Raw genomic sequence first — 144179 nt, forward strand, 5'->3', positions numbered from 1 at the left:
GGGGAAAAGACAACAAATGCCAACACTGATATGGCTCAGATATTGGAGTTATCCGACAAAGATTTTGAAGCAGGCATCATAAAAATGCTTCAGTGAGCAATTATGAATACTCTTGAAACACAAAAATAGAAAATCTGAGTAAAGAAATAGAAGATATATAAAGAAACAAGTGAGAATTAAAGAATTTAAAAATTCACTAATCAAGATTAAAACTCACCGGATGGGCTCAATAACAGATTGGAGAAGAGATAGGAAGAATAGTGAAGACAGATCAATAGAACTTATCCAATCTTACCAACAAAAAGAAAATAGATGGGGGGAAAAAAAAACCGACCTCAGAGACCTGTGGGACAACAATAAAAGATCTAACATTTGTGTCACAGAAGTCCCAGAAGGGGAGGACAAAGTGTGGAACAGAAAAAAGAAGAAATAATGGCTGAGTACTTCCAAAATTTGGTGAAAAGCATAAACCTATACATTTAAGATGTTGAGTGAACCCCAAAAGGGCAAACCTAAAGAAATCCACCCCAAGACATATTATAATCAAACTTATGAAAACTAAAGACAAAGGAAAAAGTTCTGAAAGCAGCTACAAAGAAATAATGTGTTGCCTATAGAAAAACAATTCAAATGACAGCAGATTTCCTATCTGAATCCAAGGAGGCCAGAGTAAGTGGCACAACATTTTCAAGTGCTGAAAGAAAAGAGCTGTCAATGCCAAACTATATCCAGTGAAAATATCCTTTAGAAATGAGAAATGAAGTCTTGCTTAGGCAGAGAAACACTAAGAGACTTTGTCACCAGCAGATCTACTCCTGAAAACTGGCTAAAGACATTCTCTACACAGAAAGGAAATGATAACGGAAGGAATCTTGGAACATCAAAAAGAAAAAGAAAAAAAAAGAGAAAGAGAAAGTGAAATGGTAAAAAAAGAAAATAGGGGTAAATATAATGTTATCATTCTCATAGGTTTTTAAAATTATGTTTGATGGTTGAAGTACAAATTATAACATGATCTGATGTGATGCTTAATATATTTAAAGGAAACACTTAAGGCAACTATATTTTAAAAGTGGAGACGGTAAAAGGACCCAAATGGAAATAAGGTTTCTACACTTTTCTTGCAGCAGTAAAGTGTCAGTACCAGTGGTCTGTGATAAGTTGTGTGTGCATACTGTCATACCTAAAGTAACCACTAAAAAAAGTATATGTAGAGACATGAAACTGTGAGAAAATCATAATTTAGTTCCCCACAAATGTTCAAATAACCCAGAGGAATACATGAAAAAGGGAACAGAGGAATAAGAAACAGAAGAAACAAACAGAAAAATATTAGAAATATTGATGATCCCTAAATCTCTTACTTGGATATGTACATAATAATCACCTCCTTTGAGCCAAGCCTTTTGATTATTAAACTAAGCTCTAAAATCATATTTATTTAAACAAATCAAGATGGAATCCTAAAAAATGCCCAGGCAGCCCAAAGAAGGCAAGAAAAGAGAAACAAAGGAATGAGAAACACAGAAACAAACACAAAACAAATAATTACATGGCAAATTTAAACCCTAACATATTAATAATTACTTTAAATGGAAATGGTTTAAGTCTTAGCAATTAGAAGACAGAGGTCGACAAAGTGGATTATAAAAAAACACAATCCAACTATATGCTATCTACCAGACACTCATTTCAAACATGACAACATAGGTAGGTTGAAAGTTAAAGGATGGAAAATGATACATCAGGCAAACATAAATTTAAAAAAAAAAGCATGAGTGGATATATATTAATGAAGTAGATTAAAGAGAAAAAATTACTAGGGACAAAGAGAAATATTACATATGATAAAGGAATCAATTCACCAGGAAGACATAATGATTCTAAGTATGTATGCACCAAACATCAGAATCTTGAAATACATGAAGCTGAAAGAAGAAGTAGACAGATCCACAACCATAGCTGGGGACTTTTACACCCTACTCTCAGCAACTGATAAAACAACTAGACAGTAAAGACAGAGAAGAACTGAGCAACACTATCAAGCAGGATGTAACTGACATTTATAGAACATTCTAGCCAAGAGCAGCAGAGTGCACATTTTTTTCAAGTGTATATCCCGGGTCATACAGGAAGTCTTAACAAACTTAAATGAACTGAAATTATATAGCATATACCCCCTTACAGTAATGGAATTAAGCTAGAAATCAATAACGGAAAGACAACAGGAAAATCTCCAAACACTTTGGAATTGAACTATCCACTCTTTTGTGATGGCTAACAGATTCTGGTCACCAGCGCTAGCCCCCACCACTGCAACGCCAGGAGGTGGGAGAGATCACTAGCACGGCTGTGAGGGAGGAGCCAGCTGCCCCTCAGAAGCGGTGACACTATAGAGCCATTTTCTAGGCAGCGGAGTCCAGCTGGCAGCGATGCCAGCTGGGGCTGTGTAAGCAGTGTTGGGGATATGAATGACTGAGCCACTCAGTTAGAGGTAATGTGTGAAGTCCTTCCACTGGGAACAGTTTTTTGTAAACATGCTAAGCCATGGGGTGTGTGATCTGCTACTAGGTGCAGAATAGCCAAGGACTAGATATACTATAATAGTGTCTGTACTGTAGTCAGCACAAATCTCTACATTTTGTTGAAACAAATTTGCTTGTTGGAGCTTTGGTTAAAATACACTTTAATTCCTTTCAAAAAAAACTTCACACTTACAATATGAAAATAAATGCTTCTTTAATGAATAATTAAATGAAAACTATCCAGGACCTTACAGGATTTTTAGTATGTACCATGTGTATCTTAGAAGACAGGACATTTGCTTGCTGGGATCATTAGGATATGACTGAAAATGGGAGACAGTAATTCATAAAACAGTTACCTAACAGCTTTCCCAAACAGTAGTTCCCCTGAAGTTAAAACAGGAGATAAAATTAAATAAAAAGAAGAAGTCCTCAATGGAATTAAAAAACATAGAACTGAATGAAAATGAAAACACAACATGTAAAAATTGGTGAGATATGGCTAAAGCAGTGGTGAGAGGGAAATTTATACTACTAAATGCTTACATTAGAAAAGAGGAAAAATTCATATCAGTAATCTTGGTTCCCACCTCAAGAAACTAGGAAAAGAAGAGCAAAATAAACCCAAAGCAAGAAGGAAGGAAGGAAATAATAAGAGCAGAAATCAGTGAAATTGAAGATGAGAAAAAATCAATGAAGCAAAAAGCAAGTCTTGAAAAGATTAATAAAATTGATAAATCTTGAATTAAATTGATAAAAAGAAAAAATACAATTTACCAATATCAGGAATGAAGGAGGGAATATCAGTATAGATCCTGTAGCTATTAAAAGGATAAAAAGGGAATATTACAAAAACTCTAGGGGCTTCCCTGGTGGTGCAGTGGTTGGGAGTCCGCCTGCCCATGCAGGGGACACAGGTTCGTGCCCCGGTCCGGGAGGATCCCACATGCCACGGAGTGGCTGGGCCCGTGAACCAGGGCCGCTGAGCCTGCGCGTCCGGAGCCTGTGCTCTGCAACGGGAGAGGCCACAACAGTGACAGGCCCGCAAACTGCAAAAAAAAAAACAAAACAAAACAGTGGTTAAAGTGGTAAATTTTATGTTATGTATATCTTACCACAATAAAAAAAGTGCAAAAAAACCATGGATTTGACAGACTAAAAGAAGGAATAAGTTACTACGTTATTAGACTTGGCGATTTTTTTTAAATAACAACAATCATTTCTTTTTTTTTAATTGAAGTATAGTTGATTTACAATGTGTTAGTTTCAGGTGTACAGCAAAGTGATTCAGATATATATATAAAAGAATCTGAAAAAGAATATATATATTATATATATATATATTCAGATATATATATATATGAAAAGAATCTGAAAAAGAATATGTGTGTGTGTGTGTGTGTGTGTGTGTATATATACTATTACAACATATTGAGTAGAGTTCCCTGTGCTATACAGTAGGTCCTTGTTGGTTATCTATTTTATATATAGTAGTGTGTATAATTTAGTCCCAAACTCCTAATTTATCCCTCCTCCTCCCCTTACCCCTTTGGTAACCATAGTTTTTTTTCTATGTCTGTGGGTGTGTTTCTGTTTTGTATATAAGTTCATTTGTATCATTGTAAATTGAGGTTTTGATTTGCATTTTCCTTATGATTAATTAGGATATTTGAGGATATTTTCATGTGCTTATTGGTCATTTGTATATCTTCTTTGGAAAAATGTCTATTCAAGTCATTGCCCATTTTTTTAATTGAGTGGGTTCTTTGCTTGTTTTTTGTTTTGTTTTTGCTGTTAAGTCATAGGAGTCTCTATATATTCTGGATATTACTCTCTTATCAGATATGATTTACAAATATTATTCTTGTTCTGTGGCTTGTCTTTTCACTGTCTTGATAGTGTCCTTTGGTACACAAACTTAAAATTTTTTTGATGAATTCCAGTTTACTTTTTCTTTTACTATGTGTGCTTTTAGTGTCATAATTAAGAAACCATTGCTAACTTGGTAGGGTTCAACCTCATTCTTTTGCATGTGGCTATACAGTTGTCTCAGCACCATTTTTTCAAAACAAGGCCTTTACCCCAACAAATTGTCTTGGGACTCTTGTTGAAAATCAGTTAACCATATATGTGAGAGTTTATTTCTAGGCTCCCTATTCTATCAGTCTATATCTCTATCTTTATGCTACTGCCATACTCTTTTGATTACTATAGCTTTGCAGTAAGTTTTTAAAATTGGGAAGTGTGAGTCCTCCAACTTTGTTCTTCTATATCAGGATTGCTATGGCTATTTGGAGTCCCTTGAAATTCCATATGAACTTTAGGATGAGTTTTTCTATTTCTGCAGAAAATGCCAGTGGGATTTTGATAAGAATTGCATTGAGTTTGTACATAAATTTAAGAAGTACTGTCATTTTAACCATAGTAAGTCTTCCAATCCATGAATGCAGTATGTCTTTCCATTTATTTAGGTATTCTTTAATTTCTTTCAGCAATGTTTTCTAGTTTTCAGTGTACAGTCTTTCTCCTCCTTGGTTAAGTTTATACCTAAGAAGATTATTATTCCTGAAGCTCTGCAAATGGAATTGTTTTCTTAATTCCTTTTTGGATTGTTCATGCTAGTGTATAGAAATATAGTTGATTTTGTGTGTGTTGATTTTGTATCCTACAGCATTGCTAAATTCAACTTTCTTTGTAGATTCCCTGGGGTTTTATATTGGGCTGGCCGAAAAGTTCATGAAAACCCGAAAGAACTTTTTGTCCAACCCAATACATATCGTGCCTTCTGCAAACAGAGATAATTACCTCTTTTTTTCCAATTTGAGTAACTGTTGTTTTGTTTTTCTTGCCTAATTGCTCTGGCTATAACTGCAGTACTATGTGGAATACTGACAAAAGTAGGCATCCTAATCTTGTTCCTGATCTTAGGGGGAAAGTTTTCAGTCTTCCACCACCGAGTCTATTAGCTCAGTTGGGTTTTTCATATCTGGCCTTTATCATGTAGAGAACATTCCCTTCTATACCTAGTTTATTGAATGTTTTTTTAAATCATGAAATGGTGTTGGACTTTATCAAATTCTTTTTTTTGCATTGATTGAGATGATCATGTGGTATTTTTCCTTCATTCTATATTCTTCGTGGTATATTACAATGAATAATTTTCATATGTTGAACCACACTTGCTCTGGGGCTAAATCCCACTTGCTCATGGTGTATAATCCTTTTAATATGATAGAATTCTATTTGGTAGTATTTTGTTGAGGGTTTTGGCATCTGTATTTGCTAGGGATATTGGCCTCTAGTTTTTTTGTAGTCTATGTCTGGCTTTGATGTCAAGAAGCTAGCCTATGGAATGAGTTAGGAAGTGTTCCCTCCTCTTCATTTTTTTGGGAAGAGTTTGAGAAGGATTGATTTTCATCCATCTTAAATATTTGGTAGAGTTCACCAGTGAAACCATCTGGTCTTGGACTTTTCTTTGCTGGGAGGCTTTTTAAATTACAGATTCAATCCCCTTGTTATAGGTCTAGTCTGATTTTCTATTCCTTCTTGAGTCAGTCAGCTTTGATAATTTGTGTGTTTATAGGAATTTTCCCTCTTGTCGGCAAACAATTGTTTATAGTATTCTCTCATACTCCACTTTATTTCTGTAAAATCAGTAGTAATGTCCCCACTTTCATTTCTAATTTTGACTGAGTCTCTCTCCCTCCTCCCCACCCTCATCAACCTAAAGGTTTGTAAATTTTGTTAATATTTTCAAAGAACCAACTTTTGATGTCACTGATTTTTCTCTATTGTTTTTCTACTCTCTAATTCATTTATCTCTGTTCTAATGTTTGTTATTTCCTTCCCTCTCTGCTTGTTTGGGTTTAGTTTGCTCTTCTTTTTTTTTTAGCTCCTTAAGATTTACATTTAGATTATTAATTTGAATTTTTCTTCCTTTCTAATGTAGGCATTTACTGCTGTAAATTTCCCTCTTAGCACTCCATCCCATCAGTTTTGAAATATTGTGTTTTCATTTTTATCTATCTCAAGGTTTTAAATTTTTTCTTTGTGATTTTTTTTCTTTGACCCATTGCTTATTTAAGAGTGTGTTGTTTAATTTTTGTGAATTTCATTATTGTGAAATTTCCAGTTTCTCTTCTATTATTGATATTTAGTTTCATTCCATTGTGATCAGAAGTTACTTTGTATGATTTCAGCCTTACAAAATTCATTAAGAATTGTTCTGTAGCCTAACATATCATGTGTCCTGGAGGGTGTTTCATGTGGAATTGAGAAGAATACATATTCTGCTGTTTCGTGGAGTGTTCTGTTTATGTCTGTTAGATCTAATTGGTTTACAGTGTTGTTCAGGTCCTCTACTGCTATTAATCTTCTGTCGGACTGATCTATCCTTTTTGAAAGTGGGTACTGAAGTGTCCAACTATTACTATAGAACTATTTCTCCCCTCAATTCTGTCCATTTTTTGCTTCATATATTTTAAGGCTCTATTGTTAGGTGTGTACAAGTTTGTCATTATTATATCTTCTTACTGGATTGAACCCTTTGTCAACATATAATGTCCTTCTTTGTCTCTTATAACTTTTTTTGAATTAAAGTCTACTTTATCAGAAAATAATATAGTCACTCCAGCTCTCTTTTGGTTGCCATTTGCATGGATTATCTTTTCCTATCTTTTTACGTTCAAGCTCTTTGTCTTTGTATCTGAAATGAGTCACTTGTTGACAACATATAGATCATGTTTTTGAAAAAAATTTTTTCCCAATCTTTGCCTTTTAACAGGAGAGTTTAACCCATTTACATTTGAATTTAATACTGATAAAAATATTTACTTCTGCCATTTGGCTTTTTGTTTCTCAATTCCTCAATTACTGATTTGGCAGGGGGCATTTATTTGAACTTTTGAAGTGTACCAGTTTGATTCCCTTCTTTCCTTTTATATATATATATATATATATATATATATATATATATATATATATATATATATATATATTTTTTTTTTTTTTTTTTTTTTTTTTTTTTTTTTTTTTTTTTTTTTTTTTTTGCGGTACGCAGGCCTCTCACTGTTGTGGCCTCTCCCCGTTGCGGAGCACAGGCTCCGGACGCACAGGCTCAACGGCCATGGCTCACGGGCCCAGCCGCTCCGCGGCATGTGGGATCCTCCCAGACCGGGGCACGAACCCGCGTCCCCTGCATCAGCAGGCGGACTCCCAACCACTGCACCACCAGGGAAGCCCTCTATATATTTTTTAATTAATTTCCTAGTGGTTACCTTAGGAATTACAATTAACATCATAAACTTATATAAAAACCTGGTTTGAATAATACCAACTTAGTTTCAGTAGTGTACACTCTGCTCCTGTATATCTCTGTTCCTCCCCCATTGTTTTGTCGCAAATTATATTTCTATACATGCTGTGCTCATTAACAAAATTTTTACTTTATTTTATGTATTTTCCTTTTAAGTCATATAGGAATAAAAGAAGAGTTATAAAGTAAAAGTAAATGATACTTGTTTTTATATTTACCTAGGTAGTTACCTTTACCAATGTTTCTTCTTACGACTTTAAGTTACTGTCTTGTTTCTTTTCATTTCAGCCTGAAATATTTATTCTCTTTAGCATTTCTTGTAGGGTAGGTCTACCAGTAATGAACTCCCTTGGCTTTTGTTTATCTAGAAGTATCTTAATTTCTCCTTTATTCTTCAAAGATAGTTTTGCCAGATATAGAATTCTTATTTGAAAGCTTATTTTTATTTTTTAAGGACATAAATATGTCATCTTACTGCCTTCTGATTTACATAGTTTCTGTTGAGAATTTGGCTGTTAATCTTATGAGTATCCCTTGTACATGATGAACTGCTTCTCTCTTGCTGCTTTCAAAATTCTGTCTTTGGGTTTCAACAATTAGACTATGTATCTTGGTGTAGATTTCTTTGAATTTATCCTGCTTTGAATTCATTAAGCTTCTTGGAAGTGTAGATTCATGTCCTTCAACAGATTTGGGAAGATTTTGGCCATTATTTCCTCAAATACGTTTTCTGCACTTCTTTCTTCTCCTTCCGGAACTTCAATGATGCATATGTTGGTAAATTTGATGGTGTCCCAGAGGTCCCTCAGACCCTGTTTTTCTTCCTGCTCCTCAGGAAGCTTGTCTAGTGATGCAGTGGTGAGAGGATAATTTCAATTGTCTTTAATCTTCAATTCTCGCATCCTTTTTTTCTGCTTTCTCAAATCTGCTGTTGAACCATTCTAGTGAATGTTTCAGGTCAGTTAGTATACTTTTCGGCTCCAGAATTTGTTTGGTTCCTTTTTATAATTTCTCTCTTTTTTAAAAAATATTTTCATTTGGTTCATGTCATTTTCCTGATTCCTATTAGTTCTTGGCCCATGACTTCCTTTAGCTCATTGAGCATATTAAATCAGTCAACTCAATATCTTTGTCTAATAGTTACAATGTCTGGGATTTCTCAAGGATAGTTTCTATCAAATTCCGTTTTTCCTGAAACTGGGCCATACTTTCCTGTTCCCTTGTAAGTTTTTAAACTTTTTGTTGAGAAATGAACATATAATACCCAGAGAGTATTATGTTAGCTTTGGAAATCTGATTCTCCCACTCCTCTGGGATTCGTAAATTTTGCTTGTTGAGGGTGGCACCATCTGTGACTTTTCCAAACAATTTTTGCAAGGTATGCATTCCTTGTGTGTGGTACCTGAAGTTTCTGTTCCATTATCTCTGCAGTCAACCAGTGACTTGAGAACAATTTAATTGTCTGTCTCCAACAAGGGAAAAAAACGCTCCTGTCTCTTTAAATCTTTTTTTAAAATTTAAATTTATTTATTTATTTATTTTTGGCTGTGTTGGGTCTTCATTGCTGCACGCAGGCTTTCTCTAGTTGCAGCGAGCAGGGGCTACTCTTCGTTGCGGTACACGAGCTTCTCATTGCAGTGGCTTCTCTTATGGAGCATGGGCTATAGGCACATGGGCTTCAGTAGTTGTGGCACATGGGCTCAGCAGTTGTGGCTCACGGGCTCTAGAGTGCAGGCTCGGTAGTTGAGGCACACGGGCTTAGTTCCTCCAAGGTGTGTGGGATCTTTTTTTTTTTTTTAGATGTTGGGGGTAGGAGTTTATTAATTAACTTATTTATTTATTTTTACTGTGTTCGGTCTTCGTTTCTGTGCGAGAGCTTTCTCTAGTTGTGGCAAGTGGGGGCCACTCTTCATCGCGGTGCACAGGCTTGTCACTATCACAGCCTCTCTTGTTGCGGAGCACAGGCTCCAGACACACAGGCTCAGTAGTTGTGGCTCACGGGCCCAGCCGCTCCGCAGCATGTGGGATCTTCCCAGACCAGGGCTCAAACCCATGTCCCATGCATTAGCAGGCAGATTCTCAACCACTTGCTCCACCGGGGAAGCCCCGCGTGTGGGATCTTGCCGGACCAGGGCTTGAACCCATTGTCCCCTGCATTGGCAGGCGGATTCTTAGCCACTGCGCCACCAGGGAAGTCTGTTTAAATCTTCTGATAGATAACCCCAGGGTAAGCCACTGCTACTGAGGGCCAAAACCAAGGCAAGTTTCTATGCCAGTTTCTCAGGCATCACTAGACAAGCCCAAATGCATAAATCCAAATGTTTTGAGGACAAGGTCACCACTACCCATCCTGGCACCAGCCAGCTGCTCCAAGAACTCAGCCAAGATGCTGCTGAGGAATCAGGAGTGGTAGTTGGCTTGTGCCTGCCCCTAACTTACAAAAGATCAGAAGCCTCTCCCTTCATGAAGTGCTCCCAACCAGCACATGAAGTGCTGGTTGTTATAAGTGTCCAAACATGTTCCAGAGTTCCAATTTATTGCGGTTGATCTTTCCACCTTAATGGTTGACTCAGCAGAGTGACTGACCCCAGATCTTTGTAGCCTGTCATTTTGCTTGTTGTCACACCTACTCTGTATTTTTAAGTAATGTCATTAGGTGCATACCTATTTAGGATTGTTAATGTCTCCTTGATTAATTGACTTGTATCATCATAGAATATCCTTCTTTTTCCTCTGGTAATTCTTATTGTCTTGAAGTTCACTCTGTCTAATATGAATATAGCCACACCAGTTTTCTTATTATTAGTGTTTGTGCGAGGCAGTTCTTAATGTCAACCTATTTCTATTTAATATACATCTCTATAAATTGCTTTTTAAAATACAATCCGAAAATCTCAGACTTCTATTTAGAGTGTTTAAGACCATTAATATATAATGCAAATATTGACTTTTTCGGTTTAAAGCCTACTGTTTAATTTGTTTTACTGTTTATCTCCTCTACTTTTTCCTTCGCTTCTCCTTTCCTGCCTCTTTTGGGTTGATTGAGTTTTACATGTTTTTTTTTTAATTGAAAATTAAAATTTTCCTGTCCCTCTTGTTTTTTGTTTGTTTTGTTTTGATTTTTGGTATAACTATATTTTTTCAAATGGTTACTCTAGGGAAAACAATATGCTTTCTCAGCTTATCAGTTTATCTTGCATTACTGTCATACCAATTCATAATAATGTAAGAACATTATAACTCCCATCCTTTGTGCAACTGTCATGTATTTTACTTCTACATGTTATATACCCAAAATATAGGTAACATTTTTGCTTTAAGCAATCAACGGTCTCTTAAAGGAAAAATAGTATATTTACCTACATAATTACTATTTCCAGCGCTCTTCATTCCTTCCTGTAGACATGAATTTCTATCTAACTGGCATCATTTTCCTTTTAGCCTGAAGAACTTTTACCATTTTTTTTTTATAGTACAGGTCTACAAGTAATGAATTCTCTCGACATTCAGTTATCCTGAAATAATTTTATTTCATTTTCACTTTTGAAAAATATTTCCCCCACATAATGTTAAGACAGATTTTCTTTCTTTCAGCACTTTAAAAATGTTATTCCACTGTCATGTTCTTTTTTCCTGATAAAAAGTCAGCTATCATTCTTTTCTTTTTTAAAATAAATTTAATTATTTATTGATTTTTGGCTTTGTTGGGTCTTCATTGCTGCATGCAGGCTTTCTCTAGCTGTGGCGAACAGGGGCTACTCTTCAGTGCGGTGCACAGACTTCTCATTGCGGTGGCTTCTCTTGTTGCGGAGCACGGGCTCTAGAGCACAGGCTCAGTAGTTATGGTGCAGGGGCTTAGTTGCTCTGTGGCATGTGGGATCTTCCCGGACCAGGGCTCGACCCCATGTCCCCTGCATTGGCAGGCGGATTCTTAACCACTGCGCCACCAGGGAAGTCCTCAGCTATCACTCTTATTGTTATTTCTGTGTATGGTATGTCTTTTTTGTTTTCCTGACTACTTTTTAAAGATTATCTTTGGTTTTCAGCATTTGACTATGACGTTCCTAGGTGTGACCTTCTTTGTATTTATCCTGCATGTGTGTGTGTGTGTGTGTGCGTGCATGTGTGTGCATGTGCGTGCGCTGGTTTGGGGGTGGGGGGTAACACACAGTGAGGCCGGACAAAGATCAAGAGAAAAGCTAGAAGAGTTTTACAGTTTTGTTATATCACAGTTCACACCATGCAGGACCACTCGGGGGAAACACTAGAGTTGGTCACCAGGAAGAAGGCAAGGCAGGAACTGTGGGCAAGAGCTTTGTGGTTTTCCCAGGAATGAATGGGTGAGGCAGGGTAAGACTGGCTAATTTGAATATTTCAATAAGCTTTGGAGCATAGGAGCTGTCCCTGCATGTCTTATATCTGGTCTTGGGTGATTAGGGTGGGTATATAGTGGCCCAGAGTTGAAGAGTCCAATAAGTGAAGTGGTTGAGGGTGTGGACTAGATTGGCTGTTTAAGAGAACTGACTGGCCTTTAGCCAGGGCCAAAACTGGGTCAAGAGAGCATTTTTAAGAAACTGTATTTCCGGAGTCACTAAGGCTCTTGGATCCATGAATTATTTTTAATCACACCTTGACAAGTTTTGGCCAGTATTTCTCCAAACATATTTGTTAAACTGCTTGATACTGCCTCACAGGTTATTACATATATTCATTTATTATTTTTCTCAATCGTTTTTCCCTCTTTGCTCTTCAATTTGGATAATTTCCATTAACCTGTCTTCAAGTTCTCTGATCCTTTTTATTTTTTTTGCAGTGTTTAATCTTAAGCCTACCCATGAAATTGGTTTTTAAAACTTTCATCTCTCCTAAAATTCCCCACATCTTCATCCTTTGTATATATCCATTCCTATTGTTTCTTTAACATATTTATAATTATTTCATCTTTTAATAAATTTTATTTATTTTTGGTTGCAGTTGGGTCTTCGTTGCTGTGTGCAGGCTTTCTCCAGTTGCAGTGAGCAGGGGCTGCTCTTCATTGCGGCACGTGGGCTTCTCACTGCGGTGGCTTCTCTTGTTGTGGAGCACGGGCTCCAGGTGCACAGGCTCTAGGCACACAGTAGTTGTGGCTCGCTGGCTATCGAGCGCAGGCTCAGTAGTTGTGGCGCACGGGCTTAGTTGCTCCACGGCATGTAGGATCTTCCCGGACTGGCATCGAACCTGTGTCCCCTGCATTAGCAGGGGGTTTCTTAACCATTGCACCACCAGGGAAGTCCCTATAATTATTTTAAAATTCTTATTCAATAATTTCAACATCTTGGTTGCCTGCAGATCTCTTGATTTTTTCCCCCTTGTTTTTGTGTCCTATATTTATTCCTGTTTCTTATGTCTGATTTGTGATTGTATACTGGATATTCTGAGTGATATATTGTAGAGACTCTGGATTCATTAATTTTCCCATGAAAACTGTTGAGTTGTAGTAGGGAGTTAAGTTACTATTGGATCACCTTGATTCTTCGAAGGCTTGACTTTACACTTTATTAGAGTGGTTCTATTTTAGTTTTGCCCTTAGTCCTAGGGCCTAGACCCGAGTTCAGCGGAAAGTCCCAAATATTTACTGAGCCTCTCTAACTTGGTGGGACATAATGCCAAACTTTTCCTCCCCAGCACCAGACATCTGCTGAGCTTTTCCAGCCTTCCAGCTGTTGCTCTGTTTGGCCCTCTTGGAATCCTGCTTTGTTCAAGTATAATTTAGGAGTCAGCCAAGGATTTGAGGGGAGTATGCATGGCAAATTCAAAGCTCTGTGGCTTCCTCCTTTCTGGGATTCTCCGCCTTCAATTTCCAGCTGCTTGGGCAGCCTCTGAACTCTGACTTGGTTCCTCAGCCCTGTAGAACAGCCACTTTTTGTTTTATTCCCTGTGGGCCACATGAGGAATAGTTGCTTAAATGTGGATCTTATCCAGTGTGTTTCTCTTCTTTCAGTGGTTGAGTCCCCTCCAGTTTTTGCCTGTCTCTGGTCACTTTCCAGTGCATTTCAACAATGTATATAGTTACTGGTTGGTCTGATACAATGCTCTTGCCACTGATGGAAGCCAGACTATAATCCAACTTCTTTTTACCTCTTTATCTGGTTGATGGTTATACAAGTGTGTTTACTTTGAAAATCTATCAAGGTGTATGTTTATGTACTTGTACCTTCAAATGCTATACATCAATAGTAATTTTCTTACAAGAAAAAAGTGATTTCATGTGGGCACCCAGTTTAAAACCCCTCAGGGGCTTTCTGGTGGCTCTGGATCAACTCAGATCCCCACTCCAGCACCTCGCTCCTGGCCATGACTCCAGCCCCAGAGGTTCACTTGCAGCTCCTTAAATGAGATACACCAGCTCTCCATCCTCCCTGTACCCCCACCTCCCTCATTCTACATAGATAATGCCTACTGATTCCCCAAACTTGAGTTTAAGCATCCTCTCCTTGTAGAAGCGTTTCCTGACCACCAAATCCCTCCTTCCCTCCTCCACCGTAGGTGCCCTCTGTCATGTTCTCACAGCCACAAGGTCCCTCTGCCCAACCTCCACCTCTGCAAGCGCTCCCATTACACCAGCTTGCAGTGTCCAGTGAGCACCTGAATGGCAGGAACCGTATCTTCAACCTCACATCCAGCCCCAGTGTAGGAGCTCAGAGAATTTGCAAAATGAACAAAGTCCAGGCCATCCTTCCTGTTATGGTTAGTGCTTCTGGGGCAGCTTGCCTGCCAGATCCTGCCTGGGGCAGTTCCCCAAACTTGGGGACCTAGGAGAGGCCTGGGTGCTCCCCTGAGAATCTAGAGAATTGGCTGCACCTGGACCAGCTGCTCACCAGACAAGGCGTTCAGGTAAAGCTCTTCCTCCTGTCCAGGCCTGCTGCTTCTGTCAGATGGAGGGATGGAACTTCGAGCTCTAACGACTTACCTTTCCTAAGCATAAAAGCTGAATGACGGACCAGATGGTTTTAAAGAAGAGAAGGAAAAGTTTATTGTGTCGAGCAGACCTTATTTTCATTATAGTACCAGAAAATTCGTTATCAATCCATTTCAGGCGCAGAGGGCCCTGCAGACATTTACTGCCCTGGTGCTTGTTCCCAAGCAAGGGGCAGCGCCTGGACCTTTGTTGCATTTAATGGAACAGGATTACAGTAAAATGGAAGAGTTACAAAGTTTTTTTTTTTTTTAAGTACACTGTTTCTTTAAAAATTCTAATATTTTTCTTTGTTTTTTCCATGTTTACCTTATTATTAGCAAAAACAACTAGTTGGAAACCACCGTACTTGATAATCTTTTCTCAAATTGCTGACCTTAGGTTAATGTATTTTGCTATTTTTATTCTGAAGAGGAATTATGTCCATTTCTCTGGAAATCTAAAAGGTGACACGTAAGGCAATGCATAAATTACAGGTGGGATGAAGGCCTTGGCTCAAACCCTAACTTGTGTCCTACTTAAATCTGCCGCATTTGGCCTCTGTGTTGCTAGGTAATTGGATAAGACTCAGGAGCTGGCCTCACTTTCGGACTGCTTCTGGGGAGCATGCAGGTGCCTGAAGCTGATTTCGTGGTTTGTTTTTATAAGCTGTCAGCACTCAGTGACACCCTGAGAGGGAGAGACCCTCTACTCAGTGCCCTGACTCACCGCCACCCAGAAGCGTCATTTCTGTATTAGACTGAGAGGTCAAAGACCAAATAATGAAAGAGAAATTGGTATCCTCCAGATACTCTGAAGTACCAACAAAGACCTGAGTTAATGACGTCGAATTTGTGGAATTCAGTCAGGTTATTACCAACAGGTTATTACCAAAGTCCTGATAAAGATCCTTGCTCACTATAGCAAGACTGGGAAAATAGGAATTTAAATTAAAAAGGTTATCCCACCACACTAGACACAAAACAGCAATACTCAGGTTGATTAACCCTTATCATCCCACGTGTCCCCATAAAATCAAATGCTTAAAAAGCTAATTATTAAAATTACACAATGGAATATATTTAAATAACTTTGCACACAACACACCCTCCACTGTTACCAAGAGAAAACTTTGCCAAAACATTTCCACTTCCATGATATTTGATACCACAGCACGAACATTTTACTCAGAAAAATGCACGAGATGTCCTCTTGAAACCCTTGAGTTGAATTCTTTCTTTTAATCATCCATGGCAATTTCAGGAAAAAACCAACAAAACTGCTTTCAAGTAGCCAAATTTACTCCCAAGGGGGTGTCAGGGAGGAGGAACCACCTTATACTCGCTGCTGTGAGGGCGGGGTCTGACCCGTTCCAAGTTACGAGGTCAGTAAAGTGGAATTTCCAGCCAAAGGAAACTGGGATTTTCATTTCCCTTCCAGTCTCTTCTGGAAACCGCACTGCTGTCCCTGGCCGTCAGCCCTTCACGCAGCAACCCTGCAACCAGACAGGCATTGTTCGTTCCATCAGACCTTTCACAGGGCTCATGATATGAAGGCGTGAGGACAGCAGAGTCGATTAAGCTGCTTTCTTGGAAACTACTACCTGGTTTTTATGAGATCTTTGCTCCCCCACCGCCCCCCGAGCTGAGCTCACACAGTACGTGGGCCTACCAGATGCACGTGCGCTTGGTAGGCAGGCAAACAGCTCTACGTTTCAATTTGAAGTGCCCTTTTGACGGGTTCAGCACGCCCTCAGGCGTGTGGAAAACTGCCGCACCAGTGCTCTCAGCGTGGCAAGTATTCAGGACGCTTTTAAACGAAAACACAGGCACGTCCCCGCAGCTCTGAGAGCAGACCGCGTGCACCCATTCTGACCTCCATCAAATACCACTGTTCGCAGGACATAAAAACCCACACTGTTGCGTGTTGTTCTGATGTGTCACATTATGTCACATCGCTCTGGCACTGATTCAGAAAGAAAAAGTTTCCACTATGGCATGATGAAGGGGAAAGAAATCCATTACGTATGAAAAGATGGTTGAAAACAACGTACTGCGAGTAGTTTCCAGAAGCTTGCACTTCTCGGTGAAATCAGTTCGTGTTTCTTGTGAAAAATCTCTATCTTTCCCGTCACAATTTGCTTTCATACGGTAGAGAGAACAAAGCTGACCAAGACCGAATTTTAGTGGCGGTATCATTTCCCAGGGTGCTAGAGGTTCGTTTTGGAAGTTGCTCATGCCACGCGAACCAAGATATTCCTGGCACGAGAAGGAGGGCCCTAGGCCATTTCAGAAGCAAGCGGGGTCTCGCATGTTTAGATTCAACTGTTAATAAGACTTAAATTTAGGGTGGTGACAAAGAAGGGGCAACGAGAACACACACACACTACACAGAACAGATTTCACCTCCTCATGTACGATACGCGTCAGAGCCCAGGCAGAAAGACGTGGAAAGGTGGCCTGTTCCACGTCCCAAGGGAACCAGCGTTTAGAAAGCACATCCCAGTGACTTTTGTTATTTCCCGCTCAACCTCCCAGAAAATGAAGTGGGAAAACGCACAACTGCTCCCGTGGTTGTAGACAGAAGTGGCGGTGGCAGTGGCAGCCTCTCTGAAGGCTTAATTAACCCTCAGATGGACCTGAGTGCATGTTTTCCACTCTCATTGATTCTATCCCTTTAGCTGCTCTGACCTGGGGAGGAACAGCGTGGGGGGAACTCACGCTAGAGCCTTTGTCAACAGCGACACCTCTGAGGGACCTTTACGGTCTTGGATCGATTTATCTAAAAATCTTTCGGGCTCCCTCCTCCCCAGTTTTTTAATGGACCTATGAAAGCACGCTCCAAAGCTCCCTTGGACTAAGAGACTCCCGAGCTAACTGGCGTGTGAATATAGAAAACATTAATTCCTCGATATCTGTCCTAAGACTTTGGAAGGAGGCACACAGTCCACGGAGTACTCTGCTGCCGTGCCCCGCAGCCTGGGCAGCCGGGGGGCAGGACCTGCAGCCTTACAGCCACGCAGGCCGACAGCACCTGCAAGACTCCTTGTGGGCGCCTCCCGGCCCTGCCCACCCAGCAGGAAAGGCTGCTGCGGAAGTGCCCTTCTGGGCTGCTGAAGTGAAGACACGAAAAGCCATGACCAAAGGGCCAAACCTGCTTCAAGATGCAACTCTGTGGAGTCAGAACGGGTGGAACGCTGGCAATTTCTGCAAGTCAAAGGCAGCCCACCACACTAAACTAAAAGGAATATAGAACAGTGTATAGAAAAAAGGGAATTATACAAGCAGAATCTCTCCCGATCTCAGATCTGGGAGTCTTCCGTAGAGAAAAGTCAAAGCCAACTTCCCCGGGGTCTGAGAGACGAAAATCCTGTGGAGAAGAAGAGGGTAAATGATGCGGTGACCTTCCTGAGGGAGCCCTGAGCCCTTCAGGATGGATCACTAGAGGGGCTTACTATGGCTGTATCCAGTAAGGAAATAACAGACTTCTTTTATAAGAAAGTGGGAAGAGAAAAGCAAAGACTTTCACAAATTAAAAAACTGCTTACAAAACAATTACTTAAAAAGTTCACTGGGGCTGGGTGGAGAATAAGGATAACGTCTTCATTTCCAATTAGTCACAACGGTACCCACGGTCTATAAAAGAGAACGGCCGATCTCCGGCCCTCCTTGCCCTCACCCCAGCGTTCCAGAGCCTCCTACTCCTGACATTTTCCCTACCCTCAGCCCAACCCACTCCCATCCTAACCCCAAATTAACCTGCCCCGAGCTGAGCCTGAAGACACATGATTGTTGATTGGGTTTCAATTTGACAGTGAACCTGATGCTGGGGAAGGGCACAGGGGAACGCTGGCGCAAACCCCGAGGTGCGCAGACCTTGGGCAAAGCTTCTGACAGCCGATGTGGGTGGCACCTGCCCTGCGGCCCAGGCTGCAGACTGAGCTCTGCTGCCCGTAGGCTGAGGTAAGGAAGGACGCGGTGGCTCTGGCTGGTGGCTTCCCGAGACACTGTGGCACGTGTCGGCTCCTGGGTGTGAGCACCACAGGGCTCGTTTTCTTCCAGTTGCCTCTGCCATCTTCCCTTCTGGTTAGAAGCCTGCTCTTTATAGAGTCCCCCAAAGATCAGCCCCTTGTCTTCCTCTGAGGTATGAATCCAGTGGAGCCTTGACTCCAGAGATCCAGAGCCGCCAGCGTGCAGGAGTCAGGATGAACGGTGCAGCACACCTGCCCAGCCAGTTCATCAGCAGTTGTATAGACAGATTGGAAAAAGCTAGCATTTAATATAAAAAGTGTTCTTCAAATGGTGTCATTCCCTATCCTCCTCTGGAGATCATAATTCTTCACGTTTCTGAGGTCCTACGGAAAAGGAGAACAATTGAAAAGAAAAGGAATTATTGTCAAGTTATAAAAGTACAGACTAGGGACTTCCCTGGCGGTCTAGTGGTGAAGAATCCGCCTTCCAACGCAGGGGACGCGGGTTCGCTCCCTGGTTGGGGAACTAAGATCCCACACGCCACGGGGCAACTAAGCCCGTGCACCTGAGCCCGCGTGCCGCCAACTACAGAGCCCACGCGCCCTGGAGCCTACGCGTCCCAACTAAGAGCCCACAGGCTGAAACGAAAGATCCCGAGTGTTGCAATGAAGACCCGACACAGCCAAAAAAAAAAAAGTACAGACGAGGCATTTTCTGGTACGAAACCTATTATTTGTGCCCCTACCTCTGCTGTATCTCTCTTTTTAAATTTTTAGGCGCTTTGATTTAGTGTGTTTGTGTTATACTTTGAAAGCAAAAACAAAGTAATAAAGACATTTTTATTTTTAAGAACACGGAAACTACCTGCATACCCCTAACTCCATCTAAATATTGTTTTCACAAGTACAGTATTTATTTCTAGGAAAAATGCATATATTTTTAGTCAGCATTCTTCTTTTTTTTACTTAATAACATATAAACATTTTCCTATGTAGCAGTGTAGCTCATTTACTATTTTCTATTTTTGGGTGTTTAAAACTGTTTGTTAATGCCTTTGGTTTACAAGTAATAATAAAATAAATTTCTCCATGTATATAACTTTCATCTTGTATTGAATTATTTCTTTCAAGGTAAATTCTCGAGAGAGAGAAATTACTGGAGATATAAGCATTTTAATGGCTCCTGATGATCGACTGACTGCCTTCTAACAAGGATTGTTCTAGTGCACAAAGCTTCAGCAAGGTTCATCACCATCTCCCTCAACAAATGGCATTATCAATATGTACGTTTTTTTCTATGTAGCATGTATTAATGATAGATTCCTTTAATTTGATTACTGTTTCCTCAAATTCATTTATATTTGTGTTTTCCTCTTATTTAAACAGTATGTCTACATTCTTTGCCCATTTATCTATGGAAATCCTTGAGGTTTTACTCATGAACTTAATTATTTTTATGGTGAATATCCAACCTTTTAGCTGTGATTTTAATATCATGCCATAGTCTTCAGAATCACTCAAGATCCATGTTCTATAATTGCCTTTTGAGAATTCGTTTTGAGCTGAATAAATTAAAATCCAGAGCCCAGCTTATTAATGCATTTACAAAAGGTCACTTTTGTATTCTACTGATTTTTTTAGAATGGCTACCATTCGAGATGTACATATAGTAGGGAAAACATTATATGAAGATTTAGTCCTTAGAATACTTTTTTTCAAATCAGTATGTTCTCTGTCTTGATCCTAAATGGGTTCATTCACTAGTGCCTGGACAGATTTAATTAAAAACCAAGGAATCTGACAAGAGATCCCCCAAATAATGTCAGGTTTGGCTTGTGTATCACAAAACTCATGAACCTAAATAACAATAATCACAATGAAAGCAGTCTTTCTTCAAAAAAAGAAAAAAAGAGAAAGAAAGAAGAAAAAAAGGGCAGCAATTGCATTAATAAATACGGTTTAGAACCCAACTGAATAAGGAAAGTGAACAATATACACTAGCAGATGTCAGGATGGAAGGATTAAATAACTGTTTCTTCTAGTCCTTTTATTCATTATTCTGCTCTTGCAACAAACAGAAATCAGACAGGCCAAGAAGTACTTGCCTAAAGCCAAGAGGCTGTACGTACCTTCTCGGCGCGGTTCTTGTGCCGGTGCGTCTTTATGAAGTGCTCCTGTTTCCTTCTCCTCCTGAAAGCGTGTCTGTAGCTGTTTGATCTCCTGATCATAGTCCTGCCACTCTGGGACAATTCGAACAGCAGCCTCCAGCTTGGGCTCTTTGGTCATTGGATTATTACACTGTGAAAACCAAAATAACACACTTCAACTGAGCTGAAGGAAGGGTATGTTACACAGAATTCAAAGGTGTTTCTGTTCTTGGGTTACAAGTCCTTACTGGACAAAAAGAACAATACAGAGGAAGCAAACGATATTAGCAGAAGCAGTGTGGTAGTGAGTGGGCTGTACAAAGCTTCTGCAAAGAAGCTGTGGAGCGCTACTGGAAGGCAGGAGAAGAAACACTGGAAACATTACAAGGCACAGAGTGATCTGGAAGATCAGTGGTAACTTCACCAATTCTAAGTAGTGAAAACAACCCCATCACATACTGGAGGATTTGGCTTCCTGCTGAGGTTGCTGTAAGAAGTTCTGCAGTCCCTGAACTACACAGTTAAAGAGTAAGACTAAATTATCTAGTCATCCATCAGACTGGACTAAGATGCAGAAAAGAGCCACCGACAACTTACCAAATCAATTGTTTTTGCCCTTTTCTTAGAGGCATCGTCACACCATGTTTCACACCAAAGCCATTCTTGAGGGAGTGATTTAATTGGCACCTGGTGGATCATGTTATTGGGCAAATCCTGTTCGGAAGAGAAGATAAAAACACAACAATCTAAAGTTCTAGGGGAATAAACAACAAGGTCCTACTGTAGAGCAGAGGGAACTATATTCAATATCCTGTGATAAACCATAATGGAAAAGAATATGAAAAAGAAAAAATATACATATGTATAACTGAATCACTGTGCATTACAGCAGAAATTAACACATTGTAATCAACTATACTTCAGTAAAATATACCATATGTTTAGAAATAAAGTCCTAGGGGAAATTTAAATAAATGCACAGCAAATTAGCTGCTCATTACATATCACATGTCAATCACAAATTTTTAAAACAAAGGGTCAGTACGAAAAACCTTAGAGAAACTAAAATATTTATTTCCGGTGTTTTTAAAATCCACAAAGTTTAGAGGATCCATAAAATATCTACCCACAATAAGCATCTGAAAAACTTTAGCTTAAAACTCACAAATAGCCCGCATCTAGATTCCCTCCATGAGGGCAATTCTAAGAAAAACAGTACTGCCTTCTAAAAGCCAATTAAGCATCGAGTGTGGCTCTTGTACTTCAAGGTTTTGCTTAAAGGAAGCTCTGAATCCACCTTGTCTACTGAGGCTTGATCCCAAGTAGATGAAGCCCACATGTTTTCTAGCCAGCTGTACTCTATGCTTTGAAGCTTTTCTCTCAGGAAAACTTGTGCGTTTGACACAATAAAACGTTCCATTGTCCAAAGACACAAACAACCAATACGATCCGATAATTTCACTTCTGGGTATATACACAAAAGAACTGAAAGCAGAGACTCAAACGGATACCTGTACACCGATGTTCATAGAGGCATTATTCACAAGTCAAAAGATGGAAATAAGCTAAATGTCCATCAACAGATGAATATCCAAACAAAATGTATATACATACAATGAAACAGTATTTGATCTTAACAGGAAGAAAAGTTAGATACATGCTACAGCATGGATGAATCTTGAAAACATTATGCTAAGTGAAATAAAAAAACACAAAAGGAAAAATATTGTATGATTCCAAAAGTACCTGGAATAAGCAAATGCATACTGACAGAAAATAGAATAGAGGTCACCAGGGGCTGGGGGCAGGAGAAAAGGGGGGTTAACTGTTTAATGGGTACAGAGTTTCTGTTTGGGATGATGAAACAGTTCTGGAGATGGACAGCTGCACACTGTGAATGTACTTAATCCCACTGAACATTTAAAAATAGTTAAAATGGTAAATTTTACCACAGTAAAAAATAATCAAGGTAAAATACAGATACCTTCGGACAACGAAAACTGAATTTGTTACTAGTGAACACTAAGTAAAGGACCATCTTCATGCAGAGGGAAAATGATCCAATATGGAAGCCCAGAAATGCAGCGAAGAATGCAGAGTAACCAAAAGGGTAACTATGTGAGTTAGTTCAAATTTAAATAGATACCGACTGTATTAAACAAGAAGAATAACTTCTTCTGGGGTTTAAAATATAGACAGATCTAAAATACATGGCAACAAAGTATTTAGGTTGAGATAAGGATAAATGGAGTAATGAGTTCTAAGACGATGACACTCAAAATGTAGTCTGTGGACTGGCAGCACAGTTTGCTAGGAATGCAGATTCTAAGGCCCAACCATATACCTACTGAATCAGCCTGTGGGGGATGGGGCCCAGGGATTAAGGCTTTAATAAGTCTTCAGGTGATTTTTTTATATATGCTAAAATTTGAGAAGAACTGATGTTTTTGCACTGTCTGGTAGATGAGTAAAATACACTAATTAACATTAGCCTTTGCAAAGTGAGAAATGCATACTGTAATCTCTAGGCTAATCATTAAAAAATTATTTTAAGTGTATAGTTTAATAGAGGGAAAATGGAATTACGAAAAAATCCTCAATCAATCTGAAGGAAACTGACTAAGGAGAAAAAAGAAATACAGGACATATGGAATAAGCAGGAGGACTATGGAGAAGCCAAACTTGTTGGTGATTACATTAACTATAAATGGACTGATGTTCAAATTAAATGACTGTCACAACCACACGAAAAAACAAACCAACATAAGCTATTTGTAAGAAACAGAACTAAAACATAAGGATAAAGAATGATTGAGGGGCTTCCCTGGTGGCGCAGTGATTGAGAGTCCGCCTGCCAATGCAGGGGACACGGGTTCGTGCACCAGTCCGGGAGGATCCCACATGCCACGGAGTGGCTGGGTCCGTGGGCCACGGCCGCTGAGCCTGTGCGTCCAGAGCCTGTGCTCCGCAACGGAAGAGGCCACAACAGTGAGAAGCCCGCGTACCGCAAAAAAAAAAAAAAAGAATGATTGAGAACAGAAGGATAAAAAAATATACCATGTAACACTAACTAAAAGGAAAACCAGCATAGCTGCACTAATACTAGATGAAGCACACTTTAAGCCCCTGCCCAAAAAGCATTAACAGAGATAATAAAAGGTTAATTTGTCAGACATATATATGACTTCTAAGTTTTTAGGCACTGAATGATAGTCTCTAAGCACATCAAGCAAAATTTGACAAAATCAAAGACAAGAAAGATTTCACAATATGGAAAGAGATTTTAGCACAATTCTCACAGTAAATAATAGAAAAACAGACAGACAAAACACACACAACATACCACTAAACCTCACCTAATGGACATACATAGAAAAACATTATACCTAACATCTGCAGAATATAAAACCAGTTGAAATGTTTACCAAAACTGATCATATCTGGGTCAGCTCAACAAGCAAAGCTCAACAAACTTCAAATGGCTGAGATCATACACAATACTTTCTCAGACTAGAGCAATTGGGCTAGAACAACAACAAAAAAAAACCCTGGAAAATCTCCATGTATATAGTGAAAGAAACAAGAGGGGAATTTAAATATCTATTAACGAAGGCAGTAATGGAGGAACTGAGAAACACAAAAGACATACAGAAAACAAGTAGGAAACTGGCAGATGTAAATCCTACCACACTAATAATTACATTAAATGTAAACTCTCTAACTGAAAGCCACATGGGTTGCCAGCTCACATCTATCAATTTGACAGATTAACAATAAGTAGTACTCAAAATTACATAGAGCATCAGGAATTCTTACACTGCTGATGGGAGTATAAATCAGAACTACTTTGGAAAACTCTTTGGAATTATCTAGTAAAGATAAACCAATCTGATGACCCAGCAATTCAACTTGTAGTTGTACACACAATTGAAATATGTACACATGTGCATCAACCAAGACATGTGCATAAACAATGATCACAGCAGCATTATCTGTAGAAGACAAAAATGGAAAACCCAAATGTACAATAAACAAAACATACTACCACTTCACACAACAACATGGATGAATCTCACTAACATAACATTAAGCAGAAGTTAGACTCAAGAGTACATATTGTATAATCCCACTGAGACAGGCAGAAAAAAACAGGTAAAACTATAGTGTTTAAGGATACATGTGTAAGTAGTAATTCAATACAGAAAAGCAATGGAGTGATTACCACAAAAGTCAGGATGCTGGATACTTCGGTTAAAGAGGGTGGTTCCTGGGATGCTAGTAATGTTGTATTTCTAAAACTGGGTGGTAGTACATGGGCATGTGCTTTGTGGTAATTCATTGATGCATATGAATATGTATATATTTATAAATTTTTGTTTTGTACACTCACTTTTCTTTATGGGTGCTATGTATCACAAATGCTTAAAAATGTTTAAGGCAGACTTAAGCAAAACAAAATATGTGAAACTATGTATCTAAAACACAAACTATAATCTCACCTCTAAAAAATGTTTAGCATTAATAAACAGTGACTCATCCAAACTTCTTTAAAAACACCATGGTTGCTGATATGGGAAAAAACGGGAAATTATGATACTATATTCTATGCTGTGAATCCTGAGCTAGTTAGTTCCTAAAGAAGAGAAATACACTGACCCTAGTAGGCAGAGAGACAAATTTATCAGATTAGCTGGGTACAAAATGAAAAGATAGGGTAATGGTTCTGAGTGGCAGTGTCCTCCTTCTATCTCCCTCCCCAAACCAACCTCAGGCCCATGACATTTTTCACCACTATGTCCTCTCTTGAGGACAGATAAAAATGTCAAACACACACACATACACACACACACAAATTCCTTTCCATGAAGACACAAAACACTGTCTCAACAGAGGAGAGAATTGAGAAGCAAATACTACTTCATTTTCTGACACAACATTGTATACCCATCACTGAAACGGTTAACCAAAAAAATGGCCACTTACTTGATCAAGATTTGAAAGGCTGTTAGGATCCTGACTCAGACCTTGGTACTGTCCCCTGAGTCTGTCACCAGCAGCTATTTTCCTAAACTTCTTCAGATCCACGACATACAATGCACTGGACAGAGAAAATCCATTTGTTATAACCATGGATTATGGCAGGAAAAGTAACCGCACTGATTAATGGAACAGAGATCAGTAGGCAAACATTCCGGCTTCTCTTTGAAAAGGTAAGCTGAGGTCTACAGTGGAGCTCAGAGTCAGTCTGTGCTACTTCAAAGATGGCTAAGGAAATTATTACAAAACCCATATTCTGGTACCACAAGCTCACTTTGTCACTGTTCTTTAAGTAACTGCCTTCCAAAGGAAATCATCTCTGACAAAAGATTCCTAGCAAATGTCAGCAGATTTGGTAATAAAGACTGATAACCATTAGTCAAAGATATCCTGATGATGTCTTAAATGTTAGAGGAAAAAAAAAAAAACAACCAAATGTTACAGTTCTTTTGGGCCAAGAACATAAAGTACGATACTGAAATCACCACACCCCAACATTTATCTCTACATGTGCTGCTTCCTACATACCTCCCCACTCTCCAAATCACACTCTGCCCAGAAAAGATAATGTAGAAAAGCAACAAATGCCCAACAGACACATTCACTGTTTAACCTAGGAGTTCTAGGAATTTATCCTACAGATATACTTGAAATATACACAATTATGTATTTAATTATTCACTACAACATTGTACGTCATAGGAAGACCATAAATAATATATATACTGGAATAATATGTTGATGTAAAAAGGAAAAAGGTCTCTCTCCACATATGGATATAAAGTCTACTAGAGACATCAAGTAAAAAAAGCAAGGCACAAAACTATAAATAGGATAGTATATATTTTGTGTAAAAAACAAGTCATAGTTGTTTACCTAAGAATTAAGAAAGTCTGGAAGGACACACAGTAAATTAATAGAGGATTTTATCTGTTGTGGGAGTGGAAACTGGGAAGAAGGGAGACAGAATGGGGAAGACTTCTTTTCACTGTGTATTGTTTATAATTTTTAGTTCTGAACCACATTAATGTATTACCTATTCACAACTTTAAACATACAAAATTACTTTTAAACAACATCAAACAACAGCATTAGAAGTGCTCCTTCTTTGGCACCTGATATGATACTTCCGCCCAGATAAGTGACTGGCCCAGTAGCCCGACTTCCAGAACCTGTAGCCATCCATCTCCCTGCGGCTGTCACAGAAAGGGGTGTAACCGTAGGGAGCACCGTCCAAACTGAAATCTCGCAGCTCTTTCAAATCTGTTCGCACAATCTGAAGAAGAGAGGATCACAGTCATCTGTTAAACAACTATGCAGACAACAGGGTCCAGAAAACACGGCGGGGAGCTCAGGGATCAGCGGCACAGGCACAAGACCCAGCTCGAGCCTCGCTTCCTCCACTGATTAGGCTGACCGCCCTCACTAGCATGTTAAGACACTTAGCCTGGTCCTTGGCACAGAGTATTCCAGCATTCAAAAAAAAAAAAAGCGGAAATAAAACAAATTAATAATTGCTACATTGCACAGCCTCTCTGTGACTCAGTTTCCTCATCTAAAATGGAGATCTCACAGGGTTGTTGGGAGGATTACATGAACTAACGGGGAATGATGGGGAATGACGCCTGGCACACAGTAAGTGCTCAGCAAGGATTAAGTGTGATTATATTAGAACTAGGAAAGCGTGCTTCAGGCTGAGCCAGTTGTGATATAAGTGAGCCAGAGGGGACAGAATTCCCAAGAGCTGGATGAAGCTTTGTCCAAATGACTTGCACACATTACATCACTTCCATTCATATGAGGAACTCAGGTTTTAGCCAGCTCAGGATAAAGGAGAAAGGCTGTAGGGTAGAAGTATATTTACACTTTTTGAGTTTGTATGCTCTAAAATTAGAAATTTTAATTTTCTAAAATTAAGTGTGTTCCTTTTAATTAAGTCAAATCTTGACAGCAGGATGACCTTCTGAAGAGTTCCACATTATCAAGGCCACCTACTTGCACTTCCTCTCTCTTACCCTTGTCAATAACTTCTAGCTTTGGGGCAAATAATTGGAGATGATGGCAAGCACTGTGTTAAACTGATGAATTTTCCATTTGTTAGTTTGTATGTTAAATGAACTCAATTGAAGATACAAAACTGCATACACAATGCAATCACAACTGTGTAAAAGAGGCAACAGGAACAAAGATGAAAAGGACACGTGTCGAATGCAAATTTTAAAAGTGATCACATCTGGGTGATACATTTCCATATACTCTAAATAATGTAAACTAAGCATGTATTTTTCCATAATTGGAAAGATAAAATCATGTAAAAAAGGAAAGCAAGTCCAATGCCTTTAATACAAACTGCTGAAGCCCAGTCTTTAAGAGCTTACCTGATCGGCATCCACAAACAGGAACTTGTCAACAACCAGCGGGAAGAGCACATCCAAGAAGAGGATCTTGTAACCCCAGATGATGCGCTGTTTCTCAGTCTGCTGATGAAGCCACCGGGGCCATTTGTACTGAACAAGCTCATATTGAAAATTGTATTTGTTTGCCATATAAGGTATAAACTCCTATTTCGAGACACAGGGAACAACAATCATTTACTTTAAGAGAAACAAGTCAACCAACCACGATTACGGCACAAGTAAAACACATTTACCGTATCAGTGGTCTAATGAAGAAATGTGACCCTGACTCACTCATGACTACATATAAACTTTTGTCAAATCCCCATTTTTTTATGGCTTCTAATCACCACATGAGATGACAGAAATCTTTAAGTGAAGGCTTTTAGATAATTAATTTCTCTGTGTGTGTGTGTGTGTGTGTGTGTGTGTGTGTGTGTTTAAGGGAAACGGACTTTATCTGTCGAAACTTGATTTCAGTGAAACATTTTTTTGAGTTTGACTTTAAGCCTTTCTCACCACTAGGTCTAGCCTGGGGAAATGACACGGCAAACCCAAGTACTCTGAACAAGGTTGCTGCCATTAAGTCTTTCAGATTCTACATGTAAGTACTTTCAGGGGACCAGAAGTTAATCACTTCTCTCGGAGAGATATTACTGAGTACATTAAAAACTGCTTGAAGAAGAACAACAACAACAAAGATGCAAATAAATCAATTTAGATGACAAATACTAACTGATATAAAGCGGAAAACTTTCCAAGCATGTTTTTGTTTTGCACAGATGATCCTTTACTTCCACAGATCACTGGGTAGTTGTGCATGACAGAACTAACCATCCTTCTCACTGGAAACCTGTACTGTGCTCTCTAATTAAACAAGGACATGCACGCTCAGAGGAGGAATGTTACTCCATCAAAACAAAAGATACAGACTCTCCTCCTATGTTATCCAAGCTTCAAACAAGTCATAATTTTGTGTTCAGTTTTATAACAACTATTCCCCCCAAACAGACCAGTCTGGAAGAATAATCCACATAGAATTATGTGGGTGAATCAGGGTAACCAAATACAAGGAAAAATTTTAAACTATACACATAACGTAGAAGTAGCGAAAGTATGTTACACTGTACATATCTCCTTAATAGGACTGTTTTCCTTTTCGAACCCTGAGGAACAAACCTTAAACGTGGGGGACAAGTAATTCTTCAAGAACCAGAATTTCACAGGAGTCTTGGTGTTCTTCAGTACCGATAGCATCATTATGCTGTCAAAGAGAAGCAAAGAATAATAACAATTGTCCAAATCTTTTCAATCTCAACAAAGCCAAGGAGAGTCCAGCAGGAGACCACTCAGTGTTCTTTGCGGCAGAGCTAACTGGTGGCTTAATTAGACAGAGAGAGACCCTGAGTAGGGGACCATGGAAAACTGCCCTTACTCATCTTTAAAGCGTTATCACTGGACGGGGAAGGACTACTTATTACCTATAGTAACATACCGAACTGATAAAGGCACATGTTTTAATTATGTTACAGCTTTAAATAAACTGCTTCATGAACTGACACGTTAGTTAGCGTACAAATGAATCCTGGAGGCTGTGCTTAGCTGACGACATCACCCTAAAAAGAAGCTGGAAGAGCCCGGCGGCTCTGCGTCCCGGCACTGCCCCCCACGGCCTGGACGGGGCCTGCCAGGGAGGAGAGTGGGGCGAGGTAAGGGGACGGCAAGTGGTTACAGCTTCAGGATTCCCTACTTTGGAAACAAACAAAAGCAAATTCTGAGTCAAGGAATTTAATTAAATTCAGTTGTTACTGACATCTGACATTACTATTCTAGGTGAGATATTATTTCTTGGGAATATGAGAGCTAAACATGAGTAAAATGACATCTCAATTAGTTGCTATACTAGATTTGTAGTGGAAAATTACAAGGAAAAAGAACCCTGGCATTAGGAAAGTCACTCTCAGGCAAAGGCCTTCCTGACCACTGACAACAAGGCGCCCTGAGGGCCTTTCCCCTGGCAACTGCTGTGTCAACCAGCCCAAGCCTGTGCCTCTCCTCCGCTCTGGCTGTGCGACCTCAGGCGAATCCTTCCACCCTCTGAATCTCAGCCTGTCTATGAAACGGAATTAAGATCCCTCCTGGCTCTAACATCCTACGAATCTTCAGAAGGCAGGTCCATGGCCCTATTCCACCTCTATTCTCTCCGTTAACCTCCTAATTTCTGGTTTAAGTGATGCTTGGTGGACAATTAAACACCATTCTTTATGATGTGTGCACAGTGATACTGAAATATGTTTATAGCCTTGTAATAGCTACACAGATGCCTTTAGCTCCCCTTCATGAGGCTGGCTGGATCAAAACAAATACAATTATATACGGTAATCTAGTCACAATCCTTAGAGTGTGTCAAATACACAGAAGTATAACAGGCAGAATCCCATAAAACACGTACTCCCTAAATAAGAATCCTGTAACAAATTCATGCATATATTCTGAAATAACCAACATGACTAACCGAAGAAATCTTTCATAGAGATGACCAGACGCGACAGAGAAAATATTAATTATGTCATCTTTCTCTTGTTTCACTTCCTCAGTCTTCTGTCCTCCTGTAAAGCCCCTATAACAAGAAAGGTAAAAACAAGAACACTTGAAACCCTGGTACAGACACACCACCCTTTAAGGGGAGAGGGAAGGAGACAGTGCTTCCCCATCCCTGTTCCTTCCCGAGAGCGCAAGGCCGGCGAAAGCAGCCCACAGGACGAGAGGTGGGGATGGCTGCCCAACGAGAGGGAGGCTGCCCATAGGGCCTCGTGTAGCTTCAGGAGAAGACTGGACACAGGCTAGTCCACAGAATGCAAGACATACAATGGAAGGTTAACTGAGCAATTACCACTCAGCTCTCCAAACAGCAGGCAAAACCCAACAGCAGTCAAGAACTAGGGCACAGAAGTAACCCCACCACGAGGGGACGATAACCTCTTTCAGTTAATCAGCGGGAAACACTCATCTAGTCTACGTACAAGTGCAAGATGTCGTTGCACAGAGCAGAATCTGAAAAGCCCAAACAGGATTATTATACTCAAAAGAAGGGAGGGATGGTGCTTATACATCAGTTTTTCCTTAAAAACATTACTTCTCTAGGATGCCAGTTTACCATTTGAAGGAGTCCCAAAATCCAGATTCATTCTCATTAGTTCCGTCGCTCAGCAAGTCTTCATTCACCATGTCTGCCTTCTTCTGAACCTGCAACCAGTCACACGTGACGGATCTGATCCCCCTACTGGGTCTAACAGGCATTGGACTGATCTTCCCCGGACGCACACTGTCCACACTAGGGAGGGAATGATCCTGCCAGCAGGTACAATCCGCCCCGAGTCCAGATGTATTCAACAAACCGTGCTCATCATATCACATGAAAATCTTAAGTGAGGAGACAGCAACCTCTTTTAATTAGACAATAACTGTTTTTGGTTTGAAAAACGGGCAGAGAACCTTATGGCCTGAGTGAAATCAGAAGCACAATTCAGCAAGCTAACCGCTAGTTCTAGGGAAAGAGGGCAGCACACACGAGCTTTAACTGTCAGGAAGGAGTCATCTCATGTGACAGCCTTGTATCAGGGCTGACTAGTACAAACAGGGGTCGAATCTTCTCGACAGCACAGGGATCATTTTTCTGCTCAACCGTGTGTCGTCTGCTTTCGATTTTACTGTGTATAATGATTATTTATCCCATAATACCTTTTACTTGAAGTTAAGGCACTAGGAACTTCAAAATTCTGAGAACAGAAAGCAGAAGTGAAAAGAAATTAAATAAGGCTACCATTTATTATTGGTGTTGAAATTCTCATTGGCATCCTTTCCAATCTTCTGAGAATAAAATCATGAATAATACTGTGAACTGTGGCTGTATAAGCAAAGCAGTATCTATGAAGACATCTGATGTAAAACGAGACTTGTACTGCTCACTGAGATAACCCAAAAGGTGCAATCTCTCAGGTGAAGAAAGCCACAAACTCATATTTACAAAAGACATTTTGCATTTCAAGCGCATTCCTATGAACGCTACAATAAAATTCCAAAGGTGAATTAAAGTCTTGGGCTGGTTTCTTTCTTTTTTCTTCAGCTTTACTGAGATGTAATTAACAAGTAACACTTGTAAATTTAAGGTATACAACGTGATAAGTTGGTATAGGTATATATTGTGAATATATAATAACAGCACTATTTCTGGAGTTAACACATTCCATCACCTCACATAGTTTGGGGCTGGTTTCAAGATACATATTTTTACATAATAGCTACCAAATACCAAGTTACTGCTACTTTCACCAACTTTAACAGAGTGGCTGCCTTAATGTACCAAACTCACCTTCACTTTAATAATTTTGCTCTTGAAGTTGTTGAGGACAACAACAACTTCATCGGCGTCAGGTGAAGAATCTGTACCGTCGTGACTTAGAAAAGAAAGGAAGAAAGGAAGACAGACATCACAAATCACAGGTCTCAAAATGCAGTGAATGGTCTGATATCAACCCCCCATATTTGTCCATCATCTTCATGTGATTTCTGAACAAATTATTTTCTCACAATCTGCAGGAAACCCCTTCAAGCTACGCAGAAGCACTTGTCAAAACCTCTATCCTTCCACGCTGAGCATGCCAATCGGTCACAGCCCAAACTTCCGTCTCGGGTCCCTCTTCGAATGACCTTCCACAGAGTGAGAGGCCCCCAGTGCTGGCAAGCACATCATGAGCACGAACCACTGTCTATGTTCACAAGGTCTGAGCCGAGCACAGTGCCCTTCGATAAGGGAGTGTCCAGGGGCCTGGGACCCTGCACCGTCACCGGAAACGCATCACTACTGCTCTGTAATGGGCAAGCAGCGAGACATGGCTCTACTTCAGAGTTCTGTAAATGCTTCTACTCTGTCCTTCCTGCAGGCACACAGCCAAGCCTAGGCCCTGCACTCCATCTGGCGCCCATCCTCTGGAGGAAGAACTCTAACGAGCTCTGTCTGCAAGCAGACAGGGCAGAGGAGGAAAAACTGAAAACAGTATTCCCCTACTAATCAACTGTAATGCCTAAAATTACCAGTCACCAAATTTTAAGGTGATAACTACAGAAAGCCACGATAGAACTGGATTCACTGTCATCCAGCAGAGAGCAAAGTTCTCGGGCAAAGGTGAGATCCTGACAGGGAGCATGAAACATTCCAGAGCCTGGGAAGCACAGGAGGAAGAGAGCCCGCGACCGTGAGGTGCTGGCTACCGTAGGAGGACTGGCCAGGAAAAGGGCACACAGCAGGGATGGAGTTTAGAAAGACAACACATAAGCTTTTGGGGAAAACATTCATAGGCGAAAACCCTACTATGTACAATGAAGATTTTACTGTAATACAAAAATCTTCTACTTTCTTGGTAAGAAATATGCAGAAATCCACATAGCTTTCATGTGGGTCAGTAAAGACTATGAAGCTACGATGAAGACACAACAGGATGTTGTTTTCAAATAAACTCTAATGGAAATCATTCCCGAAATGAATTGGCATAAAGTCTTCTCACATAGCTTAATACTAATTTAAACTGTGTTAAGCAGAATTTAGATCACACCTTTTTAAAAGGCAGTATAATTTTTTTAAACTAACAGTCACTTGTAGCAAACCTTAAAGCAAAAAGCAGGCTACCGACGATGCTCTGGGAGTACTTCTGTACCACCTCAGACCTGGAAAGACAAGTGCTCGCACCAAGGTTCCATGGCCAAAGCTTACATGTCTTGTCAATCTGCAACTCACTCAGGGTAGAGAAATATACTATCCAGGGTTGAAAAGTCTGACTGTTCTTCATTTCTTTTCTCCTTTCTTGAAATGACTCACTTTCTCATCTGCCTATGGTTTTCATCACAGTGACAGAATGATTTGATCCTGGGATACTGTTAGCACAAAAGAATGACCAAAGAGTCAAACTTGACTATACATATTGTTAGTATTTACACTGCTTGTTATCCAATTATACCCTAACAAGCCTCCCACATTTAATTTCCTAGAAAAGCACCGTTTCATCACACATACAATTGCACATTAAATTCTTATTGCCTGGGTAATTGCCAGTGTAGTGTTCAATTCAAGCTGATTCTCATTGCAGAATGGTCTAAAAAAAATGTACCTGCATCACTTAATCCTACCTGTAGATTCTATAAATGTCTTCAGAACGTCCCTTCCTTAGTCTGAGAATCCAAGCTCCTGGGTTGGCTTTTAACTGAAAATAGCCCTAGGACAAGAAGACAAGACAAATTTTAGTGCTCTTAAAAACATCAAAATGCTGTTTCTGAGGGACTGTTATTTCTTTTTCTGAAATAACAGTCACCTTTATTTTAAATAAGATGGTTAACAAACGAATGCAACTCTTAAAATCTACATATTAGAAACACTAGCAAAATACTGGCCCGTCAAGCCAAGAAGCCTGCCCTTTAGCTGTACTTCAGTGAAGAAGCAACGCATGATGTGTGAATAAGCTTCAAATCTCAAAAAGAAAAAAGAGAAAGAAGGGAAAAATGCTGTCGGCTCATAAGCAATACTTTTTCAGGAGCCAATCTGGTTAGGGTAGAATATTCTAGCATGTTTTCTTTTAAGTTGTCATGTAATTCCAATCTACAAGTTTAACTAAACTGTTGATTTTTATATTGACCAAATTCAGTCCATCATGAATTTTAATCTCCCTCATGTTCAGAATGCTAATTGCTCTGTCATAAATTGCAGTGCCCCAATTAACATGACTGAGTATCACCACCGGATGTACTGATTGTTTACCAGATTAGCCATAACAATAGTGTCCACGATGACTGGCTTGGCTGAAGTTCCTAAGGTAAACTGCAGTCCCCGTGGGGGCTGGCCGGTGGTGATGTCATAGCAGTGACCTTCCAGTAACAGGTACTCCAGCTCATACTCAGCAGCCACTACACTGTCCACCTGCAATATCAAAATTAGATCACTTGAAGACCACTCAGCAATAAAAAGAAACAAAGTACTGATACATGCAACAACATGGATGAATCTGAAATGCATTATGCAAAGTGAATGAAACCAGACATAAAGGGCAACATACCATATGATCACATTTATAAAAAATTCAACAAGAGGCAAAACTATAGGGATAAAAGCAGATCAGCTGTTGCCTGGGGCCAAGGGGAGGAGGAGGGGTTCCCTGCAAAGGGGCATGACAGAACCTTCTGGAGTGATGGACATGCTCTGTATCTTGATTGTGCTGGTAGTTAACAAGAGTACACAATTTTAGAAACTACGGTGGGTTGGAAGGAGAGTCAGGAAAAAGGACACAGAAAAAAACAATAAGGAGATTATTCCAAAAGTACAGAGAGGATAAGACGCTAATCTACAAGAGGAGTACTGGGAAAAAAGCATGTAAGATAAAACTGCCAAATGAACGAACAATCTAAAAGCAAATAATGGAGAAGACAGATAAAACAATCCTACAAGGGTTAGCTCATATGAGAAAAGAGAAACAATGAGAAAGATCAGAAAAACATCAGAGAGCAATGCAAATTCATCTTGGCCTTTGGAATATAGCTGAAAATATTGCTATTCTAAATGCAAACGTCCAAGATGAACTTAATGGCTCCATAATGGCATAAAACCGTTCACATGCTGCACCGACTGCCTAAATTACTGCTAATTTCTTGCAGAAAATGGGATACAACTACAAAGTCTTAGGGCAGCTTGGCTTTAGCTAATTGAAGAGTTTCTACCCCAGGCTAGCTCAGGCTTGGTTTTATGACCCTACCTAACCCTAACAGTGAGCTACTTGGAGCTTAACAGTTACTGCAATGCTCCACATGCTCACAAGTCTCAGGCTCTGTATTCTCAACGGAGTGCAGAGAAACTGGAGGAAGCCTAAGAAAGAGGAGCAAAAACTCTGGGAGATAAGGAAGAAACCTACTTTGCTTTTGTTTTTTTGTTTTGGGTTTTTAAAAAATATTTATTTATTTATTTGGCTGCGCCTGGTCTTAGTTGCAGCATGCAAGATCTTCGTTGTGGTGTGTGGTAACTTCAGTTGCAGCAGGCAGGATCTTTTTTTTTTAGTTGCAGCATGCGGGATCTAGTTCCCAGACCAAGGATCGAACCCAGGCCCCCTGCATTGGGAGCACGGAGTCTTAACCATTGGACCACCAGGGAAGGCCCTGGAAGAAACCTGCTTTGCATCTGATCTATACTTCTGTGCACTGTTCTTTAGTGCTTTGTGTGGTCTCTTCAACAAGAGTTGGTTCCTCAAGGGTTCCCTATTTGTTAAAAATATGGTGTGTACGTATGTACACATACACACGCACGTGCACGCACACTTTCTCTCTCTCTCCTCGCCACCAACTTAGTACCTACGGGTTTCTACTTAAAGAAACTAGAGTAATTCAACCTCATGATAAGAGGGCTGCTAATTCCTTTGGTAACTATCTTTGAGTTTCCAGTCTCCCCAATTCCCAAGAAGACAGAACCAGAAAACAGGCTTTAATTGTAATAAGAGATATTTAAGGCAGACACAGAGACAAATGTTTTAAAAAAGGAAGGAGGCTCTGAGGCACCGTAAGCTCCCTGGAAGTAAAGACCATGTCTTTTAATTCCTTTGTTAATATACTCTGAGCTAGGTGTAGAGTGAGGGCTGGGAAGAGACATCAGTGAAATGAAAGTACACTATCTTTGAAAATGGATTAGGGAAAAAGAACCAGTTACCTTAGAGACTTCAAATACAGTTATATGGAAATAAATGAAACAGAGAACAGAAAAACAATAAAGAAAAACCAATGAAACCAATGGCTGGTTCTTCGCAAATATCAACAAATGGACAAACTTTTAGCTAGACTGACCAGGAAAAAAAAGACGGAAGAGCCAACTTACTGAAATCAGCAAGGATAAAGGAAACATCACTATTCAATAAAAAAGACTATAAGAAAAGGCTATGGGGGCTTCCCTGGTGGCGCAGTGGTTGAGAGCCCGCCTGCCGATGCAGGGGACACAGGTTCGTGCCCCGGTCCGGGAAGATCCCACATGCCGTGGAGCAGCTAGGCCCGTGAGCCATGGCCGCTGAGCCTGTGCGTCCGGAGCCTGTGCTCCGCAACGGGAGAGGCCACAACAGTGAGAGGCCCGCGTACCGCAAAAAAAAAAAAAAAAGAAAAGGCTATGAATAACTATATGCCAACAAATTAGAAAACCTAGATAGAATGGATAAATTCCTAAGAGACACAAACTTTGAAAACTGACTCAAGACAAAATAGAAAATCTAAACAGACCTATAACAAGAGATTGAATCAGTAACTTAAAAATTTTCCAATCAGGCAAGAAAAGTATATAAAAGCCATCCAGATTGTAAAGAAAAAGTAAAACTCTATTTGCAGATGACATGATCTTATACAGGCTTGTATACTAAGAACTACAAAATATTGTTCAAAGAAATTAAAGACCTATATAAATGGAAAGACATCCCATTTTCATAGTTCAGAACACTTAGTATTGTTTAAGATGGCAATCTCTCCAAATTCATCTAGGGATTTAATGCAATCCCTATTGAAATCCCAGCAGCCTCTTCTGCAGATATTAACAAGCTGATTCCAAAATGCAAAGAACCCAGAATAGCCAAAACTATCTTGAAAGAGAAGAACACAACTGGAAAACTCACACTTCTAATTTCAAAACTTACTACAAAGCTACCGTAAATAAGACAGTGTGGTACTGGCCTAAGGACAGACACAGAGACCAATGGAATAGAATTCAGAGCCCAGAATTAAACCTTCACATTTAGGGTTAACTGATTTCTGAAAAAGATGTAAAGACCATTCAATGGGGGAAAGAATAGGTTTTTAAAACAAATGGTGCTGGGGCAACTGGATATCCACATGCAAAGAATAAAGCTGGAACTCTGCCTCATACCATGTACAAAGACGAACTCAGAATGAATCTAAGAAGCAAAATTTAAGAGTTTTAAACTGTGAAAGGCCTAGAAGGAAACACTGGAGTAAATCCTCGTGACCTGAGATTGAGCAACAGTTTCTTAGCTATAACTCCAAAAGCACAAGCAACAAAAAATAGGTAAATTAGACTTCACGAAAATGAGAAACTTTTGTGCTTCAAAGGACGCCATCAAAAAAATGAAGACAACCTGTAAAATGCAAGAAGATATTTGTAAAGCATGTATCTGACAAGAGACTTGTATCCAGAATATACAAAGAACTCGTACAATTCAACAATTAAAAGACAAGCCAGGGCTTCCCTAGTGGCGCAGTGGTTGGGAGTCTGCCTGCTGATGCAGGGGACGCAGGTTCGTGCCCTGGTCCAGGAGGATCCCGCATGCCACGGAGTGGCTGGGCCCGTGGGCCATGACCGCTGAGCCTGTGCATCCGGAGCCTGTGCTCTGCGGCGGGAGAGGCCACAGTGGTGAGAGGCCCGCGTACCGCAAAAAAAAAAAACCACACAAAAAAGACAAGCCACTTTTTAAAAATAGGCAAAGGATTTGAATAGACATTTCTCCAAAGAAAATACACAAATGGCCAATAAACACATGAAAAAATATTCAACATCATTTGTCATTAGGACAGGAATGAAAAATGATGCAGTCACTTTGGAAAACAGATTGGTAATCCCTCAAAAAGTTAAACATAAAATTACCATATGATCCAGCAATCCCACTCCTAAGTATATACCCAAGAGAAATAAAAGCATATCTGCGAAAACTTGTACACATATGCTCATAACAGCATTATTCATACTAGTAAAAAAGTAGAAACAACCCAAATGTTTATCAGTGACATATAAATAAATAAATAATAAATAAATAAAATGTGGTGTATCCATACAATGGAATACTATCTGGCAATAAAAAGGAGTGAGGTACTAATACATGCCAAAACATGAATGAACCTTGAAAATAATTTACGTGAAAGAAGCCAGTCACAAAATATATGACTCTATTTAGGTAAGAGTAATAGAACAGGCAAATCCATAGAGAAAGAAAGTAGATTAGTGGTTGCCAGGGTCAAGGGGAATGGGGAGTGATTACTTATGGGTGTGGAGTTTTTTTTAGGGGTGATGAAAATATTCTAAAATTAGACAGTGGTGATGGCTGCACAACTCTGTAAATATACTATAACTACTGAACTGTACACTTTACAAGGGTGAATTTTACGGTATGTGAATTAGATCTATTAGGCTGTTATTTATAAAAATACAATTATACCTGAACACTACTGTCTCAGAAGCCCACCTAGACTGTGATCCAGTCTGTTCAGTCAGAGACTACCACCACTACATCTTCAACAGGCTTTACATGTGGTTAGACACTGGGAAGCAAAGATATTCTTACCTCTTCTAAGTAAATGTTATCAAGGTCATATGGCGTTCTGACAGACTCTACCATCCAACTCTCAGGTGTGTTCAAGTTCAGAGTGAACAGAGGAGACTGTGGCATATCCAAAAATTTTGCTATTGGACCCTTAGCAAAGCTATTGTCTGAAGTAAAAGAAATCTCTGCTTCCAAGACGTAACGGTAAAAGCTGAAATGGAAAAGAAAGATGTGAATTTTTCAATGCAACCACAGTCCTTGAGTTTATATGCATCCACACAGGTAAACAACTGGCTTAAGACAAACTGGATTTGGAAGGGCTTCCTTCCAGACTGAGAAAAGTGTTTCCAAAACTACCTCTTGACCTAACTGTACCGTCCTGTGGTTGCTGCAGACAGGAGAGGAGAGCAGGGGAGGTGGGGCTGGGAGGGGAGGTCCTTCCTTCCTGCCCTGTTGGGGGATGGGGGATGGGGGCAACCGCTGCTGGAGTCAAAAGCACGTCCTGAGCACTTGCCTCCCCTTGGTGAAAGAAACTCACTTTCCTCTCTCTCAAAAACAAAGTCCTAAATGGTGGCTGAGTTCTCGGGCATGCCCTGAAAACACTGTATGCAATCATTTAAACATTGCTCCTATCCGAGGATAATGGTGAAAGCTGGAACCCTTCCGTCACTTTCAAACACGGCTTCAGTTCACTCAGAATCTAACCTATAGAAGCCAGCGCATTTGCAAGGTGGCAATTTACCACAGTCCCCAGATGTGCTACACTATTACTACTGACTGCTTTCCAGGCGACCTGTTTCACAAATGACCATTCCAAAGCTCAGAGAGTATGCAGATAAGCCTGCCTTCCTTTCAAGATACATGCAAATGAGCCACATACATTCCAACTTAGAAATGACTGCTCTTCTAAGAAGAAGTATAGACAAGTGTCTTTCTACACCACAGCACATTTTAACGTAAATTTAATAGCTACAATGATTCAAATGTTTTTAGAGAATTATGTAATTCTGACCAAAACAAAAAAAAGGAAAGAAAGCAAACCACAGGTGCAAGTGGCCTGGGTTAATTCCACTTTTTTTTTTTTTTTAATTTATTTTTGTCTGCGTTGGGTCTTCGTTGCTGTGCGCGGGCTTTCTCTAGCTGTGGTGAGCGGGGGCTACTCTTCCTTAGGGTGCTCAGGCTTCTCGTTGCAGTGGCTTCTCTTGTTGCGGAGCACGGGCTCTAGGCACGCGGGCTCGGTAGTTGTGGCTCACAGGCTCTAGACCACAGGTTCAGTAGTTGCGGCACACGGGCTTAGCTGCTCTGCGGCATGTGGGATATTCCCGGACCAGGGCTCGAACCCGAGACCCCAGTGTTGGCAGGCGGATTTTTAACCACTGCGCCACCAGGGAAGTCCCTAATTCCACCTTTAAATGCTCCCACGCTCACACTAAGTTCTTAGAACTTTTGATTAGTTCTTAGAAATTTAGGAAAACTGAACTTCAAAATAAGTGATTTTTTTCAAACATGAGGTCCATATATAAACCCATATGATCCTTGACATTCAATTTCAGCTTTCAGATTGAGTGTGATTTTTTTCCAGGGGTTGATTTCTTAACCACTTTGTTTTACCTTTTTAAAGGCATGTCGGAAAGTTTAGATTGGCAGTTCATAAATACTCTTAGATTCATGTTGATCAGCTGAGTTAAAACCTAAAAGAGCAAACCAGATGACAAAACATAAAAATTTTCCCTACAAAGTGACTGATATTTCAGATACAATATTTACATTGTCTCTTCAGAAATGTATCAACACTAAGTTAGGAGAGAGAACATTTCTTAATATCTCAAGCAAAAATACAAAGATAATAAATGTTATAAAGTCTGCACTGGATAAATCCCTAGAAATCACAGCTCTAGTGCACAATCTAAATCACACATACATATCACATGGACAAAAACATGGGAAATAGGTCATTGCAAATAACTGCTCCCCACGTATGTGGGGAAGCAAGACAGGCAATGGATATAGCTGTCTACACAAGGAAGAGTTTAAAGGTTCATCAGTGCAGCTTACAGACTATCATAGGAAAAAATACATACAAATACCCACAAAAAAGGTTAACTGATTATACTTCAATAAAACTTAAGAAAAAAAAACACAACTCAAAAAAAAAATTGAGGCAACTAAATTTTTGGCAGAGTTCTTCAAAAAATTTTTAAATTTCAATATCTTATAACATATCTAAAAGACATTCTGCAGGAAATTCCCTGGTGGTCCCATGGTTAGGACTTGGTGCTTTCATTGCCGAGGGCCCGGGTGCAATCCCTGGTCGGGGAACTAAGATCCCACAAGCCGTGCGACGCAGCCCAAAAAAATAAAGACACGTTACAACAAAAAATGCTAGTTATAAGAAAGGAAAATGATAAAGCAGAATGCTTTTACCTTTTTACTCTTCGCCAATATAAAGTATGGCAATAATAAATTTAATTCAAAGACATTTTGCTCTGAATAAAGATAATTTTTTTTCTTAATTACATGAAGTAATCAACCAAACTTGTACCTACTTTCAGAGGTTATTAAGTTGTTTTCAGAGCCATTACTAATCTTTATGAAAACATCTGCTCTGCCCAATATGCCCTGTAGCACTTTCCAATGCCCTTTAAAGATAACTAAGGGAAAACGATGCTCGCAGAGAATCTCAGGGTATGGGACCACTTCCGGTAAATACGATGTGACACAGATGACAGGAACTGCCTCTGCAGTTGTCCCTACCAAAAGCAACGGGGCAAGTCTCTGCGCTTCTCTGGTGACAGGGTCAACAACGGCCACGACATCAAAGTATGTCTCCCCTTCCTTTGGCCTCAGTTTAATTGCACTACAGAGAGCAAAAAGATAAAACGTTAATCTGGAGGCAAACAGGAAACAGTTGATTTCTTTGAGGGGGATGGGGTGGGGAGATGACACATCCAACACAACCAATCAGCCCTCTTAACATTTCAAAAAAACTTTAGATCTAAAACAACAAGGTTATGTGGTGGTCAACTATGTGATTACGTCTACCACAAAGTTTAAAAACGCTCTAAAAGCTTCTGATGTTTGGTTTTGACAGTTACATTATGCCAATTTTTATTTCTTGGCAAGAAGGTTATAAGGAGAGAATAAATTGACTTTTTTAAATAGTAAAAGGAACATAAGAACATTACAAAAACTTGCAAAAGAGTGAAAAAGGAAATAAATAATCCTAAAATCTCACCATCCCAACTCAACCACTTTGTGGCATATTTCTACATAGTCTTCCTTAATGCCTATGTAAAGATGAGATGCACCTACAGGATATCAGCAATTTTATAATGATTTCACTCCTTCCCCCAAAAGTTTCTTATAAAGATTTTTCCATGTTGTTATACATCAATGTCCTGAATAAGAAATAGTCTTCGATTTACCAAATGAACCTGCTGTAGTTTACTCAGCTATTCCTTATTGCTGGGCATTTACTTACTTACTTACTTAATTATGTATTTTTACATCTTTATTGGAGTATAATTGCTTTACAATGGTGTGTTAGTTTCTGCTTTATAACAAAGTGAATCAGCTATACGTATACATATATCCCCATATCTCCTCCCTCTTGCGTCTCCCTCCCACCCTCCCAATCCCACCCCTCTAGGTGGACACAAAGCACCGAGCTGATCTCCCTGTGCTGTGCGGCTGCTTCCCATTAGCTATCTATTTTACATTTGGTAATGTATATATGTCCATATTGCTGGACATTTAGATGCCTTTCAACCTGTAAAGAACTTCTCACATCCAGTTTTTTTCACACTTGGAAATTTCTTGAGAATTAACATAGTCCTAGACATGGGATTACTGAGTCATAATGACACAAATATTTATGTGGCTAATATGTGGCTAATATGAGACATATTTCCTGAAGAACTAAACAATTTTACAAGGCCAAGAAATGAACTTCACTACATCTTGTCAGCATTAAGTTATACAATTTTTTTGGCTGCTCTTAGTTAAGTGAAAAAGGACAACTCCTAGGATTTCTGGGGAGAACATGCATTTCCCCACATGTAATTTCTAGTTACATGGCCTCCTTCTAAAGCCACTTTGACTTAGGTGGCTTAAGAGAAGCAGGAGCCTCTGATACATTTTAAAAAGGAATAAACTTGAAAGGATTTAAAAATACATCCAATTTTCCCAAAACATTAATTGCTTAATCAATGCTTATCTTTGTTTACTCTGAACACTATTTTAATGTGGTTTTGAAATTAATCACCACTTTTATGCAAAAACATTTACCCAATGGGATGAAAACAAAAGTTCAGAACAGAACATAATAACTAATAAAACTGTGTAAACACAGTTTAAATGGTAATGAAGGTTATTTCAAATCTTAACTGTTTTGGACATAACCATCAGAATAGCTTTGTGACTGTACTGCAACACCTGCTTTCAATCTTAGATTAATAATTCCAGCTACCAATAATTATTCCAATACATTTTTTTTTACTCTAATACAGCTGTTCTCAAAGTGTGGCTCTAGACTAGCAGCATCAGCTTTACCCAGGAATTTGTAAAAAAAAAACAAAAACAAAAACAAAAACAAATTGTCAGGCCCCAACCCAGACTTACTGAACCAGCAACTCTGGGGGTAGGTCCAGCAATCTGCATTTCAACAAACTCTCTAAGTAAAAGCCAAAGTATAAGAGCCACTGCCGTCAGATAACTTGGGCCTCTGTGGTACTCTAGAATCTAGAAGGAAGAGCGCATTAGAGAACAGCGTTATACAAACTCTCCCAAAGGAAACGAGAAGAGGGGTCCCAAACAGTCCTCTAGAGCACAGCGTGTGGGTCAGGCCCCTAAGCCTGGCTGGTTTGGGGTAGAGCTCTGTACGGCATACCCATGTCCTGGGCCAGTGCTCTAGGTGACCCACAACAGACATCCTCAGAAACTGACCCCCACATCTCTGCAGCAAAAAAGAGGGCAAGACAAACACCAAGAAAAGAGGAATATTGGTGTGGAAATGCAGAACAATATAAACTGACAACACGATGTTTAAATACACTTGCTGTATTCATCAGAGAAAAGACCAGAATAAGGCTGAAAGTGACAGACACAGAAGCAACATTAGGGGAATCACCCACACTTTTGAGAGGCGAGTAGACCAAACGTCAAGGAACGCAGCGCTTCGCCAACCTTAAGGTACGCAGGAGTCACCTGGGGGATCCTGTTACAATGAAGATTCTGATTCGGGAGGTCTGGGCTGCGGCCAGAAGACACTGCCTTTCCAACAAGCTCACAGACAGTGCCCTGTTCCATGGACCACACTTTCAGGGAAAGGGTATACATAACCAGTAATTCAGACTTCTTGTTTCTTGCGTAAATGAGAAACTGCTGACTTGAGTATAACAAACACTCATTTAACTAACACGACCCCAATAAAAATAACTTCTCTAATTGAAATCTGTATCATAATAGAATTTTTAATTAGGACATTTTAATTATATATGACTCATGGAGAAAACGATGTGCTAAATAGGGAAGAGGTCTCGCTCAGGTCTTGGCTATGATAGGCAAACAAGACGGCAGGTCAATTAGGAATGTTTCCTGTGGTAGTAACCAGACCATGTCACTTCCTGAAACCATACAGAGTAAGGAGAGGATGGTGCTAGTGGGCAAAATCCAACCAGGGTGATTACTAGCAAGGAGCCGCAGCCAGTGAGAAAGGAGAGGATCTCCATTCTAGCCTGGAGTCATCAGTTCAAATTTTATCCCCACAAGGACTGGCTGTGAGAAAGCACAGGTCAATGAAACCAAAGTCCAATTCACTCCAGACTAATTAAATCAGAATCATAGGATTCTGATAGTTTGCAGGCTTCTGCACCTAAGGCCTCCCTGGTGATCCTAAGGTGCAATCAGGATATACACCTTCCTGGATACATCAACTGTAGACATTCTTCCTCAAGACAGGTTAACCTTAAATCTAATCATGAGAAAACAACCCAGACTGTGGGACATTGCACAAGACAACTGGCCTGGACTCTTAAAAAAGTCAATGTCATAAAAGACCAAAAAAACCCAGAAAACAAAAAAAAACACCCCAAAACTGCTTTAGCTTAGAAGAGACTAGAGACACAACAACTGACTGCAATGTGTGATCTGGACCAAACAAGCAAACAGCTGTAAAAAGTCATTACTGGGCATTGGAGAAATTTGAAAATGGACCGGTATCACATAATATTACTTTATCAAGGTTAAACTGCTGAGGTATGCTTAACAGTACTATGGAGAGACTCCTAGTACTCAGGAGATATATGCCGAAGAATTGGGGCACGATATATAATGATACCTGCAACGTACTTTCATATGGTTCCCCAAAATGTGAGTGCATGTATGTTTGTATGCAAGCATATACTATACACACACACGGATAACTGTGGCACAATGTCTACAATTGGTGAAGCTAGATTAAAGATATTTGGGTGTTCACTATAACAGACTTTCAACTATTCTCTAGGTTTGAAACTTTTCAAAATAAAAAACTGGAAAACAAAAGAGAAGGACTTCCTTATAATGCTATACTTATTTTTATTTTACTGAAAACAAGATAGTTTTCAATAAAAGATGAGACACATGCTCTAACAACCTGTTTATTCTTTAATACCAGAAAATGACAACTGGTCGGTTTCATTAAATGCTTTCTGTTTTCTTAAAGGGTATATTCAGAACTATTTCAGATTTATTTAGAAATAAATGTCAACTTTTATGCAACTGAAATCTGTTACATGAGTTTTATATATGAATATATATAAAAACCACATGCCAAATTTTCCATTCCTGTAAGAGCTTATATACACACTTTATATGGAAAAATAAAGGAGCTGAGGTAAAGGTAAATATGCACAAATTCAACACTGATTCTATACCTGTGTCTGTCTTCGAAAAACTGGTACTCGATTCTTGCATCTCCTTTTGGTTGAGCTGACAGGAGCGCATCCACCTTCATTACCAAGTCACTCGCCCTGAAAGATGTGGTTGGTGAAAATTTAGCATCTCTTTTCCTGAAGGTTTTCCAATTGTTGCTGAACATAACATAATCAACCTAAGTACTGAATGCCAACAAGCTGGTCTGAAGAAAATATAAACTTTGTATCAACTGGCATGAGAAAAAAGTACAGATTTTGTTACTGATAAGTTTTATAGCCCTGGGGTAGGTGCTGATTTTTCCATATGTGAAATGGAGATAATGCCTACTTTGCATGGCTCTTGTAAATACTGCACTGGCGAAACATAGAAAATAAAGCACCTAGCTTAGGGCCTGGCCCATAACTCTCCCTCACCCTCTTCTAAATAACTTTATTATTTTTATGATCATTAGAGTAATAATTTACCGAAAAAACATTCAGGAAAAAAATATAAGGAGAAAATGGAGATACACACAATAATAGCATATTCAAGAAATAAGTATTGATAACATTTTAGTTCATCATTCTTCCATATTTTAAAATATATATATCTACACACATAAAAGTGGTACTATATTATTTGGTAACCTGATTTTTCATTTAATAATATAAACATTTTGTTGGATAATAAGTATAGGGGTACATCAATATTTTCAATGACTGCATAATATTATATTTATGGATACATCATAATCTATTTCACTATTACAATCAACATCACGGTAAACAACTTAGAAAAGCATTTCTACTTTCCCCGCCCCTCCTAACTTGATTTCTAACCAAGGAAGATCTTGAACTAAATCATGAGACTGAAAAAATGCTCTAATCTGTTGAATTGAGGACTAAATTCTAAGAATGCTAAAATATATTTGAATATATTCGTGAATATATCTGAACTGGAATCAAGCCTATACATTCTCTCATCGAACCAAACAACTATATCAAATTACATCTTTTGGTACGTCTCAATAGTAACTCTGAATACATATAAAACAGGCCATTTGTTTCCTGTGATGTGTCAACATTGTCACAAAATATGTCCAGGGATCCTTGGTTATGTGGACTGGGATGATCAAAGAGGCCATAGGTGAGCTCCGCAGGGCTGATGATGGCCTCTTGGCTGCAGGTCTGGGTCACGCATGAGAGCTGTGGCTGTCATGCACGACCAAGGTGGAGCAGCCCTGGCACTAACGAAAACCTTAGGCAAGCAAGGTCCCTCTGAGAACCCTAATAGTTTTAGCATCAATCTTCTGGCAGCCCCATGACTACCTTATTTCCCTAAATTCAACCAGGACAGATCCAGAACCATCTCTGCTTGGTAAAAGGTCAAGTCTTCTGTGCATAGTCTGGCAACTATATAGTCCACAAGGACTCCCAGGGGCTCCCCCGAAGCCTCCACAGAGACAGGGAGTGGTCCAAGGGACACCACACCAAACCTAAGCCTATGACACAGTGGCTTCAAATCAGGGGGTACCTCCTGGCCTGCATCAGGGAAGTGTTTCCTAGGCTAAAACAAGGGGCATCACTCAATAACCAATGAGGAGGTGGAAGGAAACCTCTTTATCTGTAGCCCCAGTTTGGGTGAAATGAAAAAAGATTCCTTTCCGTATCACACAAAACTTGGCAAAGAGACTACTTTCACAGCTATCAAAGTCAACACTTCACTAAGACGTGCATCTTGAACTCTGCAGCATCATGGTGTATGAAATAGATGAAGAAATAAAACAGAAGAACTTTAAAATTCTATATCCTCAAACAATGCATCAAAGAACACTATCAAGAGAGTGAAAAGTCAACCCATGGAGTGGGAAAAAATACCTGCATATCATATAGCTATAAGGATTGATATCCAGAATATAAATGAACTCCTACAACTCAACAACAACAAAATAAATAATTAAAAATGAGCAAAGGACTTGGATAGATGTTTTCCCACAGATATACAAATGGTCAATAAGCACACAAAAAGATGCTCAACATCACGAATCATTAGGGAAGTACAAATCAAACCACAAGGAGATACCACTTCACACCCACTGGAATGGGTATTATCAAAAGAACAGAAAATAGTAAGTGTTGGTGAGGATGTGGAGAAATTAGAACCCTTATGCATTACTGATGGGAAAGTAAAATGGTACAGCCTCTGTGGAAAAAAGTATAATGATTCCTCAAAAACTAAACATAACCATACATCCTCCAGCTACACATTCATTTGATATTTAATGCAGAAACCATGTGAATGTGACTATGAGCTTCAGTTACACAGCAGGTACAAAGACCAGTCAAATACTTATTTTTTTCCATTGAGAAATAACTCATTAAAATATATAAACTAATAATAACACTGAAAGAATTAAAATAACAATCAAGAACCAACAATAACCAACTCATCATCACTTTTGGAATATACAAGAAAAAAACCTCATTATTCCATACTAGTAAATAAAGAAAAAGAAACATTTAACTTGTCTTTTTTTTCCTGAATAAAATAAAACGGAAAAGTAATTAAAGAGATAATGAGGGAAAGTTATTTCTTTACATAAGTATTCCAAGGAAATAAATAAAATCATCTCTCTACTTCTGCATATGTTTGAAATTTTCCACAATCAAAAGTTAAAAAAAAAAATCAAAATGGAGAGAACTAACCCAGTTCTTTAAGCAGCTGGCTACAAAATAAATTAACTCGTTTCAACAGAAGTATAAATAAACACTTGAATTGAAGACCATTATTATATTTTAAAGCTGGAGATAAAACATCTTGTAATAGGTAGCATGAGGAAAGTCCAATTAATATAGCCCCTGTGACATGAACTGATTCATTTCTTCTATGGCAAAACTTACACATCTTCTTCTACCCGAAGCTGTTGAATATGAGATTTGATTTTCTGTCCTGAAGTTTTTAAGATGATATTTTCTAGGAGGTGGAAATCGTCTTGATTAAAGAGTTCACTGTCCTCCAGTGGCCCAATGATCTGTGAAGAAGAGCAGGGTGGTCAGTGCTGGAATCAGCGGGCTGCAGAGAAGTCCTTGGTTGTCCTCAGGCTACCTTACAAACCAAATCACTTTACAGACCCGAAACATGTTTACATCTAAGTCAAATCAATGAAAAAAGTGAAAAAACCCAAATCAACTCATACAGTTATTCACTTATCAATTCCTCAACTACACAGAGTGTATGTAGACTTGAATACTTTACAGTATTTTTACAGTAAGCAAACTCTGAAATAAAATAGCAGTATCATTTCCATTAATTCTCACTGAATATGAATAAGAAAGCCAAAATAAGAAAGCCAAAATGTAGTGGTAGATATGAGAGATTTCACCCCTAAGGGCTAAGAGTTTAAAGTTTGGTATGTCCGCCATAGTCTCATTTCCCTGGCTGCAGATATTTATGAAATAGTCTAAGCATAAACCAATTAAGTTCATACAGACCGCACAAACCATAAACATGTTCCCCACATGGGACGAGTACTTTATGAATCACAGGTCTTATGGATTTGGGTTCTGAGAACCACCACACTCTCACCACCTTACACAATGGCAGGACAAAATTAAACAGGAGGAAAGTTTCACATAGGACGTTTATGTCAAAATGAGCCAACTTCCTTTGCAACAAGGGAGCAGAAATGATCATCAGCACTGCACGAGCCCTAATCACCTTTGGAAAAAGTGGCTGTTTGAAGAGTTTACTAGCTTCAGAGGAGAATGCTGCCAAGACTGTCCACTGATCTAACTTGAAGCCAACCTTGTCTCAGGACAAAGTTCTCACCCTTCCATTGCTGATCACTGCCCTCTGTCCCTCCTTCAGCTTCAGGACATCCCTGCAGTACATGGCATGAGACAAAATGAAATCCATGTTGGAAGACTCAAAGACCTCTTTAAAAAGACTGAAATCCATGCCCTAGGAAAGTAATTGTTATTAAGGAAAAGTAATTGTTATTAAGAAAACCATGAAAATGAATAATCATATGAATAAATCATAAAATGCTCTTTTAGTGGAACGTAGTGACTAATTTTAATAATTAACACTACGATGTCTCCGTTCTCCACTCTCTCTCCCATTTTTTCCCAACCTCCCACTTATCAAGTAATGCTTATTTCCTTTTCCTGTTCCTTTATGTAATCGTTCAATTGGCAAACTATAATTCATGATACCTTTATTCTGCATTTTTAAATCTTGCTAATTTCAAGTAAGAGTCTTTTTTTAAACTGAAATATCAAGTACATTCATCATTTTATAAGAAATCTTAAAACTACAAAACAGTCAAAAGTATGTAACATAAATAAAATGGGCTTATATTGGAAATACATCAAGAACACATAAGCCTCTAACTCATTAAGTAGCTTAAGTCTCTATAAACAAATATTTTTCTTTGTTCTACAAACAAATCAAATATTATCTGTCTTTTAAAAACTTACAAAGCCAATGGCTTTGTGCTTGAAACATATATAAGCTTATATCATGCACATCTTGAAGCCTAGCAAGTTTAAAAGTAATAAAGGGAATATGGCAGAATTGTTATTTCTTGGTAAGACCCTTCCAATTAAAAAAAAAAAATCATCTGAGCTCAGAACTACAATCACAAATCCTGATCATCAACAGGAACAGGACACATCAGCCCATGGGAATGAACTTCTGAAATAACAATACAAGGCATCCTCGTGCCACACACAGACTTACCCCAACGGAGAACTCCCCAATGTCAGCTCCTGCAGCCAGCGCCTCTGCAGTCTCCTCCTTGGCCATTTTTGTGATGAAGTTCTTAGCAGCGTTGGAGGTCTGTGTTTGGAGAGCTGCCCAGATTGCTCTGGAGACCTGAGTTTTCTCATAACTTATATCTTCACTAGGATTATTGATCATGCTTACTCTAACATTGTTACTGGATTTCTATTTACAAAAAGGGAAATGAGAGTTATATGGTAGAAGTCTTGAATTTAAAAAGCAGCATTAACATCAGTCATATCCCATAAGTAGCAAATAACACTTAAGTCCTCTGCATACAGAGTAAAATTAAAATGCTATAATCAGGCCTTCAAACCCCTGCATGAATTGGCCCCCAGCCTACCTTTCCAACTTCGTTCCTTACCATCCCTGTAAATACGGCATACATGACAGACCGTCAGAGTCCTGTATTTCCCCAACACATTTTGCATTCTTCTAATGCATGTTATGCCTCACATTGGTATGTGAACCCCAGTTACACCCATCTTCATTTCCTTAAGTCCCAACCCTCTTGAAGGGCTCTGCTCAGACCCTTCATTCACATGGCCTTTCCAGATTTCTAGTAAAAATTAATCTCTCCTTGGGTCAAAAGTCAAGAATCCATGTGGGAGAAGATATCTGGGGCCCACAAAACCAAAAAAAGGGCCATAAGCAACAGAAATTCATAATCATGTGTATCTAAAAACATGTACAAGAGTATTCACTGCAGCATTCTTCTAGCCCCAATCTAGAAACAAGCCAATTGTCCATCAAACAGACTAAACAAACAAAACTTTGTGGTACAGCCATATGATACAATACTGCACAATGAAAAAGAACTAACTACCACTACCTGTAATAACGGGGGTAAATCTCCAAAATGTTGAGTAAAGAAACCAAACACAAACAAATACGTATTATAAGAGTCCATTTAACTAAAGTAAAAAGCAGGCAAACCTAGGATGTGAGAAGAGGGACAGGGGAGGGCTGGTGATGTGGCCACAAGCAGGGGCATGCTTTCAGGACTTCGGCAATTCTGTTTCTGTACCTGCGTGGTGGTCACATGGGTGTGTTCACTCTGTGACACTACATCCTATTGATCTGTGCATGTCTTTTGAACCTATATTTTACTTCAATTACTCCCTCCCTGTTCTCCCACTTTTCACCACTTGAGCATTTGTGAATTTGAGTTAGAGTGTGTTATATGTGTATCGTCCTTCACCTGGACTACTCCTGATACAACTGACCGCACCATCCAGTCTGTTCCCTTAGACAATAAAGGCACTCAGCACATCAGTGAAGCTGAAATCACCTGGATATTTCAGTAAGCCTCCTTGGGACGCAGAGTGGCAAGGGGACACAGGAGGGGTGTGAAACTTGGATGAAGATCCAATCTGAAACTGCTCAGGAAAAGGAAATGTAACATCTCTCTCTCTGACAATGACAACCTCTAGAAGGGGTGATTACTTTTCAACAGTTCACCACTGCCCATTCACTCCACTTCTACGGTTTATATGCTGCACAGCTTTCAGACCACCCATATGTGCATCCCTCTGCATGCCGACACCTACTTCTATTATACACGTGCTAATGTGCCTCTGTGGTATTTCTCCCATATCTGGACCTCTCTCAATATAAGGACACTGTCTCTCCCATACAATATACAACACAAACTTTGCAGCACCTCTGCAGCAAGAACATGAACAGTCATACAATAAAAACTTGTCTATGATGACGATCTTCTTATTTTTTCCTCTAAAAGAATCTATTCCTGGGACTTCCCTGGTGGTCCAGTGGTTAGGACTCTGTGCTTCCACTGCAGGGAGCCCGGGTTCAATCCCTGGTCAGGGAACTAAGATCCTGCAAGCTGCACGGAACAGCTAAAAAAAAAAAAATCTATTCCCTTACATAAAGCCAAAATATTGCAGTCTTCTGTTTTCTCACTAGCTGCCAGACCTCTGAAAAAACAATGCTTCTTTCCCTCAAGCACCAAAAAAGCAGGATCCAGCCTCCCCACCAGCACATTATCAGCACACATATGCCCATGAAGATAACTGCAGCCTCAAAGATACAGAATGAAGCCGTAGATACTTGCCTGATGTTTAATAGCATCATACAATAATTGCCTTCCAGGAGGGCTATCAAAATCCCCAACAATCCAAAAAGTTACTGGCCTAATAAAAGAATCATCTGTAGAAAAACAAAAACAACATATTGAGTAGGAGGGGAAAAAGCACATCCTCTGTTTCAGTATTGCTATTAAGCCAAGTAATTTCTGAAAACCATGCAAAAAGTAAGAAAATGACAAGTTTAATAAAGATACAAAGCAAAAGTTTTGAAACTTGGATACTAGAATGAAAGCAGGGTAACTTGCCATGTGGCTTAATTAAAATCTAAGAACATGCACTTATTAATTCTATTTTGATTTGGGTATCTGTTAGCATGGAAAATGAAAGAGAGTCTTTGAACGTGTGGATAACATATTATAGTCTTTAATCATATTCATTTATTAACTTTCTGAAATATAATTTTTGGCAAACATTTATACACAGAATTTATCTGCATTGATAAATTATCTGTTATCCACAGGTTACAGAAACATCCCAATAAAGTGTCAATAAATTCTGAATTACAGTGGTGCCTGAAACCACATAAGATAATTAATTAACAAAAGGAATAGAACATTCTGAAATTTAAAGTTACCATAGATTTCCTTGGAGGACATTCCTGGACAAAAGTAAAGGAAAAAGAGTAGAAGAAAAGAAAATGTCATTTCTCTAATTAATGCCAACTCTAAGAGTCAAATTTTAAATAATGCCCAACATCACCTATGCTTCTTTTCGCTCCTTAGTCCCACTAGGGTTACAGCACTGTTCCAGGACCCCTCAGAACCAATTTCTTTGAGGAAACAAATGGAACAATTGCCTGTACTTAAACATATATCTGGGAAACCATAAATTCTCTCTGGGAGAAGACCACAGTAGATAAAAATAGCTGCCTTAGGGACTTCCCTGGCGGTCCAGTGGTTAAGACTCTGCGCTCCCAATGCAGGGGGCACAGGTTTGATCCCTGGTCAGGGAACTAAGACCCCACTTGCCACATGGCGCAGCCAAAAAAAAAAAAAAAAAAAAAAAAAAATAGCTGCCTTACATGACAGCCAGTGCTCTGAAAGGGTAATAAGTGTGACCAGAGGGGAAAAGCACTGTCTGCCATTAAGAGGATATCATTTTACACAATTTTAATCTGAATAAATAACTCTGCATCAAAATCAGTTTAAAAACGTGCACAAGGATTTCTTGTACCAAGCTGATCTTACAAATCCTAAAAACAATTAACCCAATATTGTCATTGAAGAGACAAGTCAAACCAATTTTCAATCCATTAACCCATTTTTACATCATAATTCTTTTTCCATTTTGAACCATGAAAAAATTTTTCCTTTTACCTTTAATGTCTAATATAAAATTTAAAAAGACAACATCTGAATTTTCAAATATATATAAAAAATTAAATTTTAAACAGATATTTTCTAGACTCAAATAATTATACAAAGTAATAAAAGAAATTATGGAATCTCTTTCCCAACAGACACTAAAAATTAAGGTTTTTGTAAATACTAAAAAAAAAAAAGGAGAAACAAATTGAATCCAAGGTAAGCCTAAAATGTATTACCTTTCTTGGTCAGATAATTCATACTATTGGCTATAGCAGCAGTCTTGCCTTGGGAATCCAAGACGGTAAATCTAGCATAATCATCCACAAAAAAGTTATCTGAAAGAAAAATTAAAGTAGATTTATAATTAATATGCCTAAATTCAATCTAATGTTAATATTCAATTGATAATCTCATTTGACCATAATATACATTTTAATAAAATGCATGAGCGAAATATATTGTTTCACGTTTATTGAACAAGTTCACAACATGACCCACCCCATTAATCACATTTTAAGACACAAATAGAAAATGTACACATCTCACACATAACTCTCAGATATGTGTTTGTCAGTTTCATGGTTTAAATTTATTCTATTCCCACTCTTTTCACTTTACACCTACAAGATGATCTTTTAAAGAGACCCCCTTAACTTCACCTCTCCTTTCCATAGTCCATCCCCATAGTAAACGCTTCCCTATCCAATTTGGGGGTAAGAGGGGATGAATGGGAGAGAAAATATTTTTTTTAAACTCTTGTTTGAGTTATTTCACATCTACCAAAGTAACATTTTTAACCTTAACAGAAACAAAAGGTCATTTTCAGATATGTTTCTTTCCTGATTAGTGCCTATGGGCAATGCTCTTATTAATCACTTCCCCCTCAGAGAACTCTTGCTAAAATTCCAGTTTCATCAAGTCATTCCCTTGCTCTCAATACTTTGTAATTTCTTCCTACCTACAAACTGGTCTCCAGCCCGGTATCATAAACCCCTTCTTTATCTCCAGCAATCTTCCCAGGCCTTTGCATTATTTACTCCCCAATACAAATGACCCGTTTCTTGCAGTGTCCTCCAAGCACATCTTGCTTGCCCACCCTCCCATGTATTTGTCTGTCCACCCACTAACCCATCTATCCTTTCATTCAACAAAGCACTCCAAGGGCCTACTATCTGTTCAGTCAATAGTCTAGCAAAGGTAAGCAATGGTAAATAAGACAGACACTGCCCATGACTTCATGTAGCAGAGGGGAGGAAGCAACATGGCCTTAAAACTGAGTCGCCGGACAGCAAAGGCCAAGAGCAGCGTAGATGATGGAGCTATGACAACTGGGTTAGGAGGATGCCAGCTGCTCTTTCACTGGGAGCTCCAAAATGCTCACCAAGCAAACCATCCTTGCCACTGTGGACTAGCATCATTTCACAGCTGAGGACTATAACACTCAGTGGAGAAAGATATCCAAAAACAGAACTATTTTTATGGTCCTTATTCATGAGTACTGCAAAGATAACTCTTTATAATTTAATTTAAAATGATGGAAACAACAAAAACTCAGGACAAAAATTCATAATACTGCTTGCCTTGCTCTACTAACACTTCTGGTAAAAAGCACTTTCTTACTACTTTCTTTTTCAAATATAAGCATACATGTGCATTTTTCCTCTGCCTCTATTTAAACATTTTCTTCTGTCTGAAAGGAAAGGAATTTAGTTTCAAGTAGAACAGGGGTAGTTGCAATAAAGTAACAACCATAAACGGATCTATATATTCACTGTATTCAACTACAACAACAAATACACTTGGTTTTGACTTCAACATTACACATACCCTTTCTTCCCCAGTGAGATTTCCTGAGCAAGTGGTAACTCTACTGTATTTCCAGCAGTTTGTTAAAGTGGCCTTAAGAGTCTCCAGGAAGGCAAAAGGAACAAATTGTACCTGGGCTTAACCTTTTAAAAAGGTATTCTTGTGGAAACAACCTAAACACTCATCAACCAAGGAACAGATAAGCGAAGTGTGGCCTATGTATACAATGGAATATGAATCAGTCATAAAAAGGAATGAAGTCTTCCAGAACTGTCAGACAATGAAGTTATATTTATGTTTGTGATTTATGATATTTATTACCTGAAAAAAAAAAAAGGAATGAAGTTCTGAGACAGGCTACGACATGGATGAACCTTAAAAACTTTATGCTAAGTGAAAGAAGCCAGTCACAAAAAACTTCCAATTATATGAAATATCCAGAATAGAAAAATCCATAGAAACAGAAACTTAATTAGTGGTTGCTGAAGGACAGGAAAAGGGGGAAATGCAGAGTGACTACATCCTTTCTTTTGGGGGGGATGATAATGTTCTAGAGTTAGTGTGATGCCCACACAACTCTGAGAGTATATTAAAAACTGTGCACTTTACAATGTACACTTTGAAAGGTTGAGTTTTATGGCATGGACACCAGGGATCACCAATCCCTGGGCCATGGACTGGTACCTAGGAACCGGGCCGCGCAACAGGAGGTGAGCGGCGGGTGAGCGAGCGAAGCTTCATCTGTATTTACAGCCGCTCCCCATCACTCGCATTACTGCCTGAGTTCCGCCTCCTGTCAGAGCAGTGGTGGCATTAGATTCTCATAGGAGCACAAACCCTACTGTGAACTGCGCATGCGAGAGATCTAGGTAGCGCTCTCCTCATGAGAAACTAATGCCTGATGATCTGAGGAGGAGCTGAGGCGGTGATGCTAGCGCTGGGGAGCGGCTGCGAATACAGATTATCATTAGCAGAGAGGTTTGACTTGCATGGAGACCATAATAAATCAACTGCTTGCAGACTCATAGCAAAACCCTATCAGTGAGTGGCAAGTGACAATTAAGCTGCATCTGGTGGCAGGCTTTAAGTCAGAATCCGACACTTATTTTAGTCCATGTGTAGCCCAACCCACACCTGAGCCCCAAGCTCAGGGCTCCCACTGATTCTGCATCGTGGTGAGTTGTATAATTATTTCATTATGTATTACAATATAATAATAATAGAAATAAAGTGCATAATAAATGTAATGCACCTGAATCATCCCGAAACCACCCCCCCACACCCTCAGTCCATGGAAAAATTGTCTTCCACGAAACTGGTCCCTGGTGCCAAAAAGGTTGAGGACTGTTGATGTAGCTTTATTTGTTAAAAAGGCATTCTTAAGTTCTCAGAGTACAGCTACCTGAGATATCTGTCGACATCATCACTGACTGACTACATAATGAGAAAGAAGACAGCTGCTTACGAGCTTTAGGACTGTGAGAAAGTCAACAGTCTAGGTCCACTCTTACCACCTAATGCCTACGTTCAGTTGGCATTTAAAAGGCACTGAATATCTTTCAAAGTTTACAAAGATTTATCCAGGAAGAATTTCTCTCCTTTTGGAGGAAACTCTTGTGAATTCAGAAGCTCATATAATGAACTCAAGGTGAACGAAACTGTGTCACAATCTTGGGTTATCAGAAACTCTGAACATTACAATCCAATAAATGCAAAGATTCTGAAAGACAAATGAAAAAGGCCCAAAACTGTTCCTGAAATACTCCTTACTTGTTGCTGTTAAATCCAGGTATTCTCTCTCAGCTGTCAAAATCCTAGAGTTGATTCGTGGAACAACATTTGGCTGATTCATGATATATTCTACCACATCTTGATCATGGGACAGTTCACCCTAGAGTAAAAAAAAAAGAAAACAGGGTGTGGGTGAGATGCACATTAAACAAATATGATCAATAATAATTTATTAGGACCTAAAAAATCATTAACTTTATAGTATCTTCTTATGTACTGGTAATAGCTAAAAATAGAAGTTACCACGTTATAGGTTCCTGTCATTGCCAAGCAAGGCACTGTATGTACAGTATCTCTAATCCGTTCAACAATGTGAGGAACACGTGGTACCTATTTAAGAAAGGTTAGATAACTTACTCAAAGTCACAGAGCTAATGAGAAGTGATTATGAAATGCAAACCCATGTTTATTTGATCTCACCACAGAAACAAGCAAGCTCTAGAAATTAGTTGAAGAGTTAATACAAGCAAAAATCCATCCTGAGATCTACTCAGTTAGCTTCTCTCTAAAGAAGAAAGCCAAATTACTTCTCTCAGGCAGTTAATATACTTAAAAAAAAAAAAGAAATCATCCCAAGCCTTTTTCAATCTCAGGCATTTCAATCTCAAGTAATCCTACATTTCCAGAGTCACAATTACACTGGGGGAGAAGAAATCATTAACTAAATAATTAATTAAAGAATCATTAATTCTTCCCTTTATAGTTCTCGTATTATAGAAATACTTGTACTGCATGAGGGTGATCTATTGTAAATGGCTGTGGAAACTTGCAAGTTTTTCACACTTAATATATTTCATACAAAACCATATTTCAACATGATTTTCAGGGGGAATAGATGTGAATCAAATATACACAATCAAGTCTTAAAAATTCCACTCAGGGGCTTCCCTGGTGGCACAGTGGTTGAGAGTCCGCCTGCCGATGCAGGGGACACGGGTTCGTGCCCCGGTCCGGGTAGATCCCACATGCCGCGGAGCGGCTGGGCCCGTGAGGCATGGTCGCTGAGCCTGTGCGTCCGGAGCCTGTGCTCCGCAACGGGAGAGGCCACAACAGTGAGAGGCCCACGTACGGCCAAAAAAAAAACAACGTACAGAAAGTCTCAGGGATATTTTCACTACAGCAGAACCTGCTGGGAGTCTGCATATCAATTATGAGTGGTGTATAGAAAACTTTATTGCCTACTACAGGACTACAAAAACGTAAGCAAACCATGCTCTTTCAAAATCAGCCTTGAAACAGTACTTACCAAGTACACTGCTCTTTGAAAGAAGGTTGTAGTCTCCAGGATTTTGTGCATTGTGATGGTTTCCAACTCATCAGGGTCCAGCTGCTCCTTTTCAAAGGGCATTCCATTGAACAGGACAACAGGCAGTGGACCAACTCCAGTCTGCTCATAGTAGCCTCTTGCTTCCTGAAACACATGGGACCACAAACAGCATATTTTTGTCCTTCCTGAGACAAATGGAACAAAGCGAATTTTTCACACATACACGCTCTAACAAGAAAAGAAACAACAGCAGAAATATGGAAACCAAGAAATAACTAAAGAAAAATTCTTTTAAAAATATATAAAGAACTGGGGCTTCCCTGGTGGTGCCGTGGTTGAGAGTCCGCCTGCCGATGCAGGGGACAGGGGTTCGTGCCCCGGTCCGGGAGGATCCCACGTGCCGCGGAGCGGCTGGGCCCGTGAGCCATGGCCGCTGGGCCTGTGCGTCTGGAGCCTGTGCTCCGCAACGGGAGAGGCCGCAGCAGTGAGAGGCCCGCGTACCACAAAAAAAAAAAAAAAAAAAGTATATATAAAGAACTAACACAACATTGTAAATCAACTACACTCCAATAAAAATTAATTTAAAAAATATATAAAGAACATCATAGTTAATATCCTACTAGGTAAATCTGAGTTTAAATTACTGAGTTTTAATAAAACCACAAAACCTTATAAATCAGGAAGTGGTTGAAGATGGGGATGAGGGTAATTTTAAGCAGCCCAGGCTACTGGACCTGAATTACATATACTACAGCCCAAACTATACAACAGACTTTTCTGCAATGATGGAGATATTCTATCTTCACTGTCCAATGCAGTAACCACTAACCACATGTAGCTATTGAGCACATGGAATTAATTAATTTCCATTTTAAAAGCTCATGTGGCCAGAGGCTACTATAATGGGCAGCACAACTATAGACTGTCATAAATTATTAGTGCTCCTGGGCAGATTACTTGAGATGAAATATTTACACTCAATTCTAAATTTAAAAGGGTCCACATCACTAAACAAGAAGTTACACCTACAGAAAACAAAACAAGGCTGGTGGGAAAACAGTGCTCAAAAATTGTTCTATAATGTACTAAGCTCAATCTTTTGCCTTCTCCAAGACAAAAGAGGTTCCTTGGCAGGGAAGTACCAGGCAAACAAACCTATCTGAGACTTTTCCAACAATCGACATAGGTACATTCCCCCAGATATCAACCACAGAACCAAGACTAAGATTTTAGAGTAAAAACTATATTACTACCCAAGATACAAAAAAAAAGGTCCTTAAAGCATTCTTGTTAAACATCTTGTAACTGCTATCTTCTGAAAATAGCAGAATTTAAAAATATATAACCATTTTAGATAGCACAAATAGAAAAGTACCTCAATTCAATAACTAATACCAGTCATCAGCTTAGTTTCAGATCTAGCCACAGTGATAACTGACAGTGCAGACTTATCTGATGGACTATCATGGCACAATGAGAAAGGCCTTCCAGGTTGATTTCTGCCATCTCTGTATATCATGGTTAAAACTTTTAAAATGTACACTCCCAAAACTGTTACATTAATTCTGTTCTTTGACATCTCACCTATCTCAAAGAAGTTCATAAAAACTCAATTTTAATATACTTTGAGCTTTGAAAATCAATCCCCCAGGAAAACAGAACAAAATCCACATTATAACTCTCAGTGACATGACAATAAGAAGTAACACTGGTTTTCTCTGAACGTGGCAACTGAGTAAAAGGCAAGAGTGGGAGGGAGATGTTTTGACTATAAACTTTCCATTTTTGCAACCTGCAAATAGATTATCAGACTAAAACTTAACAGAATGCAGGCCAATTATCAGAGTCACACTTAAAAATTACACGTGAGAATTTCTATCAACTGATCACTAAAAATGTTAATTACACATAATTTTAAAACACTGACTAGAAAGTCACGAATGAGCCATTCATAGATGATAACTGAGATTAATAAAGACTCAGAGTTAATATGCCAAATGTAAAATGTCTGCATGAATAAGTTACAACTTTTCTTACACTGGCTTTCAAACATATAAATATGCACCTATCAGACTATATTCTCTTCAGTTCAAAAGATCTACTTTAATGTACTACGTAGTTTTAGAAGTGATTACTTCTTTCAAATATCAGGCATAGACGATAACACAGCTTCAGATTTACACAAAAGGTACAGATATTCCTAAGTGTAATAACATTTGCCAACCGCACTCATTCCTCCTTTAAAAAAAAAAAAATGCACTCGGGCTTCCCTGGTGGCGCAGTGGATAAGAATCTGCCTGCCAATGCAGGGGACACGGGTTCTATCCCTGGTCTGGGAAGATCCCACATGTTGCGGAGCAACTAAGCCCGTGCGCCACAACTACTGAGCCTGCGCTCTAGAACCCGCGAGCCACAACTACTGAGCCCGTGTGCCACAACTACTGAAGCCTGTGTGCCTAGAGCCTGTGCTCCGCAACAAGAGAAGCCACCGCAATGAGAAGCCCACGCACCGCAACGAAGAGTAGCCCCCGTTCACTGCAACTAGAGAACGCCTGTGCGCAGCAACGAAGACCCAACGCAGCCAAAAATAAATTAATTTAAAAAAATGTAGTCATTCCTCCTTTTCAAAAAAATCTATTTTTCTTGGGCTTTTTCATATGAGGGGTACAGCTCCTGCTGTAAGATTTAAAAAATCTTATTAATCATTAGATTCTTAGGACCTCTGGGAATCTCACAACATCCTTCTCTTGACAGTGTATGCCTACCTACTTAAATAGCTAGGTAATTACGATCTGTTTATATGGGAAGGGCCTCTAACCAGTAGAGATGAGGAAAATAGCCAAATCTGGGAAACTATTGAGGAGTTAGGTCTGTGATACTCCCACTGGATTCTTCAGCAAAATCAAGATTTCAATGCATAAAAGACAACGTGTAAAAATACCCTTTTCCCCAATTTGTCCACTATAGTCAATGTTTTTCAAGCAAATCCTTTTGATATAGCAATCATCCACAATAAAAAAGGCAACATGTACTTTTTCTTCAATAGGATGATAGAAAACCAGAGTTAAACATTTTCCAAAAGTGAAATATAAGAAAATTCCATTAGTTTTCTCAAAGATTCCCAAAGTGGCTCTTCTTTCCTTTTATTTCACCTTTTTTCTACAGAGTACTACTCATGCTGTTTGTGAAAAAGTGAAAAATCACTACGTGCCCATATCAATATGATTTTATTTAAAAAAAAAAAAAGGTAAGTGCTGAACAGAAGGTTGCAATACAATAATGGAAACACGTTCAGTCTAAACTGAGTAGCTCTCATGACCAGCTTCAACTCCAAACCTTAAACCAAGGAGATTTAACACTGAGGCAGGAGTGATGTCAGTATCACGGCTGAATAAGACTTCCCTCCCTCATTAGTGTCTCCCCCACAGAAAAACAACAACTTGGCATCTATCCACGGACAAAAGGGTCTTTGTGGGAGCTTTGGAATTCAGCACCGTATGCCAAGTGGCCCGGGAGAAGTGTTGCCCAACCGTGCAGCAGGTAACATGCAGACGGACTTTGACCCTGGCTGTGGGCTCTGCATTGATCCATGAGCTGGCTCCAGGGAACCCCTGGGAAAAACTATCTTAATCAATCACCCATAGACAAGACAGCCTCTGTGAAGTCCAGGTTTCCAGCAAGAAGTTCCAGGACACCACTGGAGCAAAAAAATATGAATTTGGACACACTGGAGAGGGTAAGAGAACAGTCTGACTTTACTCACATCACCCCTCTCCCAAGGCAGTACAGCTTAGGGCCACAAGAGATCTTCTGAGCCTATGATTTCTCCTACAAGGGACATAAGAGCAAGGGCTGAGCACTCAACTTCCCCAGCTATGTGGGATACCACCAAAGAGGCCCATTTCTCTCCCGCTCCATTCAGAATACTGACTTGTGAGTGGCATCACCGTGGGGGCAGAGGCTGGGAGGACAGCAGACAGTGCGCTCCTAGGGCTTTTAAGGAAGGCAGATCCTACTTACTGCATCAACAAGCCCACCTGTGAGACACCCAGGACACCTCATCCACAGATGCCCCCGGACGGCTCACGGGCACCCCGCAGGGCTCTGCACACACCTGACCCCCATATACCCACACCCTGTGGCTGGCTCCCACTGCACAATCCTGACAAGGGCAGCAAGAGTGAGCTTTGCCAGATGGATAGTGAGGATGTACGGAAAGCCAATCCACATCAGTAGGCCAGAAAGAGACAAAAAACTTGAGCTGTAGTGCCACTTTGGGGAAAACAAAAAGGAGGTGGCCTGTCAGCACCCAGCCTGGGGGCAGTGTAGAATCAAGAGGAGTTAAACAAGTCCAGACTTCTGCACAAGAGGGAACAACCGCATGGAGCAGGTGCACCCACAGACATTCTGAGAAAGCCTCAAAATTCCTAGCAAGGCTGAAATGGAAGGTATTTCTCTCCCAAAGCAGAGTAAAGACTGGTAGAAGTGACTGCTACCAGTCACTTCCGGGAACAACTTAAAATTGAAAGGAGGGGCTTCCCTGGTGGCGCAGTGGTTGAGAGTCCGCCTGCCGGTGCAGGGGACATGGGTTCGTGCCCCGGTTTGGGAGGATCCCACATGCCGCGGAGCGGCTGGGCCCGTGAGCCATGGCCGCTGGGCCTGCGCGTCTGGAGCCTGTGCTCCGCAATGGCCACAACAGTGAGAGGCCCGCGTACCAAAAAAAAAAAAAAAAAAAAAAAAAAAAAAAAAAAAAAAAAATTGAAAGGAACATGAAAAATCAAGAAAGCATAACATCACCTAAGGGTCGCAATAATCTTCCAGTAACCAATCCCGAAGACATGGAGATCTGCAATTTACCCAATGAAGAATTCAAAATAGCTGTTTTTGGGAGACTCAGTGAGCTACAAGAAGACACAGAAGGACAATTCAACAAAATCAAGAAAACAATACACAAACAAAATCAGAATTTTTTTTTTAACAAAAAATCAGAATTTTAACAAAGAGAGAGAGCATAAAAAAGAACCAAACAGAAATTCTGGAGCTGAAGAATATAATGAATGAAATTTTAAAAATGATATAGCATTAACATCAGAGTGAAATCAAGCAAAAGAAAAAACTCTACAAGTTAGAAGACAGGAACTTTGCAATTATCCAGTCAGAGGACAACAATAACAACAACAGCAACCGAAGAATTAAAGAAATGGTATATGGATAATTTTCAAATTACTGGAGTTCCAGAGAAGATGAGATAGAGAAGGGGGCAGAAAGCTTATTTAAAGAAATAATGGATAAGAACTTCCCAAATCTGGAGAGAGATTTGGATATCCAAGTTCCTGAAGATCACAGGTCACCAAAGAAAATAAATGTGTCTCCAAGACACATTACAATAAAACTATCAAAAGTCAAAAATAGACACTCTTAAGAGCAGCAAGAGAAGAAGCAGCTTGTAACTTACCAGGGAAGGCTAACAGTGGACATCTCAGTAAAAAAGCTGCAGGCAAGGAGTGAGTGGGATGATACACTCAAACTGCTAAAAGAAAAACCTGCCAACCAAGAATACTCTACCTGGCAAAGTTATCATCCAGAAATGGAGAAGAAATAAAGACATTCCCAGACAAACAAAAGCTAAGTGAGTTCATCATCACCAAACCTGCCTTACAAGAAATGCTGAAAGGAGTCCTTCAAGTTGAAATGAAAGGACGTTAATTAGTAACATGAAAACGTACAACACACTGGTAAAGGTAAGTATATAGTCAAATTCAGAATACCCTAACACTGTAATATGATGGTGTATTAACCACTTAACTCTATAAAGGTTAAGACAAGAGTATTCAAATGAAGCAAGAGAGGGCCCTCAACCATGAATTTTGTAGCAATGCCCTCCATGCTCAAAGGGAATGCGGGATGGATGACAGCTGCCTGAATTCCCCTCTAATGATGATGCTCTTCATGAAGAACACTCCATCTTGCTGTTTTTCAATATAAAGAATATGCTGATGAAAAGCAAAACAAAAAGACAAGAATACTAAAAGTAACTAGATATAATTTGTTATTGAATACACAACATAAAGAGTTAAGCTGTGATGTCCAAAACAAAAAAGGGGTGGGAATAAAAGGGTAGTTTTTATATTTGATCAAAGTTAAGTCATCAACATAAAAGAGACTGTTTTATCTATAAAATATTTTACATAAGACTCATAGTAACCACAAAACAAAAATCTACAGTAGATTCACAAAAGCATACCATTATGGAAAATCATCAGTTCACAAAGGGAGGCAGCAAGAGAGGAAAAGAGGAACAAGGGAAATATAACTCAGCCTCAGATAACTAATAAAATGGCATTACTATGTCCCTTATCTATCAATAACTACTCTAAATGTTCCTGTATTAAATTCTCCACTCAAAAGGCACAGAACGGCTGGATGGATTAAAAAATAAGACCCAACTATATGAGCCTACAATTCCTTGCGGCTTTAAGGACAAAAACTCAAAGTGAAGGGATAGAAAAATATACACTTACGTAAGTGGAAACCAGAAGAGAGCAGGGGTAGCTACATTTCTATCAGACAAAACAGAGTTTAAGCCAAAAACTGTAACAAGACATAAAAAGGTCATTATATAATGATAATGGGGTCAATTCATTGAGAAGATTTAACAATTCTAAATATATATGCACCCAACATCAGAACACCTGAATATATGAAACGAATACTAACAGATCTCTAGGGAGAAAAAGATAACTATACAATGTTAATAGGGGAATTAAAGATATGGAAGCAGAAAACCATAATTCAAAAAGAGACATGTACCACAATGTTCACTGCAGCACTATTTACAACAGCCAGGACATGGAAGCAACCTAAGTGTCCATCAACAGATGAATGGATAAAGATGTGGCACATATATACAATGGAATATCAGTCAGTCATAAAAAGAAATGAAACTGAGTTATTTTTAGTGAGGTGGATGGACCTAGAGTCTGTCATACAGACTGAAGTAAGTCAGAAAGAGAAAAACAAATACCGTATGCTAACACATATATATGGAGTCTAGGACAGGAATAAAGACACAGAGGTAGAGAATGGACTTGAGGACATGGGGAGGGGGAAGGGTAAGCTGGGATGAAGTGAAAGAGTAGCACTGACATATAGACTACCAAATGTAAAACAGATAGCTAGTGGGAAGCAGCTGCATAGCACCGGGAGATCAGCTCAGTGCTTTGTGACCACCTAGAGGGGCAGGATAGGGAGGGTGGGAGGGAGACATCAGAGGGAGGGGATATGGGGATATATGTATATGTATAGCTGATTCACTTTGTTATATGGCAGAAATTAACACAACACTGCAAAGCAATTATACTCCAATAAAGATGTTAAAAAAAAATAAAAAACAAAGATATGGAAGCAACCTAAGCGTCCATCAAGAGATGAATGGATAAAGAAGATGTAGTTTACAAACACAACGGACTCCTACTCAGCCATAAAAAAGAATGAAATTTTGCCATTTGCAACAATATGGATGGACTTGGAGGGCATTATGGCAAGTGAAATAAGTCAGACAGAGAAAGACAAATCCTGTATGACCTCACTTACATGTGGAATCTATAAAATACAGCAAACTAGTGAATATAACAACAACAAAAAAAAACAGACTCACAGATACAGAGAACAAATTAGTGGTTACCAGTGGGGGGAGTGAAGGGCGGAGGGACAAGATACAGATAGAGGATTACGATGTATATTATGGGGACTTCCCTGGTGTCGCAGTGGTTAAGAATCCACCTGCCAATGCAGGGGACATGGGTTCAAGCCCTGGTCGAGGAGGATCCCACATGCCGCGGGGCAACTAAGCCCATGTGCACAACTACTGAGCCTGCGCTCTAGAGTCCGCAAGCCACAACTACTGAGCCTGTGTGCCACAATTACTGAAGCCCGCATGCCTAGAGCCTTTGCTCTGCAACAAGAGAAGCCACCGCAATGAGAAGCCCGCACACTGCGAAGAAGAGTAGCCCCTGCTCACCACAACTAGAGAAAGCCCGTGGGCAGCAACAAAGACCCAATGCAGCCAAAAATAATTAAATAAATGAATTTATTTTTTAAAAACTGTAATAAATTTTTTAAAAGACATATATTATATATACATAATACATATCTTCCGGGATAACCTAGAAGAAATGGATAAATTCCTAGAAACATGAAACCTACCAAGATTGAATCATGAAGAAATAGAAAATCTGGACAGACCAATAATAAGTAAGGAGTCTGAATCAGTAATGAATATCCTCCCAACAAAGAAAAGCCTAGGACCACATGGTTTCCTTAGTGAGTGCTACAAAACATTTAAAGAGGAAGTAACACCAGTCCTTCTCAAACTCTTCCAAAAAACTGAAGCAAACCGAACATATTTTATGTGTCCAGAGTTACCCTAATAACAAAACCAAACAAAGACAACACACAAAAAAGAAAATTACAGGCCAATATCTCTGATGAACACAGATGCAAAAATCCCCAACAAAATACTAGCAAACTGAATTCAACAATACATTAAAAGGATCATATAGGGACTTCCCTGGTGGCACAGTGGTTAAGGATCCACCTGCCAGGACTTCCCTGGCAGTCCAGTGGTTAAGACTTCACCTTCCAATACAGGGGGTGCGGATTCGATCCCTGGTCGGGGAGCTAAGATTCCACATGCCTTGCAGCCAAAAAACCAAAACAGAAGCAATATTGTAACAAATTCAATAAAGACTTTAAAAATGGTCCACATCAAAAAAAAAAGAAAGAATCTGCCTGCCATTGCAGGGGACACGAGTTGGAGCCCTGGTCCGGGAAGATCCCACATGCTGCGGAGCAACTAAGCCTGTTCACCACAACTACTGAGTCCACGCTCTAGAGCCCATGAACCACAACTACTGAGCCTGCATGCTACAACTACTGAAGCCTGCGCGCCTGGAGCCCGTGCTCGACGACAAGAGAAGCCACCGCAATGAGAAGCCCACGCACCGCAATGAAGAGTAGCCCCTGCTCGCCACAACTAGAGAAAGCCCGCACACAGCAATGACGACCCAACGCAGCCAAAAATAAATAAAATTTTTTTAAAAGATGATCTTCAAAAAAAAAAAAGAAGGATCATACACCATGATCAAGTGAAATATATTCTAGGGATGAAAGGATGATTCAACATCCCCACATCAATCAATGTGATACACCACATTAACAAAATGAATGATAAAAACCACATGATCATCTCAATAGATGCAGAAAAACCATTTGAGAAGATTCAACACCCACTTATAATATAAACTCTCAGTGAAGTGGGTATAGAAGGGACATACCTCAACGTAATAAAGTCCACATACAACAAATCCACAGCTAACATCATACTCAATGGTGAAAAACTGAAAGCTATCACTCTAAGATCAGGAACAAGCCAAGGATGCCCACTCTTGCCACTCATTTTCAACACAATATTGAAAGTCCTAGCCAGAGTAATGAGGTAAGAAAAAGAAATAAAACATGCCCAAATTGGAAAGAAGAAGTAAAACTGTTACTATTTGCAGATGACATGATTTTATGTGCAGAAAACCCTAAAGACTCCACCAAAAAATTATTGGAAGTAATAAACAAATACAATAAAGTTGCAAGATATAAAATCAATATACAAAAATCTGTTGCATTTCTATACGCTAGGCAGAAAGAGAAATTAAGAAAACAATCCCATTTATAATCACAATAAATTTAACCACGGAGGTGAAAGACGTACCCTGAAACCTGTAAGACAATTAAAGAAACCAAAGAAGACACAAATAAATGGAAAGATATTTCGGCTCATGGCTTGGAAAATTTAACATTGTTAAAATGTCCATATTAAGGGACTTCCCTGGCAGTCCACTGGTTAGCACTCTGCACTTTCACTGCTGTGGGCCCTGGTTCAACCACTGGTTGGGGAACAAAGATCCTGCAAGCCATGCCTCATGGCCAAGAAAATAAATAAATAAAGCCAATTAAAACCACACACACAGGGGCTTCCCTGGTGGCACGGTGGTTGAGAGTCTGCCTGCCGATGCAGGGGACACGGGTTCGTGTCCCGGTCCGGGAAGATCCTACATGCCGCGGAGCAGCTGGGCCCGTGAGCCATGGCCGCTGAGCCTGCGCGTCCAGAGCCTGTGATCCGCAACAGGAGAGGCCACAACAGTGAGAGGCCCGCGTACCAAAAAAAAATAAAAAACAAAAACAAAACACACACAACAACAAAAAAGGTATTTCCCTGGCCGTCCAGTGGCTAAGACTCCACACTCCCACTGCAAGGGGTGTGGATTCAATCCCTGGTCAGGGATCCCACATCCTGCATGGTGCAGCCAAAAATAAATAAATAAAATGTCCATATTACCTAAGACAATTTACATTACAGATTCAATGTAATCCCTATCAAAATCCCAAGGACATTTTTCACAGAAATAGAACAAAAATTCTGAAATTTATACAGAAACAGAAAAGATCCTGAATAACCAAAACAATCCTGAGAAAAAGAACAAAGCTGGAGGCGTCACATTTCCTGACTTCAAACTATATTACAAAGCCATACTAATCCAAACAGCATGGTATTGGCAGGAGAACAGATGCATAGATCAATGGAACAGAATGAGAGCCTAGAAATAAAACCAAACATATATGGACAATTTATGACAAAGGAGCAAAGAACATACGATGGAGAAATGATATCTCTTCAATAAATGGCGTTGGGAAAACCGGACAGCCACATGCAAAAAAAAAATGAAACTAGACCACTACCTCACGCCATACACAAAAATTAACTCAAAATGAATTAAAAACTTTAATGTAAGACCTGAAACCATAGAAGTCTAAGGGGAAAAAAGGCAGTATCCTCTCTGATATCCATCTTAGCAATATTTTTCTAGATATGTCTCCTCAGGCAAGGAAAACAAAAGCATAAATAAACAAATGTAATTATATCAAATGAAAAAAGCTTCTGCACAGCAAAGAAAACCATCAATAAAATGAAAACACAACCTACCCAATGAGAGAATATATTTGCAAATAATATACCCAATAAGAGGTTAATATGCAAAATATATAAAGATCTCATATAGCTCAAGAACAACAAAAACAACCTGATTAAAAAATGGGCAGAGGACCTGAATAGACGTTTTTCCAAAGAAGACATACAGCTGGCCAACAGGCACATGAAAGGTGTTCAACATCACTACTCATCTTGGAAATGCAAATCAAAACCACATGAGATATCATCTCACACTTGCCAAAATGACTATTATCAAAAACACAGGCAATAACATATGTTGGTAAGTATGTGGAGAAAAGAGAATCCTCTTACACTGTTGGAATGTAAATTGGTACAGCCACTGTGGAAAACAGTATGGAGATTCCTCAAAAAAAAATTAAGAATAGAATATGATCCAGTAATTCCACTTCTGGTTATTTATCCAAAGAAAGTGAAAACACTAATCCAAAAAATTATATGAACTCCTATGTTCATCATGGCATTGTTTACAATAGCCAAGATACAGAAACAACCCAAGTGTCCATCAACAGATGAATGGATAAATAAGATGTGGGATATATATACACACACACAAACACACATACACACAATAGAACACTTCTCAGTCACAAAAAGAAGATGAAATCTTGCCATCTGTGACAACACGGATGGACCTTGAAGGTATTATGCTAGTGAAATAAGTCAGACAGAGAAGGACAAATACCATAGGACTTCACTTACATGTGGAATATAAAAAAGTAATAAACAAACAAAACAAAATAAATGAACAAACTAAACCAAACAAAAACAAACATGTAACAAAGTAGTGAATACTGGGGGCGGGGAAATGAGTAAACAGGATCAACTGTACAGTGATGAATGGAAACTAAATTTTTGGTGGTGGGCAAGCTGTAGGGGATACAGAAGTAGAAATATAATGTTGTACACATGAAACTTATATAATGTTACAAATCAATGTTACCATAATAAAATTATATTAAGTTAAAATAAGTGGAAGGAAGGAAGGAAATGAAAACAAACTGAATGACTAGAAAAACAAAAAAGTGAAAGGCTAAAAAACAACTGGTGTTGAATTGGGTGTGGGTAAGACTTGAGAGGGAGATTATAAAATCTAGGATTCTGTACTCAGATAAAAGAGAAAGTATAAACAGTGCATTATCAGTATGGTTTCTAATGAAATGATAGCTCAGATCTCAAACAAATGAACCAAAGGCCTTGTCCTTCATTCAAAAACATGAAAAAAAGCTGGTAAATAAACACACTCTTTTATTGTTTTAAATTGTTTCAGAAATGTATTTTGATTCCTTGCCTTAACATTTGTTTTCAATAAACTGACCACCTTGTTCCTGCTTACAATAAAGGTCCTTCACTATATTTAATGTCTCACTATTATCTTTAAATAAAGATTTTAAAATATTTCCCTATATCCTTATTATGAGACTTTGCCATTCTGTTTGTTACATTTCCTATTGCATTTCCATCTTTAGCCTAAGCAATTAAATACATGACACACATTAGGCACACACATCATACCTGACAAGCATACATCATATACTTCCAACAGATTTTATCCAGAACATATATCACTCAGGTACTACCAGTGCATTATAAAGAGAAATTATTTTTCAATTGTATAGTTAATAGGCCAGCTAAAAATCAATGATATCTTCACAAAATTGAAATATAAACTATATTTGCAGAGACAGAAAAGTGACCAGGTTTCTAAATTTTTAAATGCTAAGTGCCTAAATATTTCACCATCACCACCTTTATTAACAGTAACCCCCAATAATAAGGAGACGTAAGGAAAGTATAGTGTTGCAGTCAAATGAGAAGTGCCAGAGAATGTTTACCTTCCGATTCTGATCATAAGCAGAGTCAATCCCCAAAATGCTATTCACTTCCACATATGGATATTTCTTCTCCAGGACACTGACCACATGTTCAACTTTAACTTTTTCTCCAGTCCTTACTTTGTTATATATCTGAAGAAAGAAAAACCAGGTAACCAACTACACTTTCACATGTAAATTTTAGAGTATTTATTACAAAAGATTTCAGAATGTAGAGGAAAAATGAAAACAATAGCTAATTCTCTTAAAAAGAGCAAGTGGGCCATATTGGCAATTCTCCCTTTTCCATATACTTCCTTATGCCTTCTTATGTTAGAAACTACATATTCTTAAAATGACTCAATCAGTTCATATTCACATTAAGTCCCAAACGCAAAAATGTGTTAATTTTTTAAAAATCCAAATACTTATAAGTAACCCTTGAAATGGGAACTCATGTCCATGAAGTTTAAGGGGAAAAAAGTTTCAAAATACGTATGGCATAGTCCTTGTTTTTAAAAGGCAGACATAAGACAACAAAACTGTGTCTGTACATGTACAGTTAAGCATCTAGAAGGATGCAAGCTTTTAACAGTGGCTGCCTTTAAGGATTAAGGAGGGCAGAGACAGATTTTTTAATCAACACACTTTAATATTATTTTTTAAAAGTTTTAATAATGAACATAACTTTTTTTTACTTTTGCAACTAAAAATAAAGAAAAAGAAATGAAAACTCTTTATCCTTTCCTTTATACACACAGCTGTGAGGGGAAAAAACTTTAAAAAACAGACTTAAAAACCCTTATTATCCTCAGCAACTTCATTGGAACTTATTTCATTCTCCAGAGCCTACTGCTAAGTAAGGTCCACCACCATTTCTCACAGAGATCACAGCAACAGCTCACCAACTAGTATCCCTGCCACTTTCTTTACCCTTCACCAGATCCATCTCCATACATGCATCAGAATGAGGTTTTAATTGGAGTTTAACTCTGTGATCTGGACACCTATTACCCAGCCTAATGGCCTCAATGACCACTGAGGTCCCCCTCTCCACTCTGCTCTCACAATATTCTGCTCAAGTCATACTAATAACCTGGAGTCACTACCTCTGATTTGCAGCCACTGTTCAACTGACTCCTGTTTTCCCTCCTACACTCAGCTGGGACAACTTCCCACTCCACAAAAATGTCCGTGGCCATCCCTAGTGGAGTGAGGTCCTAGTGCTGCTGTAGCCAGCGGTGCCTCCCACACTGTACCAAATCATCTGTGTGGAGGCATCCCCCACTAGACTGTAAGGTGTTTGAGGACGGGGGAAAATCTTACTCTTCTTTGTATCCCTAGAAGCTGGTATGGGCCTGGCAAAGGGTGCGTCTTTAATAAAAGTTGGCCAAATAAATAAATGAACATTTCAATTAATAAAAAATGCCCCGACTGAATCTCTAAACAGTAAACATAATAAACATAATAAACAGCAGGCTGAAATCATGTTTATGGGTAAAATAAAAGTCATGAAAATAACTGCTTTAAAGATAAGTTTTTCAATAATTAACACTAATCTGTAAGCAAAAGAACTATTACTGGTAAACTTTTTATACTCAAAAATAGAAAAAAAACAAAAAACAAGGAGAGTTCTCTGTTTGAACTTGAGCAAGTATCTTAAAAAATATATATAAAAATCAGGGTATTTCACAGTTTCTAATTAAAATGGAGAAAACAGTTAATAAGAATTTTATGACTTGAATATTAAACTGATTCCTAACAAAAATATCATGATGATCTTAAAAGGGAAGAAAGCAAAGTTTTTTTAAACAAGTAGAGAACATCACATTTACCGAAAGGCATTAATCAGTGATTTCAAATCGCCAAAAGGCAGAAAACGAAGATACCTTAATGTATTAGTATCTAAGGAATCTTAGCTGAAATCACAACATCTATTATTAACATTAGTGTATCAATAAAGGCAACTCTGGAAATACAAAATGCATGAAGTTAGTGTGAATAATTTGCCTTCTTCTCTTTCCAGAAATATAGAATCTCCTTACCACATACTGTTTCTTAGAGTAAGTTAGATTTTTAAAAATTATTCGCCATTTTGAACATAAACATACGTGTGTCAGAGTTTGGAAGGCATGATACTCATCCACTTCTTGGGCAACATAATTATATGCTCTCAGAATAGCCACTCCAGCATCCTGCATCCCATCAACATCTTCAGAGTCATTAACCACAAAGATTAAACCAAGTCTGGGGGAGAAAGGGAAAGGCAAAAAGAAGAAAAAGAAACAACTCGAAGAATGCAACCAGTTAAAAAAGGAAAGGCATCCTCTCTTGAAAAACACAGTTCACATCATACTCTAACATAGTTGGCAAAGGCATTCATCACTTGCAGAATAAAAAAGCAGGTTCCCAAAGGTGGCTTAGACTTTTTAACTATTAAAGCAAGCTGTTTCAATATCATGAAATGAGGCCATTACTGACGTTTAAGGTATTGCCATAGTTTTAGATGGAAATTTGTTCTGTTTTTAAATAAAAATTAGGGGAAGTGAAAATTCTCAGAATGTGAAAACATATAGAAGGGGGGGTGGATTTTGAGATTTCATACCAGCAATTTGGGCATCATAGGTAAATGGAAAGCATAAAAATATTTACTACTGTCCTTAGGCAAAAAGCTACACCCATGCTGAAATGGGCGATTGGGACTGACATGTATACACTGATGTGTATAAAATTGATGACTAATAATAACCTGCAATATAAAAAAACAAACAAACAAACAAAGCTATACCCAAAGTTAAAGTTTATTACATTTTAAAACTTAAAGGAATAAACCACAAAGAGCTACCATTACACATCTACAGACCGGCCAAAAAAACTTGCACTGGCCATTATAGAGGCCACTAGCCTCTATCTTAGAGCAAAAGCAATGAAAAAAAGGACAGTCTTTAACTCAAATGGATCACAGACATAAATGTAAAACACAAAATTGTAAAATTCCTAGAAAATAACACAGGATAAAATTAGGTGATCCTGGGTTTGGCAATAACTTCTTAGATCTAACATCAAAAGCACAACCCACAACAAAAAGAACTGATAAGCTGGACTTCATTTAAATTAAGAACTTCTGTTCTGCAAAAGAAACTGTTAAGAGAAGGAAGACAAGCCAAGATGAGCAGAAAATTTGTGCAAAACACATATCTGATAAAGGACTGATATGCAAAATATGCTAAGAACTCTTAAAACTAACAATTAAAAAAAAACACAGGGCTTCCCTGGTGGCGCAGTGGTTGAGAGTCTGCCTGCCGATGCAGGAGACATGGGTTCGTGCCCCGGTCCAGGAAGATCCCACATGCCGCGGAGCGGCTGGGTCCGTGAGCCATGGCCGCTGAGCCTGCGCATCCAGAGCCTGTGCTCCGCAACGGGAGAGGCCACAGCAATAAGAGGCCCACGTACCGCCAAAAAAAAAAAAAAAAAAAAAAAACAGTTAAAAATGGGCAAAAGATCTAAACAGGCACCTCACCAAATAAGGCATACAGCTGGCAAATAAGCATATCAAAAGATGCTCAAAATCATGTCATTAGGGAATTTCAAATTAAAACCATAATGAGATACCACCATACACCTATGAGAATGGCTAAAATCCAAAAAGTACTGACAACACCAAACTCTGGAGAGGATGGGGAGCCATAGGCACCCTCATTCATTGCTGGTGAGAATGTAAAACAGTACAACGACTTGGAACACAGTGTGGCAGCTTCTCAGAAAACTAAACACACTTTTACCATAAGATAAAGTAATCACACTTAGCAGTATTTACTCAAATGTGCTGAAAACTTATATCCATACAAAAACCTGCATACAAATGTTTGTAGCAGCTTTACTCATAACTGCCCTAATCTGGAAGCAACCAAGATGTTGTAAAAAAAAACTATAGGACATCCATATAATGGAATATTATTCAGTGATAAAAAGAAATGAGGTATTAAGCCACAAAAAGACATGAACAAAGCTTAAAAGCATACTGTACTGCTAAGTGAAAGAAGCCAATCTGACAATGTTACATACATCATGATTGTGGAAAAGACAAAAACTATGGAGACAGTAACAATATCAGGAGCTGGGAGGGAGGGAGGGAGGGACAAACAGGTAGAGCACAGGGCATTTTTAGGGCAGTGAAACTAAGCTATATGATACTATAATGGTGGAAACATGTCATTATACATCTGTCAAAATCCACAAAATGTACAGCACAAACAATGAACCCTAATGTAAACTATGGACTTTAGTTAATAATAATGTAGCAATACCAGTTAATTAATCAACATTGCTCTAAAAAAATACAAAGTCTATTAATTTTTTTAAAAAGTACAGCCTAAAAATATATGATAAACATATATCAAACATCATGCTCTCAGGAGGTATGTGTAGAATTTGTGTATGCATGGATGAGGTAGTTACATGTATGAGGTAGTTGAGAGGGCTTGTTTTTAGATTATAAATTGTCTTTGTCTTTTTAAAACCCCTCTTATGACAGAAATCAAATGAGTAAGCGCCAGGCAGAAATGACCTAAATATTATTCTTATGAAAATAAAAATAAGGGCTAGAACCTAATTATCTCCTCACAAAGTACTTTCCTTTCCCAAGTATTCAATTTTTAAAAAGGGCATCAGAGTTGTTCTGTTAGCTAAGTCCCCAAATCCAGACTACTGTTTCTCCCAGGACCAGTCCCTCATCAAGTACCAGTAGGGAGGCTCTCAGATTTGTCCCTTCCTCTCCTCGGTCCCTGCCAACAACTCCGTATACCACAGCAACTCATACGAAGGAAAACAACCGCTCGTCTGCCTTGGTCTTTCCACCAACTGTTCACAACATGCCTGTGAGTTAAGTGCCTTCTTCTCACCTACCTTTGCAATCTGAAGAGCCCATGCCCTCTTCCCGTCCCTCAATGAGATTCAGTAAATCTTTAATTAATGCCCACTGTGTACCATAAGCCAACTTCTTTTGTGTCCTTATATTCCCTTTTCATCAAAACATAGCTCTGGCTGTAATCCTCCACCTAACCATGTGGTATTCATGTTTACATTAAAAATTTCATTAAACTTAAAATCTCTGCTTTTCCATCAATGAAAACTCGCTATTTTCTTCAAAGTCTATCTTAAATCCAACTTTGCCATGAAACCTTTGTCCTTCCCAAATATCTGTCTATAATCTTTTTTTCCCCTGAAATTCTAAAGCACTTAGAACTAGTAAGGACATAACCTAGCACTTGATTGAATATCTTACTGAAAGTAGGCACAGTATTTTTTCCAAGAGGGTAGAAATGTGGCTTATGTTCCACTCACAGCATTTAGCTCAGTGCTGAGTATGGAACACACAATAACATTAATTAGCTAAAGAGCTCTTTTCTTCTTTATTTTCATGTTTTCTAAGAATTCAAATTTTATCAACATGTAAAATTACCACATACTATTCAGAATGTGGGAATATCTTAATCCTTATATGTAAAACCTTCAAACATTGTTCTGAAAAGGTACAGTGGAAACCCCAGCCATTTAAGTACCCCGTTGGCAGATTTGGTAACACAAGTGAAATAAATGTGTCTGTTTGCATCTATAAAAAGCTGTGTATACATTTAGTCCTTGACAGTCTGACAAAAGTTCCTGGCAAAGCTCCTTACCTCTGCTGAAGGTAGGCTTTGTGATGTGAACACTTACTTAGGAAAATTCCCTAAGCAAGCTGAGATCACATGCTATTTTTACACAGGCTATTTATTAATAACTCAATGACGGTAAGATTCTATTCATTGAGAATCAAATTCTCTCCCCCAAAAGACACCGGCTTCATACTGAGCAAAAGATGAAACTGCCCTTAACGATCCCCATGATTAATTATCCTACAATTCAGTAACACCAGACTTGTTAAGAATGACAAACAAAACCTCAGCTAAATGAGATATACCATCAAATCGATAATGGTGTTACCTTAGTGGTATATGATTACTGAGGAACATCTCAGCTGTGTTAATCAACTCTGCAGTGCTCTCATGAGCAGGATCAACTATGAAAACCTGTAGGGGAAGGGAAAGGAAAACAGGAAACGACATTTATTCAAATGTCACTGGGCCAATAAAAATGCCTTAGTCTTTACACTTGAAGGCCACCTTTTTCCAGCTACTTTTGAACCACATAAAAAAGAAGTTATACAAAGAGCAGTTACCCTCCCTCTGTATTCAAAGAATGTGGTACTGAAAGGCTAAGTGATTTTCTCATAATCTTACGCTAACAACATGGGAACTGCATCCAGCTGGCTAATACATGTCCTTTACTACACCTAACAAAACCCAAATTTTATTAACTCTCCCACCTTAGAAAATGGAGATTAGCTTCCTGTGTATTCATTTCAAAGGGTCTATGAATTAAGAATTCATTTAGAACCCAATTTTTAGACCACAATCGTGGCTATCATGTATTAAGTGCTCATGATGTACTTTAAAAAATAATAATTAACCCATTTAATCTCATTTAATCAAATAAAGTTCTCATTTCATAAACTTTAATAAATTATCTCATATGGTAAGAGTAAAAGAGACTGAAATTTTGACTGGGAAGGAAAAAAGTGGTTTCAAGAGTGAGGCAAGTATAGAGGATCGTTTCCCTTGAAACTTCTGAGGAAGCCAACCTTGGCCATAACCTGCCCCGTCTCTTTAGGAACTACATGAGGTAAAAGAAAGACATAAGAGCGGAAAAGAGCGTCAACTAAAACCCTTTTCCTCTATCTCTCTAAAGCAGTGGAATAAGGATTAAAAAGCAGAAGCTGATGAAGATTTATTTCAGGGAATAAATTGAACTATTAAATTTTAGAGATTAAGATATTCAAGAAAAACGGTAGTAATATATTCATCTTCTGAGTAAAAAAGAACAACTATCTTAAAACTTAACACAGTCTAAACCGTGAGATTAAGGATGAGGAGCATTTCCTTATACACTGACATTTCACAGCCCTACAAACAATCAGTACATTTCCCAACCCTTTCAGTTTGAATATGGAGCTAGAAAAAGAGCGTATCTAGTGGTGGTGGTGGGGAGAAGCAGCTAGTAAAGGAGAGAAGTGAACATTCTAGATATGACAGAAAGGAGGGGAGAAGGCAAGGAAGAAATAGAGATCACAGCCCAGCAATAAGGAGTTTTACTTACCATGTTGTGCAAATTCTTCCTGATCTGTCGGATAACACCGGGAAAAGTGGGGCGAAGCAACTCTTGTAGACTAGAAGGCCATGAATTATATCTGCTATCAACCTCCAGGTTGTTGATCCACTACAAAAAAAAAAAGAACACAACATTGTGCATACACTTTAGTCACCACTAGTGAAATTTGCAGAAATAACAATAAGACTTTAAATTATTTCAAGAAGAATCACATGGGAAAGACCATTTTTGAAAATATAAAGATCAAGTAGAGGGCTTCCCTGGTGGCGCGGTGGTTGAGAGTCCGCCTGCCGATGCAGGGGACACGGGTTCGTGCCCCGGTCTGGGAAGATCCCACATGCCACGAAGTGGCTAGGCCCGTGAGCCATGGCCGCTGAGCCTGCACGTCTGGAGCCTGTGCTCCACAACGGGAGAGGCCACAACAGTGAGCGGCCCACGTACAGCAAAAAAAAAAAAAAAGATCAAGTAGAAAAACGAGTGACTAAAACACAAGCCACAGGATAGGAGAAGGTATTTGCGGCCTACGAAATCAATAAAGGACTAGTGTCAAGAATATCTATAGAAATCTAATATATCAATTTAAAAAAGGCAAGCAACATAAGAAATGGAAATGAGTCAAGAATATAAATAAGAAATTTACAGAGGAAATTTAAATGGGGAATTAACACAAGGAAAAGCGTACACCTTCACTAGTAATCCAAGAAATATAAACTAAAAGCACAATGAAATTTCACACTGATTAAACTGAAAAAAAAAATTTTAAGTTTGTCAATAATCAGGAATAGGCAAAAATATAGAACAATGGGAATTCTCACCCAATTCTGGTGTCTGGAAGTCACTTTAGAGAAGATGACCTAATAAAGTTGAAGCCTTTATTACTACTCTACCACTAAGTACTACAGCTCTAGGTGTCTACCCCAAATATATTCTCACATGTATGCACGAAGAGAGAGGTACAAAAAGAGCAGGGTGGGGATTCCCTGGTGGTGCAGTGGTTTAGAGTCCGCCTGCCAATGCAGGGCACATGGGTTCGTGCCCTGGTCTGGGAAGATCCCACATGCCGCGGAGCGGCTGGGCCCGTGAGCCATGGCCGCTGAGCCTGCGCGTCCGGAGCCTGTGCTCCACAACGGGAGAGGCCACAACAGTGAGAGGCCCGTGTGGGAAAGTATGTGTATATTACCTTGCTTATGTAAACAGAGTATTTCTGGAAGGATATACAACGAATTGACAATGCCTGTTGCTTCCAGGGAGAAAAACTGGACAGCTGGGTGAAGAGATTTTTCCAATACACAGTCTTTTGTATGTCTTAAATTCTAAACTGTGAATTTATAAAAGATATTTTTAAAAATCAGTAAAATATAAAACATGCTGTGATAAACTAGATCTATATGTATCAACCTACATAAGCCTTGAAAAAATTATTGAGTAATAAAAATAATTGATGAAGGATACTGATATGGCATTTTTCAAAATTTTAAAGCATACAATAGGGGAGAAAACGATCAAGTAAGGGACAGGAGGGGTACACGCCCACTTCAGAAGAGGAATTACCTGCAGGGAGGAGAGGGGTGGAACTGGGAAGAGATATAAAGAGGGCTTTGACTGAAACATTTTTTTCTTCCAAGAACACATGAAATGATTAAATGTTAGCATTTAGTAAGTATGGCGATGGGTCCTACGGTTGCTAATTATGTTAGTCTCTTTACTCTTTGTAATGAAAAAATTTTTAACAGGAAAAAAATGACACAACAGTATTCATCAAAATAACAGTTACACCACCAAGTGAGAAGTCAAGTAGTGAACATCTACATTCTATATTATTCCCCTTTCCAAACACTTTCCCTAAAATCAGTGCAGGACAGACACCAAGAAAAGGGGACTGGAGAGCTGAGGGTGCCAGGAACGTCTCCGTCGCCGATCTCACTTCCACCACGACTGCCCGAGACAGCGCTGCTCCCTCTGGTCTCTTTACAGCGATATTAATCTACATAAATCCTTCAATATAAAATATCAAAGGCCTGTTAAAGGAGGTTGGTAGCTAAAAACTGATATTTTTAAACAAAACCACACAAGACTTGCATGCAACTGAGAATATACAAACTAAACACTTTCCCAAGAGATGCTCAGCCAAATTCCTAAAGAGATACAAAAGTGGAAAAATCACAGTCTTAACTACAGTAAACCTAATAGCTCAACTTTCTGGAGCATTTAAGAGCCTACTTTACTATATACACATAGCCGCATATATGCAGTTGTTGTAAATCTTTGATGCCGACAAGAGTTAAGAGGAATAACTTACCTCTCCTAAAAGACAAATGTGAAACCATAATAAAATACTTGGCCAGACCACTCCCTGGACACACTCACAGAATACCTACCGAAATAGCAGGGCTCCTGATGTCTACAGCATAGTCGGCCTCAGAGGGCTGGATGTTCAGTTTCAAAACATTATGCAGAGAAAGGCCTTCTATTCCCAATCTATGCAGACCCTCCATCACCCGAGCTTCATTCCTCAATATATCAAACAGACTGAAAAAAAAACAAATAGGTATTTAGGGGAAAGGGCTTTAAAAAAAAAATTCTCACCATGAGAAAAATATATCAGTTCAAACTCAATGCCCTACCAAACGAGTTGAGAAATCAAGAGGGAGCTCTTCCCTTGAATCCTTTTGTCCAAATATGCAGAACCAAGTAGGCAGGAGTTGCTTCTTGGCTGATGTTTATTTATACTTATCTACGTATACACTGTGTATAGAAATTATCTCTAAATTATAAACACACAATTTGAGGATGAAATAATCCTAAATGTGGATTTTACATTGCATGTTTTTAAAAACACTAAAGTAATCTCCCTGTGATATTTCTTACAACTGCAGATGAATCTAAAATTATCTGAAAAGCTTACTAAAAAAACACCAAAAAATATACTAAATAATTTATGTTTAATATATGTTTCAATATCAGCATCAATTCCCACAGGCACACACACATATGATCACAGAAAGTGGTCTGGAGGAATTCACACCCAACTTAAGAGGTTTGCTGGGTAAGGAAGAAGAAATAAGAAGACTGTTCCTTTATCTCTGCATTATTTAAAACTGTTTACAATAAGCAAGTACACAGTTTGCAATACTCTGGAAAATTAAAGAGATTTTTTTAATAAAAAATAAAAACATGGGCAATCTTTTATTGTGTCCTTTACTAATTTTTTACTACCTTTGAAAGCAGTATATGGTCATAAAAGCTCAATGAACATAATGTGAAAAGCATCTTACTGTGGAAACTGCTTCTTTTAAAGCATTAACCAACCACAGCTTTTGTTTCACTATTATGAAGCCACAGTATCAACTGTGTCAATTTTAATATCAAAGATAAAATTAGAATTCTACCTGTCTTCTGCACCCAACCCCCAAAATTCATAAGGAAAATTTAGAGCAATTTAGTCCTAAACCACATTTTAACAAAACAAAAAGGTATCAAATATATGTAAGACAGATCACCTTCTGAGACACCAGAGGCCGCATTTTGCATAAACCTACTTCATACTGTTCTCAGAAACAAAAGAACCTGCTCTCTTCTGTTTCTATGGTTAACAGGAAAACTAAGGCTCTGAAAGGGCACCCTCCAAAGACACCTGGGCCTTAAATGTCCAAGGCATCAGATGTACATTAAGATAAAAAATGGCCAAGTATCACCCTGCCCATCCCAGCCAGAACATGTGCCTACCTAAATGCACACACTGGGCCTGAGAAGTCATCAGGCTTTGCAATCTGTTACATCAAGGAGGAACAACAGTCTGGACGTGTCATAAGGAGCCACACGTTATAAAAACTTTTCAGGGTGAAAGATATTATCCATACCTGAATATATCCTGCGTCTCTAAATCAATATGAAGCCCGTTGATGAACAGTGCTGAATCTCCAGGCTGTAACCCTAAAGTTCCCTTGAAATACTGAAATATTAAAAACTTATTAAGGAGCAGGAAGAGAATATTTAACAGAAATTTCCATGTTTCTGGTCTTATTATACATACAAATGTTGACAATGATTAATACAACTGTTTCCTACAATACTGGGGACAGGGAGAGAGTATTAAATAAGCCAAGCACGGAGAGTTACTTTTTGGGTGCCCTTCCCGGTCTGTGGTGCCAGCCAAGGTTGTGCTAGCGGTCACTGACAGCTGGGCCTCCTGGATGAAGTCCAGGGATCCAATCTAAAAGGGTTTCAAAACCCCACACCTCCCTTAAACTTTCAAACTAAGGCACGCCAAGAAACCTTGAGGTGCGGAGCTAAGGACAGCACCTACATACACCTGAGCTCTCCAAGACCACCTCCACGGGGCCCTTCAACTGCTGCTCTCTGACGCGGTGGAATGCATGTGACCATGCAGCCCCTGCAGCCCTCAGACCCGCCTGACCCACTGGAAACGCTGCTTTGATGCCATATCATACACAGCTTCTGTTGGCTTATATCCTTTCCAATCAATTCCTCTTTCTCGGCAAGGAAACTGGAACGGCTGATCATATACTCAACAGCACATAGTAGAGAAGGGAAGAAACGTATCAGATACTAGGGACAGAACATGGATCCCTTAGCTCTCCCAGGGCTGGGGGACAAGGGCAGGGATCGCTGAGCTCCCTTCACTCCCCCCCACTCAGTGGACAGAGAGAAATGAACTCTAAGATCTAGGACTGCGTGGGAAAAACACAAAACAATGCAGAAGCCACGGCTTTTGCTTCTCTGCCCTGCCAGGATAAAATGGCAAGGAAGATAAGGGGATAACAGAAATTTGCATCAACGAGAATCAGAATTTCTTACAAGGGAAAGAAAAACTCCACATCCACTCATTCCCAGGCTGCGAATACAGCACGCTGTGACTGTGGGAAAGACTGACTGGGAACTATGTGAAATGAAACACAACAGAGGATGGGGATCCCATTCTGAAAACGGGACTGCACGGAAACCAAATGCTCTGCCCTACTGGGCTTCTACAACTCCGGCAGCCAGAACTCACCCTCCCAGCAGCAGATCAGAAGATCCTTTTCGGGAGACTAAACAGCTCAAGAGGAAAGGTTTAAAGATTCTGTCACTGGAGTTCCCTGGGAAACGACCATACCACCACAGCCTACAGTCACAAAGACGCATCCTTTGGGGCTTTCAATCAGTTTTTTATTGCCTCACTCTCTAATATGAGCAGTTAGCGAGAGATCACCAGACATCTAAGGAAAGCCTCTAACATTAAAGACAAGAGAACAAGACAAAAAGAAAGGCAACTTAAGAGGGAACAGACTATGCAGAGAAAAGAAAACACATACATGAACCATCAATATCTTCAGAAGGATAAGACAACACCATAAAAAGAATAATTCAAGAATAACCCTTGTAAATTAAAAATTTGACAAGAAAGAAATCTCAGCAAGTGGTCTGAAAATCCTTCCCAGAAAGTTTAAAAATAAAAGACAAAAGAACTGGAAAACAGGAAATAAAAGATTTTTAATTAGGCCAAATTAGTCAAGGAGATGTAACATCTTAAGAATAAATAGGAATTCTAGGAAAACAGAAAAGAGAAACAAAAAAGAGACGAAATGCAAAGAAATATGTCCAGAAAATTTCCCAATACTAAGGGAAAGGATTTTCCAGATTTAAAGGGCCCACCAACCACCCAAGAGTACAAAGACTTTTTAAAAAGGCATTATCACTATGGAATTTCAGATTACTAGGGTCAAAGAAAAGACCCTACATGATTCCGGAAAGAAAAGCCAGATCTCATACAAAGGCTTCAGACTTCTCAAAAGCCATAATGGAAACCAAAATTCCAAGGAGCAATGACTTCAAACTTCTAAGTGACTTCCAACCTAGAATTCTATACCCAGGCAAGCTATCAATAAAAACAGAAATGGAAGGGACTTCCCTGGCAGTCCAGTGGTTAAGACTCCGCGCTTCCACTGCAGGGGGCATGGGTTCAATCACCAGTTGGGGAATTAAGATCCTCCTCGCCTTGCCACTCAGCGCAGCCAAAAACAAACAAACAAAAAAACAAAATGGAAAACTGATTTCTCAGAGTCTGAAATTTACCTCACATGCAACCTTTCTCATGAAGTATGATTTGCTGCATCAAAATAAGGGAGTAAACCAAAAACAAAGAAGACATGGAATCCAAGAAATAGGAGATCCGAAAAAAGAGGTTAAAGGAAGGTCCCAGGATAACTGGTATGTACTAGACATAAAGAACAACCAGTCCATAGTGAAGCAGATCAAAAATTGATAAAACCGGGCTTCCCTGGTGGCGCAGTGGTTGAGAGAGTCCGCCTGCCGATGCAGGAGACACGGGTTCGTGCCCTGGTCCAGGAAGATCCCACATGCCGCGGAGCGGATAGGCCCGTGAGCCATGGCCGCTGAGCCTGCGCGTCCAGAGCCTGTGCTCCACAACGGGAGAGGCCACAACAGCGAGAGGCCCTCATACCGCCAAAAAAAAAAAAAAAAAAGGAAATTGATAAAACCATGACAAAAACACGGGGATAGTAGAAAGATGGGGAAAGTGCCAATATGGAGTACTGGTAGACAGTGGGAGAAGTGGGGAGAGCAGTGAAAGAAAGTCAGACCTCATCCTTGTAACAGAAGGCCAATACATAAGATTGGAAACTGAGAAAGTACCAATTTAAGCTTGCTGGAATCTGGAGATAAATATCCAAAGAATCAACTAGGAGTTGAAAGCAGATGCTTCTGGGAAGGGGGTCACACAGGGAGTGAGACATGTTGATGGGGGTGCTTTTTTCTAAAGAAACAGGTAGCACCATTTGATGCTTTGAATTATATATTCATGTTCAACTTTGATTAACTACTGAAAGTATAAAAAAGATTGCAGAAATGAATCAAAATATCATCGTCTTTAATAAAAGAAGAGTAAAACTATTAAATGTCACTGATTTAACTCACATTTCCACATCTTTAAGGATATAATACAAAACAGAAAGGCACTATTTTCCAATGGTTAATACCTTCTGATTCTCTTCCACTTCGGTTCTAAGTTCTGAACTCACAGCTGTTTTTGTTATTGCTCTAAGGAAATAAAAACATTATCAGTGCTTAGTTTAGTATTTGATATATAAGACTTCAATTTCCCTATACGAAACAACACACTGCTCCATAAATTACAAAAAACTAAATGGAAAAAACCTTAAACCTTTACAATTGATAAATATATTCCTCCTCTCAGATGTGTGTATTTGTTCATTATCACAAGATATAAAACCAAGGAAAAGTAACAGTAATAATTGCACTTTAATGCGAGTGCAGTTATTTCCAAGATCTTAGTTAAATATATGTAACTCTATTCCTGTATATGATCTCGACAGCTCACAGGCTAAGGACATTGTTCAATAACTTAAGGCAGCAGACCGTTCAAGCTATTTAAGCACATGTGCATCTTCAATAGCATGCTTGATTAAATGATAATGTACTATAGGATCCTTAAGTCCTGTCTAAGAAATATTTTCCCAAGACTAATCAAATAAACAAATTTACAAAACATCCCATATCAGAAGTCAAAACACCTCATTCAGTGACTCAAGAAAAGGACTGACAATTATTTAAGTTTCTGAAAATGTGGCTTTTAAAACAGGTTTGCCTTGTGTTTATGAGATGTGGAGGACCATTACACAATTGAAAGCAATAGCAGAAAAGCTGCATTCAAAATCTTAATCTGTCACTATGAACAAGTCAGCCTCTATGATTCATTTCCTTCGTCAAGAATGAGTAAGATGATTGCTTCCCTGGTGGCGCAGTGGTTGAGAGTCTGCCTGCCAGTGCAGGGGACAGGGGTTCGAGCCCTGGTCTGGGAAGATCCCACATGCCGCGGAGCAGCTGGGCCCGTGAGCCACAATTACTGAGTCTGCGCATCTGGAGCCTGTGCTCCGCAACAAGAGAGGCTGCGATAGTGAGAAGCCCGCGCACCACGATGAAGGGTGGCCCCCGCTTGCCACAACTAGAGAAAGCCCTGGTGCAGAAACGAAGACCCAACACAGCCATTAATTAATTAATTAATTAATTAAAAAAAAAAAAAAAAAAAAGAATGAGTAAGATGATATATAAGAAACTCTTCAGGAAGAAAAACACCCGAGTCCATGCCAGACCCTAAGTTAGTTACATTTGCATACATTAAATTTTGTTAACTCATCTAATCCTGAAAGGTAGGTGTTGTTATTTGTTTTACTGCTGAGGAACATGATTATTTACAAAGTTCACACAACTAGCAAGAGGCAGTGGCAACAACACAACCTAGACTGCTCTCTTCAACCACACAACACAGGGGCTTGTCGCCTTCTCGGGAAGATGGGCCATTAACAGTACAGTGCTGGTAGTAAGACAACTTTAATTTCCTAAGCATTTTCATATTTTAATGGCTTCATTTTATGCATAAACATGAAGATAATTAGGCATATGTTAAAAAGAAGAATGTCTCAAAGCCTTATTACTCTATGTTACCTGGCTTTGGTAGGAAAATTTTGACTAAGATCCTTCATAATCACCAGAGCTAACTCAATAGGAGCGGCCAAGATTCGGGCAGCAGTCTGAAAACTTAGATCTGCAACAACATCAAACGTAAGTTAAAGTGTATTCATCTCCAGCAATGAGAAAGAAATAGGAAAAAAGCACATTTATTTCCCACTATTTTCTTGGTAATTAAGAATGCCCTAGAATGCCATTTCAAATCATGCCCATGGTTGAATTGAAGGTTTTACTCACTTCATAGGCCCCTAGAGTGTTTACTGTAGCCGTTCCTTGATCTGCCTGAATAAACACTAAGGCATATACCAACACATTTAGCACAGGATTAATCCACCCCAAACTCTTTTCCTTCTTCTGGATTTACAACATAACACAAAGTACAGCAAAAGACTTTAGTAAATTATGCTGGGAAAGAAAACCTTGATACATAGTTCTTTGGACCAGAAAAGCACACATACATCCTGCCATACTGACATGCCTTTAACATCCAACTGTGTAATAAATGTATACATATAGAAAGATTAAAACAAACTTGTTTCTAGTATTACAGGCTTATGCACCTGGTCACACAAAGAAAGATCTGGTAACTCATCTACAAATATATATTACTCTGCAGAGTGTTATTTGTCTACAAAAGGACTTTCTTCCTTTCTTTTCTAATAAATCAGGATTAATCACATGATCCTTAAAATTTGTGAATAAATACAATTAAATTCAAATTCTGTTTTTTTAAATACCATAAAATTTAGAATGATTCCTCTACGTTTTTATTACCTTGCAATTGCCAAACTTTTAAAGGTGCCATTTCATTGGTGCTCTCAACGAGATGCTTTCTGAGTTCTTTCAACTGTCCCTTCAGGTCAGGGTGCAGGTCTCTGAAAGAAACATAAAATCAATCCTTTTCAGGTGTCTTTTCTTTCCCAAAGCACATTTAGAAGTTGACCCCAAATTTATCTCACAACTCTCCCACTTAGTAATAGGAAAATTCCTACAATATAGGAAAAATATTAAATTTTTCTTAAGAAACAAGTTAATATAGAAAAGTATGAGTTAATTTAAAAACCATAAAATTTACATGGGCTTCCCTGGTGGCGCAGTGGTTGAGAGTCCACCTGCCGGTGCAGGGGACACGGGTTCGTGCCCCGGTCCGGGAAGATCCGGACTGGGCGGAGCGGAGCGGCTGGGCCCATGAGCCATGGCCGCTGGGCCTGCACGTCAGGAGACTGTGCTCCGCAACGAGAGAGGCCACAGCAGTGAGAGGCCCGCGTACCGCAAAAAAAAAAAAAAAAAAAAAAAAAAACCATAAAATTTACAGATTAAAAAATGAATCACTACAACAGCGACTCTCTATGTTGGGGGAGGGAGAGGAGTGGGACTGAGAGTAGGGAACAGAGGGGACCTCAACTCTATCTGCTGTGTTTTACTCACCTTGGTTCTTTCTTTCTTCAAGTAAAAGAAGGTGTTATGTTGCAGGAAAAAAAACCTTGATAAACAATTCTTTGGTACAGAAAAGCAAGTACAATAGAAACAGTCAATTCTGGGTGGTGAGTACAGGGGTATGTTATATTATTCTCCATCCTTTCCTGAACCTTTTTAATTTCTCAAAATAAAATTGGAAATACCTTGCTACCAATCCCAAAATGAGTTTCTTTCAGCTACACACTCATAAATCCTTTAGTCACATGAATATAATTCAAGCTAACCAAGATTATTGCGTTTTGTTTAGTTTTATTTTGAAATACAGTGCATTCTATTTAAAGTTAGTAAAACAGAAGTTTTCAGAGGCAGAGATAGATCATTTAGATCAGACAGACAGATGGAACAGAGTAATCCTGTTTTTAACAGTAGAAACTCAAAATTTCTTAAATGCAACCTGCTGAAAGTAAAATATTTACTCAGATCCTTCACCATCCCACCAATCCATTCCAGTTACTACACTTTTCTTCATGGTAAAAATACCTTAAAATGGGTCACTTACTTTAGTTAAATAACCATTCTGAGTGTCCAAAAAGGAAATTGTCTTCAGTATTCTACATACTACCTTTGTGCTATAAACACATGAAATCATAATGCTATCCAAAAAACAAACATATAAAACATGAATATGAAAATGGATTCTGGAAACCTGGATGCAGTAAAAATGGAACCTGACTGCATATTAATAAGGCCATAACTGATGTTCAACACAAAGAAATGTGCATTTGCACAGGATGAACTCAACATATGCACAGTCACTCAACATCAACAAAGTCATCTCTACTGAACTGTGAGTCTAGCTGTCATTTCACTGGGTCAAATGTTAAAGCTAAAATATATGAAACTGCACCTACACATACTATTTCTATTAAAAAAAAAAAAAGCACACCATAGATGTCCTAATTAAGATTTCCAGATAAAGCAGAATTCAGGGCTCTGAACAATGACCAAATCATAACAGAAATAACTGCAACATTTAAAATAACAGCTAAGAACATTTTTCAGCTATAAAATTCTATTATGCTTTCATAAAACAGTTATGGAATTTTCTTCAAAAGGCCACTTCCTATCCTCTTTCATATAAAGCAAATTGTAATAAAATGTATTTCAACTGAACATATATAAAATCTACCACACCTCCTACTACAACTCTTTTGCAATTTTTCAAACTATGTTTAGTATAAGTAAATAGCTATAAATACAACATTGTAAATCAACTATAATTCAATAAAATAAAATTTTTTAAAAAAGAGATAAGAAATAAACAAGCAAAAAAATAAATAAATAATAGCTATGACCTCTCTAACATAAAATACATTTGATTTTCCTCAGGAAAAGAATGTATAAAACAATTAGATTTCTCCTATTATGTGAATCAAAAAATGGCATGTAACTTTATGCTATCAACTACAAGGTCCAGAAAATAAATCAATTTAAGCCATAAGCAGGCAGCCATAGTATCATGTAAGAATAATGTGCTTCAGAATTGCCAGAAATCATAAACTGTACTACAAACTAACTGGTCATCTCCTCATATCAGATTACATACATAAAGTATTGTTGGGAGATCTGTAACTCAGGCAGTAAAGAGAAAGATGATGCTTACAATGTGAAGAAGGCTGGAGGTTTAAAGAGAATAAGACCCTTTCCCAAAAGAATATACATACCTTAATCTTCCAAAGAGAAATCCCTGAACTTCATCAATAGGATCATTTTCACCAATCACTGTGGTGTTAACTTCAGTTCCTACAAAAGCACAGCAAATACATGTCTAATCACTCAGATTAGAAATAAAAATATTAACTTCATAATATTTGAAAAAAATTTGAAACACCTGAAACTATAATAGCATTTAAAATGTTGAATACCTCAACTAACATAGTGGTTAACAAACACACATAATAAATGAGTTTTTGATATATCCTGTGTTCCTGGATAAAGAAAGAATGTGTTTTTCCTTAAACTGTGGAAATTTTTACATGTTAAATATTTCAAAATTAATACCTTTAAAATTATGAATAATGGATTTTTCAATATCAAAATTCTGAGGAATTTGCAACTAGGCAACTTAATCCTAAATACAATTATTGAGGACAGGATAATGAAGTACGAGGCTATCTTCCATGTACCAAAACCAATCATTTTTACTTTTAAAACAAGCTCAAAAGACATAAAAAGATTACGCATAAAACTTGTTGAAATAATGAATTCAAAACCCTAGAATATTACAACAGGAAGTATCCACAGTAAACTGTTCCAAGTGCAGAAAATAATATAAAAACATGAAACTGTTTGTTAATTATATGATAGCTTAAGATTTCACATTGGGTCACAAATTAATTACTATTTGTGAACTACCTATCATCAATAACAATAGCTACTACTTACTGAACTCTTTTGTGAAAAAAACTTTGTTAAATTCTTTACCTCTACATCTTATTTTCTCCTCAAAAATACTTTAAGAGGCATATATCATTATCTGAACTCTACAGAGAAAAAAATAGGGCCTAAAGAATTTGTCACCCAACTCAGATATAACAGAACCAAGATTCAAACATAGGTTCATTATACTCCTAAATCTATTCTTTTTCATTAAAGAAACAAATTCCCCTTTAACTCATATTTAAAGAAAAGAAAACACATTGGTCTTGATTTACAAATTCACCTTTCACCTGAGTATCATCCTTGGCCTTGTACTCAGTGCTCTTAATGGCCAACTCCACACCATAGCCAGAGAGGTAAACAGGCTCCTTCCTGGGATTCTGCAAGCAGAACAAGTATTCCACCATCACCACTCAGCTCTCCACGCATTCCCACCTAGCTCTTTATACATCACAGCACACAGAGCCTGACCATGTTAACGTCACATAGCCATCACCTAGGATTACACACTCAAAACATGCTTGAACTTCCATGGGAATCCTTAGATTGTGGATCCTGCCACAAGTGTGGGAACAGGAATTCCAAGGTAGAAACAAAACCAGATGAAGGGGGCTTCCCTGGTGGCGCAGTGGTTAAGAATCCGCCTGCCAATGCAGGGGACACGGGTTCGATCCCTGGTCCGGGAAGATACCACACGCTGCAGAGCAGCTAAGCCCGTGCACCACAACTACTGAGCCTGCGCTCTAGAGCCTGCGAGCCACAACTACTGAAGCCCGCGTGCCCTAGGGCCGGCGCTCCGCAACAAGACAAGCCATCAAAATGAGAAGCCCGGGCACCGCAACAAGGAGTAGCCCCCACTCGTCACAACTAGAGAAAGCCCACCCGCAGCAACAAAGACCCAAGGCAGCCAAAAGTAAATTAAAAAAAAAAAATTAAAAAAAAAACAAAAAACAGATGAAGGGATAGTGGAAAGGGCAAAGGTCACCAAACCACGTGAAGAAATGGAGAAAACAAAAAAGCAGTTCCGGAACCTACACAGGGTTGAAAACTGGTGAGGTTTCAAACCTAGAAGTGCTTTGTTGAGACCGTGTGTGTAAATGTGTGTGTGTACATTTTTTTACTGACTTGAAATGTCTTCAGGCAGGGTTAGGGCTGACCTAATGTCACAGGCTTACCATCATCCTGAATGAAGATGGCCCTTTAAATACCAGCAATAGGGACTTCCCTGGTGGTCCAGTGGTTAAGAATCCACCTTCCAATGCAGGGGACGCAGTTTTGATCCGTGGTCGGGCAACTAAGATCCCATGTGCCGCGGGGCAACTAAGCCCGCACACTCTAGAGCCCACACATCACAACTAGAGAGAAGCCCACATGCCCCAACAAAGAGTCCATGTGCTGCAACAAAAGATCCTGCGTGCCGCAACTAAGACCTGACACAGCCAAATAAATAAATAAATATTTTTAAAAAAACGGCAATAGAGCAAGGCAGGGGGGCGCGGTGTCTAAAACTGGATATTGATAAATCTGTTTCTGCTCATATAAATTTTCATTTAAAATTTTTATTTTACTTTCCCATGGACTTAACATCCGATATTTACTGAGCTTAATATGACACAGAAACTTTAAAGGCCAACGATCTTTACATATAAATATTTTAAATGCTAAATGCCACACAAGGTTTCAAAAGCTTAATTTTAAATCAATTCTGCCTGATTTTACCTCTTTAGAAATCCTCCTTTTTCTATCAAATAAAAAGATGTCAAAAAGAAAAAAAGAAGGGTTTGGAAAGGAAGTGAATTCAAGAATCAGTTCCATAGTATGATGACCATATTATATCTGGACCAAATTAAATACAATTTACATGGTTCATTTTGAAATAGAACGTAGGGAATTCCCTGGCGGTCCAGTAGTTAGGACTCTGTGCTTTCACTGCCCAGGGCCCCAGGTTCAATCCCTGGTCGGGGAACTAGGATCCCAGGAGCCGCATGGCATGGCCAGGGGAAAAAAAAAAAAAAAATCAAAGCTGAAATAGAATGTCAATTTTATACAGCAGTTTTTAGGCATATTGTTTTACATTTCTTCAGAAAGACAAGCAAAGTACCTCCTATGTGCAAATAACAGATTTGATGAAAATACTACACTTCCCAAAAAAGTAGTTCAAATCATTTTATAAAGGGGGAAATTATTAGCTGAAGTGCTAAGGTTGTGGTGGGCAAACTAATATTTAAAACAGTTATAAAATAAGTCAATACTTACAGATATATAATGTCTGAATACGTAATTGATTTTGCCTGCACTGCTTTTTGATACAAGTTGTCGGTGAAACTTATAAAACTCCTCAGAGCCAATCTCAGAGTAGAAAATAACCACTGAGCTTTCAGGATTAGATGAGGGATATCTGTGATCTCCTTTGAACAATAAAGGTTTTGGTCTGAAAATAAATATTAAAAGCTTAAAATTGTTAACTTAAAAAAGCTTTGAAACATTAAAAACAGTACAAAATGAACCTACAGCAATGATAATTTAAGCAAACATTATAAGCATCTTAATATAAAAAGTATCACAGTCTTAAATAGTTTTCAGTTAGTAAGAATACTGAAAACAAAACAGGTATCAGTCTTATTTGTTCATAATTAAAATTAACGAATGTACATTATATAAATACTAACCTTAAAATGTAGACTTTGACTAATAATTGTTACCAATTTCTAGAGCAGGGGGTAAAAAAGCCAGAAAAAGGATACACATCCAGCCCTCATAGTACTAAAACTTTAGTAAATTATTCTACCATATAAATATAATGTAATTATCTTTTTATCTGAAGACCTAAGCGCAAATAATGCAAAAAAGCAGAGGATAAATCTAAGCGTATAACTTACCAATTACAGTATCTCCCTCCTCTATCATTTTTACTATTATGATCATCCTACTACTGCATCTAAAATTTAGGTTATCCTCATAAATTTTAAAACTCCCCCCTCAAGAAAACTTCTCTAAGAGTGACATCAAGATATTAGCAGATCTTAATGCACAGACTTTATGACCTACCAATCCTTCTTAAGGAGGTATACCTACATGTACTAAGTGGAAAATGCCCCTTATAAAAATAAACCTACCTACCTGTATAAATTTATAACCACAGAAAAAAGTATAAAAGAATGGATGCCAATCCATTAAAAATAGTTACCACCTCGCAGAAGAGGAGACATTATCACTCTTTTCTTTATAAAGGTCTGTATTATTTTAACAAATTAAAGAAAGAATTTTTCAAGTCAGTCAATTTTGTTTTCCCCAAGGAAACAGCACTTTACTATGCAGCCAATTTTGAATGTCCATACCTCACCCCGAGACAGCTGAATGCTCACTGAGTTTCTGGTAATCACCCTGAGGAAAAAGCACTCAGACCATTTGGTGGGCAGAGGCCAGGTGCTGAGCAGATGATCTCACTAAAGAAGAATTTCCCCACCTAAAACACCCCCTGGCACTTCTGGTAAAGCAGGGCAATATCACAGAGAGAGATCACTGTTATACAATGTATAACAGCATCGGAGGATGTACAGAGGGGTTATTGCCCTAGGCAGACAGCAAGAGGTACCTATTGTTATTTGTCCACCACAGGAAACCTACCTTTAAGCAAAAAAACATCAGGCCACTGATTACCAATTGAATATCCAAATTAAGCTTGCAATTAGCTTAAATAGTCTCCTTTGTCTGAAACTAATACTATCCTGAGAGATCATTATCATTAATATCATTACTCCAGGCACTGGCTTTAATACGCAGAATATTCTTTACTAAACTGATGACAAAGCCTATGTAATCTCTCCGATACAGTCATTATTAAGTAACAATAACAGTAAGTACTCTTATTATCTCTATTTCGAAACAAGATCAGGAAAGAAAGGTTATGTAATTTGCCTAAATTCACAAAACTATTTTAAGTGATGGAGCTGGGATTTAAATCTAGTTGGTTCTGGTTCCAGAATTCACATTCTAAACCACTATACCTACGGACTAAAAAACCCATAAGAAAAATCAGATGGTGGACCTGATATAGGAGAAAGCACAATGAATGCAGGACATTTAAATAAAGAAACACACAATCTACCTTTCAGAAGCTGTTAGTAGAAGAGTCTCAAGGGTATCAAAATCACAAGTCCTCTTTCCATGCACTGAAAAAAATGAACTACATCCTTCTGGTGGAGGTTCATCAGCTGCTATCTGTCATTTAAGAAACAGGACATTTTAAAAAATAATTTCTAACCAAAAACAAGATAAAAACATGAATATTCTAAATAGGTAATAAAATGATAATAAAACAACATCAGTAAAAGCAAAAATTAACATCTACCGAACACCCATTATGTGACAGAAAGAGCTTTATGCTTCACTGCTTTCTTTGTATTATTTCATCTAGTTCCTCCCAATATCACTCCATGAGGTAGGTGTTATTATTATCCCCAAAATAGAACTTTAAAATTCTATCTCAGAAGATATCAAAAGATATCTGGGGGGGACTTCCCTGGTGGCGCAGTGGTTAAGCATCCGCCTGCCAATGCAGGGGACACGGGTTTGAACCCTGGTCCGGGAAGATCCCACATGCCGCGGAGCAACTAAGCCCCTGCGCCACAACTACTGAGCCTGTGCACCTAGAGCCCGTGCTCCGCAACAAGAGAAGCCACCACAATGAGAAGCCCATGCACCGCAACGAAGGATAGCCCCCACTCGCTGCAACTAGAGAAAAGCCAGCGTGCACGCAGCAGCGAAGACCCAATGCAGCCAAAAATAATTAATTTTTTTTAATGTTAAAAAAAAAAGATATCCAGGGAACACAGTATGTACTTTGTAGAAAACTAAGCTTACAAATGTCGATTTTAAGTGTCAAAGTATAACAACGCAGTCCTAATTAAGTATAATACGCAGATTAATGTGAAGCCCCTCCCTGAAACAGGAAGAATGACACTGAATCTAAAAAACCAACAGGGCCTAAAAAAAGAGTACAGATGGAAAGGTAAAATTATCCAAGGAGCACACTAAGATATTCAAAGGAAAGGCTGAATGAGACGTGGGGTATGTTTAGAGTGAAATGCACTAATGCCCAGGCACAATGAGATAAGTCCACCTGCAACTTAAACGAGAGGCACACTGACAAGCATGAGTGTAGAGATGGGGAAAGGAAAGGACATAATGACAAGGCCTGGGTACACACTGATGTCATTTATGTAACATATTCCTACTGAATGTCCTTTTCTACTGCTGGAATACAAATAATTAAGAACAGAGGGGGGGAAATGGAAAGCCTGCTATGAAAAATTAATTTTAAACCTTTCCACTACATTTTTCTTCTTTTTTGTAAATTATTACAAAACTTACAAACTTGTGTTTGTAAGAAGAAAGAACAGTACACTAAACCCCTGTGTACCCATGACCCAGCTTCAGTAATTATCAATTCATGGCCAATCTCATTTCTTCCACCTTCCTACCACACTCCATTGGATCATTTCGACACAAGCTCCAAACAGCATTTCATTTATAATGTTTCACTATGTCTCAATAAAACACAGAGGTTTTTTGTTTTTTTCTTCCTGGCCGGCCGCATGGCTTGCAGGATCTCAGTTCCCCGACCAGGGTTTGAATCCAGGCCATGGCAGTGAAAGCCCAGAATCCTAACCACTAGGCCACCTGGGAACTCCCAAAACACAGAGATTTTTTTTTTAAAACATACTACCATTATCACACTTTAAAAAAAAAGTAATACAATTCTGTATTGATGGCCACCAGCAGCATAGTTTTTCAATCTTCCCAAGTTCTCCCATAAAAACAAAGCAAAAATGAAAACAAAAACCAGTGGACCACATTTATGACAAAACTAGGTGGAAGGAAACACCCATGATACAAAACACAAAAATGACCTGCGGTCATCAGAGGCCATGGAAGCAGAGGGAAACTGCAGAGATTCTGATGATCCTGAAAACAAGAAAACCCCAAAACAGCCAAAAGGTTTTCACTGGAACGCATGGTGGGCCGACGGGTTTTGTTTCACCTAGTACAGGTAAGCACAAGGCAGGCTGACCACTGTGAACTCATAACTCACAGGCTAGGACGCCCTTCCAGGAAAGGGCCCCACTCTAAGGAGAAACTGTTGAGGGCAGAATAAAACGCAAGTAGGACAGAGATAAAAGCCAATAAAAGAAAAAGTCCAAATATAAAAGTGCAAGAGGGGAACAGAGTCAGGAAATTTCAAAAAGCAAGCTACCTTTTTTTTAAAGCCACCGTATTTTAACATAACATAAAATCAACAGAATAGGGAACCATGCCGACCTCCAAAAGTTAAGGAAAACTAATTTCACAACAAATTGAGCAGAAGTCTCAGTGTCGAATCCCATACAAAGCTATTGTAAGAAAAGGGGAGGGGGGAAGAACAGAGTAACACCCTTATTCTTACAGACGAGTGCTGTAAAGAGAAATTTCTGCAATGATAGCAATCTATTGGGAATTCCCTGGTGGTCCAGTGGTTAGGACTCAGCGCTTTCACTGCCAGGGCCCTGGGTTCAATCCCTGGTCAGGGAACTAAGATCCAGCAAGGCCCTTGCTGGGGCCAAAGGAAAAAAAAATGTATAGGGCAAACAGTGTAAGTTATTCAACAGAAAAGAAAGGGATAGAGGGAGAACCTATAAATTAAGAGACCATCCACCCCCCCAAAAAAATTAATAAATTTTTAAAAACTGGGCAAGACTAAACTCTATTGTTTGGAGATGAACTCTTGGGCAATGAAATCTTTTTTTAAAAAAAACAAAACAGGGCTTCCCTGGTGGCGCAGTGGTTGAGAGTCCGCCTGCCAATGCAGGGGACACGGGTTCGTGCCCCAGTCCGGGAAGATCCCACATGCCGCAGAGCGGCTGGGCCCGTGAGCCATGGCCACTGAGCCTGCGCGTCCAGAGCCTGTGCTCCACAACAGGAGAGGTCACAACAGTGAGAGGCCCGTGTACCGAAAAAAAAAAAACAAAACAAAACAGCAAATGATTCCAACAGAAGAAAGTGGTTCTTTCTGAAGGGCAAAAGTCAGCTGTGATGGGGACACAGCACATGAAGGGCTTCCATGGTGCCTGGCTAAATTCAATTTCTTGACCGAGGTGAAAATTACAAGAGTGGTCACTTCATAATAATTCTTTATACTATATATTTCTTGTGAGTCATTTTCTATGCTGGTTTTATTTCAGAATTAAAAAAAAGGTTTTAAAATTAACATTTCTTTTATACCAAACATACAATCAGTATACACACCTTTGATTCTCTTGCTCTCTATTTTTTACGAGTTTGTTCAACTCAAAATCCAACAAGGGGCTTCCCTGGTGGCACAGTGGTTAAGAAGCCGCCTGCCAATGCAGGGGACACGGGTTCGAGCCCTGGTCCGGGAGGATCCCACATGCCGCGGAGCAACTGGGCCCGTGCGCCACAACTGCTGAGCCTGTGCTCTAGAGCCTGCGAACCACAACTGCTGAGCCCGAGTGCCACAGCTGCTGAGGCCCACGTACCTAGAGCCCGTGCTCTGCAACAAGAGAAGCCACCCAATGAGAGGCCCGCGCACCGCAGCGAAGAGTAGCCCCTGCTCACCACAACTGGGGAAGAGCCCGCGCGCAGCAACAAAGACCCAACGCAGCCAAAAATAAAAATAAATAAATAATTTTTAAAAATCCAACAAGATCCACACGTTGCATTAAGTTGACACCTTTTTAAAATCTCTCTTGAAGCTCCTCCTTCCCTCTTTTCTTTTCCTTTTAACTTACTTGTTGACAAAATCAGATCATTTTACTACAAAGCTTTCCTCATTCTAGTTTTTCCTGACTGTATTCCTGTGATACTGTTTCACATTTCCTATCTGCTGTATTTCCCGTGAACTGCTTTTAGATCTACAGGCTATGATCACACTCAGGGTTAACTGGTTTAGCAAAAACTACATCGCCTCTCTCTTCAGCTGTGTTGCATAAATAAAGTCTGGTAGTCAGTTTTTTGTGTACATATTTTATTTTTCCTTAAATGAAAATGAGTGCAAATTATATTTTTTATAATACGTTATTTGAAGATTTAACATCATCAATTTTGCTTATTATATATAAACAAATTGTACATCCTAGACAATTTCAGGTAGAAAAGGTATAGTTCTGTAACACAATGCCAGGACAACTGCAATACAGCCGATCAAGATATGCAACCACTAAAGAATACTGTCACGTGTAAGCACTGAACTCACCTGCTGGAAGGCTTGAATTGTCGCTGAGTAGGAGTGAAGAGACAGACAAAATTTCAACAGATTCTGCTGTAGTGGTGACAGAAACTGAAATGCAACTTCCAATATTGCATGATAATAGGAATAATCAGTACCTGTCAGGAAGAACATTAACCAAAATAATTCTATATGACTAGAGGTATCCAAATACGATAGTTCATAAAGTATAAAGCTATGTGTTACAAAAGCATACTGATTGCAAAATGTTACCACTATACTGTCCTGAACTGCTGTCAAATGTTTAGAATTCCTTGGAGTACACCATGCAATTGGACTTTTCTTCTCTTTGTTCAGACTATTCTCTCTCCCTGGACTGCAATTCTCCCACTTACAAGGATGACTAACTCCTACTTTCTTCCTCAGGAAGAATTCAGCTGTGAGAGCACCTATTCCAGGGAGGCACCGCCTACCCCTACCCCATGCCTCACTGGACCAAGTTCATCTCTTCTTTGCTCCCATAATACTTCTTCGCTTACCTCTTTCACTTAGCACATCATTTACTCATTTACCTATTTACTAACTGCCCCTCCCAAAGAGCCTTTGGGCCCCCAAAGCCTGAAACTGTGACTTGTCTTTGTATCCACAGTGTCTGCATATGTTATCTGTTCAAATAACCCAACAAGACGGAGCAGTGTGATGAGGAAGTACAAGATATTAAAGGATACTAATGAAACTGTAGTTTGGGGAGAAGCATTAAAACAACTGGAACACATTATCTGAGGGGGAAAAAAACGCATGTACCAGTATGAAAAAATCCCCAGGATATATTAAACGACAAGCACAAGGTACAAAACAATGTATATAGTACGCAATTTTTTCTTACTCTTAGAAAGAATAAGAAATAGGCATACATACTTATGTATTTATTGTAAAAAAGAAAAAAAACACTGAAGGCTAAACAAATTAATTTAAATGGTTATAAAAAGCCAAGAGAAACAGGAGGAACAAGATTTTTCTGCGTATAGCCTTTTGTATAGCTTTGACTTTTAAACCACTATTATCTATTCCAAAAAGAAATTTAACAAAAATATTTAACATTTAAAAAAGCAAAACGTAAAAGGTTCTATATGGCATTAGCACCTTCTAAGTAGAAAAAGAGATCAGAAAGAAATATCTTAAAATGTTGCCAGAATGTTAATGGTGACTATCTTTGGGTGGTGGGACTGTGACTAGTATTTCAAATAAAATGGTTAACGTACTTTTATGGTCACTTCCAAGAATTCATACTCCCCTAATTTTAATAACCAGGAACACATTAGCATTTATATTGAAGAAATTTCATTTTAAATGTCAGAGTTCAAAATTCATGACAAAACTCACTTTGATGAATTTGTTTTACGAAATCATAAACTAAAATGATTTTTTTGATAACTCAAACAATTCTAGATGACTCCAAATTATGTAACTAAAGGTTACAAATTATGTAAGCAAAGCTTGTTCAAAACTTTTATGCACTTAAATCACGAAAAAAGATTCAGACTTGACTTTTTAAATATGTATTAATTTTTAAATATCATAAAGTTAAAAATCAATTGGTCAAATATTAACAGCAGTCACATAATTTTTACACATTTTCTCTTCAACAAGGACTTATGCCTGTCAATGTAATACTCAAGGTTTTAACTACTCATGTATCAGCATCTTTGACTATTAATGTTCATACTCTATGTAGCTTATATTGAATTGGAAAATGTTTGTGAAAGCTCATCAAAAACTGTAAACAAGTGATACAGTTTACCTTGTCATTAATTTGACACCTTGACACTCCAGTTGTGTGTGGCTGGCATGCATAATGGAAAACATTCTGGATGGCACTAACTTAATGATAACAAACTTAACAGATAATAGATCAGTTGTATAATTAGTTCATAACAAAAGAAAGTGAATCAAATCTGATGGTTATTAAGTAAATGCTAAATGATTTTAAATGAATTTGACTTCCACAAAATATTCATGTAGCACTTTCAATAAAAGAACACAAAGGAACAAAAACAAGGGGAGAAACAAAAAAAAAAATCAAAGGTAGCTCTTATCACCAAAGTTATAAACTTTTTCAAAAATAATTACTAGTTTGTGCTGACTCTGCTGGCTACCATCACAACTCTAGTCATTAAAGATAAGAATGTATTCCATTAACTGCCATGCCACACATACTCTGAAAGAGGTCAATTTTTCTAATATATTCCCAGACACCGAAGTTAAAGAAGCATTTGCTTCAATTTTACCGTGATGATCTGATGATCCAATATTTTGACTGGCTTCTACAAAATTCCAAAATTTCTCTTGACTGTCTTCTGCTAAAAACTCACTGAGAGAAAAGGGGGAAATATCAGAAATAAAACAACTTAATGAAATCTTCTAATATAAGCTATATTACTAAGGAGAGTAAAAATAGATTTTTAAGTTACCATATGTCCAAAGCTTGGCTTTTATTTGATAATATATATTATACACGAACATGTATAACATATATTTTCTAATGATAAGCAAGTCTTACTAGCTTATTAGCTATTAATAATTAGCTTAGTAGTTTATTCACTTAATAGTTTAATAGGTATCCCTAAAGAAACCTAGAATAATAGAAATGTTGTAACAACAGGGAAGTCCCAATATAAAGAAAGGTTATGAAATCTCATTTGTGAAAATGCTGTCAGTAGTAGAAGCAGAATTAGGAAATGGATAATTCTAGTACTAGTTCTGCTCACTCACTTTCTGAAATACCTTGCAAAGAACAAAACAATATGTTTTTGCCTAAGTTTCTCCCGAAGAAAACATGAACCCTAGAAAAATTTCTAGGAGACTAAAGGCAGCATGTCGTAATCTTTTTACATCCACAAATCCAAATTTTCAAAATCACCAAATGTTAGTTTAAAGTTAGCACTGATTTAATAAAATCAGGTCTTAGAACTTAATGCCATCTTAAGTTTTTCCTTGACTTTACACTACTGTACTGACCTAAAATAAAATGGCTATTCTACATTTCCCTGCATTCAAGAGCCTAAAATCCCTTAAAAGAAAATGCATGTACTAATTGAATGATTCATGTCAATCGGTAATCTTCTCCTCCAAGGCATACCAATGTAGTGGTGGTCTTTCCCTGTCTGAAAGCAAACTACAGATCTGGATCTCAGCTTACCTAGCCAAAGCAAGACTTTCCCATTACTTGTCAACACTGGGCTGTACAACTCTCACACTACTCCACAGCTAGACACAGAAATATGGCAACATAAGAAACATTTCCTGGTAATGCACAGCTTCTCTAAAAATAGGTTTCTGAAAATACCCATTATCATAATGTATTAAATTATTTAGTGCCTCCTTGAGTGTGGCATTTTCTAGGCTTTCGAGTAACTGGCATAGACATCATACCAACCTTATAATAGTTTATAGTCTAAGAAAACAGGTACTAAAACAGATTATGATATGCAAGTAAATGCTTTGTATTCTTTGTAAGAATACAAAGTGAATCTTAGCTTAGATTCCTACAGAGGCCATATGCACATAAATATATACTTTTCATATAATTACAGGAAAACTTCTTAAACATACATTCTTTTTCACCCCACTGCATAAATAAGTCTTACAACGTCTAAGTGTCAAACAGCCTTAAGAAAATTAATTACCAGATCCACTGAAGTAATCCATGGAAGACAGGAACAATACAAGATATTATTAAAAGGAACACCCCCATTTGTTTATAGTATGCTTAAGTTTGTTTGCTTTTTGTTTTAAATTGTTTTTTAGCTTCTGATACCTGAGTAAAATATCGATAAAACTTCCACTGAGTAAAATATTGATAGTTTTTACAGATGACATTATACGATGTCTGGGATTTGCTTTAAAATATTTTAGCGGGGACTTCCCTGGTGGCACAGTGGTTGAGAGTCCGCCTGCCGATGCAGGGGACATGGGTTCGTGCCCCGGTCCGGGAAGATCCCACATGCTGCAGAGCGGCTGGGCCTGTGAGCCATGGCCACTGAGCCTGCGCATCCGGAGCCTGTGCTCCGCAACGGGAGAGGCCACAACAGTGAGAGGCCCGCGTACTGCAAAAAAAATAAATAAATAAAATAAAATATTTTAGCGGGAGAAGTTACGAGGGTGGTGGTGGTGATGGTTATTGGACTTGAGTTGACAGTCACTAAAACTGGGTGACAGGTAGAGGAAGAGCACATTATATATATGCCATTCTCTCCACTTATAAACTTGTTAACTTTCTTACGGGCACAGAGTTAGTAAATCAAAAATCTGGAATTTACATTCCAATTTCAATCACTCAAATCTATCATGCTGTATTCTCAGGCCATTATAATATCTCAATAAATGACTGTATAAGCACTCAATAAATGACTGCTTCAACTTTAATAATAGAACTTTATTTACACAATATTTCTGTTAGTAACTATAGCTGCTCAAAACATACTCAAAGCTCTACTTCAATTAAATATATATCACTTCATGGACAACCAGAAAGCTACAAACCCTTCATTAGCATCAGGTCCAACCTAAAACTACACACGGGGACTTCCCTGGTGGTGCAGTGGTTAAGAATCCGCCTGCCGATGCAGGGGACACGGGTTCCAATCCCTAGTCCGGGAAGATCCCACATGCCGCAGAGCAACTAAGCCCATGTGCCACAACTACCGAGCCTGCACTCTAGAGCCCACAAGCCACAACTACTGAGCCCATGAGCCACAACTACTGAAGCCCACGCACCTAGAGCCCATGCTCCGCAACAAGAGAAGCCACCACGATGAGAAGCCCACGCACCGCAATGAAGAGTGGCCCCCGCTCGCCACAACTAGAGAAAGCCCACGCGCAGCAACAAAGACCCAACACAGCCAAAAGTCAAATAAATAAAATAAATAAATTTATTAAAAATTTTAAAAATATTTAGTCCCTAAGGGCCAGAAGCAAGGAAGACAAAATGTCTGTATTAGCTACATGCCTCGATGTGTGGAAAAAGATTCTGTCCCTGCACCCTTCCCCCAATGGACAGTGCTGGGACCCACCATCAGTGTCTGCCATGGACCCAGGAGGGAAGGAGAGTGGCCTCAGCTAGCTCTGGAGGTGAATACAGAGTAGTTCCAAAAAAGCACAGCAGTGTTTTTGAGTTGCCTACACGTCCCATTTCCTTGGCAAACTGTTCGCAAATAGCCACAGAAGAGAAGTAAAAATAATGAACCACAATGGCAAATGGCCAGGATATCATGAAAAGGCGCTATGTTTGTTATGGGTAAGTTGCAGTGAAGTAAACAGTTTACAATACTCACTTCACAGAGATCAAAGAAACTGAAAAAAAACTGATCAACTAAGGCTGACAATTTTAGCATACTTCCTCAGAAGTCCATAAGTATATGCCATAAGACTCTTCTAAGACAAACACCAAGAAATTTGTTAGTGTAAGTGAGAGTAATGCAATGTAATCCAGTGAAGAATGTTAAGCAGAATACCATAAAACATCCGTTACGGTTTAGTTGCACAAAATTATTTAGAAAGTGATAGTAAATTTCAATGACTTAGGTTGACACCAGATAAAACATCCAAAATAAGATTAGCAGAAAGGAAGAAAAAATGTTCAGCTACAAGAGTCCTGGCTCAGGCAGTCCAGGACCTCGCACGACACTTCACCGTTACAACAACCAAGACCTAACAAAGCGCGGACATTTGAGGGGCTCAACCTATTTATCAAATTAGTTATTGTGACATCACTATGAAATACATGCAGTGGAGTCTGGGGGTTTCTGGGGGCGAGACGGGGTTGTTGGAGTTTTGCGGGGGGGAGGGGGTTTGCCATTTTATTGCTGAGGAAAGGGAGGCACAGAGAAGTGATGGGAGAAAGTCTGTTCAGCAGAAAGTCGGGGAGGCTCCTCAGCAAGTCAAGACGGGCTCCTACGCGTCCCACGTTCCCACTGGCCTCTCCTCAATACTGTACCAAAGGAGGCTTTGCCTTAGAAGGCACAACTATCCGTGTACACTATCAACACAACAGACTCTTCATTCACATCTTCCTAGGGATCAAGGGGAAGATGTCAGAAGATAAAATTAGACCACAAAGTTAACTGATATAACACAACAGTTCAAATTTCCAGCTGTATCAAATTCTGAAATTTACCAAATGCTTATGGTTCACCTACCTAAACGTATGCTGTAGAAAGATTCTCTACAGGTCCTAGCTATATGTTATTTGAGATACAATAAAAATAAGTTTCCCTCTATAAACAAAAAACTGACTAAAAGAGAGGTATCTGGTTATATTTATATTACAAACACTAACTAAAACATACACTTGGGTTAAAATCTCCTAAGAAATCATTGACTATATTGCATTTTATTAATTTTAAGACACTGTCAATTCTGTTTTACAAGTTTGGGAGATCGTTTTTCTTTTTTTTTTTTTTGTCCGCACCACATGGCATGCGGGATCTTAGTTCCCTGACCAGGGATCAAACCAGCACCCCCTGCATCGAAGGCACAGAGTCTTAACCACTGGGTTGCCAGGGAAGTCCCTGGGAGATCTTCTTTATTGAGAAACTGAGATGTATGTTTTCTTTTTTTCCTAAAAACATATGTGTGGTTTCTACGATCCATCTACTAACTCCTTCTTAGGGTTCACTTGAGCTGTTGTCAAGTTTCCTTCAACTTTTATTTTCTTCTGTACTCCCCAGACCAGGGAATCTCTTCTAGTTTGAGAGATAACAGTGGGAACCTTGATGTGATTTACTACATATTTGCTATGCTCTAAATCCCTTCAAGGCCTAGGCCTTTGAAACTCATTTTCTGCACCAAGACCCTAGGAACAAAGCGGGATAGAAATGGCCATGTAGGGGATCAGGCAGACAGGCACGAATCATCTTCTAGAGTTTCCTGTAGCCCCAGATGGTACAGTCCCAGCAGAGGAGCACTAAGGTAGAGATGGGATAGGAGGCTGGGGGGTCCAGTATGTTTCAGGAATAGCAGGATGAAATGCTGCCCAAAGACACTGTCAATTTTAAGACATATCATTGTTTTATGAAACACTGAGTGAAAGATGCCACCAATTTTAAGATAACATCTTGATTTGATTAAATGCATCCTGATTTTGGAGATGCTACAATTGGAGAAAATGTGGCCACTTTCTCAGCTTCCCCCTGCACTCTCTTATCTTGGGGTCTCCTTCCAAGTTCTTGGGAGGGGCATGTCCTCTTCCCCCACCTTGCCAAGCTCTCTTCTCTTCCTTTTATTAAACACCTCTTAACACCTTCTTCAAATAAATAGAAAATTTCTTTTAAGTACAACTCTCTCTTCCCTTATTACCACATTTACACTTTCCCTGGAAGACAACATAATAATTTAACCAATTCAATATATTTGTCTAAAGAAATCCCTAAAGATCTCTATCATCAATTCAGTCCTAGCCTGCTGACAGACAGAGTCTGTGTTCTAACAGTCTGTGAACAGCACACAGCACAGTGCACGCTGAAAGAAGCTCTTACTAAATGCATATGATGAGAATCTCACTCCCTAAAAAGCTCCTGAATATTCACTAGCAGAGCCTACATTTTCACTCAAACATGTGACAGAAAAAAAATGTCTTCTTACCTGGTTTCTAACAACAACGGAGTGGAAAACCATTTTGTTGTAAGAGAGGTTGTAATGGCTTTTGAATCTGCCTTTACTGAGGAAAACAGCCATAGTCCAGTGAGTACAGTCAGAAGGCCCATTTTATGGCAAACCCCTAAAAAGGGAGAAAAAAAAAAGTTTCATTACAAGGCAATGTTTAAACCTGAATCTTAATAATTAGAGATACAAAATAACATGACTATCACAGAAATAAAAACGCTTCTGAAATATAACAGCACCTACTATCTAGATAGTTCAGCAGTTGTTTGCTGATGACTGACACACACTAAAGGTGTGTCGTTCATTACACTCTCTCCTACAAAGGCTGCACTTCATCTCCTGGGTGCCTATACCATACGGAGATATAAAAGTCAGCTGGTGGCCCAGCAGGTTGCACACAATCATACTTTATGAAGCAGGAGAGTAAATAAAGCTTAGATAGATGAAAACACAAATGAAGGGCGTTACAGGGTGAACTGTATTCCCCCCAAAAGAGAGAGTGAAGTCCTACCCCACCCCAGTACCTCAGAATGTGAACTTGTTTGGAAATACGGTCGTTACAGAGGTAATCATGTTAAAATGAGGTCATCGGGGTAGGCCCTGGTCCAATGACTGGTGTTATTAAAAGAAAGGGGCGGGGCAGGCAGGGGGCGGGGGAATGTGGGCAGAGAGACAGGCATGCAGAGGGAAGACTACATGAAGAGACACAGGGAGAATGCCTGGTAAAGACGGGGGCAGACACTGGAATTACACTGCAAGCCACGAACACCTAGGGCTACCAGAAGCTGGAAGAGGCAAAGAAAGATCCTCCTCTGCAGATTTCAGAAGGAACGTGGTCCTGTGACACCTTAATTTAGAACTTCTAGCCTCCAAAAATTTGTGAGACAATAAACTGCTGTTCTAAGCCACCCAGTTTGTGGTACTTTGTTATGGCAGCCTTAGGAAGCTAATAGGGTGAGTCTCGAATGTAAAATCAAATATAGGTTCTGGAATGAGGAAATGTAAGAACTCAATAGATCCCCATCTATAAAATAAGAAAGTTGGGGTCACTAGTGAATCAGCAGGGCCACAAAATGCAGGCCTCCTAAATTCCCAGCAGCAGCCTCACCAAGCATGCCGAGATCCTTGGTGTCCACATCATTTCAGAAAAGGTCTCCGGCTGCAGACTTCTTTGATCTGTTTTTTCATCCCTGGAAGTCTGCCTAACAGAACCCTAATCAGACTTCCACCGTGATATAAAAAGTCAGCATCCAAGTTCCACCCATTTGAATGGGAACCCAAAGGGGACATGAATATGTGGGAAACACTAAACCAAACTTGTGCTTCTGAATGTTAAGGTCTGGTAAAGCTCACCCCAATTCCTCGACGCCAGTTATAATATACACTGTTGGGGAGAGACAGCCCATATACCGGAGCAACCAGTCAGTATCCTCCTTTTACAAAAAGCCTTATCGTTTGTGCCAACATCTTGCTTCATATGACACACAATATCTCTAAAGAACAATGGTCCGAAGAGAAATGAATTCTACCAAATAGAGAAGTTGCTTTTAAAAGAGTCTGAAGTTCAGGCACTGCCAGCTTCTTTGGAAACAAAAAAAAAATTAATTTGAACATCCCATTTATAAATAAACACTAAAAAAAAAATCAACATCGATAAAGACTAGGACTAACCAAACTAGACCTCTGACAATGAAACCTGCTGGCCCTGATTCCTGGCTTGGGGGGGGCGGTGGGCAGGGGAGGAGAGGTCGAAGACGAGGCAGGCCCCTCTCGGAATGTAGCAAAAGTTACTGACATTTCCCGCAGAGGAGAAAGCAAGGACCCAAACTTTTCCATACAATTTCAGCCCACTCAACTCTCCCCGACACTCTCCCCTGGAGGCCCACGGACGTAGCCTCAGAAACCTGCTCCTCATGATAGAACAAACACGGGTTAGCAAGAAGAGAAAACCTTCAGAGTCAGGCACCTGTGATCAATTCCTGAGTTTGCTACTTACTAGCGGTTTAACCACAGGCACCTTACCTGGTAACTCCCTCGCCCGTAGTCTCCCACTAAAATAGGAATAACAGTATCTGCCGCAACATGCGCCACGAGCGAATTGAGAAGGCAACGTGAAAGTCACTTTGTAAAGTGTCAAGTACTACACCAGAACTAACTGCTCCAGTTCAAATATGTAAGGAAGAGAAAAACTAGAAACTGTCTTCTAAATTATAGAATAATAACTCATCGTTATTACAAGGCCTCAAAAATATGCCTTGGAAATATATCCTCTGTGGCTAGGAAAAAAAAATCAAAAACATCCTCCCCCCAAAGTCACTAAGTTTCTAAAGCAGAGACAGCGCATATGAACTATGTCCAAGCAGTATTAATGCTACAGCTGTGTTCACCATTTTTCCTGAAGGGACCTAGACGTGTAATCCCCCAACAGTGCTGATTCCAGACGAGAAATCAGATGCCGCTGCACAGTACTCCCAGGCCGAGGGGATGCACAGACTGGGGAGGGGACAGGGAGGGACCGAAGGCCCCAGGAAACACCCGCACTTACAGAGCAATTACTCCGGGCGAATCACTCTGGACAGCGCCACTGCCAAGCGCTCTGCAAACGCGTTACCCAGCCCTTCCACACAAGGCCCCAGGAGACTGCAGCTCCCGAGGGGGGCGGCCTCGTCCACTTTGTCCACCAGAGCCAAGAGCGCAGGGCCTGGCAAACAGCAGGCAGTCCATGAATACGCTGCATAAAGCGTGAAACACCATCGTCCCTACTTGAAAAGTAAGAAAACGGCAGCTCGGAGAGGCTAAGTAACTTGCCCGACTAACAAATAGCAATGTTTGGAACCCACGTCTGCCTGTTTTCGAAAGTTCCACAATACCATGCTCTCTGCCCTGCTCCTCTGGCTTTAAGAAGGGGTAAGAATTCATACTGTGTAGACCCAGAATGAGCAAAGGGCTTTATTACAAGACCCAAGGCAAGTCCAGAGATTCTCTAGGGGCAGAGTCCTTGGGACCCACGTGGCTGAGAGACGTAGAGCTTCAACTTGAAACCAAGGGTGTGAGCCTGAAGTTGGGAGCAAACCAAACCAAGCAACCAGCCTGAACAGATCCATGCTTGGGCTGCCTCTGGGGACTGAATGTGAGCTCCTCAAGCGCAGGGAGTTTTGTCGGCCACACTCACATGCCTAGCACAATGCCTGGTACACGGGAGGCACTCAAAATAAAATAAACACAGACTTTGTTCATTAAGGGATGAATGAAAGCCACTAGAAGAAAGGGAGGTGGCGCCAAGAGTAAAGGCGCTACAAAAAGCCTAAGACTTCAGAAGGGTGGAAATGAAAACTCTACATACCATGACTCACCCAGAGATCCCCCTGCCCTGTTTTAAAGAGACAGAGAGTTTCTGGGGTACAATACAGCATCAGTAGAGATGGGAAAGAGAGGAAAGCTACACATTAAAGAAGAGCTTTCCCACCCCCAGACCCCACATCATTGATTACCACAGGTAACACCAGAGGAAAAGGTTGTCCAGAGAAGTAGAAATGAGAACGTCACTGAGTGGCCTTCTGTTTGAGGACGGCTTCATTCTACGAGATCCCTTATCACTCTGACCCTCTGACCTTAAAAGCAACCCTTAAAAGCTGTGAAATAACAGCTGTCAGAATCTGCAGCGTGGCACTGCATGATTATAGGCATCATGCTTCCAGCATGATGGATAAATTAAAAACAGTCTTTAAAGGTTCTAAGCCCAAAAGATTCATCTGTAAGATCTAGTGTGTGGCCCGGTTTCTTTAAGACACTATCTCTTGCTCATTTATCAAAAATATTAATCAAAATTATATTATGGCAAATGTTTTTCACTTTTGGAAAACAGAAGAGGCATAAAATTATAAAGCATCATCAACTTTTTCTTTTTCCATTTTTAAACTGAAGAAAATAGCTAACAAACTCAAAAAAAAACTTGCAGGGTGCAAGTTAATAAGTAGCCATCTGAGTTTCAACATATATGATAACAGTGAGGAAAAATAACAGGAAGTACTCTTCTTGAGAAGTAAATTTACTTCTGAAAAAATTAAACTTAATATACACTTATACCTATTAGCAAAACCCATTTGCTGTGAACCACATACATCCAATTTCGGGTTAAAATTAGATACTATACATGTAATATGAAAATGATCGCAAGTAACTGGAGAAAAAGTCTAATGGTATTTTCTCCATAGTTCAATTTATTCTCCTCAAGTTAAATATGCACTGTGAAGATGCCCTACTACTGTACAAAGCGACGTTTATTTCCTTCAATAAAAATGAGTTTCAGCTAAGTTTAACAAAAGCAAGTCAAATGGAAAGGCTACAATCAACCCAAATTTTGTATTGTTGTCATATAGCTATTTAAAATGTCTTCAAACATCACACAGTAAAGTTGGCTGGCCAAGTACACGATGAATGAATGTTTCCAATATAGTGTAACACAGTAATGCATAAGACCCCAGGACTTTGAATGAACAAAATATGCCAGTTCTCAAATCGGGCAAGAAATGCGAAACGATCTAGAGATCCTGGCCAAGGAACACGAAGAGCTCCCACCCATAACTTATTGGCGATGTACGCAGATCTTTCTCTTCTGGCAGGTCCCACACTAAAAGTGAAACCGGATCATCCAATTTTCAGCCACCAGATCCTCGTATTAAATGAAAACGAAACCAATATTCATCACCCGAATTCATTTTAGGGAAAAGAGAAATCTATAAAAAAAGATCCATTCGTTCTCCAACCGGAGTCCTGCAAACTGCTGGTTCGCAGCCCACTTGGGGTCAGGCTTGGACGAAATTCACGTTAGGGCACTTCCCCCACCTCCGTCTGCACCTGGGCACACGGGTCTCGAAGCTCTTCAATGAAGGCTCAAAACGGCTAAACAGAGCCCGCGACCACCCTCGCAGAGACGGTATGTGCCCAGAGGACACCGAGGGACAACTCGGGAGACTCGCAAAGAAGGGGAGGGCTGGGATACAGGAGGGGAAACTGAGTCAGGGAAGAAACGGAAGCTCAAGGTGACCGGGACACAAGGTGGCCTCGCTCCCCAGACCCTCTCTCCGCCCGCGAGAACTCCCCACAACCCTCCCCCACGCCAGAGGTACCTGTCACCGGCCGCGCAGCGGCAGCACACGCGCCGCCCGCAGCCCCTTTCCAGTCCATGCCGGGACCGCGCTTCGTCCACGACTGCACCTGCAACAACGCCGGGGCGGGGCGGCGCAGCGGCGGGGCGGCAGCAGCTGCGCCAGTGAGCGGCCTACACGCGCCTTTCCCGTGACTCCGCTCGCAAGCCGGCCTCGCAAAGATAGAGCCCAGACGCCGACCGCCCTTTACTTCCGCTTCCTACTGGCTGGAGACGGAGGACTTCCGGCTACCGAGTCGCGGCCGGAGCCGCCTAGAGCGCCACTCGGCCGCCATCTTACATCCGATGAGGTCCCGCCTCTCTCCTTGCTCTCTGCAGTTCAGTGTGGTTAGGAAGGCGTCGGTCTTCGAGGTCTTGGGGACTCGTAAAGGGGGATAGTTGAGACCCAGAAGCTTTACCACATGGTGAAGCTGGGTTGGGGTTTCGTACTTTTTTCTCTTTTGGGGAGCTTCAGTCTATTTCCTTAAACCCTTCTATTAAAAGCACTGTTGCACAGTATAGGATAAAATGACTCACTGTTTCGGAGCACCTTAGACTTCATCTTAAACCGTAAATTTTGATAGCTTCCGTTCCAGGTGATAGGGACAGAGTAAAGGGACAAAGTAGGTGATTAAATAGTTACTCCCACTAGGGGATTGTAAGTAGAAAAAAGTATGGGAAACCCCTGTAAGTTAGTTTTCCCTCAAGAAAGCAGGTTTACTTAACCACAAACCAAGCAGGCTTGCTTAGCAACAAAACCATGCAATAGAAGCACAAGACATGCCCCCAAACAAGAGAACAATGGTGGCATGAGACCCACATCCTGCCCAGTGAGCTCAGTAAGTTAATGACCCCTAGAACATATAAAAAACAATAATTTATGGAAAGGTAACATTTCACAATGAAAGATGCTCATTGTTCTGAGACCTAAAATAATTTTTCCATAGTGCCATGATAGTCCTAGCTTGACCATGTAGGGACAAGGAAACTCCCCTGCCCAACCTGGAGGAGGAGCTGATGATGGAAGCATGATGTCTACTCAAGATCGAGGAGGAAAGTGGTCTTTTCCCCCTCCCCACTTTTCCTTTGATTATAAAACTGTAGCCCACTAAGTTCTCGGGGCACAGCACCCTCTCGCCCGTGGGCTTGTAAGCCTCACAAACGTCCTATTCTAACAAATCACTTCATATTCTAATAAATCACTTCTTATTCTAATAAATCACTTTGCCTCTCGCTGAATTCTTTCTGCATTGAGACGTAAAGGACTGGAACTCTTCGGAGCCCCCCCAAAATGCCACTTAGCCGTTTCACAGGGAGCAGGGGAAAGTGTCTTTTTATTTTTACGAGACGATTTTGCTTATTTTATATGGGCAGTGGCAACTTAATCTGCAAAGGTTACTTTGTCCTTTAAATTATTTTTTTTTCAAATATAAATTACTATCTAAAATTATTTTAGAATATGTGACACTGGACAGATCATTTTAGCCACCTGGAAATGAATACGTCTTTGGAGGATATGTTTTTAACTCATAAAGTAAACTAAAATCCAAAAATACATTAAAAAGTACATAGAAAGTGTAAAATTTTAACTGACTTTTGATTATATGACACAAACAATCCTTCTCTTGAGAATGGCAGAGCAAGGACTAAAAACACTTGCCTGAATCTGATAGGAACTTAAGAACTTCTGTAGCTGACTACTGGGCTTTCTGTTCCTTGCTGGACTAAACGGAGTTCAAATAATTTGAAGGAATGGAAATCACTGTTTTAAAATTTATTTCTTGAGGGAGATTTTGTGTTAGTAGATTTCTGTTGTGTGTTTTGTATCCCTTTTAAAATCGCTTCAGGTGATGCTTCCATAAAAAAGGAATTGTTGGGCTTCCCTGGTGGCACAGTGGTTGAGAGTCCGCCTGCCGACGCGGGGGACACGGGTTCGTGCCCCGGTCCGGGAAGATCCCACATGCCGCGGAGCGGCTGGGCCCGTGAGCTATGGCCGCTGAGCCTGCGTGTCTGGAGCCTGTGCTCCACAACGGGAGAGGCCGCAACGGTGAGAGGCCCGTGCACCACAAAAAAAAAAAAAAAAAAAAAAGGAATTGTTGTTTAATTCACTGAATTACAGAGTTAGTTTTTCACTCTGTTTTAACTTGGTCTTCTACTATTTTTTTTTTTTTTTTGCGTTACGCGGGCCTCTCACTGTTGTGGCCTCTCCCCTTGCGGAGCACAGGCTCCGGACGCACAGGCTCAACAGCCATGGCTCACGGGCCCAGCCGCTCCGCGGCATGTGGGATCTTCCCGGACCGGGGCACGAACCCGTGTCCCCTGCATCGGCAGGCGGACTCTCAACCGCTGCACCATCAGGGAAGCCCGGTCTTCTACTACTGATGCATGAATAACACCAACATTTGCTTAGTTATAGCATACAATCAAGTGATAGTGCAGAACTTCTAAGAAAGTTGGGTTTCTCTTTTTCTAAAATTTTCTCAGAAAATTCAGTGCTATTTTGTTTGACTAAACGCAGATTTTTTTATTGTTTTAACTTCTTATTTTGAAATAATTACAGAATCACAGGAAGTTGCAAAGATAGTACAGTGAGGTCCCATGTACCTGGTTCTCCCAATAGTTACATCTCAAATAAGTATATTACAGTCTCAAAACCAGAAAATTGACATTGGTACAATGTGTTTGTATAGTTTTGTCATTTTATCACTTGTGTAGATTTGTGGAACCACCACCAAAATCCAGAACTATTCCAGCACCACAAATATTTCCAGTGGGTTAGGGGGAAGGAAGGACAAGTAGGTGGAGCACAGAGGATTTTTAGGGCTGTGAAACTATTCTTTATGATATTCTAATAATGGATACATGTAGTTATACACTTGTCAAACCCACAGAATGTACACCAGGAACCCTAATGTAAACTATGGACTTTGAGTGGTAAGGACGTGCCAATGTAGGTTCATCAATTGTAGCAAATGTACCACTGTGGATGATAATAGCTGAAGCGGCTGGGCATGTGTGGCATTGGGGGTATATGAGAACTCTCTGCACTTTCTGCTCATTTTGCTATGGCTCTAAAACTGCTCCAAAGTCCAAAAAATGAAGTCTTTTTAAAAGTGAAAATCATAAATGTTAAAGGTGGAAGGAATATAAGAAATAAACTAATCCTCTATTCTCATTGAAAAAATGAGTAAAAGTAAGACTCAAACTTTTAAAAATAATTGATAGACTTTATATTTTTAGTAGTTTATATATTTTTTTTAATTTTATAGGAGTATAGTTGATATCCAATGTTGTGTTATTTTCAGGTGTACAACACAGTGATTCAGTTATACATATACATATTCCTTTTTAGATTCTTTTCTCATATAGGTTATCACAGAATATTGATCAGAGCTCCCTGTGTTATACAGTAGGTTCCTCTTGGTTATCTATCTTATATATAGTAGTGGGTGTATGTTCATCCCAAGCTCCTTTAGTACAGTTTTAATTTTACAGAATAATTGAGCAGATAGTACATACAGTTCCATATAACCATCCCACCCCAACACCTAACAAACACCCAATACCAGTTTCCCCTAATATTAACATCTTGCACTGGTGTGGTACATTAGGGTTACGTATATATAACGGAATATTTGGAATAATTTTCAAACGGAATAATTTCCAAGCCACTTATCTGAAAAAGGACTTGAATCTAAAATATATAAAGGACTCTCAAAACTCAGTATTGTGGAAATAATACTGATACATTATTATTAACTAAGGTCTATAGTTTACATCACAGTTCACTCTTAGTGTTGTACAGTTTTATGGGTTTTCACAAATGCATACATAATTATCATTACAGTTTCATGCAGAATAGTTTCACCCCTCTAATAATCCCCTGTGCTTCACTATTCACCTCTCCCCCAAAATCCTGGCAACCACTGATCTTATCACCATCTGCTATAGACTGAATATTTCTGTCGCGTCCCTAAATTCATATGCTGAATCCTCCAATGTGATAATATTTGGAGGTGGAGCCTTTGGAATGTGCTAGATCATGACGGTGGATCCCTTATGAATGGGGTTAGTGCCCTTATAGAAAAAACCCCAGTGAGCTCCCTTGCCTTTCTCCCATCTGAGAACACAAAGGGAAGTTCTTGCCTGTGGTCCACTTTGTCCATTAAAGTCTTTAGCATATTATACAAAGTTACTTTAAAATTCTAGTCTGATATTTCCAAAATCTCAGCCATATTTGAGTCTGATCTGATGCTTTATCTCTTCAGATTATATTTTTTCTTGAATTTCAGGGTGGCTCTAATTTTTGCTTGAAACACAGACATGATGTACTGGGTAAAAGGAACTGAAGTAAATAGACCATAGTATGAAGTTTTATGTTTTTTTGGCTAGGAGTTAGGCTGTGTTTACTATTTGCTGTAGCTGTATATGTCAGAGACCTAAATTTCTTCCACTGCCCTTGTTTTTCTCTCCTCTTTTGTATTGGGTTTCCCTAGAAGCTGCTTCTTAAATAGAGTCTGGACATTGTAGTTCTTTCAGCTGTAATCCACCTTATTATACAGGAGCCCTGTTGATATGGTGGTGAGGTTGATGGAAGGGAAAGCTCTGAAACCCTATGATTAGCTCTCAGCTTTTAGAAGGCCTGTGCCCCTGGACTGTGACCTTCATAAGTGCTTTTCCCATTTGTATGAGATAGGGTAGCCAGAGGGGGCTGGAGTTGGGTAATTTCTTCCCCTCCAAGTCAGAAAAAGCTATGGTAATGGCTTTTTCCTTGCTGGGTAGGACGTTTTTCTGGAGAATTCTCTAGGCTTGTTTCAAAATGATTACTTTCCCCCTCCCCCAGGCCAAGCATGAAGGGATTTTTCTAGGGTACCCACTGTGAGAACCTGGTAAGTCTCCTGAGGCAAACCCCACAAAAGTGTGGGAGCCCTCTCACCTTACTCCGGGTCCTCAGGAATATTTAACTCTCAAATTAGTCTAGACTCAGCCTCTAGAAATTCACCCAAATTGCCTGTTCAGTGTTCCTACCAGTTACTAGTTGCAGCCGCTCCTACTGCATGTAAGCTGCTCTGTATTCTCTGTGTTTGTCCATCTCTCCAGTTTTGGGGGTGGCAGTTTGTCCTCTGACTTAATTCTCTCTTGATTTTCAGCTCATTCAGTTTTTTCTTGTTGTGAGGACAGGAAAGATGACTCCCAAACACTACTCATAGAGCAGAAACCAGAAGTTCCAGACAGACCACTTGCAAGGAGTTGGTGACAGAACCCAGGTCTCTAGATCAGTGCTGTCTGATAGAAATAAAATGTGAACCACATATGTGGTTTAAAATTTTCTAGTAACCATGTTAAAAAAGTACAAAGACACAGGGAACTATATTCAACATCCTGTGATAAAGCATAGTGGAAAAGAATATAATAAAGAATATATATATGTATAATGAATCACTTCACTGTACAGCAGAAATTAAACACAACATTGTAAACCAACTATACTTACATTTAAAAAATGTAAGAAGTACAAAGAAATAGGTGAGATTAATTTTAATAACATTTTATTTAACCCAATATATCTACTACATTATCATTTAAATGTGTAGTTATTTTAAGAGTTATTAAGATATTTTACTATTTTTTGTACTGTGTTTGAAATCTAGCATGCATTTTGCATTTACAGCATATCTCAATTCAGTCGTTTTTTAAAATATTTATTTATTTATTTGGCTGCGCCAGGTCTTAGTTGCGGCACACGAGATCTACTTCCCTGACCAGGGACCGAGCCCGGGCCCCCTGCATTGGGAGCACGGAGTCTTAACCACTGGACCACCAGGGAAGTCCCTCAATCCAGTCATTTTAAGTGCTCAAGAGCCACAGACTCTGCTACACCCCATCAGTCACCATAAAAAATTAATAGCAAGAGTAAACTGAGCGCATCCTTACCAGGACTGTTCCTTGAACACACAGGCACACTGCTCTGCTTATCCCCCCCTGCCTGGATTACCTTCTTCCCTTTTCTCCACAAGGTTTGCTCATACTTCACTTAGGTCACTGTCAACATCACCTCTTCAGAAGGACTTTCCTGACTACCCCACCTAAAATCCATCCCCCAAACTGTTACACTCTCTTCTCCTTCACCTACTTTATTTTTTCCATTCTGTATTTGTCTATAGTCTGCTATCCCCTATTAGATGTCACCCCATGAGGAAAGGGACATTACTTAGTTCCACGCTATGTCCTCAGCCCCAGGACAGTGCTCATGCAACATCCAATGATGAGTTCCAGCCACATCACCCCCTTTTGTCCGTGAAGACGTACTCAACGGAGGAGATGTTCTGCCCTTGCTGTTATTCTCACCCAGTCAGCTTGTGGGTAAAGGACCTGCCTTGAGATCAGTGAGTCCCCTGGAGCTGCTTAAGAGACATAGCATAGAATCCTCCAGGTTTTAAGCTCTGTTTGTCATTCAGAAAACTAAATCGTACTGTTGGCCCCGTGTGCTTTTTCTCTTAACAGGGGGTTCAGGGGACCCAATGGGAGAGTTATGTCCTGCAGGGGTGCTGGCCCTACAGTCAGACCCTGACCCTTGTAAGCCAACCAGATAAATTATCATTTAAATGTGTAGTTATTTTTTTAAGTTATTATTCTATTTTCTGTACTAAGTGCTTGAAATCTACTATGCATTTTGCATTTACAGAGTTGCCTTACTAGAGTGCCCAATGAAGAAAAGAAATTGCCTGGCAAAAGAAATTCCCCAAAAGTAAGTTAATAAACATAGTAAAAACAGGGTATCTAAAAATAGCCATATGAGTTAACTGTAAATGCCTACCTATAAGTATTTTACACTGCTTTATCTTTGATTACATTTACGTGTCTTGCTTCTACTTGTATTATTCTGTCAAATAAACTCTTATTTTACATCTCCTGTCCAGCATCTTATTCTCTCACCTTTATTGATTGGCCCCATAATGGCTCCACTAATTTATAAAAAGGAACTGAAGTTCCTTGGGGACTTTTCAGTTGTTCATTTTATCACTTCAGAGAACTTGATGGGCAGTGTTTGGGTCTGTATCACTGTCCCCAGCTCTGCTTTATGATAGGCCTCTGTTGACCCTTGTGTCTTCCCCCTTCCTAAACTCTGGTTCTTTGTGTGAATGTGCATGTCCATTTATATAATGTTCACATGCTCCTGCAGTGAGGTGCCTATTTATTGTAAGGAAGTCTAGTCTGCATTTGTCCTTGGAACTCTTAGCACTTACTGTCTCTACCACTTATTTAGCTACTTCTAAACAGTGACACATGCTCCTCAATCTTACCAAATTGTTGGAGGAGTACGTAAGTTTGGTTAAAAAAGAGGAAGGAATTAAACTTTGAACTGCCAAAGGAAAAGGGAGGGGTAAAAAGAATGTGCTCAAAGAAAGAGAGGGGAACAACACTCAGAAAGAATCTTATGGCCAGAAACCAGGTTCTAAGACTTGTGGTTGCCAAGGGGGTGAGGGAGGGGGGGAGGGGTGAATTGGGAGTTTGGAATTAGCAGATGCAAACTATTATATATAAAATGGATAAACAACAAGGTCCTGCTGTATAGCACAGGGAACTATATTCAATATCCTGTGATAAACCACAATGGAAGAGAATATGAAAAAGAATATATATATATATATATATATATATATGTGTGTATAACTGAATCACTTTGCTGTGTAGTAGAAATTAACACAACATTGTAAATCAACTATACTTTAAAAAATAAATTTAAAGAAAAACAGTTTCTAAAGGGAGACATAGGTGGAAAACACAAGTTATATAAATGAGAGACAGCTTTTATAAGGTTGGCAATGGGGGCTATGTAGAACCTTCAAAGCAAATCTTCAGAAAACTGAATTCACTGTTAAGGGGGCTCTACGTACACCTTTGCATAATCTTGAATGTAGTATATGAAACTTGCTAGGAACTGTAGGAATCTGAGATCAACAAAGAAATTGGTTGCAGAAAGCAAAGTTGATTTAATGTTCGTTTTCTACATAGAAAAGGAGTGCAAGACAACAGATGCTTATAGTGTCACACTGCGAAGTTGAAAAGGTGGTCAGGTTAGAAGGCCATCACTGCAGAAGACCAACCCGAAGGAAGATTGTCCAGCCATGAGAATCAGAGGCTACTCCAGAGGGGAAGATGATTCCATCAGGGAGGTCTGGGGGATGAGGAATCACCGAGGTCAGGATAGTGGCTCCCTGAGATTTTGGGGGGTCAGATTCCCTCCAGTTCCTAAAACTTGGGGGAGGTGAGAGATGACTGCTGGCAAACAAGCTGTCTCACCAAGGTGAGTTCCCTTAGAAGATTTGTATACCATCCAGCAAATAGGATGATCTGACTTCCTAGAAAGTCTCACTCATCCACCCCAAAGTGCATTTCCAATGTCAGATGTACTGTGTATTTTGTCTTGGGCACGAGAGTAGCAACAGAGACACCTAGGATCATCCAGTTTGTGTGGCGTGGCCCCCAGTGACTCACGCCTTCCTATTACAATGTGATTTTGCCATTCTTTCCATCAAGAAGTGGAATCTAGGGCTTCCCTGGTGGCGCAGTGTTTGAGAGTCTGCCTGCCGATGCAGGGGACATGGGTTCGTGCCCCAGTCTGGGAAGATCCCACATGCCGCAGAGCATCTGGGCCCATGAGCCATGTCCGCTGAGCCAGCGCGTCCGGAGCCTGTGCTCCGCAATGGGAGAGGCCACAACAGTGAGAGGCCCGCGTACCACACACACACACACAAAAAACAACTCAGTTGTAAGTCTCATACTTGCTAACTATAGATAAAATTCTCCTACATTTCACAGATGTGAACTATATTATGTTAAAATTAAATGCAACATAATACAAAAGAAAACAATCAAACTAAAAAAGAAGAAAAAAAAAACGAAAGGAAAGAAGAAATACAAAATCAACCGGAAAACATGATTTAAAATGGCAATGAAAGGACTTCCCTGGTGGTGCAGTGGTTAAGAATCTGCTTGCCAATCAGGGGACATGGGTTCAATCCCTGGTCCGGGAAGATCCTACATGCTGTGGAGCCCACGAGCCACAACTACTGAGCCAGTGCCCTGCAACTACTGAAGCCCGTGTGCCTAGAGCCCCTGTTCCACAACAAGAGAAGCCACCACAATGAGAAGCCTATGTACCAAAACAAAGAGTAGGCCCCACTCACAGCAACTAGAGAAAGCCCACATGCAACAACGAAGAACCAATGCAGCCAAAAAAATAAATAAGTAAATTTATTTTTAAAAATGGCAATGAATACATATCTATCAATAATTACCATAAATGTCAATAGACTAAATGCTCTGATCAAGAGAAATAGAGTGGCAAACTGGATAATAAAAGAGCCTACAATATGCTGCTGATAAGAGACCCACTTCAGGGCAAAGGACACACATATATTGAAAGTGAGGGAATGGAAAAAGATATTTTGCATAAACAGAAGTAACAAGAAAGCAGGGTGGTAATACTCACTTCAGACAAAAGAGACTTTAAAACAAAGGCCATAAAGAAAGATAAAGAAGGATACTATATAATGATAAAAGGATGAATACAAGAAGTGGATACTACACTCATTAAAGTATATGCACCCAGTATAGGAACACCTTAATACGTAAAACAAATACTAACAGATATAAAGGGAGAAATTGATGGGAACACAATAATAGTAGGAGACTGTAACACCCCCCCTGACATCAAAAGACAGATCTTCCAGATAGAAATTCAATAAGGCAAGAGAGATACTAGATGACACAATAGAAGAGTTAGACTTCATTGATATTTTCAGGACATTACATCCAAAAAAAAAAAAAAACCCCAAGAAACAGAATACACATTCTTTTCAAGTGCACATGGAACATTCTCTAGGATAGATCACACTCTAGGACACAAGAGAAGCCTCAACAAAGTTAAGAGGATAGAAATTATTTCAAGCATCTCTTCTGACCACAACAGCATGAAACTAGAAATCAGGCACAGAAAGAGAAATGAGAAAAAAATGATTACATGGAGATTAAACAACATGCTACTAAAAAACCAGTGGATTAACGATTAAATCAAAGAGAATAATTAAAACTACGTTGAGACAAGTGACAATGAAAACACAACCATACAAAATCTATGGGATGCAGCAAAAGCAATCCTTAGAGGGAAGTTCATAGCAATACAGGCCTTCCTCAAAAAAACAAGAAAAATCTCAAACAACCTAACCTACCACTTTAAAAATTAGAAAAAGAAGAACAAACAAAACCTAAAGTCAGCAGAAGGAAGGAAACAATAAATATCAGAGAAGAAATAAGTAAAATAGAGATAAAAACAATAGAAAAAATCAATAAAATCAAGAGCTGTTTTTTTGAAATAATAAACAAAGTCAACAGACTTCTGGCCAGGCTCACCAGGAAGAAAAGGGAGAGGACCCAAGTAAACAAAGTAAGAAGAGAGATAACAATGGATACTGCAGAAATACAAAAATCCATAAGAGAATACTATGAACAATTATATGCCAACAAATTGGACAATCTAGAGGAAATGCACAACTTTCTAGAAACATACAGCCTGCCAAGAAGAAATAGATAATTTGAACAGACCAATCACTAGAAGTGAAATAGAATCTTTAATAAAAAGCAACAGAAAACAAAAAAACTCCCTGCAAACAAAAGTTCAGGACCAGATGGCTTCACTGGGGAATTCTACCAAACATACAAAGAACTTATCCTGACCCTCTCAAGCTCTTCCAAAAGACTGAAGGGAAGAGAACAGTCCCAAAGACATTCTATGGGACTTCCCTGGTGGACCAGTGGTTAAGACTTAGCACTCCCAATGCAGGGGGCCCAGGTTCAATCCCTGGTCAAAGAACTAGATCCCACATCCTGCAACTGAGAGCCCACATGCCACAACTAAAAGATCCTGCATGCTGCAACTAAGACCTGGTGCAGCCAAATAAATAAATAAATTTTTTTAAAGAATAAATTAACCAAAGACATTCTATGAAGCTACCATCACCCTAATAACAAAACCAGACAAAGACACTACCAAAAAAGAAAATTACAGGCTACTATCATTGATGAATACACATGCAAAAATTCTGAAAAAAATATTAGCAAACCAAATCCAACAGCACATTAAAAAGATCATACAGGGAATTCCCTGGTGGTCCAGTGGTTAGGACTCCACACTTTCACTGTGGAGGGCCCAGGTTCAACCCCAGTCAGGGAACTAAGATCTCACAAGCCACATGGCGTGGCAAAAAAAAGAAAAAATAAGATCATACACCACGATCAAGTTGGATTCATCCCAGGATCACAAGGATGGTTTAACACATGCAAATCAATTAATGCGATATAACACATCAACAAAATAAAAGACAAAAACCACATGATCACCTCGATAGATGCAGAAAAAAATTGATAAAATTCATTCATGATTAAAAACTCTCTCCAAAATGGGCATAGAGGGAACATGTCTCTATACAATAAAATCTATTTATGAAAAACCCACAGCCAACATAATACTCAATGATAAAAAGCTGAAAGCCTTCCTGCTAAAATCTGGAAGGATGCCCACCCTCACCACACCTATTCAACATAGTATTGGAAGTCCTAGCCACAGCAATCAGACAAGAAAAAGAAATAAAAAGTATCCAGATTGGAAGGAAAGAGGTAAAATTGTCACTATAGGCAGATGGCATGATACTATGTAGAGAAATCCGTGAAGACTCCACACAAAAGCTACTAGAACTGATAAATGAATTCAGTAAGGTAGCAGAATACAAGGTTAACATACAGAAATCTGTTGCATTCCTTCACACTGGCAAAAAAATATCAGAAAGGGAGTGTTTTTTTAAAAAATCCCTTATAAAATCACATCCAGAAAATGTACTTAGGAATAAAGCTCACCAAGGAGATGAAAGATTTATATGCTGAAACTGTAAAACATTGATAAAGGAAACTGAAGATGATTCAAAGCAATGGAGAGATATCCCATGCTCTTGGATTGGAAGAATTAATATTGTTAAAATGGCCATACTACCCAAAACAATCTACAAATTTAATGTGATCCCTATCAAATGAGATTTTTCACAGAATTAGAACACATAATGCTAAAATTTATATGAAACCATAAACGAGCCAGAAGTACCAAATCAATCCTGAGGAAAAAAAACAAAGCTGGAGGCATAACCCTCATAGACTTCATACAATACTGCAAAGCTACAGTAATCAAAACAGCATGGTATTGGCACAAAAACAGACATATGGATCAATGGAACAGAACAGAGAGCCCAGAAATAAACCCATATACTTTTTGGTCAATTAACTTTCGACAAAGGAGGCAAGAATATACAATGGAGAAAAGGCAGTTTCCTCAGAAAGTGGTGTTGGGAAAGCTGGACATGCACATGTAAATTGATGAAGTTGGAATACACCCTCACACCATATGCAAAAATAAACTCAAAATGGCATAAAGACTTAAATATAAGACATGACACCATAAAACTTCTAGAAGAGAACATAAGCAGAACATTCTCTGACATAAATCATAGCAATGTTTTCTTAGGTTTCCCAAGGCAATAGAAAGAAAAGCAAAAATAAACAAATGGGATGTAATCAAACTTATAAGCTTTTGCACAGCAAAGGAAACCATAAACAAAACAAAAAGACAACCTAAGACTGGGAGGAAATATTTGCAAATGATGTGACAAACAAGGCCTGTTTTCCAAATTAAACAAACTACTCATACAACTCAGCAACAAAAAAACAAACGACCCAATCAAAAAATGAGCAGAAGACCTAAATAAGTATTTCTCCAAAGAAGACATAGAGACAATGTCTCTATGGGCATATGAAAAGATGCTCAACATTGCTAATTATTAGAGAAATGCAAATCAAAACTACAATGATATATCACCTCAATCCAGTCAGAATGGCCATCATTTAAAAAGTCTACAAATAATAAATGCTGGAGAGAGTGTGGAGAAAAGGGGACCTTCCTACACTGTTGGTGGGAATGTAAATTGGTGCAGCCACTATGGAAAACAGTATGGAGGTTCCTCAAAAAACTAAAAATAGAACTGCCATACGATCCAGCAATCCCACTCTGGGTCATATATCCAGACAAATCTATAATTCAAAAAGATACATGCACCCCTACGTTCATAGCAGCACTATTTACAATAGCCAAGACATGTAAGCAGCCTAAATGTCCAGTGACAGATGAATGGATAAAGAAGATGTGGTATATACATATATACGATGGAATATTACTCAAGCCATAAAAAGAAGGAAATAATGCCATTTGTGGCAACATGGATGGACCTAGATTTTATCATACTAAGTAAAGTAAGTCAGACGGAGAAAGGCAAGTATCATATGATATCACTTATATGTGGAACTTAAAAATATATACAAATGAACTTATTTACAAAACAAACAGACTCAGGGACGTAGAAAACAAACATGGTTACCAAAGAGGAAGGCGGGGGAGGGATAAGGAAAGTTTGGGATTAGCAGATACAAACTATTTTATATAAAATAGATAAACAACAAGGTCCTACTGTATAGCTCAGGGAACTATATTCAATATCTTGTAATAAACCATAATAGAAAAGAATATGAAATAGAATATATATATGCATCAGTACAACTGAATCACTTTGCTGTACACCAGAAACTAACACAACATTGTAAATCAACTATACTTTAATAAGTTAAATAAAATAAAATAACATATTTAAAAATTAGGGGCTTCCCTGGTGGCACAGTGGTTAAGAATCTGCCTGCCAATGCAGGGGACACGGGTTCGAGCCCTGCTCTGGGAAGATCCCACATGCTGCAGAGCAACTAAGCCTGTGCACCACGACTTCTGAGCCTGCATTCTAGAGCCCGTGAGCCACAACTACTGAGCACAGGCACCGCAACTACTGAAGCCTGCATGCTCTAGGGCCCAAGTGCCACAACTACTGAAGCCCATGTACCTTGAGCCTGCGCTCTGCGACAGGAGAAGCCACCACAATGAGAAGCCTGCACACAGCAACGAAGAGTAGCCCCCACTTGCTGCAACTAGAGAAAGTCCACGCGCAACAACAAAGACCCAATGCAGCCAAAAATAAATTTTAAAAAAGTTTTAATTAAATGCTATAAATCCACCCACTGCCTTTTGGTAATGGTCAAACTGATCATTTACCAGTGAATCAAATGTCACCTATAGACAAAAGTTTGAGACACCAATAGTAGCAAATGCACATCCCTTGTACCATCTCACTCACAGACTTGTCAAAACTGGCATTAGCATTTGTCACAGTGGATGTAGTTTCGGAGTAAGAAACTGTGAAATGCAGTGTGACATTTTCTGTTCTTTTTTTTTTTTTTTTTTTACATGTCATAGCCCACAGATTTTTGGGTAGTTGGTCCACAGATTTGAAAACACTGGCTTAGAAGCTTTAACCTTTCAAATAGATGCAGTATATCGTTCCCTGCCTGTATTAGCTTTCTATTGCTGCTCTTACAAACTACAACAAAATTAATGGTTTATAACTACACACTTGTATTTTCTTACAGTTCTATAGGTCAAGAATATGACATGGATCTCGCTGGGCTGCATTGCCCTCTGGAGGCTCTAGGGAAGGACCCTCTTCCTTGCTCATTCAGGATCTCACAGAATTCAGTTCCCTGGGGTTGTTTGACTGAGGTTCCCATTTCCTTGCTGGCTGTCATCTGGGGCTACCTTTAGCTCCTAGAGGCCTCTCTCTGGTCCATGCACGTGGCTCCCTGCAGGTCAGAGCCAGTAACAGGACACCGAACACTTCTCTTCTGTTCTTGCATCTCTCCCACTGCAAGTCAGAAAGGTTCTCTGCTTCTGAAGACTCGTGTGATTAGATTGTGCCCACTTAGGTAATCTCCCCATCTCAACCTCCATAACCTTAGTCACATCAGTGAAATTGCTTTTGCCATGTCAGGTACCATTTACAGATTCCAGGGATTAGAACATAGAAAACCTTGGGACTCTTATTCTGCCAACGATGCTAACACATAGGTGCATGCTTACATACGTACATTTTATTGATAACAAAGCTTAGGACTGTCAAATGAAATTATTTCTTTATCATACTTGAGTATGTTGTAGACGCAGTGTTTTGGGGAGCTTTGTAAGCTTCCATCTGGTGCTTTCTCCGTAGACTTCAAAGTGCCATTTGCTTTTCCAGATGGTGTTTTAACATTTATACATAAATCTGGGTACACACAATAGCACACAGGAGTCACGTTTAGGTGTAAACTCAGAAGAATACTAAAGATAAAAGAGAGGCAAATCCCAGCCAGTCTTTACTTGTAATTTGTTAGATGTGAAAAGGAAAACCTGAATTTTTCAGGTTTTCCTTAAAGTATCCTGAATGGGACAGTTGGTTCTTTACCCAGTATCCAAAGAATCTTCCTTTAGGCTGCAAACCATCTTATGTCAGCTGTGGAGGTGCCTACTATATACTTTCTAGTGTCCATGGCTCAAGACTCCAGAATCTTTTGAGATCAAACTAGTCACTGGCCAGTTGTTGTGAGGTAGATTACGTTTGGCTTTCACATAGTCTCTGGTCTCTGTGACCACCACTGACTTCCAGCAGCCATACCTCTGGGTCCTATTCCAAAGCCCTTGTGTCACAGAATGCCCCACACCTTTCCTTGATGTAAGAGGGATGGTATATCTAGCAAACGTTCTTTCATTCATTCAGTTAATTAATACTCTGTGCCAGAAAAAAATCCTTGGCCCTCAAGGAGCCCAGGCTATGGGGAGAGACAAAGACACAGATGATTATAAAACAGGTGAAAGGCAAAGACAAAGGCCATTTTAGGCCATGGTTGTGTGCAGAGGAAGGGCACTAAGCCAGCAAAGAGAATCAGGGAAGGCTGCCTGTAAGCTGTTAACAAGTTTGATTACTTCTCTCTTTTATATGATCATGCTTTTCATTATTAAAAAAATATAATCCATTGGACAAAGAAAATTGGGGAAACTCACATGTAGAAAAATTAACCTATACCTCTATCTTCCAAGCATGTCTTCATTTTAAAATTTCCATCTATTTCCTTCTATTATTTTTTCTATTCATAGATTTTTTTTTGCTTTGGGAGATTTTATTTTAATGTATAAACTTTCACATGCAAGCAGCATTTTCTGAACCTTGAAAATTTAGGGACATCCCTGGTGGTCCAGTGATTAAGACTCCGCACTTCCACTGCAGGGGATGTGGGTTCGATCCCTGGATGGTGAACTAAGATCCAGCATGCTGCACAACACGGCCAAAAAAAAAAAAAAAAGGAAAGAAAGAAAATTTAGCTGATCACTATCACATAGATTTGAAAATCCACTTGACATTACTATTTCACACAAATTCCTGGTGTAACTTAATTTTCGAATATTTGGGGATTTTCCACATATTTTTCTGTTATTACTTTGTAATTTAATTCTGTTATGGTCAGAAAACATGCTTTCTATAATTTCAAATTATTAAAATTAATTATAATGTGTTTAACAGATAAGAATATGGTCCATCACAGTGAATGTTCTGTGTGTACTTGAAAAGAATAATTCTGCTCATGTTGGATGAAATGCTCTAAAATGTCAATTAAGTCAATTTGGTTGATAGTATTATTCAAGTCTTCTTTAATCTTACTTATTTTCTGGCTGATTTTCCTTTCTTTGTTATCCAAAAGGTAACATATTTTAGATATTCTTTTGCACTTTACTTTTTTTAACTTATATCCTGGAAATTATCTACATGTTCATGGAAAACTTCCTCTCAAATTTTTTTCTTTTTATTGTTATAATTTAAATATGAACAGTTTAATGAACAGTTGTTTGTGTTTTAACAAACACATTCAATCGTGTAATGATGACTACAGTCATGATGTACAAAAATTCCATCACTTCCCAAAATTCTCCCATGCCCCTTTGTAATCAAACTTCTCCCACCATCCCAAGCCCTGGCAACTACTTCTCTGTCTCTATCCCTGTAATTTTGCCATTTCCAGAATATCATAGAAATGAAATCAGTGTGTAGCCTTTCGAATCTGGCTTCTTTCACTTAGCATAATCTGTGTAAGATTCACATATGTTGAATGAAACAATAGTTCAGGGACTTCCCTGGTGGTCCAGTGGGTAAGACTCTGCGGTCCCAATGCAGGGGGCCTGGGTTCGATCCCTGGTCAGGGAAATAGATCCCGCATGCATGCTGCAACTAAGAAGTCTGCATGTCGCAACTGGAAAAAAAAAAAAGATCCCACATGCTGCAACTAAGACATGGCACATGGCACAGCCTAAATAAATAAATATTTTTTTAAAAAGAAAGAAAGAAAGAAACAGTAGTTCATTCCTTTTTGTTACTGAGTAGTATTCCACTGAATGGCTGTACCACAATTTTTTAGCCATTCACCAGTCTTTGAACATTTGTGTTGCTTGGTAATCATGAATAGAGCTACTATAAGCATTCATATATGCATTTAATGTGAGCACTTGTTTTCATTTCTTTTGGGTAAAGCAGTAATACTTGCTGGATAATAATGTAAATGTAAAATTAACTCTATAAAAAATTGACAAGCTGTTTTCCAGAGTGACACAAGATTTAAAAAAGCATTCACTTTCTATAATTAGGAAGATCCTGAAAGTAAATACCTCTTTATGTTTGGCACCCTCACTTTGCCTCACTTGCCTCACCTAGCCCCAGCCCTGTCTCTAATACATATAGGACTATTCAGGTTATCTGTTTCTTCTTGTGTGAACATTGGTAAATTGTGTCTTTCAAAGAATTTATCTATTTCATCTAAGGAATTAGGAAACTTTTTCTATAAGTGACCAGATAGTAAGTATTCATAGGCTTTGTAGGTCACATATATTCTTTGTCACATCTTTTCTCCTTCTCCTCCTTTTTTTTTTTCTTTTGCAAGCTTTTAAAGGTATAAAAATCATTCTAGGCTCATGAGCTCATTGGACCCAAGAGCCATAATCTGCTCCTGTCCTAAGTTATCAAATTTAGGGGCATAAAATTCATAATATCCTTGCTTCTTTTTTTTTTTTTTATAATGCCACATGGCTTGTGGGATCTTAATTCTCAAACCAGGGATTGACCCGGGCCATGGCAGTGAAAACACCAAGTCCTAACCACTGGACCACCAGGGAACTCCCAGTTTGTTTCTCCTTTTAATAACTGTAGAATCTGTAAAGATATTTCCTTTCTTATTTCTGGTATTGATAATTTGTGTAGTCTTTTTCTTAATCAGTCTAATAAGAGATTTATTTATTTTAATTGCTCTTCTCAAAGAACCAGTGTTGCTTTCTTTGGCTTTTTTTCATTTATTTTCTCTTTTCATTTTCAATGAAATTTGCTCTTTATTTCCTTCTTTCTGCATGATTTGGGTTTAATTTCCTTCTCTTTTTCTAGTTTCTTAAGGAGAAAACCTAGATTATTTATGTGAGACTTTCTTCTTAAAGCTGTAGACTTCCCTCTAACTACTTAGCTGTGCTCCACAAATTTTTATTTTGTATTTTTATTTTCATTAGATTCAAAATGTTTTCTAAATTCCCTGCTTCCTCTTTGACTCATGGGTTATTTATAAATTTATAAACTTCCAAATTTTGCATTATGGTGCAGAATTTGATCTAGTGTGGTGAATGTTCGATGTGCAATTGAAAAGAATGTGTGTTCGGCTCTTGTTGGATGGAGTATTCTATACATGTCAATTAACTCAGCTTGGTTTGTGGTGTCATTCAAGTCTTCTATATTCTTACTGATCTTCTGTCTACTTTTTCTAGCAATGACTGAAACAGAAGTGTTGAAGTTTCCAATTATAATTGTGTTTTTGTCTATTCCCTGTTTTTAGTTTTTTCACTATTTAATACATGTCTTTTAAAGCCCTTTATAGCAATATATATTTACCATTGTTATGTCTTCTTGGTGAATTGACCACTTTATCATAATGGAATGGCTCTATCTTTGTTAATATTCTTTGCCCTGGAGTATATTTTTTGACTGTAATATGACCAATACAGCTGGGAATTTTGTTAGTTCTTAATATTTGCACTTATATCTTTTACTTTTAACCTATCTACCTTGCCTTTATCTTTAAGGTGGGTTTCCCTCTTTAAAGTGGCCAAAAAATAAGTCTTAAGAAATTTAAGAAGTTTGAAATAATATCAACCATCTTTTCTAACCACAGTGGTATAAAACTAGAAACAAATTACAAGAAGAAAAATGGAAATTCATAAATACGTGGAGATTAAGCAACATGCTACTGAGCAACTAATAAGTCAAAGAAGAAATCAAAACATAATTTTTTAAAATCTTGAGACAAATAAAAATGAAAATACAACATACCAAAACTTATAGGATGCAGCAAAAGCCCTTCTAAGGGGAAGGTTCATAGTAATAAATGCCTACATTAAGAAACAAGAAAGATCTCAAATAAGCAACCTAACTTTATACCTCAAAGAACTAGAAGAAAATAACAAGCAAAGCACAAAACTAGTAGAAGGAAGGAAATAACAAAGATCAGGGTGGAAATAAATATGATAGAGACTAAAAAGACAATAGAAAAGATCAATGAAACCAAGATCTGGTTTCTTAAAAATATAAGCAAAATAGGCAAAACTTTAGTTAGACTCACCAAGAAAAAAAGGAGAGGACTGAAATAAAATTAGAAATAAAAGAGGGGAATTCCCTGGTGGTCCAGTGGTTAGGACTCGGCGCTTTCACTGCTGGGGTCCTGGGTTCAATCCCTAGTTGGGGAACTAAGATCCTGCAAGCTGGGGGATAAAAAAAACACTTACAAAGGATCATAAAAAACTGTTATGAACAAATATACATCAACAAACTGGACAACCTAGAAGAAAAGGATAAATTCCTAGAAATGTAAAACCTACCAAGAATGAATCATGAAGAAATAGAAAATCTGAACAAACTTCTAATACGAAGATTGAAAGAGTAACCATACCTCGAATAAACAAAAGTCCAGGACCAGATGGCTTCATTGGTAAATTCCACCAAACATTTAAAGAAGAGTAAATACCAATACTTCTACAGCTCTTCTGAAAAATAGAAGAGGAAGGAGCACTTCCAAATTCATTTTACAAGGCCAGCATTACTCTGATACCAAAAGAAGACAAAAACACTACAAGAAAAGAAAATTACAGGTCAATATCCCTGGTGAACATAGATGAAAAAAATTCTCACAAAATATTAGCAAATCGAATTTGACAATACACTAAAAGGATCATACACCATGACCAAATGGGATTTATCCCTCAAATGTAAGGATGGGTCAACATCTTCAAGTCAATGTGATACACTACATTAACAAAATGAAGGATAAAAATATATAATAATCCCAATAAATACAGAAAAAGCATTTGAAAAAATTCAACATCCATTTATGATTAAAATAAAAAACTCTCCATAAAGTGGGCATAGAGGGAATGTACCTCAACATAATAAAGGCCATATGTGACAAACCCACAGCCTACATCATACTCACAATGAAAATCTTAAAGTTTCTCTTTTCTCCTAAGATCAGGAAAAGGATGATCTTGTCACTTTTGTTCAAGATAATATCTGAAGTTGTAGCATGAGCAATTAGGCAAGATAAAGAAATAAACATCATTCAAATCAGAAAGGAAGAAATAAAAAGTATTTACAGATGACATAATATTATATATAGGAAACTGTGAAGACTCCACCAAAACACTGTTAGAATAAACGAATCAGTAAAGTTGCAGGGTATGAGATCAATATACAAAAACCAGTTGCATTTCTATACACTAACAATAAACTATTAAAAAGAGAAATTAAGAAAACAATACCATTTACAATTGCATCAAAAATAATAAAATAACTAGGAATAAATTTAGCCAAAGAGGTGAAAAGACCTACTCTGAAAACTATACTACATTCATGAAAGAAATTGAAGAAGACACAAATAAATGGAAAGATATTCTGTGCTCATGGATTAGAATTAATATTGTTAAAATGTCCATACTATCCAAAACAATCTACAGATTCATTTGAATGTCTATCAAAATTCCAATGGCATTTTTTACAGAAATAGAACAAGCGATCCTAAAATTTGTATGGAACCACAAAAGACCCCAAATAGCCAAAATGATCTTCAGAAAGAAGTTCAAAGCAGGAGGTATTACACTTCCTGCTTTCAAACTATACCACAAATCTACAAAAATCAAAACTGTATGGTATTGGCACAAAAACAGACATATAAATCAATGGAACAGGATAGAAAGCCCAGAAATAAACTCACATATTTATGGTCAATTAATCTATGACAAAGGAGGCAAGAATATACAAATAGAGAAAAGACAGTCTCTTCAGCAAGTGGCTCTGGGAAAGCTGGACAGCTACATGTAAAAAAATGAAATTAGAACATTTTCTAACACCATATACAAAAAAAATAAACTCAAAATAGTTTAGAGACCTAAATACAAGACCAAAAACCATAAAATTCCTAGAAGAGAACATAAGTGTAACACTCTTTGAGATAAACGTAGCAGTATTTTTTTGGCTCTCTCTCCTAAGGCAAAGGAAACAAAAACAAAAATAAATAAATGAGACCTAATTAAACTTAAAAGATTTTGCACAGCAAAGGAAACCATGGACAAAACGAACAGACAACCTACCAAATGAGAGAAAATATTTGCAAATGAAATGACTGATATCAGGTTAATCTCCAAAATATATAAACAGCTCATACAATTCAATATCAAAGAAACAAACACCCTGGTTAAAAAATGGGCAGAAGACCCGAATAGACATTTTTCCAAAGAAAACATATAGATGGCCAACAAGCACATGAAAAAATGTGCTTAACGTTGCTAATCATCAGAGAAATGCAAATCAAAACCACAATGAGATATTACCTCACATCTGTCAGAATAACTAACTATCACCAAAAGGCCACAGATAACAAATGTTGGTGGGAGTGTGGAGAAAATGGAACCCTTGAATATTGTTGGTGGGAACCTAAATGGGTGCAGTCACACTGTGGAAAACCAGTATGGAGGTTCCTCAAAAAACTAAAAATAGAACTACAGTATGATCCAGCAATTTAACTCCTGGGTATACATCTGAAAAAAACACAAAAACACTAATTTGAAAAGATGCATGCACCCCAGTGTTCATGACAGCATTATTTACAGTTGCCAAGATATGGAAGCAACCTAAGTGACTATCGATAGCTGAATGGATAAAGAAGATATGGTGTGTACATACAATGGAACATTACTCAGCCATGAAAAGAATGAAATTTTGCCATTTGAAACAATGTGGATGGACCTGGAGGGTATTACCCTTACTGAAATAAGTCAGACAGAGAAATACAAATACTGTATGTTATCACTTATATGTGGAATCTAAAAAATAAAACAACCTAATGAATATAACAAAACAGAGACAGACTCACAGATACAGAAAACAAACTAGTGGTTACAAGTAGGGAGGGGCAAGATAGGAGTAGGGGATAAAGAGTTACAAATTACTATGTATAAAATAAATAAGCTACAAGGATATAGTGTACAGCACACAAACTATAGTGAATATTTTATAATAACTATAAATGGAGTATAATCTTTAAAAACTGTGAATCATTATGTTGTATACCTGAAATTTACATAATATTGTAAATCAATTATACCTCAACAAAAAAGGAAAAAGAAAGATAGAAAGATAGAAAGAAAGATTTCAAAAAAGGCAATCTATGGAATGGGAGAAAATATTTGCAAACCATAAATCTGATAAGAAGTTAATATCTAAAATATATAAAGAACTCATACAATATAATAGCAAAAAAAATCTGATTTACAAAGATGATTTAAAGAAATGGAGAGATATACCACACTCTTGGATTGGAAGAATTAATATTTGTTAAAATGGCCATACTGGAGACACAAAAGATCCCGAATAGCCAAAGCAGTCTTGAGGCAAAAAAACGGAGCTGGAGGAATCAGACTCCCTGACTTCAGACTATACTACAAAGCTACAGTAATCAAGACAATATGGTACTGGCACAAAAAAAATATAGATCAATGGAACAGGATAGAAAGCCCAGAGATAAACCCACACACTTATGGTCAACTAATCTATGACAAAGGAGGCAAGGATATACAATGGAGAAAAGACAGTCTCTTCAATAAGTGGTGCTGGGAAAACTGGACAGCTACATGTAAAAGAATGATATTAGAACATTCCCTAACACCATACACAAAAATAAACTCAAAGTGGATTACAGACCTAAATGTAAGACTGGACACTATAAAACATTTAGAGGAAAACATAGAAAGAACACTCTTTGACATAAATCACAGCAAGATCTTTTTTGATCCACCTCCTAGAGTAATGGAAATAAAAACAAAAATAAACAAATGGGACCTAATGAAACTTAAAAGCTTTTGTAAAGCAGAGGAACCATAAACAAGACAAAAAGACAACCCTCAGGGGCTCCCCTGGTGGTGCAGTTGTTGAGAGTCCGCCTGCCGATGCAGGGGACGCGGGTTCGTGCCCCGGTCCGGGAAGATCCCACATGCCGCAGAGCGGCTGGGCCCGTGAGCCATGGCTGCTGAGCCTGTGCTCCGCAACAGGAGAGGCCACAACAGTGAGAGGCCCGCATACTGCAAGAAAAAAAAAAAAAAAAGAAAGAAACGAAAAGACAGCCTACAGAATGGGAGAAGATATTTGCAAGCGATGCAAACAACAAGGCCTTAATTTCCAAAATATACAAACAGTTCATATAATTCAATATCAAAAAAATGAACAACCCAATCAAAAAATGGGCAGAAGATCTAAACAGATATTTTTCCAAAGAAAACATACAGATGGCCAATAGGCACATGAAAAGATGCTCATCATCGCTAATTTTTAGAGAAATGCAAATCAAAACTACAGTGAGGTACCACCTCAAGCCGGTCAGAATGGCCATCATTAAAAATCTACGCACAATAAATGCTGGTGAGGGTGTGGAGAAAAGGGAAACCTCCTACACTGTTGGTGGGAATGTAAATTGGTGCAGCCACTGTGGAAAACAGCATGGAGCTTCCTCAAAAAACTAAAAAACAATGAAATAATGACATTTGCAGCAACATGGATGGACCTAGAGATTATCATAAGTGAAGTAAGTCAGACAGGGAAAGATAAATATCATATGATATCACCTATATGTGTAATCTAAAATATGATACAAATGAACTTATTTACAAAACAGAAACAAACTCACAGACATAGAAAACAAATATATGCTTACCAAAGAGGAAGGGGTGGAGGAGGGATAAGTTAGGAGTTTGGGATTAGCAGATACAAACTACTATAGATAAAATAGGTAAACAACAAGGTCCTACTCTATAGCACAGGGGACTATTCAATATCTTGTAATAATCTATAATGGAAAAGAACATGAAAAATAATACACATATGTGTGTACATATATGTATATGTATGCATGTGTATATATATGTATATGAATCACTTTGCTGTACACCAGAAACTAACACAACATTGTAAATCAACTATACTTCAATTTAAAAAAAATAACAGGCAGAGGATCTGAATAGACATTTTTCCAAAGATGATATATACATGGCCAACAGGTACGTGAAAAAGTGCTCAGTATCACTATCAGGGAAATGCAAATCAACCCACAATGACATATGACCTCACACCTGTTAGAATGGCTATTATGAAAAAGACAGGACATGGTAAAAGATGTAAAAAAAAATGTAGAATAAAGGGAATGGTTGGTGGGAATGTAAATTGGTGCAGCTTCTATAGAAAATGATATGGAGATTCCTCAAAAAACTAATAGAACTACCCTATGATCTAGCAATCCACTTCCAGGTATTCATCTGAAGGAAATGAAAACACTAACTCAGGTAGATATCTGAACCCTCATGTTCATTGCAGCATTATTTACAATAGCCAAGACATGGGAACAACCTAAGTGTCCATCAATGGATGAATGGATAAAGAAAATGTGATAGAGATAGAGGTAGAGATATATTTCAAGGACTAGTATTCTGCCAAATAAAAAAAGGAAAGAGTGAAATCCTGACACATGCAGCAACATCGATGGACCTTGAGGGCATTATGCTAAGTGAAATAAGTCAGACAAAGCAAAAAAATACCATGTGATCTCACTTATATATGGATATAAATTAAAAAAACAAAAAACAAAAAACTAACTGATAGGTACAAGAGGACAGATTGGTGGATGCCAGAGGCAGGGGTAAGGGATGGGCAAAATGGGGGAAGATGGTCAAAAGGTACAAACTTCCAGTTATAAAATAAATAAGTCCTAGAGAACAAATATATGTATACCAAGGGGAAAAGGAGGGGTGGGGTGGGAGGAATTGGGAGACCAAGATTGACACATATACACTATTGATACTATGTATAAAATAGACAACTAATGAGAACATACTGCATAGCACAGGGAACTCTGCTTAATGCACTGTGGTGACCTAAATGGGAAGGAAATACAAAAAAGAGGGGCTGGGACTTCCCTGGTGGTCCAGCAGGTAAGACTCCATGCCCCCAATGCAGGGGGCCTTGTTCGATCCCTGGTTCGGGGACTAGATCCCACATGCATGCCACAACTAAGAGTTTGCACGCCACAACGAAAAGATCCCACATGCCACAACTAAGACCCGGTGCAGCCTAAATAAATAAATTTTTTAAAAAGAGGGGATATATGTATAGGTAGAGCTGATTCATTTTGCGATACAGTAGAAACCAATACAACAACTGTACTCCAATAAAAATTAATTTAAATAAATAAATAAATAAATAAAATAAGTCCTGGAAATGTAATGTTATAAATAAAGTAATTGGGTTTCCTCTAGACAGCATATATTTGTCTCCACCTGCTCTCTCTAAGAATTTAAATTCCCTGAGCTCAAGGATTTTGTTGTTTTGTTTATAGCTATATTCCCTGTGCCCAGAAAACTGTTTGGCCTGAAGCAGATATAAAATTTTTATTGAATGAACATCCAGCTTAAATATACTTTACTAGAAAGATTTCTTCATTTAAAGGCATGATATGGTTCTTATCATTCCTCTGGTATTCATGTTGATAGTCCTCATTTTTCTTTCCGATTTGAAAAATGTAATGTCTTCATTTACTTAGTCTTTTTTTTTCCCCTCTGTTCTTTTCTTATGAGAGCAACTTGCCAAGTGAATCTTTGTCTTTTTGCTTTTCAAAGTGATGATTGTTTAGTTCAAATGAATTTCCCTGACTTTTATTTCCCTCTCCTTGAATGTTTTGTGGTCACAGTATATTTTATTGTACTTCAATGTAGATAAGAATCCTTACCTATAAAAATTTTATTTGAACATTAAAAAAAAAGAATTATCAGGCCTGGTGAGGGTTTCCCTAGATTTGCCCAATAGAAGGCAAATACACGGTATTTTTAATACGAATAAATTTCATTAACATTAGACTCTATTAACTTTTTATTTCTTGAATTCCAAAGGCATTTATTGAGCACCTACTATTTGGAGGCCCTGGGTTAGACACTTGTGACACAGCAGTGAATGAAGCAGGTAATGTATTTACCCTCCTGGAGTGTAAAAACTGATAATAAATCAGTAAAGATGTAAATAAATAGAATATAGGAGGGCGGTAAGTATTTTTTTAATTTTACTGGAGTACCGTTGATTTACAATGTTGTGTTAGTTTCAGGTGTACAGCAAAATGATTCAGATATATAAATACATATATCCATTCTTTTTAAGATTTTACCCATGTAGGTTATTACAGTGTATTGAGTAGAGTTCCCTGTGCTATACAGTAGGTACTTGTTGGTTATCTATATTATATACAGTAAAGTGTGTAGGTTAATCCCAAACTCCTAATTTATCCCTCCCCCCATGTTTCCCCTTTGGTAATAAGTTTGTTTTCGAAACCTGTGAGTTTGTTTCTGTTTTGTAAATAAGTTCATTTGTATCATTTTTTTTTTTTTTTTTTTTTTTTTTTTTTTTTTTTTGCGGTACGCGGGCCTCTCACTGTTGTGGCCTCTCCCATTGCGGAGCACAGGCTCCGGACGCGCAGGCTCAGCGGCCATGGCTCACGGGCCCAGCCGCTCCGCGGCATGTGGGATCCTCCCAGACCGGGGCACGAACCCGTGTCCCCTGCATTGGCAGGCGGACTCTCAACCACTGCGCCACCAGGGAAGCCCTGTATCATTTTTTAAAATTAGATTCCACATATGAGTGATATCATATGATATTTGTCTTTCTCTGTCTGATTTACTTCACCTAGGATGATAATCTCTAGTTCCATCCATGTTGCTGCAAATGGCATTATTTTGTTCTTTTTATGGTGAGTAATATTCCATAGTATACATGTACCACATCTTCTTTATCCATTCTGCTGTCGATGGTCATTTAGGTTGCTTCCATGTCCTTGCTATTGTAGATAATGCTGCAATGAATATTGAGGTACATGTATCTTTTTGAAGTACGTTTTTCTCTGGCTATATCCTCAGGAGTGGGATTGCTGGATCACATGGTAGCTCTATTTTTAGTGTTTTAAGGAACCTCCATACTGTTTTCTATAGTGGCTGCACCAATTTACATTCCCACCAACAGTGTAGGAGGAGTCCATTTTATCCACATCCTCTCTAGCATTTATTGTTTGTAGGCTTTTTGATGATGACCATTCTGACAGGTGTGAGGTGATACCTCATTGTAGTTTTGAATAGCATTTCTCTGATAATAAGTGATGTTGAGCATCTTTTTATGTGTTTTTTTGGCCATCTGTATTCTTTTGAGAAGTGTCTGTTTAGATCTTCTGCCCATTTTTTGATTGGGTTGTTTGTGGGGTTTTTTTTTTTGTTGTTTGTTTTTTACATAGAGCTGCATGAGCTGTAGACTTTTAACTTGTAATTCAGTGGTCATTGTATGCAGTTGTCAGACTCTGTCTCTGAGCAGCCCATCTCTCTACTGCACTTCTTCCAGAGCAAAAGCTGAAACTGTGGGAGTGCCCCCATAAGGGTACCAGCCAGACCTCAGCAGCTGGCCTGCACTCGTGTGCGTGTCCCACAGGTCCTGGGGCACCCACAGGCAGCTGTGTAAATTGTTAACCAGATGTGTGCTGGCATCTCATAGCTCTGCGACTCCAAGCTCCCATGCAAAACACTTGTAGGTTTCACCAGGAATAAAAAGATCTTTGTCCCTTCCTTACAGACAGCCAAATGGCACATAAAAAGATGCTCAGCATCTCTAATTATTAGAGAAATGCAAATCAAAACCACAATGAGCTACCACCTCACACCAGTCAGAATGGCCATCATTAAAAAGTCTACAAATAATAAATATTTACATATTACTCAGCCATAAAAAAGAATGAAATAATGTCATTTGCAGCAACATGGATGGACCAAGAGATTATCAACTATCATACTAAGTGAAGTAGGTCAGAAAGAGAAAGACAAATACCATATGATATCATTTATATGTGGAATCTAAAATATGACACAGGGGCTTCCCTGGTGGCGCAGTGGTTGAGAGTCCGCCTGCCGATGCAGGGGACACGGGTTCGTGCCCCGGTCTGGGAAGAGCCATGGCCGCTGAGCCTGTGCGTCCAGAGCCTGTGCTTCGCAACGGGAGAGGCCACAACAGTGAGAGGCCCGCATACCACAAAAAAAATAAATAAATAAAATAAAATAAAATAAAATATGACACAAATGAACTTATCTACAAAACAGAAACCAACTCACAGACATAGAGAACAGACTTGTGGTTGCCAAGGGGTAGGGGTTGGGGGTGGATGGATTGGGAGTTTGGGATTAGCAGATGCAAACTGTTATATAGAGAATGGATAAACAACAAGGTCCTACTATATAGTACAGGGAAATATATTCAATATCCTGTGATAAACCATAATGGAAGAGAATATGAAAAAGAATGTATATATATGTATAACTGAATCCCTTTGCTATATGGCAGAAATTAACACATTATAAATCAACTATACTTCAGTAAAATAAATTTTAAAAAATCTTTGTCCCTTCCTTTGCAGTCACTACTTTTCCTTTCCAATTTTTTTATTGTGGTAAAATACACATAACATAACATTTACCATGCTAACCATTTTCAAGCAATTAAGCATTTTTCACTATTTAGCCAATCTCTCACAAATGCTTATACATGAAGGTATAGCGGAAGAGTTCCTCTAATCTGCACTCTGTTCGTAGTGTCTGGTATTGAAACTGGCTTCAGCAAACGCCTGAGTCTAATCTTCTAGCACCACTTATAGCTGAATAATATCAGAGTGGAGAGCATGTCCAAACAGCCTGGTCTGTCGGTGAAGATTATTTGGGTGCATAGAGATGGGAGCCACAGGATTTTACAGTCTCCATGGTTTTGATTCGACCAGAGAGCAGTCACCTAAGTCACAGAAGGGATACAGATGCAATCCCGAGAGGATGGCTGGGTCGATCATGATTTCATCACAAAAACAGAAGCCACTTTAGACAGCCCAGAAAAAATCAGAGGTTTACACAACTGTGCTGGGAAGACTCTGAGATGGCCACAGTGATTCCTCTCTCCTGCTGGCTGTGCACCCCCTCATGTAATCCCATTCCCATAAGTGTGGATGACCTAGCAACTTGCTTCTAACCAGCAGAATGCAACAAAGACATTGTACTCTAAGGACATCAAAGGAGCTCACCTTGGTGAGTAGGTTACAAGAGACTGTGACATCATCTTGCTAGTGGACTCTTTCTACTGCCTTTTCTATTTGTGTTGATGACACACGCAGCCTTGTTGGAAAGGTTCACATGGCACAGAACTGAGGGTGGCCTTCAGGCAGCATCCAGTTGGGAGCCTTCACAACAACAGACCGCAAGGAGCTGAATTCTGCCAACAATCACTTGAACCTGGAAATGGATCTTTTCCCACTCAGGCCTTCAGATGAAGCTCCTGCCCTGACCAACACCTTGATTTCAGCCTTGTGAGAAGCTCTGAAGCAGAGGACCCAGACTCCTGGCTCAAAGACACTAAATAATACATGTGATATGTTTGAAGCTGTGAGTCTGTGGTAATTTGTTTTGTAGTAATAGATAGCTTATACAATAGCTATTGGGAGGCTCAAGGAATGACTGTCCAGGAGGCTGTTACTGTCTCAGCTGTCTACAGCACATGGCAAAGAACTTAACTTCTACCCTGCATCTGAAATTGCCACCATAGATTCTCTTCCGCCTTCAAAATCTTGAGCAAGGGGACTAGTGGTTAAGTCCAGTGGTTAAGAATCCACCTTCCAATGCAGGGGACACAAGTTCGATTCCTGGTGGGGGAACTAAGATCCCACATGACGTGGGGCAACTAGGCCCACGTACCACAGCTACTGAGCCCACATGCTCTAGAGCCCCTGTGCCACAACTAGAAAAAAGCCCATGCGCCACAACTAGAGAAACCTGCGCACCACAGCGAAGATCCCACAAGCCCCAACGAACATCCCAGGTGCCACAACTAAGACCCAACGCAGCCAAATAAATATATAAATAAATATTTTTTAAAAATCTTGTGCAAAGGAAAATATGAGTCTGGAATATCTTGGATGCCATAAAATAAGGAAGTGCTTTAATAAATATGGGGGAATGTCGAAAGGACACAGAGCCAACCAGAAGTTCTCAATGGCCAAAACTCAGGCAATTTGGAAAATAAGCTAAATAATAATAGTAATGGACAATAATTCATAGAATAAAATAAATATCCATGATTCCTTGCTGATATTAATTAATTAATTAATTGGAGAGAAGGGACAACCCTTCCTTATGGAAGAAAACTAGTTACAGAAGTATTTGGGGGACTTCCTGGTGGCGCAGTGATTAAGAATCTGCATTCCCAATGCAGGGGTCCCCGGTTTGATCCCTGGTCAGGGAACTAGATCCCACGTGCATGCCGCAACTAAGAGTTCACATGCCACAACTAAGGAGCTCGCAAGCTGCAACTAAGGAGCCCATGAGCCACAACTAAGACCCAGCGCAACTAAATTAAATAAATTAAATAAGTATTTGGGTTGGCCAAAAAAGT

General features: G+C 39.0%; 1 protein-coding gene across 1 annotated transcript; it reads right to left on the reverse strand.

Annotated features, from left to right (window-relative positions):
* Positions 1-19033: 19033 nt before the first annotated feature.
* On the reverse strand, positions 19034-113285 carry UGGT1 (UDP-glucose glycoprotein glucosyltransferase 1). The gene is made up of 41 exons (XM_079709875.1): positions 113078-113285; positions 107928-108063; positions 102575-102657; positions 100314-100444; positions 96171-96283; positions 94319-94493; positions 92346-92442; positions 91348-91426; positions 88979-89079; positions 88181-88280; positions 86695-86755; positions 83557-83648; positions 82075-82225; positions 79685-79804; positions 78473-78558; positions 74602-74737; positions 72512-72643; positions 59597-59761; positions 58330-58450; positions 54990-55088; positions 54021-54044; positions 53413-53507; positions 51297-51503; positions 50385-50516; positions 49457-49587; positions 46577-46672; positions 42417-42519; positions 41274-41353; positions 39684-39873; positions 35132-35290; positions 34507-34592; positions 32696-32780; positions 31481-31569; positions 30839-30943; positions 29503-29587; positions 28306-28488; positions 27043-27203; positions 25874-25988; positions 21488-21604; positions 20873-21041; positions 19034-19127 (listed from the first exon to the last, which is right to left on the reverse strand). The coding sequence occupies exons 1-41, from the start codon at positions 113133-113135 to the stop codon at positions 19102-19104; spliced, it is 4674 nt and encodes a 1557-aa protein (XP_079566001.1). The 5' UTR covers positions 113136-113285; the 3' UTR covers positions 19034-19101.
* Positions 113286-144179: the final 30894 nt, after the last annotated feature.

This window comes from Hyperoodon ampullatus, assembly GCF_949752795.1.
Source record: "Hyperoodon ampullatus genome assembly, chromosome: 8".
In the NCBI taxonomy this organism is placed as follows: domain Eukaryota; kingdom Metazoa; phylum Chordata; class Mammalia; order Artiodactyla; family Ziphiidae; genus Hyperoodon; species Hyperoodon ampullatus.

Excerpts from the sequence above, each read along its gene's own strand:
- UGGT1 (XM_079709875.1), bottom strand. The coding sequence starts at position 113,135 with ATGGACTGGAAAGGGGCTGCGGGCGGCGCGTGTGCTGCCGCTGCGCGG. Across the intron at positions 94,494-96,170 it reads CTACTAACAGCTTCTGAAAG|ACCAAAACCTTTATTGTTCA; the intron begins GTAGATTGTGTG and ends ATTTATTTTCAG. Across the intron at positions 55,089-58,329 it reads CCTGGATTTAACAGCAACAA|ATAACTTTTTTGTGGATGAT; the intron begins GTAAGGAGTATT and ends TTTTTCTTTCAG.